Genomic DNA, 124,296 nt, shown 5'->3' on the forward strand with positions numbered 1-124,296 from the left:
GGGGTGGAACCGAATGGGGGTGTCCCTTGAACCGAGATCGGGAGAGCTGAAGTCGGGGAGCAGACGCGGAAAGCCCGGAGGACAGGCTCATAAGGGGGCAGGCCCGGAGAGGGGGCGCCGAGCGTGACACTCGGGGTGCGATGGCCCCTCGGCGGGGCCCGAGACCTTGCCAGTGAAGCTATGTGACTGCGTCCCCCTCCCCGGGCTCAGGTTCCTCAGCCTCGGTCGCCTGGTGCGTGGCTGAGTCGCCGCCAGTGCGGGTCCCGGGGTCCCCCGCCCCCAGCCACCCCGTGGATGCTGGCCCGGAGCTCCCGGCCAGGGGGGTGGGGATCTCATCGCACTCCGAAGCTGGGCCTCCCCGGCGCGGTCGCTCAGCGCGGCGGGAGCTGTTCGGGGACTCCGCGGGCGCCCGCGGGCGGCGACCTCGGCCCCCCGGGTCCGGTGCGGAGGCGGAGAGCGGCCCCCACCCGCTCGCTCCCCGGCTCCCGGGCTCCCGGCTCGGCCGCCCTGCGCGGGGGCGGGGGCGGGGGCGGAGCGCGCGGGCGGGATCCCCCCGCCTCCCCTTCCTGGTCCCCGGGAAATCCAGCCTCCGCGGCTTGGCCGCCTCCCGCGCCCGCGCCCGCAGCCGCTCGGCGCTCGCTCGGGGCTCCGCAGCCGGTGCGGCCCCTCCGCTGGGGGCTCCGCAGTGCCGGGTCCCGGAGCCCGCCCGCCCGCCGCAGCGTCCCCGGCCCCGGGCCGCCGGCACCATGTAACCCGGTCGGAGCCCGAGCCGGGCCAGGTAAGCCGCCGCCGCCGCCGCGAGCCGTGGGGACCGGGCCGCGCTCGCCGCGCCCTCCGCAGCGCGCCCCAGGCCCGGCCCCGCCGCGGCCTCGGCGCCGCCCCCGCCCCGGGCTCCAGCGCACTGGGCTCGGGGCCCGGGGAGGACGAAGGGGCCGAGCGCGGGGGCCCGGGCCGCCGCCCCCCTCCCCGGCCTGGAGGCTCGCGGGCCTGACCGGAGGGACGGGCGGGCACCACGCGGACCGGCCCTCCCCGCCCGGCCCCCGAGAGGCCCGCCGGCCCCCGCCCAACTCCGGCCCCGCTGGAGGCTTGGGAGGGAGTAGCCGGCTGGTCGTGGGGTGGGGTGGGGGGGGAAGTCGTGATGTTGGGGCGATCGGGAGAGAAGTTTCCTCCGCCGATGTGCGTGTGTGTGAGTGTGAGTGTGAGTCACCGTGTGGGGCTCTGCGTGATTGTGTGCGCGCGTGCAGTCCGCGTGTGCGGCGAGGGCGGAGGAAGGCACTGTACATGGATCTGCCGACATGTGTGCGGGGGTCACCGTGTGAATGGGTGAATGGCTGCGTGTGCGCCCATGTGACCGTCTCTTGTGAGTGGGTCCCGCTGTGTGTGTGTGTGTGTGTCCGCGCGTGAGGATGTACCTGAGCAAGGTTCACTTGCAATCGCTACCGCTGGCTTCCACCCTCCCTCCCATTCCTGATGGGATGTGCAGCGCTCTCCTTTAGGGATTCCTCATCCTGGACTCAGATCCGAGCTTCACAGCTCCCCCACCGCCTTGGTCTCCACTGTCACCCGCCGCCTTGTGCTTCTCTGGTTGTGTCCTTCCTACATGGGGGGTCTCTGCTGGTGGTGGGCCTGGAGTGAGGGAATGAGCTTGTGATGGTGAACCCTGTACCTTCCTCTGCTTCTTGGGGAGCTTGTATCATCTCAGTATGGTTCACCAAAGGCCTTTCAAGCCAACGTGCCAAGGAGGCTAGGTGTCAGTCATTGGAGCAGGTGGCTTTACTCAAGAGTTCTAAGTCCTAAACTTCAAGTTCTGGGTCACTGGTTTACAGCTGGGCCTGTACAAAGCTCCTTGAAGTAATAATAATACCGCTGTGCTCCTAGATCAGCCCAGGACTTTAGGGAAAAAATACTCCTGTCTCAACACTTTTCTTTTTGGAAGGAAGGCAAGGCAGGTGTTTGGGCTAAGCCAACACTCAACTGTTGTTGTTGCTGCTGCTGCTCCTTCTCCTTCTTTTCCTCCACCACCACCTCCTCCTCCTCCTCTTCTTATTCTTCCTACAAAAGCAGCCATTTCACATGGTTCCACCTAAATATAATGCCAGTTTACATATGAGGATGTTGAGGCTTGAGAGATGAATTGCATTTCATTGCAAATCAGTGGGGGTAAAAAAATCTCTCACCCAGTTAGTTCATTTTGGTGACCCAAGGAACCCAGCCAGGCCACGGTTAGAGAGTGCTTACTCTTGGGTGTGCTCTCTCACACTGGGGCCACTGCCCTCTACCTCTGCCCAGTGTTCCCCAAATGCTAGGGCTACTTCTGTACCCAGCTGCCACTGCCTAAAAGGGAGAGAGGAGAAGAGAGGAGAGAAGGGAGGGAGAGGCTTCGTGAGTTGGCAGTGAATCAGGGTCTAAAAAGGGAGCTGGGAGGGCTAGGGTGGCAGGTGTTTCTAAAAGGAACATGAACATGGGATGAACGGCCTCGGATGCAGCCCCCACACCTCTCCCCACTGCCCCACTGATCTGGCAGCCAGTGCCCACTGCCTTTTGTGCCAGGGGGCTCACATCCAAGGAGTGAGCTTGTATGGAAATACAGAACGATGGCCAGGGAGGAACCATGCAAGTGACTTGGACCAACCTCTTAATTACAAATTGGGGACTCTGCCACCAGAGAAGGGAGGGGACATACTCAAGGTCATACAATGAACTTAGGGGTTCCCTGGTCTTAGATCAAGAACTTTCCAACTCTCCATGTTGCTTGCTATTCCTGAACTCACCACCCCCATTAGACTGAGTGCTAGGTAACTGGGGGTGGGTGGGGAGGATGAATGCTCAATATGTCTTAAGTCTATAAATCCTTCCACCTGGGACTCCTTTGTAGAAAGAGGAAACTGCACATATTCTTGGGAATGGAGATGCCAGGCTAGAGCCACCATAGAGGTAGATTTTAACCTGTCTTAGCCCCCACTGCTGAGGGGCTAGAGATGCTGCAGGCCCAACCTCAGACTTTCTCCCGTGTCAGTGCCTTGCTTTCAGCAGCTGCCTGGCACCTTTTGTCTCTTCCAGCTGATGCTGGGGCTTTAGAGGGCTGACCTTATTTTCCTTCTTCCTACCCAGTTTTGGATACATTTTGCCTGTATTCAAGCTGACATTTTCTTACCTTGTTGGGCTTCTGATGTGTATGAAACTTCTGGGTCTTCTCTGGTTTTGGGAGGATCTGTAGTTCTAAGCCCTTTCTGATGAATCTTTGAGGCGTTTAGGGCAGATGATAAGCATGCATAATTGTCCCCATTTTATGGGTGAGGCAACCACAGTTCTGAATTTCCTATTCAGTTGGGTTTTAGGTTGTTGGAATGAGGATGAAAGGAGCAAATAATAACAGAAGCTTCTGGAGACCTATTCCAGTGCCTTCCCATCTCCACAGTCAGGAAACCTTCCCAGATTCTGATTTCATTCGTACTTGGTGGAGTCAAAGCTTTGTCTCTCGGTGGGGGGGGGGTTGGAATAACAGCTGTGTACCCTCCACTATGCACTCATTATATCTCAATTCCTTCTTTATCCATCCCCCCCCCCAACCAAGTCTGAAGGCTGCTGGCTCAGCAGGCCTCCTGCCGTCTGGGGAGTCTGGGTTTGAGCTGGGGTGAGGCAGTGGCACTATCGTTATGGTAACGAGATGCCAGCTCATCGCTGCTAATAACTTGCCAGGCCCCTGGGCTCAGCGCAGTGTGCCTTCCCACCAGCCCTTCTTCCCAAGTCACAGACAGAAAAAGTGAGGCTGGAAGGGAAGAGCCTGGGAGAAGGGAGGAGGGTGGATAGTCTTTTACTAGGGATTGTAGCTAGAGAGCCAGGGGAAAGGAAGAGAGGGTTACTTGGAACCTGGTTTATGGCTATGGTTACATAGGATTATGTTTGATTGCATGGGCTGTTAGCATGTGAATACACTGAGAACATATGTGTGCAAGTGTAAACTTGTATGGGCTAGCTCACATGTTCATGTGCTTTTACACAGCAGCCCACAGGCAAGCATGCTTTCCATCACTGGAACACGAGAGTGCATGAATGCTGTCTCTACCATCTGCACAGAAGGCATCCCAAGGAATCTGGGTTTGTGGGGGTGTCCAGGTATGTGGGTGGGGATGTGATCTTTTTTCCTGAGGCAGCTTCAAAGTGTCTTGTTAACAAAGGGACAGAATAGTCCCCAGGGTTCTTCCTTCTAGTTAAGAGCTCAGAATGGGAGTGGGCTGGGGACAGTGCGTGTGTGTGTGTGTGTGTGTGTGTGTGTGTGTGTGTGTGTGTGTGTGTTAGGGGGAAGCTCTCAGTTTCCAAAGATTTCTGTCTCTGTGCCCTTTGAGCTGGGGTAGCCCCTGCCCCCCACATTCTTGGTTCTTTCTCATCGTCTCCTCTTCCTGTGTGTAAATATTAAAGAGCTGAGCCTGCAGGGCTGATGTAGACATGGGGAGAGAATGAAATTAAAAAGGATTCCCTCGCCCCCACCCCGATGCCCCCGCCCCACAGTCCCCCGCTCCTGCTTCCTCCCCTCTCCCCTCCCTTCAGTGCTTCCACATGTCTCTCCTCCCCCCCAGTCCAGATGGAAGCTGGCTCCTTCAGAAAGGGGGCTCAGAACAGGGTGTGGGGAGCTACCTCTCTCAGTCTCCCCCCAGCACATCTGCCTACAGGGCTTGGAGCCCCCACGTGAGTATTTCTTTTATTTTGGGGGTGGTGGTGGTGAAGAAGGAAAGTGTTTTTTAGAACCAGCTGTGAGTGGCATTGAGAGGCTGAAAGGAGGTGGGTGGGGTCCTATCTCTAGGCTCTCTCAGGGAAGCTCTGGTTCTGGGCTTCTTTTCTCCATTGGGACACACAGGGAAGGGAGGGGTATCAGGTGCCCTCGGCGGATGTAAGTGAGTGTGGGAGGGGGGAAGGGGGCTCTGTGGTGGAGAGTGTGGAGGGGTTAGCCTGTTCCCTTTTGCTCCTTCCTTCTAGCTGATAGGATTCTGGCAGCCCAGCCTGGCTGTTGCCAGGAGCTGTCCTGAGTGCTGAATAGGACTGTCCGGTGTCCCTGTGTCCCTTCTTCTGGAGCTGTCCCGAGTGCTGAACAGGGCTACATTCTGGTGGATGATGGAAAACCAGCCGGCAATGCTGAGGGTTCATTAGAAAAATTCTCCCCCATGACCCACTTTCCAAGGGCAGAGTCCCTGGATAGAAATATAAATTCTGGGGTCTCTCCTGGGGGTTTGTTAGCGGCATTTGGGAAGGGAGCTCCCATCTCCTTGTTTGAGTTCACTCCTCTCTTTCAAAACTCATCCTGTTAGTATGAGGCTAGGGATGAGGGAGTGAAAATGTGGCTGTGAGGTCTTTGGAGATCATATTTAGTGAAATAAGATTAGGGGTACTGCAGGGCATTGGTGGCTTGCACCTTAACCCTAGCTACTCAGGAGGCTGAGATCTTAGGATCATGGTCCCAAGCCAGCCAGGGCAGAAAAGTCCCTGTGAGACTCTCACCTCCAATTAAAAACTGGAAGTGGCACTGTGGCTTAAGTGGTAGAGCACTAGTATTGATCACAGAGAGGCTCAGAGACAGCGTCCAGGCCTGAATTCAAGTCCCACAACTGCCCCCACCCCCCAAAAGATTAAGTGTTCAGGCCCTAAGTTCAGGCCCCAGGACTGGGGTTTTGGGTTTTTAGGGGTACTGTCCTCAGCCTTTCTTCTACTGCCTAGAAGTTTAAGGCTCAAGCATTTGTGACTTAAGAGAGCTGGGAGTTTTCAGGTCAGGCCTGAGGTGGCTAAAGCTTAGTAGCTGAGGATAATGTGACCACTTGGTATCCCCGCCCCTGATCACTGCACTTGACAAGGATCCTGAAACATTCTGGAAGCTGGTCTTGTGCCCATCTCTAGCCTCAGCTCAGGACAGCATTTGGGAGAGACTTGTTGGGGAGGAGGATTTCTAAGCAAAGGATTCAAGGAGTGGGTGGGGTTGTTCGGTGCCATGGAGAAGAGACGGAGGAGGCTACTGGAGACAGGGCAGTGGGAAAAAAGGAAGATCAAGGGAGAGTGATAATTATTTAAATCCAGGAATGAGGCCTGACTTTTGAACCTGAGTTGCCCTGGATATTGTTTTTTTTTCCCCCCTCTGACTTGTGATTGGGGTCATCTCAGTTATCTGGATTCTCATGCTGTGTCTTTGGAACTAGGAAGGGAAGGAGTCATTTCGCCAGGTCCCTTCCCTTGTCATCCCAGGGGGATGAGAGCCAAATGTCAGGACATGCAGATGAGACTGTGGGGGAACCACAGGCGGGAGAGGTTGATGGCAGCTCACCTCCTTTTCCCAAAGGCACAATCAGATATTCAAATGGGATCCTTCTTGGGGGAGGAGAAGGAAAGGGTTTCCAGATGATGCTGGGCAGAAACTGGGTATGGCAGTGAGTTCAGGCACAAGGGAGATCTGCCTAGGAAACCTCAAAGCTGAACCAGTCCCTCCCTTCCCAGACAGGACTTCTGGCTAATCGGGACCCCTTCACCTATCATGTTTTTGATGTAGCTCATCAAGATGATTCCTCCCTTTTCCAGCGATTTGAGAGGAGCTGAGTTTTCCATGCTGTGGGTGCTGGGAGGTGGTGGGTGTGGGTGTGGGTGCCTGTTTGGGGAGGGGAGGTGTTTGTGCTCCACTCAGCTCCCTTGGTTACATAACAGCTTTGATAAGACTTTACTTTGGAGCTGCTGCTACTGCCTGAAGCAGTCACCCCTCCACCCCCACATGGAATGCTCGATGTCCACCCCCTTCTTCTAGGTCCCTTGGAAAGCCTGGATATTCATGATCCAGTGTTCTAGCAGCTGCTTCCCTGCCAGGAGGTGTCTGTAACTTGCCTCCCTATTCCCTGACCGGCTCCTGTTTTTTGAATCCTTGCTTATTTTTTGTTATTCTCAGCCCAGGTTACTCACTTTACATTTGTGAGCCTTCTGGTCTACTTTTTCCCCAGGTTGGGCCTTTACAGTAGGATGGGAGAAATCTACTAGACCCATGAAGCTACCCTGTAGGGAAGAACAAGGCATCCTAGGAGATTTTTTAGGACCCAAGCTAGTTCTCTTCTGTTTCGGTATTGGTTTTCGGAGTTTGGAAGTGGCGGAATATATCCAGCCTTCGACAGTTCCCTTCACTTCCCTCAGCTTCTTAGTTATCCTCATCAAGGTGCCCGAGCAAATACTTCTTTCTCCAGGCACTGAGCAAGGGAATTTCAGAGCTCTTCTTTACAAGGCCTTTTGTGTTTTCTGAGAGTGGGTGAGAATGGAATGTATCTAGGAATGGATCACATCCCACTGATACCAGAGAAGTGGGACACTCGAAAGGCAGTAGACGCCAAGTCAGGCTGTTCCTTGGAGAGAATCGAGACTTCTGTAGCTGGATGCCGGCGGCTCTAATCTCAGCTGTTCAGGAGGCTGAGATCTCAGGATTGTGGTTCTAAGCCAGCCTCATCAGGAAAAGTCTGAGGGACTCTTATCCCCAGCTCACTACCAAAAAGCCAGAAGTGGAAGTGTGGCTCAAGGTGGTAGAATGCCAGGCTTTTTGCTCAAAAAACTAAGAGTACCAACACCTCAGAGTTGGCACACACACACACACACACACACACACACGACTTCTGGCTTTGTGGACGGGGCAGAGTCAGATATTCTCAAGAAAGTGTCTGTGACTGTATATCTGCAGTTCATATATTTATGTATGCTATATATCTAGGTACAAATACATTTTTTGTATATAAATAAGGATGTATGTATATATAGATGCATGATAGTATGAATCCATATATATGTGTGATATGAAAGGAATTAATTAAAATATGTGTGTATGTCATGCTTACACTACTCAGTGATGCATATGTATATATAACATTGTGTGTGAGCATTTATATGGGGCTACATACATATGTGCTTATGTGAGTTAATAACATGAATATATGTGCATAAATGGATTTATACATACACATGAATATATGTATACACATATATGGAGAGATGGACTTCTACTGAACATTGGGGCTGCCTGAAGTTGTTTTCCTACTTGCTTGAACTTGATCCACTCTGATGCCTTTGACCTTTCTCAGGAAAGTGCTCCCTAAAATCTACCAAATTCTCATGTCCTAAGGAGTCAGTGGTTCCCCCCCACCAGAGGGAAAACGTGTGTAGGCCTTGGGAACCCCTGAGTAAGGGATTTCAGCTCAGTGCTGACCAGATGTGGTGTTCTGAGATGTGTGTGGGAATGAACATGGGAGGGGAAATACCGCCTTTACTATAGTCAGTTCAAGAGTACAGAACAAGTTAGAGCCAGACACCTGTGGCTCACTCCTGTAGTCCTAGTTTCTCAGGAGGCTGTGACCTGAGAATCATGGTTCAAAGCTAACCCAGGCAGAAAAATCTATGAAGTTCTTATCCCAACTGGTAGAGCACCGTGCTTGAGCAAAAAGCCATGCAAAAGTGTAAGTATCTGAGTTCAAGCCCTACTACCAGTATGAGTGCATGCACACACATGCACACATACACATGCACAAAAGAACAAGGTGGGCTTAGTTCAGGAAAGGGTCAGGGAATTATAGGAAGGCCCAAATGTATACATAAGCTTCACACATGGGAGCATATGGCAATACCTGTGTTCATATGCATATGTGTGTTAGCCCTCTGTGTCATATGACTGTTTTAGCATAAGTGCAAAACCATTGCTCCCATATACCTCTGTGAGCAAATCTACATGAATATATATATATATATATATATACATATCCTTAGCACCATGTAGACTTAACAATATGCAGATACATATTCACACATGTGTATGTGTGAATAGAATATGCAGAAACATGTGGGCATTCCGGGTGTAGTGGTTCATACCTGTCATCCCAAGACCAGAGGCAAAGCAGGACCGTCATGAGTTTAAGGCCAACCTAGCATACTTAGGATTCCTAACAAGACCCAGTCGAGAGAAAGAGAGAGGGGGTGTACGGGATAGATATGCGAATGTGGGCATGTGCTGACACTGGCCTGATTCTAAGTTGTACACCTCACTCACCCAGGTTAACAACAGCCTGCACAGTCTTTTCCCTGTCACATGTAACCCACCTCATACATGCAAGCATACATTCAAGCAATATTGATTTTACATTGGTACTGTACCCAAGATTGTGGAGATGGTTCTGGACCTGAAAACAACCGAAGAAAATGTTGAGGGAAGGTAGCATGGGGCAGTGGGGACCTGAAGAAGATTAGGTCAGCTCTGGATTAGGGAAGGGAAGAGTCTAGTAAAGCATCTATAGAAGGGGAGGGCTTTGATCTGAGACTTAAAAATGGGGCAAATGTCTGCCAATTGGGCTACTCTGGGGAAAGGTATTACAATGGCAGAAGACGTCCCAACTGATCTCGCTGATTTCATCCCACCTCTCCAGACTCTCCTTCCAGAACAAGATGGAGTTAGGCTCTGTTGATGGCTTTTCATCTTACTTGGGTGACAACTGGAGTACTTAGTAGAGGCCGAGTGACCCAGGTGCTAGGTGTAAAGTCCCCCATTGACCTGGCAAAGATGTGGAGCACACTTTGGGGATGCTGTGTTTACCTCCCCACCTCAGCCTGAATTGCTCTTCCCTTAGACATACAGTCAACTCACCCTCTTGATTTATTTACGTCTTTGCTCAAAAAATTTTTTTTTGAGAGGCCTCTCCAACAATCTAACTTAAATAGACTCTTGTCATTTCTACCCCCTCACCCCAGTTTATATATACCTTTACATTTCAGCACTTGCCACCACCATCATCTCACTGCAGCCCCCTTCCCTCACTAGAATATGAACTTTAGGAGAGCCAGAAGAACTGGCACTTCACAGGTGTGTGTGTGTGTGTGTGTGCTGGAGCTTGAATTCAGGGCTTGGGCATTGTTCCTTAGCTTTTTTTTTCCTCCCTCAAGACTTGACACTCTACTTGAGCCATAGCTCTACTTCTGGCTTTTTGGTAGTTAACTGGAGATAAAGTGTCGTTTGGGTTTGTCTATCCAGGCTGGCTTCAAACCTCAGTCCTCAAATCTCAGTCTCCTGAGTAGCTAGGATGATAGGCATGAGCTAGTGGTGCTCAGCTTTTATATAGATTTTGATTCCTCTGTCTCCTGGGTCCAGAGCAACTGACCCTGAGTAGGGCATGCAGTATATCTGTAATTAATTGCAGATAGATCATGTTGGCAGCTCTAGGGAGTGGATGCAAGGCGGGGAGATGACTGGTCAGGAGCCTGGTGGCTGGCGTGGAACTCAGACGGCTCATCTCTGCGCATGCACACGCATGTACACACATATTTATTTCTGCCTGCCATTGCTGTGTCTCTTATTCTAAGGGAAGACCAAGGAGGGAAGTAAAAGTGTCTGCCAGTATGTGTGTGCTGCGCATGCCATGAACACTTTGTGACAAGCTGGTCACCCTTGGCTCCCCTTTCCCTCCTTTTGGATCTTGTCACCTACATCCCATATATACCCATTTCTGCCAGCTGGGCTGCAGAGGGCAGGGTCTCTGTGATTCTATTCCATAAGTGATGGAGTTCCTGCCCAAGAGAACCCGGGAAGGGAGCAAGGAGGGTTCTGAAAAGTGGGGAGGCACTTAGGAAATGGGAGCCACGGACAGAGCCAGAGATACACAGAGAAGAAGGGAGGGAAAAGAGGATTGTGGAGAGACCTCAGGCACGGCCCAGACTCGCCGAAGGAGCCAGGCTTGTGATCTCCTTGATCTACTCTAGGTCATTTCTCCTGATGGCACAAGATGGGCACCTTAGGCAAAGGATGGGCATGAGAACTGTTGGTCCCTGGGGCTGTGATGTGAAGTCAGGTCCTCTGTCCCAAGACAGTATAGGGAATTGAGCTTGTGTTTGCAGAATGAGGAACGAAGGTTAGACTCCAGGCAGAACCCTGTGACGAGACTAAGTAAGGCGTAGTATGAGATCAAAGCTGGTGAGAAAAGGTGGAAGACCTGGGAGTTGTGGCAGCTCCACGCTGTGCCACCTCTGGGGAGTCAGGGGAGATGAAGATGTAAGACCCTCTTTGAGAGTTGCTCCCCACCGCCATCGGGGGCTGGGCTGCTTTGGTACAGAGAGGACAGTTGAGGAGTCCTGGGGCATGCGTACAGGGGGACTCCCCCAGCCCCTGCGCTCCTGTCTGGGCTAGGGGCTGGGCAGGCGCTGCCGCCGCCCCCCTCACACCTGGGCTGTGAGCATGGGGGTTGGGCCGAGACAGCTGCCAGAGCCGCCCACCTGCCCGCGGTGTCATGGCAACGACTCTGCCCACGTGGACCAAGAGGAAAAGGAGGAGAGGAGAGAAGAGACATCACGACCAACTGGAGGATGGGAGGGGGCTTTTCAGAGTCCCTTGTGCTGCAGCCTCTACCCCTCTAACTTGGCCTCTGACCAGCGCTCTCTCTCTACCCCAGAGGCCCAGGGCAGGGTGGGGCTGGCGTTCCAGGCCTGGCCTCCGAGTCTGAGTGTCCTTGGACGCCTTGGGTAGTGATGACCTTGGCCTCCTGGCCCTGTGGACCTTGGGTCTTTGGGAGACACGGGGCTTTGGCTTGTGCAGACCTCACCCTCTCTCCCTGCTCCGCAAGTTGGGGTTGAGGGGCTGAGAGCCCGACCTACTTCTCCATTTTCTCACTATTTTTCAAAAGGAAAATGACCCACTTTTCAGCCAATCAGACTGGGGCCTGTTCCCAGGCTGATTCCCTGAGCCCCCCTGCCCAGGCCTCTGCCCCATCCTCAGCCTCTAAGCCACGTGCTGGACCCACTTCCTAGGGGAAGCAGGTGCACCTGTGTGTGTGTGGTGGGGGGGGAGGTCTTTTCCTTGGACATCTGTGCCAGGCTTAGGCAGATCTTGTTGTGTGTGGGTCAGAAATGGGCCGAGGCCTGACTGATCCCAGCCAGCCCTGCTTTGGGCAGACAGTGTTAACTACTTCAGTACCTGGGCACTTGGTTCTGTCTGCCAGCCTCTTGTACTCTGGGGACTCATCTCCCATCTGGAGTGACAGGAATGACCCTGGGAAGGGTAGACAGAGGATGGTGCCCCTCCTCTCACCTTGTATTAGTGGCTGGTGAGCTGCTTTCCCTGGTTGCTCCATTTCTACATGGAAAGAGAGCCAGTAGCACTGGACGACCATGTCTGTCTGTCTATCTGCCAGAGTTCCTCCCAGAGACCTCTCTTAGAGGGTTCAGCCCAGTGCCTCTCTTCCCAAGCCCCTCCTCCTCTCTTGAATATTGGTCTGGGCCTCAGAGTCCCCTCCCTCCCTCAGCTATATTGGCCTGGGCTGGCTTGGGGGGGTGATTAGGGATTTAATTATTTAGTTTCTCTAGCTCAGTAGATTAATTCCATCCATCACACGCAGGCCGAGCCATTTCTCCCTCCCTGGGCTGCCTGGCCAACCCCAGAGGGAGAGAGTATCATTGCTCACCTGGGCCTAGTATTGGATCTGGGAACAATGGATAAAGTTCTTGTTGGGGGGGGATTGGGTGTATGACACTGAGCAGACATGGGTGCCCACAAGCTGCGAAGTGAGCATGTAGAGCTAGCTTAGAGAGAAGCGTGTGGACATATGTAAGCTCTGCGGCTGTGCAGCTTCTGAGCACACAGCATCAGTGTCTTCCATGCGAGTGCGTGTGTGTATGAGCCGTTGTGGGAACGGGTTTGGGTGGATCTGTGCGTTAGGTGATGACAATTACCTGCGAGAAGCAGATGCTGTATATATAAAAGGTGTGTGGGTGACTGCATGGCTGTGCAGTTTGCCGCTGGATGCGTTTAGTGGGAGTTAAGTGGTGGATGAGCAGTTCTGGGAGCATGTGTGGCCATGTGTGAGGAAGGGACGGCAGGAGTGGAGCTTTCCTGAGGCTAAGCCAGGGCTACTGGGGAGGGGGTTTGGAGAGGGTCCATTGCTGGCCTCATCAGCTCAGATTGATTGGAGAGATGCTATTTTATGCATGTCTATTCAGCCTGGATTTAGTTTCCTAGTGATTGGGAGCATCAGGCTTCATTTCAGACCCATATTCAGATTTTCTACCATCTGTGTGGTAGGCGACCTTGTGCCTATACTAGGCCTCGGTTTCCTCATCTGTGAAATGGGACTAATAATGGTACCTACTGCCTGGGACAGCTAGGAGGATGAAGCATTTAACACAGCATTTGTGTGGTTGCAGCATGCAAAGAACTGAACGATAAACTTCAGAGCTGACAGACAGCTGACAGAGGTTTTCTGTTCATTGCTTGAACCTGGCCTCTGCTTGTCTGCTTCCCTGGGCACATCACTCTGGACCAGATCTTCTGCTGTGAAATTCTGGCCCAGTTGCAGTCATCTCTCCTCTCTCTTCTTGTTTCTCCCCTTGTCCTGTGAAACGGCTCTGGGGTCCTACCTTCTTGATGGCTCAGTCACCAACACTGAACTCACTGTGTATGCTGTGATTGTCCACACAGAGGGAAGTCACAGGAATCCCAACCTCCAGTCATTAACAACCCATCCCCAGGTCTATCCTGCTGTGGGGAAGAGGAGGGGATGTCTACTATGTAATTGCTTGCATGGGGTGGACCCCCTTAGTAGATGGCAGTGGCTCATTTATAAATCCTAGCTACTAAGAAGGCTGAGGTCTGAGAATCGAGGTTCAAAGCAAGATTAAGTAGGAAAATCTGTGATACTCTTCATCTCAAAAAGCCAAAAGTGAAACTGGCTCAAGTGGTAGAGTGTCAGCCTTGAGCAAAGTAGCTCAAGGACAGTGCCCAGGCCTGGAGTTCAAGTTCTAGGGCTGGCATGTGTACACACACACACACACACACACACACACACACACACACACACACACACGGTTCTCAAGGACCCTGAGGTGCCCTGTGCTTGACTCTCCTGTGAGAGATGTTCAGAAAGAGAGGACAACTGCTAGTGCTGGAAATCCTTGTCCAAGCTCACACAGAAAACTTACAGAGCAGTGTGTGAGCCTTGGAGGTCATCCTAAGGGCTGAGCCATATGTGAGGACCACTGGCTCATGTAAGCTGGAGGGAGGAAAGGCCGTGGTCCTGGCATGGCTTGGCAGCTTATGCCCAATGGAGCCTTGGCATGAATTTGGATCGCCTGCCTGTTATTTTCTGGTGACCCTGGTAGATGTAGGTGACGAAACCCCAGAGTTCAGAGCAGCAACAGTCCAAGGCACACATGAATGTAAGAAAATGCAAGGATGCCCAGGTCAGGAGAAGCCTGCATATGGAGACAAATGTGCCTGTGCTTTGGATAAATCCAGTTAGTTGGTTATCCATTGTCACAATATAAGAAGGTTGCTATCATTGCTCCTGTTTCACAGATAAGAAAGTTGAGGCTCAGACAGAGAAAACTAGCTGTTCATGGTCAAGGAAGTAGAGTGTTAGGGATGGATGGTTGTTTTTTCAGTGCCCAGATATGAAGCTTTCAGACTTCCTAACCTTCAACCTTGGAGGTAGAGGAAAAACTGCTAGTTCTGACTGCATGGGTGGTGCGTGCATGTGTATGTGTGTGTGCGTGCATGTGTGTGTGCATATCAGAGCCTTTAGCACTCTCAAACGCCACCACCTTGGCCACCCCAGCTCTACCGTTTTGCTATATTGGTTTTATTGCTTGGCATGTGGAAAGTCTTCAGAAAGATCCCAGAACACCCATTTCCGATGCTGGTCAGTCAGTGTGGCCACAACCTCTGCCCAAGGCTGTCTGAGAATCCATCCCCTCAGAGGCCCTATGTCCAGTTCTCATGAATTCTAGATAGTTTCTCCCTTGATGTTAACCTGGACATTCATTTCATGACAACTTTAGTTGTCATGGCATTGCAGTAAGAAGGGGACTATTCTTAGGTCCATACAAAAATGAGGAAACTCAGACTGGGAGACATGGCTACAGTGGTAGAGTGCCATCTGTGAGTGAAAAATCCTAGGGGAACATGAGGCCTTGAATACAAGTCCCGGTATCAGTACAAAGCCAATAAATGAACAAAAATAGGGAAGCAAATTCAGAGTGATGAAGCTACTCCTTTAAAGCCAGTTTAATAACTGGTAGCCCTGGGCTAAGAACCCAAACAGTTTAATTCAAGATGGAGAATCCATATTCTGTTCTCTTACCGGCCTTCCTTAGCCAGGGTCTCACATTGTCTGGTCCTGGAATATTCATTCATATTCCCCCCTCCCTCTCCCTCCCTCCCCTCTCTCCTCCCTCCCTCCCCTCTCTCCCCCCTCTCTCCCCCCTCCCTCCTTCCCTCCTCCTCTCCTCCCCTCTCCCCTCTCTCCTCTCTCCCTCTCTTCCTTTCTCCCTCTCCCTCTCTCCCTCGCTCCCTCTCTCCTTTCTACCCTCCCCCCTCTCTCTCTCAGCTTAGGATAGCTCCCCAAGGAAGGCTGCTGGAGACCTTAAGGCGAGGTAAAGTGGATGGAGATGACAATGAAAATGAATTGTGGGGCCAGGAGTGTGGCCTAGTGGTAGAGTGCTTGCCTAGCATGCATAAAGACCCGGGTTTGATTTCTTAGTACCACATACGTAGAAAAAGCCAGAAGTGATGCTGTGGCTCAAGTGGCAGAGCACTAGCCTTGAGGAAAGCCCAAGGACGGTGCTTAGTCCCTGAGTTCAAGCCCTAGGACCTGGCAAAAAAGAAAATTAATTGTGTCTCCAAGGGCCTTTGGCAGCCCCTACAAAGGAGGAGGTGGCTCCACCTTTGCTTTTGGGATTTCTGGCCATATAACCCCAGCCGGAGAAGAAGTAGAGGCCTATCAAACTTGAGTGAAGAGGCCTGTTTGTGGCTGGGTGACAGCCCCTGAGCGCTGCTCGTGTAGCGTACTCATGAGAGCCTGATCAGGGCCCCATGGCTTCCTCCACAACGTTTGGTTACCCTTCCTCTTCCTCTTCCCTACGGCCTTCCTTGTTGAAAACAGCACTTCTACGGGAGAGGTGGACAAACAGCAGGACTGGGTTTGGAGGCAAGATGTCTCATACCAAATCCTCCAGAGAGCTGCAAAGCCTTTCCAGGAACAGGGGTGGAGGTCCTTTCTGTGGACTGGGCGCACAGGAGAAGGGGTGAGAATAGCTGGGGAAGCTGTTCCTTCACACGAGAGATATTTAGAGAGCACCTGTTAGTGTCGGGCATTCTACACAATCAGAATACTGCTCCAGGGTCAGCCCCTGCTTACCTGGGGCTTAGGTTTGACCATGGATGACACACTGTATACATGTAATGGGTGGAGAAAATCATTTCAAGAACAGTTAAGTGTTATGGGAGAGAATCCAGGGAGATGAGGCTCTGCCTTAGTTACAGTGAGTGGTCAGGGCCAGGCCTCTATGAGCTGAGCCCTGAAGGATGAGACAGAGCTAGCCATAGGGATATCTGGGGCAGAGTGTTCCAGCAGAGAAAACATCAAGTGCAAAGCCCCCTGAGGTGGGATTTTTTTTTTTCAAAGAGAGTGGAGGTAGTGAGGGTTATTCACAGGCTGAGTGCTGGCTAGTGGGTTAGGAGATGTGTTTAGACTCCTATCTGCCTAAATGGCTTGAGTGTTTTGGAACAACCTGCTTTCTGCTGAATTCCAGCCCTAAGACCCCAGGAAGAGTTGATTAAAGTAATGAAGGTAAATGTGACTGTGAAACTGGTTCCTTCTATTCTGTTCCTCCATCCTACCGTTTCTCCCACTGCAGGGAAGGCAGGAGCGTTTCCTGGGACTTCTAAGGGGATTGGGTACAAGGTATTCTGAATGTTCAATTACAAGGTTCGATAAAGTGACCAGAGCCCTCATTCAGCTACAGAGATGTTTCCAAAAGGCATCTGAGCAAAGCCAGAGTCAGCTGGACAAGGGGGCTCAGGCAGGAAGAGGCGAGGAGTTTGAGGGAGTAGTGCAATCCATAGGGAAAGATCAAGTGGGCATGCTACTGGTCAGAGACTCTGTTAGGTCTCCCAGGGGCTCTGGAATTCGCTGGGAATTCCCAGTGAATTCCAGAGCCCACCCCAGCTACCCAAGACAAAGTCCTGGCCATATTGGCTAGGTCAACATAGGAAAAAGCAGTGGTTAGGCAGAGCCTGGAGCTTGCCCAAAGGTGGTGTGGGGGATGACCTCATGGACTCGGTGTGATGGGATTAGATGGAGCTGACCCCCCAGTGAGAGAGCAGCTGTGCCTTTTTTGCTGTTGTCTGGACCGTCATGTCCAGTTTGTAGATCTCCCAGAAGCTTCCTGAGGAAGGAATGAATCAGCTCCTATTTCATTTTTGAAATGTTCATCTTTGCCTAAGGCATGGCTTTGTGTCAACCCCTGAAACATGGTCCTTTGTTAAGCACACCTAGATCTCTGGGGCTTCACATATGCACACTCTGAAGAATGACTTGTCTGTTCACCAGCAGACCTTTGACTTAGAATTCAGCGAGTTTAATTGACCTGCCCAAGGTCACACTGTCAACCAGTGGAGAAGGTAATAAGATGACCAATAATGATAGGTATCTTTACTATTTTCCATGTTTTGAGGCACAGTGCTACTTTATTAACCATTACATTAGTCATTTTATTTTGCTTTATTTTATTGCTGGTCCTGGGGCTTCAACTCAGGGCCTTGAACTCTTGCTTGGATAACATTTGTAATTTTATACTGGCTCTAATATTATCCCCATTTTACAGATAAGAAAATAGGTTAAGACACATGAATCACCAGCCTCAGTCCACACGGCTAGGAAGGGAGTGGAAAGGGACTTTGAATGCAGTGGTCTGGTGACCAAGTCCACGCCAATAACTGCTTTTGTCCAGGGAGTTCATGAGTCACCTAGGTCTTGAGGAAGGAAAATCAACTGATTTGATTGGGCAGAGTCCTGGGGGAGAGGAAGAGAAAACACTCTACTTCTTCTAGGGCCCTTTTTCCTTCCCCCATTTTCCATTCTTTTTCTGGAAGGTAATTGCTTGGGGCAGTGACAACCTCCTGGCGAATTACACAGCTGGTTTCCCAGTGAGATTTGTAACAACAACCCCGCCAGCCTGGCAGCCCCCAGCAAGTTCCGGTTTAAGAAACTAATTGCTGGATTGTGTAGTTGGTGCTAAATTGGGTAATTTCTTGGTGACGGCATCTGTGCCATTTCTTCCATTCCCAGATAGATTCAAGCTACCTCACAGAGGGGATTTGTCACCCAGGTATCTTTGCTTCTCATTTCCTAGCCAGCCACAGGCATTTGGAGCAGCTTCCTGGCCCAGAGGTTTACCATCTGGGCAGCTTTCTAGGTCCTAGGATAGTAGAGAGATGGCATGGTTCAGTAACATGAGTTTTCCAATCGATTTATGAAGCTTCCTTTATTCTGTACTTACCTGAACTTGGACTTGGTGTAAATATATGCTTACCACACAGGAAAAGGCTAAACCAGGCTCCAGTCAGTGAGCTCTGTATGAGGTCTTTTTTGTTGTTGTTGTGTATGTATTTTTTGTGCTGGTATTGAACTCAGAGCCTGAGTATTCTTCCATAGCTTATTTTGCTAAAGGCCTGCATTCTACCACTTGAGGCACATCTCCACTTCTATTATCCTTTTTTTTTCTTTTTCTTTGGGTCCTGGGTCTTGAACTCAGGGCCTAGACACTGTCCCTGAGCTTCTTTGCTCAAGACTAGTGCTTTACCACTTGAGCCACAGCTCCACTTCTGGTATTTTTGGTGCTTAATTGGAGAGAAGAGTCTCACGGGCTTTCCTGCCTGGTTTTGAACTGAGATCCTCAGATCTCAGCCTCCTGAGCAGCTAGGATTATGGGCGTGAGCTAAGAGTGCCCTACTCGCTTCTGTCTTTCTGTTGGTTAATTGGAGATAGGAATCTTTCAGATTTGTTTGCACAGGCTGACTTTGAACAGTTATTCTTAGGTCTTAGCCTTCTGAATAGTTAGGATTACAGGCAGGAGCTACCAGTGGCAGGCTTATTGTTTGCTCTTAGAAAAAAAAATGGGGAGATTCACTTTCATTAGCATGTTTACTTCGGAATAGCATTTAATAAGCTTGACTTCTTTGAGCTAACAGAACAGACAAGAGAGAAGCTAAAGCTTTGGAGTCAGGCCACAGTGGGCGTGACTTCTGGCCTTGCCACCAGTTTCCAGGGCGATCTTGGGCAGGCCAGTTGAGCCTAAGAAGTCCTTCTCATCCTGTAAATTAGGAGGGGGGATAATACCTATCTCTTGGAGTTATTTGGGGGACTCAAATCAAAGGTCATAAGCGAAAGGATCTTGTTCTTTGTGGCTTATAGTCACTCAGCACATACCTGCCACTTTCAAGCTCTGTACTAGGGGTGGGGGAGACGAAGTGAAAAAGATGGCCACAATTCCTACCTAGAGCTTACATTCTGGTGGAGGTGGGGAAGAGACAGACAGGGAGAAACAGACGGGGCGGGGGGGGGGGGCGGGAGGGAGGGAGGCATCTCTGAATCACACAAATCTAAAATGGTAACGATAGAAGAGCAGTACATGATGCCTTGAGAGCAAACAGCAGGAGTATCTGACCTACTCAGGGAGGCCAGAGAAAGCTTCCCCAAGAAAGAAACAACTGGGCTGAGATCTGAAGGGCATGCAGGAGTTAGCAAGGCAGAGGTGGGCAGGAAAAGCTTGCTGGACAAGGGGAATAGGCCCCATGATGTGAAGGATCTTGGAACTGGGGGATGGTAGGGAGGCTGGCTTGGCTGAAGCAGAGTGAGTGAGGGGAAGCATGTGGTGAGAGGGTGTTAGAAAAGTGGGAAGGGCCAGGCCCAAGTTGGTCAGGTCAAGGTGCTTTGTCCAAAGGAGATCAATAAGTTAATGAATAGTTTTTAGCAGAGACCGACATGATCAGATTTTCAATTTCAAAGATAATTTGGGTAAGAGCAGGATAAGAACCAAAGCAGGGAAGTCATTTAGGAGAGGAGGGGGGGGGGAGAGTGTTTAGAGCTTAACCTTAGGACCTGGGTGCTGTCCCTTTTTTATTTCATTCAAGGCTGGACCTCTGCCACTTGAGCCACTCTTTCACTTCTGGCTTTTTGGTGGTTAATTGGAGATTTAAAAAAAAGTCTCATGGACTATTCTACCCAGCGAGGCTGTGAACCGTAATCCTTAGATCTCAGCCCCCTGAGTAGCTAGGATTGTAGTGTAAGCCACTGATACCCAGCTTCAGTTAGGAGACTTTTGCAGATGTACCAGCAGAAGGTGATGTTTGGAGGTGCAGTTGGATTCGCTAGCAGAGCTTTGTGCTGCAAATACAGAAAATCTGGCCAACGATGGTTTAAAATAGAGTTTATTCCATATCACATACAGGACTGAAGAAAGGCAACTGCTTGTCTTGGTTCCATGGCTCACTGGTGCCGGTGCTAACATCTCTGAGATTTTTTTACTTTGATCAGTTGTAGGGCTTGCAGTCTGGGCCTGGGCACTGTCCGTGAACTCTTCAGCTCAAGAAAATTGCTCTACCACTTGAGCCACAGTGCCACTTGTGGTTTTCTGGTGGTTAATTGGAGATAAGAGTCTTATAGTCTTTAGTACCTCGGCTGGCTTTGAACCGTGATCCTCAGATCTCAGCCTCTTGAGTAGCTAGGATTACAGGCGTGAGCCATTGGTGCCTAGCTTCTGTGTGATTCTTTTTTTTTCCCTCTTTCTTCCCACCCTCTTCTCTGTGATTCTTGAGACCTCTCTCAGCGTGCCAAGCTTTGGCTATCATGATTTTATTCCAGCCAAAAATAAAGGGAGAAAGTAGAACACATTAGAAGACTCTGCCTCTTTGGTCACAAAGCAAAAAAAATTCTCACATTTTTATATTACAAGAGAGACTGGGAAAGGAAAAAAGGGGGACTGGGAAGGAGTTTTAGCTAATCAGTTAACAACGATTGATGAATACAAAAGAAAGTGGGTACATCTATATTTTAAAAATTATTATTTTTTTTGTTGGTCATGGGGGCTTGAACTCTGGGCCTGGAAACTCTCTAAGCTCTTCAGCTCAAGGCTATCTCTCTACCACTTGAACCACAGCACCACTTACTAAAAATTATTATTTTAAGTAGTTCAAATGGGTTTTAGTTCTACCAGTCAGATTATGAGTAGTGTGTATCTTGGTGAATGTCACCCTTCCCACCATTCTCCCCATCTTTCTCAATTCTATCCATACCTTCAAGTTACGTGTGGCATATCTATTTTTAGGAAGTAAAATCCATAGGATTGATGATGGATTGAACTGTGAGTTCCTTCTCCCTGTTTTCTCCTCTCATTGATTATTTTTAGTATGGGGTGAGGGCAGAGGGTGCAGGAGGAGGATTGTAAGGCATAGTACATAGAAGGAAGCTAGCCAGGAAAGACGTCTTTTTGTTTGAAGCAGGGTCTTGCTGTGTGACCCAGGGTGGCTTAGAACTCACTTTGGAGCCCAGGTTGGCCTTGAATTTACCATTTGCCTGCCTCTGCCTCCCAAGAGCTGAGATTACAGAGCAGTTTGTGCCACCATTCCCAGCAGTAATTAAATATTTTCCTAAGGGCTGGGGCTGTAGCTCATGCTTAGAGCACTTACTTAAGCATGCAGAAAGCTTCAGGTTCCATGCTCAGAAGTTCAAATAAAAACAAAACACCCACATCTTTTCTTTGGGAAACCCACACGCTGAATCGTCCCTTCTCCTAGTAACTTTCTGTTCATTGTCTACAATCTGGACTTTGGAGATTTTGGAAATAAAAACTAAAGGCTTTATATAAGAGATTACATTGTGTAACCTTTGAGTTTATAAAGTAGTTTCTTTGGCATTGTGTCTTTTGATATTTGTTGAGGTCTGGGATGATAGGTGAGCAGATCACGTTAGGCTTAGGAAAGTTAGGTCAGCTGTCTGGTATCCTACACCTTCTGGCCTTGGGACTATCCCTATAGGGTGTGGAATGGGTGAGGGAGTTCTCTCTGGAGAAGAGCAATCACAGGGGCTTATCTCTGACACCAGAACTGGGAAAACACAGATTGATACTAATGAGACAACTTTGGCAGATCTTGACAGCAGCTTGGTGGCTCAGCAGTGGCATTTGTGTGAAGCTGAGGGCAAAGAGCACTTGAAAATACCCACAGTTGGGAAGCTTAGGGGGTTCCAGCTTGACATGGCCACCCACAAGGCAAAAGGGATGATATGGTCTTCTGCCAAGACGGCCTTTGTGTTCCCAGTGTCAGACATGTGTCGAGAGAAGCACATCTACCCATGGGATTAGCTTATTAAACCTTCTATCCAAGAGGAGGAGACACTTCTAAGAGCTTTTCTAAGAGATTGTGAGGCAGCCACCTTGGTCTGAAGTCACCTCTGTGCCCTGGAAAGGGAGAATTGTCATAGGACCAGGCAGTTGAGGTCAGCTTAGTTTTCCCACAGGCAAGATAACTAATAGCTCTTCTGGTTCTAGACCTGGGCTGGGCACTGGATATGTCTTCTCTGTGGAAGAGTCACTGGAACCTCCCCAATCTTCCTTGTTGTCTCACATTCCTCAGGGTCAGGAAGTTCTTCCTGATGTCTATGTCTCTTCCATTACTATTAATCATGCTTGCAAAACTCTCTCTTCTTCCTGACATCCCTGTGTCTAATAATGGCATCATTAGTCTTCTAGTCACGGCTGCTGCAAACTTCAGAGTCATCTTCCTTTCTTATTCTTCCTCTCCTTCCCAGTAGTTTCCAAACCTTGTCTACTGGAACGTTCCCAGCCCACCTCTCTGCATTCCTGACTTGCACACCTCTTCAGCCTTGTGTCTGCTAAGGCTTCTGTTGGTAATTATCCTCCCCACCCCACCATTGTCTGTGGAACACACAGCCATCTTCTATTTCAATTCAAATGCCCTCGTCACCGAGATGTCTTCCTTGATTTCTCTGTACTGAATCTGATCTTGGTCTGCGGTAACCTAACATTTTGGCACCTCTTTCTGTCACAGTCATTTATTTACTCATCTACTCTGTGAACATTAATTAAAGACCAGCTCTGGTCAAAGCCCTAGGTTAGATGCTAGAGAGGATTGGGCTTTGGTTTCTAATCACACTGTAGAAGAAGAGAGAGAAACTGAAATGCTGGAGTTCAATGTCATGCAATGGCTGCTTCCATAGCAGTCCCAGGACATTCTAAAAGCCCCACTGAAAGGAATCATTCAGAATAAAGAGCACAGACAGTCTTTAAGGGAAGGCCGGGTTTAGCATGAGTGTTAGCCCGGAGGAGAGTTTGGATGTAGATGAAAGAAGATTCTAGGAGGAGGAAACAGCTTGCACAAAATTATAGGGACCTAAAAATAACTCTTGTCACGGGTGAGAGCTTGTCTCCCTGTTAGATTATCGACCTGTTGAGGACAGGGAGCTCACGTCAATGACCTCTATATGCTTCTTATTCTTACTCATGGTATCTACTCAACAAATGTTGTGGAACATAGCAATATTTAAGGGCAAAGAAAATGCTGTGGCTCAGCACCACGGACAGATCACACAGACACCTGCAGTAGGAGGTGGTCCAACCTGTGAGCTATTTTGCATGTATTTGCATAATGAAGCCAACTTTATTTCCTGGGGTGGGGGGTGTCTGAAGTCTCTGCATCACAGGGCATCCAATCAGTCCTGGTATTGGGCCTGGGTGAGGGAGAGGGAGGTTGGGAAGGGGAACTGTCAGGGCCAGAGACCTGTCTCCCGAAGACACCAGGAGACGGTTATTTCCCCTTTGCTGACCTCCTGTTCTCTTGTTAGGAGCCAGAGGTCCTGAGCCTTCTGAAGTTAGGATTCTTCCCGGTGGTGGGGATCCTGACATCAAGGATGGAACATCCTGGATGGTGAGTGGTAGGGAAGTCTGGGAGATGGGGATTCCATCAGATTCCCAAATCCAAATAACAGGTTTGAATCTTGATTCCAAGTGACTTACCCACTTTCCTGGCTTTGTGACTTCATTGTTTTTGAGCTCCATTTTCCCATAGCAAGAATGGATAATACCTACATTACAAGATTGCAGTGGATGCACAATACCTAGCAAGTACTAGGGAAATAGTAGGAGATGAGCTGTGAGCGGGGTTTGGAAGAAGTTTGAAGTGGGGTGGGTGTGGGGACGTTGGGAGACTGAGTCTTAGAGGTGCTACTGTCTGGAGTCTTTGAAGCTGTCATCCCTTCCTAGTCAGCAGATGGCCCAAGAGCTGGTCTGGGAGGAGGCAGGGCTTCGTCTGCCAGATCCTCCATCCCTGTCCCTCCTGCTGTCACCCCCTCCTGCCATAGCTCCTGTCCTGGCAGCTCCTGGAGCACTGATTGGCAGCAGCTCTTGCTGAGAGCTGACCTCTCTGTCCTGTAGTCTTGGCAAGCCTGGGGTGAGGGCCAGGGGCACTGGCTCCAGATCTGCTTCTTCATCAGCCTCCTGCCTCACTGTTCCGAGAGGAGGAACTCCCGGGTTCCACGCCCAGCTCTGGATACAAATGTACTTCACTGGCCAGCCTTCCTCCTTTATGTCTTTTCTCCCTCTGTGACTTCCCTACCATGGAAAGGGACTGTGAAGAGGGGTAAAGGGCAAAGAGGACAATTCATTGGGGGAATATTTGGAACCCTGGAAAGAATGAAGTCCTTCCTTAGGTTTTGTTTCCAATCTCATCCCTAGAGGAGAGAGAATAAACCTGTAGCTCGATGCTAGGAGTGGGGTGTGGAAGGAAGGGGAAGAATTTTCAGTGGAACTCTGCTGTGTATGTATGTGTGAGTCCAGTGTTCGTGTCACAGGCCTGGCTTCTGCAGCAGTGGTGTATTGGTTAGGACTGGGGCACACTGCTGGCTCTGGACCAGTTTGTTTAAATCCAGCTTGTTAAAAGCTAGTTCACCTAATGACTGGTTTCTTTGACTATTTTGTTTGTCTGCTTGGGTCTCTTTTTGTTTTTGATAATCTAGGGATATTTAAAAAACCCATTTGGCTGAGTACATTTCCTCTTACAAGTATTTATCAAATTTGCAGCATTTGATGAATGACGAGATTATTTTGTGCCCTGTGTCTTTGTCTATTCTGTTTTAAGGACTTTACAACCCATTTGTGGTAAGATAGTACAATTAATCATAATGAATTGATAAGCATTACCTACAAGGATACAAGATTGCCAAGGAAAGATGGGTTTTTAGATGATGATGACTGTTGTTCAGTCTGAATCCTTTCTCTCCCTATTTTCCCAGGAGATTCCTGGGGCCTGGCCCCCAACACTATGAAGAGCCTTTGCTGAGGCCATGAGGGGTTACCATGGCGACCGAGGCAGCCATCCCCGCCCAGCCCGCTTTGCTGACCAACAGCATATGGACGTGGGCCCTGCTGCCAGGGCCCCGTACCTGCTGGGCTCCAGGGAGGTCTTCTCTACTGAGCCCCGCTTCTGTGCTCCGAGAGCTGGCCTGGGACACCTTTCTCCAGAAGGGCCCCTGAGCCTGAGTGAAGGGCCATCTATAGGCCCTGAGGGAGGGCCAGGGGGGTCTGGAGCTGGGGGAGGCAGCAGCACCTTCCCCAGGATGTACCCTGGCCAGGGCCCCTTCGACACCTGTGAAGACTGTGTGGGCCACCCACAGGGCAAGGGTGCCCCCCGCTTGCCTCCTACACTCCTGGATCAGTTTGAAAAGCAGTTGCCCGTTCAGCAAGATGGCTTCCATACACTACCATACCAGCGTGGTCCAGCAGGGGCTGGGCCTGGGCCAGGGCCAGGGTCTGGCGCTGCCCCCGAGCCCCGGAGCGAAAGCCCTAGTCGAATTCGGCATCTGGTTCACTCAGTGCAGAAGCTTTTTGCCAAGTCCCACTCTTTGGAGGCACCTGGGAAGCGGGACTATAATGGGCCCAAGGCCGAGGGAAGAAGTAGCTCTGGAGGAGACAGCTACCCTGGTCCAGGATCTGGGGGCCCCCACACCTCCCACCACCACCATCACCACCACCATCACCACCACCACCAGTCCCGGCATGGCAAGAGGAGCAAGAGCAAGGACCGAAAGGGAGATGGGCGGCACCAGACCAAGGCAACGGGCTGGTGGAGCTCTGATGACAATTTGGACAGTGATAGCGGCTTCTTGGCAGGGGGGAGGCCCCCCGGGGAGCCTGGTCCCTTCTGCTTGGAGGCTCCAGATGGGTCCTACCGAGACTTGAGCTTCAAGGGGCGCTCAGGCGGCTCAGAAGGCCGCTGTCTTGCCTGCACTGGCATGTCTATGTCATTGGATGGACAATCAGTCAAGCGAAGTGCCTGGCATACCATGATGGTCAGCCAGGGCCGGGATGGATACCCAGGGCCTGGGCCAAGCAAAGGGCTCCTGGGTCCAGAGGCCAAGGCCAAAGCCAGGACTTATCACTATCTGCAGGTGAGGCTTTGTGGGGGTAGGGAACAGGGTTCTCAGCCCTCATCAGGCCTGTCAGCCAGAGAACAATGAGGGTGGGTTGGCTGCCAGTCAGCTGTTCCTTGTGATGAGGGAGGGAAGGTCTGGGTGCAGGGCGGCTCAGCTTTGCCTTAAAGCGATACCCAGGGCCCCCTTTGGGGCCTGAGTTTTCCATTTGTCCAATGAAGGGAAGTGGCCCTTTGATTCTGGTGATGTGTATCATCAGTGCCAGGAAGATTTCTCCTTGACCTCTTGTTTTGAACAAGCTGTGCTGGCCTCGGTCTTTGGAGGTTGGAGGCAGAATGCAGTCGAGGGAAGGCAGTGGACGGGAGGAGTAAAGTTTCTTGTCTTTAGCTGCCTTGAGCTTGGAGCTGGGCAGTTAGAAAGCAGTTCTCTTGCCTCCAGGCCTCCCCCAGACCTTTTCTGCTCAAATCTGGGTGGTCCAGCTACTGCTGGAACATGATGCTCAGTTTATGCTTCTTCTGAGGCATATTCATTGTCATTCTGGGGTCCACATAGTTCCTGTAACTGTGGGACCCTGTTTTCCTGGTTTGTCTTGGGCTAGAGACACACCAAGTCAAGGCTGAGCCCTGACACCATCGCAGGCAGGGTTTCTGAAGAAGGGTGCTACAATGAGGCTGAGTTGCCATCCTGTCTTAATCACCTTTGGCCTTCTGCTGGTGGGGCTAGGAGTTCTGACCTCTTCTTCTGGAGCCCTCAGCCCACACTGTTTTCATGAGCTTTCCCACGGTTTTAGTTCCAGAGATCCAACAGATTTAGAGTTTTCTTCCAAGCTAACATTCCTTTTATATATTAATCCTCATTCACTCGATGAGCATCTCCCCGCTGCTGTGTAGACAGAGATGTAGATGCAAATGTTGCTGATGAAGGGATGGATCAGGAAACAGATGGAATGTATTATATTTTGTATGGTATATATGTATATAATGGTACACTGTGATAGAAGAGAACCCTGGCCATCAAGGGGACACAGTTGAAGCTCTTCATTCGCCTGGTGGTGGGTAACCAGGGGTGTCTTGGCAAAGTTTGTAAGAGAAAAGTCCCCTGAGTTGAACTTGAGTGGAGGAGTTGGAATTCATTGAGTTCAAATGAAAGGCATTCCTGGAAGGGTCTATAGTGAATTCAGAAGCCTGGAGAAGAGAAGCTGTATGTGGCTTTTGCTTGCCATTGGCCTTGCGAGTAAGTTGTTCATCTTGGGATTCTCCTGGGAGATCTCACAGAAGCCCAAGGGAGCAAATTAGGCCATAGCAGAAGCAAGAAATGACCTCAAGTACTTGAGACTGGTAGGCTGGCCTTGGGTTACTCCTTCCCAGGGAGTTGCTGACAAGTGAAGGGTGCAGAGAAGGCACACCCACCCTTCCTGTCCCATAAGCAAGCCCTTGCTAGCCTTGGAGCTTTGCCTCCATTTTCCTTCTCTCTGCTGCTTCTCCAGGGCTGCCTTGACCTCCCTGGGGGCTTCCTCTTTAGCATGCATCTCACAGTGTCCTGCAGAGGAGCAAGTTGCTCTGCAGTGCCTGTGGAATGGGAGCTCTGCAGTGTGGCACAGCATGTCCTGGCTGTCCCATCTGCTTGCTTGCCCACTGTTCCTGGTTGTGGAGTCTGAGGCACAGGGGATGGAAGGTCCCCGTTTCAGAGAAAATATGAAGGGGCTGTAGGAACCTTCCAAATAGCCTGGTGCTCCCCACCACAGCAAGGGAAGCTAGCCCCTTCTCCTGAGGTATCTCAGACTTCTAACACCTTTGTGGATGCTATATCTCTCACCAGGACAGCAGCCCTCCTTCATACCTCTTCTGGATCCCTTCTTTACTCACTGGATTCTTGTTCCCTGGATCCCTATTCTTGGATTCCTGGCTACTTGCAGAGCTCTTTCTTCCCTGAAGTCTCTTGCCTGCTTTCCTGTTCTCATAGTATTTCCTGTCCTCTCACTATCTTCTCCTTGCTTTTGAACTGTATATTATCTGAGCTTTGCTTTGCATATGCTTGCTCTCACATGTGCGCTCTCTCTCTCTCCTCCCCCCTCCATCTCTCATCCTTGTCCTCTTCTTTTCAACAGCATTTTAAATCCTCACTGCCTCCCTCAACCTTCTCATTCTACTTTCACTCACAGTTCATCCTTCACTATGTGGGTGACCGCCATGGGCTCCCTCAGAGATCAAGCTAGGACCCCTCCCCCCACCAACTCCTAGGCTGACTGCTCCACCGGGGGCTTACAGATCTCCTCAGAACCCCTCGAATTGCCATTACCAACTCATGGAAAAGGAAAGTGTGTGTATGTGTGTGTGTGTGTGTGTGTGTGTGTGTGTGTGTGTGTGTGTGTGTGGTGAGGAGACCAGAGCTTGAACTCAGGGCCTTGAATCATCATTTAGCTTTTTCTCTTAAAGCTGATGCTCTACCACTTGAGTCACAACTCTGTTTCTGGCTTTTTGGTGGTTAATTGAAGATAAGAGCCTCATGGACCTTCCTGTCCAGACTGACTTTATTTAATCATTGATCCTTAGATCTTAGCCTCCTGGATATCTAGGACTTACAAGTGTGACCCACTGGTAACTGACTGCAAAGTGGATTTTACCTTAAAGCATCTTTCTTCAACCTCATCCCTCTTTTCTTCTTATCCAATTTTTTTAACCTTTTTTTTAATTGTCGGGTAATATATAGAGGGGTTACAGTTATACTTGCCAGGTGGTAGGTGCATTAATTCTTACCCAGTTTCTTAGAGCACAGATTTTTCTCTTTACTTCCCTTCAATTACCTCCTGTACCACAGGCAAAACTTCCACAGCCCTGTTCTCTAAAGCACACTGGCATGCTCAAGTGGTCATCCTCCTCTGGAGAGCTGTCCCTGGAGAGTGGCCCCTTCAAGGGCTGTAATAAGAGTTAACATTTACAGATCACTTTCTGTGTTCTGGACACTCTTGAATTGGCTTACTTACCTGGGCCACCAATCCTCTGATGTGGGTAGAATTATCGTTGTCAACTCACAGACAGGGAAACAGATACTTAAAGATGAATCAGTTTTGCTTAGGTTTACCTAGTAGCAAGCCATGGCACCAGAATTTGCACAGGGATCTCTTAACTCCTGAGCCCAAGTCACTAACCTCTGAACGCACTGTGACATTTGACATAATCGACTCCTTTTATTCTTGAAACATCTCCTGTTTTGTGACATGGCATTCTCCTGCCTTCCCACCTACCCCTCTGCCCACTCTTTCTCAGGTGACTTCACAGGCTCCTTTTCTTTGCAGTCCCTTTTTAAATGTCAGCCGATCTCTCCTTAGATCTGTCTTCTTCTCTTTCCTGGATTGCCTATAGATCATTCCTATCGATCCATCTGCCATCCATGACTCCCACATGCTTGCCTCGATCTCCCCACAATCAGAATCCCACCACCACCAGTTCAGCAATTAGATGCCAAACACAAGGTGCTTAGACATGAACCTATTATCTCTCCACAAATTTGTTTCTCTGGGTTCTGTGGCTCTGTGAACAATAAGCACCTACCTCAGGTCCTCAGCCATCAGCTTTGCAGTCATCCTCAACTCTTCCCCACCTCCTCCTCTTTCTCCCACAGCTAATCAGGCTCACTGATGCTCCTTAACACCTCTCATCTCCATCTCCTCCTCTTCCCCTCATTGTCATTGCCTTAATTTAGGCCTCAGCATCCTTTGCTTGTATTGCAGCCTCAGCCTCCTAATTGGTCTCCCTCCTGCCACTTGAACCCCTTCCCTGCTCCTGGCTCTTCACTATCCAGCCAACCTCTGTCTGGACTGTTAAGAGCTCCCTCCCAACCCAATGTGTTCCTTGCCTAATGCTCTCTGTGGCTCCTCAAGAAATGTGAGGTAGTTGGAAGGGGGTGCAGAGAATGTAGAAAGTAAACAGGTTAAAAGGATGGAGTGAGAAGCAGGGGTAAAGGGTATCTGAGGTCGGGTGATGCTGCCCTGATGGAAATGTGATTGACATAGGTCATTTAGACCTCTGATCTTCAACCTCCTGGTACCTGGCATGTCAAAACCCTAGATGCTCTAGGTGGCCTTCAATTAAGTGGCAAAGGTTCGGGGAGGATGATGCAGCATCTCCTGTCAGGGCAGTCTCAGTGGACAGCCTGAAACACTTCCTCTCCCCGTTCTCTGCTGCCTGCTCCCGAGTGTGGTCTGTTCTAGCCCGAGACAGTGCCTCCCACTGGCAGTGGGCAGGAGGATCCTGAGCTCGAGATTGACATGTCTGAGAGACAGAGGCCCTTGTCCCTGCAGGTGCCGCAAGACGACTGGGGGGGTTATCCCACGGGTGGCAAGGACGGGGAGATCCCCTGCCGCAGGATGCGGAGCGGCAGCTACATCAAAGCCATGGGGGATGAGGAGAGCGGAGACTCGGATGGCAGCCCCAAGACGTCTCCCAAAGCACTCGCCCGCCGCTTTGCCTCCCGCCGCTCCTCCAGTGTGGACACAGCTCGGATCAAGTAAGAACTGGGGGTGACCAGGGATAAGGGGCAGGAAGCTGATGCTGGGCTCCCTCCTACAAGAGCTGTGTGTAGAACGGGTTCCAGTGGGGTAGTCTTGCTTAGGGGTCAACTGGGATGTCTCACTCCGCCTCAGATAAAGGGCGTGGTTCTTGTGCAGTGTGTTTGGGGAGGAACACTACCCAGACTCTCCTGGGCTCTTCAAAGAACTGAATGTCACAGCCCCTCCCTATCCTAGCAGACCCCCATTCTGACTGGCATTTTGGCCTTTTCCAGCTGCTGTGTCCCACCCCGGATCCATCCCCGGAGCTCCATCCCTGGCTATAGCCGTTCCCTCACCACTGGACAGGTAGGGGGAGGTCCAGTCCACCTGGAGGGAAGAGTGGGACAGGGGATTTTGTTCTGTGCCCCGCCTACCTCAGTGTGTCCCTGGAGAGAAGTGGGGTGCGGTTCTGGAAAGACCCAGAAACCTGCCTTGGGACTGAGTGATGCCTCAGACTGGGAAGTTCCTGGGAATCACATCTTTGGAACCCACAAAATGTCTTTGAGATGCTGACCTTGTAAGGAAGAACAGCACCAGCTCTCTGGGTTTCCCTAGATTTCTCCAGGCCTAACTGCTCTGCACCTACCTCATGCAAAGGGTTGACTGAGGGATACAAATGGCATAGAGGCCAAGCTCAGTCTGGGAGACCTTCTGGGCCTGAGTTCCGTTCAGCTTTTGGGACCACAAGCAAGAGACCCCCCCCACCCAATGCCTCTAAGTTCTCACCTTCAAAATGAGAGTAGCAGTGATAGCTAGCTCTCAGGAGGTTGGTGAAGACTCATTGGAAGATAGTATTCCTGCACAAGTATGTGGCCCCAGATTGATACTTTATAAAGATGAGTTCCTTACTTAAGTATAGACCTCTCCTGAATTTATAAAAGTGATGATAGTTTAGTAATTAAACACAGGACATAAGGTTGAATTGCAGCTTAGATGACTTACCAGCTGAGTGACCTAGGGCAAGTTATTTGACTTTTTTTTGAGCCCCACTTTCCTTATTTAAAAATAGGCATCATAATAGCGTTCTTGGCACATAGCCAGCACTCAGTAAAGGTTAGCTATTTTTACTGTTTGCTGGGGGAAAAGAAGCAATGCAAAAAAGCCTGGCATAAGACTGTCCGCCTTGGCCCCCATTGTTGGCAACAGCAGTCTCTCAGGATTCCTTTGTTACATTTCCTGAATCTGGGAATCTGATTGGCACAGCTGTCTTTTCACATCAGGCCAGACTGCACTGCTAAACGCACTAGTTAATGCTCAGGCCTTGTGTCCCTTGACTCATAGCATCTAACACTGTTGATGATTCTCGTTTCTTCCTGAAACCCGTTTGGGGATAACATATCCTTTAGATTCTCCCTCCCCCACCCATGCCTTCTTCTCAACTGTGTCTTGGGTACTTGACAGCTGCCCAGGATCTCAATACTGGAGTTTTCCAGGGCTCAGTCCCTAGACTGCTTTCTACACCCACTCTTTAGGTGATCTCATCCAGGCTCATGGCTTTGAATATTACTGAGAGCCTGATGACTCCCAAATGCATAACTGCAGCCCAACACTCCTGTATATGGAACGGTGTATTGAAATCTCACTTGCATGTCCACTGGACATTTTCAATTTAATGTGCCCAGAAGTAAATTGCTGAATCCCTCTTCCCCAAGGCCATGCTCTGGTCCTTGTCTTCTGTTTTTCAGATAATGACAGCTTTATTCTTGGACTTCTGGCCTAAAAGCCTGAAGTTAATGCTCTCCTTTTCCTTTTCTTAAGGTCACTTTTCTATTTTGGTGTTAAGAATTGAACTGAGGACCTTGTACATGTTGAATGTGTGATCCACCACTGAGCTGTATTCTCAGTCCATGATGTTAGTCTGTCTTCTCTTTCTGTTTGTATCTGTCTGTCTCTCTCCTCTCCCCCACTCCCTCTCTGTCTTACTTATCCCACATCCACTCTTTCAGCAAGTTCTGCAGGTCTCACCTTCAAAACATATATAGGATCCAGCCCCCCTCACTATCTCCGCTGCAGGTCACCATGTCCTTTCTTCTGGTAGGTTGCATTGCCTTCCAGTTGGTCTTCTGCACTTAGTCTGACTGTACTTAGTTCTGTCAGTGTAGCCAGAGTGGTCATTGAAAACTATAACTACCCCATCCACCTTTCTGCTTAAAGTCTCCACTTAGCTCAGAGCAAGCATCAAAGACTTTTTAGTCTGACTTGTAAGGTCTCCTGCATGATATGACCAGTGAACCTTGTGAGTTCCTCTTCTTCATCTTCTTCCAGCCTTGCTGGTTTCTCTTTGCTCTTCAGTCACCACAGGTATGTTTCTGCCTCTGGACCTTTGCAGTTGCCATAATCTCTGCCTGGATGTCTCCTTCCCAAATATTCCCATGGACCAGTTCCTCACCTCTTTCAGGTCTTTTCCCAAACATTCTAAAATTAAAATTTACCCCTCCTCCACATTTCCTATTCCTCTTCCTCCTCTTCTTCCTCCTCCTCTTTTTCTCTCCTCCTCCCACTTTACATTATCTAACAGCATATACACTTGACATATTTCTCTGGGAGATGTGGCTTGGCATCCTGCTTTACAGAAGAGGAAAGAGATTTAAAGCACGGGAGATGTCCCTTTAGTATTTTCAGTAATGCTTTTTCTCTTAAAGCTGATCTTTGTTTAGTATTTGGTAGAACATCTTTTTCCATCTTTGAAAAAAAGTTTTTTTTATCTCCTATGTTTCAGGTATGTCTTTTGCAAATAACTTGTAAATTTGGTCTTATGTCTATTTGCTGATTGATCAAGTGTACATTTATATTTATTATGATTGTTGGTATGTTTGGTTCTAGCTCTAGCATCCTATTTTGTGCCCTTCTGTTTATCAGGTTTTGTGCCATTTTGGGGAGCTTTTTCTATTCCTTTGCTGCCTTCTTTTGGGCTGATTGAGTTTTCTTTATTTTCCCTGCCAAATCCTGCACTGGTTTGACAGTTATATATTCTATTTTGATCTTTATGGTTACTCATAATTTTAATGTGAGTACTTGACTTAGCAGCCTGAAGCTGACAGTTTTTCCACCTCCCTTTGCATCAGGGGAAGACCTCAGGACACTTTAAATTTGATGATCTCTTTCCCTCCCTTTTTTTTTTAATGCAACGAAAATTTGTTTTGGGGTAAGAGAACTCTTATCTCAGTGATACAGTGTTGGCCTGGTATTCATGAGGCCCCAGGTTCCATCCCCAGTGCCACACACACACAAAAGTTCTCATAATTCTAGATGCTAGAAATAAATTCGCCAGCTGGGATGGCTTCTTCCATACTGTTGTTTGAGGAACATGGCATATTAAATTTGATGAGATATAGTTCATCAAATTTTCTCTTCTTGACTGTGCTTTTGGTCTAAAATTTCAGAGAGGTTCGCCTCATCTAAGATCACAGAAAATGAATACTTTCTGCATTTTCGTTTAGGTATATAATACATTTTTAATTTTTGGTGTGGGTGTGAGATTTGAGTTAAGGGTTCAACTCCCATCCTTTTGCATTTTCCCAGCATCATTTGTTGAAAAGACATTTTCTTTGCTTATTTAAATTTTTTGTCCCTATTGTTAAGATTAGTTTACCTAAATGCATGTGTAGTGATCTTTCAAATCTATTCCATTGGTATACATGAGTGTATTCTTACTCCGTTACTTGCTTTGATTATGGTAACTTTGTGGTGAGAATAGATTTTTGGTAAATTTGGTGAGTATTGTTACTCTTTATTTATTTATTTATTTATTTTTGCCAGTCCTGGGCTTGAGCTCAGGGCCTGAGCACTGTCCTTGGACTTTCTCAAGGCTAGAGCTCTACCACTTGAGCCTCAGCACCACTTCTGGCTTTTTTCTATGTATGTGGTACTGAGGAATCGAACCTGGGTCTTCATGCATGCTAGGCAAGCACTTTAACCACTAGGCCAAACTCCCGGCCCCGTTGTTACTCTTTATAAGAATTGTTTTGTGCCAGGCGCTGGTGGCTCATGCCTGTAATCCTAGCTACTCAGGAAGCTGAGATCTGAGGATTACCGCTAAAAGCCAGCCAGGGTATGAAAGTTTGTGACTCTTATCTCCAATTAACTACTTGAAAACTGGAAGTAGTGCTGTGGCTCCGAGTGGTAGAGTAGTAGCCTGGAACTGAAGAGCTCAGGGATAGCGCCCAGGCCCAAAGTTCACGTGTCACAACTGACAAAAAAATGTTTTGTGGTTCATTTGCATATAAAATTCAGTTTTGAGGATGCATGTGGAAAGGTTAAAATATAGTTGAAAATTTGAAAGTACTACATCAAATTTGTGTATCACTTTATGAGGTACTATAATACATTTTATTTATTTTGGGGGTTGGTCCTTGGACTTGAGCTTAGGGCTGGGCACTTTTCCTGAAGTTTTTTTGGTGTTTTTTTTTTGCTCAAGGCTAATGCTCTACCACTTTAGTCACAGCTTCACTTCTGGATTTTTGGTGGTTAATTGGCGATAAGATTCTTATGAACTTTCCTTTTTGGAACTGTGATCCTCAAATCTCAGCTTCCTGAGTGTAAGCCACCAGCTTTTGCCTCCATTTAGTTTTTATTATTGTTGTTACTTTTTATTCCCTTTTTTCCCCATGAATGGGACTTGATTGAACTCAGTATCTGATGTTTTCGCTCAGTGGTTGATGTTCTACCACTTGAGCCATTCCTCCAGCTCTCTATGTTACTTTCTATGCTGCTAATACTAAATTATATATACTCCTTTCTTTTCCTTCTTTATCACTGTAGCTTCTTATATCTGTTCCTTTCTCTTAAAGTATATACTTCAGTAGCTGTTCAGAGTCTGTTAGTAGTTAGCTCTGATAACTACCCTCACCATTTGATATACTTTAGCTCATTAAGGGAATTCCAAGTCAACATTTATTCTCTTTCAGTGTTTGGAAGACATGTCTTTTGTCACCTGTCTTCTATTGTTGTTCCTGAGAAGTCTGCCATCAACATAACTACCTTTGTGGGAGATTTTCATTTCCTCCTGGTTGTTGTAATCCTATTTTGGTTTGGATGTTCTAAACCTTTACCACAATATCTTGAGTGTGTGCTCCTGAAATCTGAGGCTTAATGTCTCTCATCAGTTTTGGAAAATTCTCTCTGGTTACTGTTTGAATGAAACTTTGTCTTTCATTCTTCTACTTTCAACTCTTTTGGGGTTTTTTTTGTGGTACTGTGATTTGAACTCAGAGCCCTGTACTCATTAAGCAAGTGCTTGAACACCTGAGCCATACCTTTAGACCCCATTTGTATTTTGAATCTAGATATGTCTCTTGTAGGTGGCATGTAGTCAAGTCTTGATTTTTGTTTTTTTGTTTTGGTTGGTTGTGGGGCTTGAACTTAGGGCCTGGGCACGTCCTTGAGCTTTTTTACTCATGTCTAGTGCTCTACCTCCATCAGCTACAGCACCACTTCCAGTTTTCTGGTGGTTAACTGGAGATGAGTCTCATAGCTTTACCTTCTGCAGGCTGGCTTCAAACCATAATCTTTGAAATCTTCGTATCTCAGCCTCCGAAGTAGCTAAGATTACAGATATGAGCCATCAGTGCCCTGCTAGCTTTTGACATTTTGACTACAATGTCTTTCTTTTTTTTTTTTTTTGCCAGTCCTGGGCTTGAGCTCAGGGCCTGAGCACTGTCCTTGGACTTTCTCAAGGTTAGAGCTCTACCACTTGAGCCTCAGCACCACTTCCAGCTTTTCTTTTTCTATGTATGTGGTACCGAGGAATCGAACCTGGGTCTTCATGCATGCTAGGCAAGCACTTTAACCACCAGGCCAAACTCTCAGCCCCTACAATGTCTTTCTTAATTTTTAACTTAATCTAGATTTGTTGAGCTTCTGTGATCTGTAGAAAAAAATATATATACAAATATATATATATATATATATATATATATATATATATATATATATATATTTGCCAGTCCTGGGGCTTGCACTCAGGGCCTAGGTACTGTCCTTGGACACATTTTGTTCAGGACTAGCACTCTGCCACTTGAGACACAGCACCACTTCTGGCTTGTTCTGTGTATGTAGTACCAAGGCATTAACCCAGGGCTTTGTGTATGCTAGACAAGCACTCTTACCACTAGGCCAAACTCCTGGCCCCAGAGAACTAGATTTTTTTTTTGCCAGTCCTGGGTTTGAACTCAGGGCCTGAGCACTGTCCTTGGTCTTTCCTCAAGGCCATGTGATCCTCAGCACCACTTCTGGCTTATTTTTCTTTGTATGTGGTACTGAGGAATCGAACCCGGGCCTTCATATATGCTAGGCAAGCACTCTACCACTAGGCTAAACTCCCAGCCCCAGAACTAGATTTTTGAGGTCAGCTGGGGCTGCATAGTGAGACCCTTTCTGCTAATTTATACTTCTTTATTGTGGTTTATATTTATGAAATTATTGTTGTCATGATTGCCTCTAAATCTTTTAACATGGCTTCCATTAGCTCTTTGAATAGGTTTATAATAGCTACTTGGTACACTTTACTTGATAAACCCAGCATTTTCGGACATTCATACTTCTTTATTTGCATGACTCATAAGTTTTTAAATGCTGAACATTTTAGAGAACATATTGTAGCAACTCTGGATTCTTAATTTTTCCCTCCAGAAGGTTGTTATTGCTTTGTTTGTTAATCCCTGAACTGAATCTTCTTCTGATGTCTCTACTCAACTTTTTTTCTTATACTTTTTAAACTTCATTTCTGAGAGATTGCTTCTGTGTCTGCACAGCTTAGTACTCAGCCAAAGATTGATCAGACGTTGTACTTAGAAATTTTGAGGACATAGCTGGGCACTGGTGACTCACCCTAACTGCTCACTCACCGTAAGAGATCTGAGGAGGCTGAGATTTGAGGATTCCAGTTCATTCCTAGGTGTCATCCTAGCTACTCAGGAAGCTGAGATCTTAGGATTCCAGTTTGAAGCCAGCCAGGGAAGGAAAGTTGTTAACTACCAGAGAACCAGAAGTGGCTCTGTGGCACAGAGGGGTAGCATGCTAGCTTTGAATGAAAAGCTCAGGGCCAGTGTCCAGGCACTAAGTTCAAGCCTGACCACCAAGGGGAAAAAAAACAAACAAACAAATTTTGAGGCCAAGAATGCTCTTTCTCTTCCTGTGGTTCTGTGTGCAGCTTGGGAACAGAAAGCATCTGGTTGTCTTCAGGCGAATTTCCCTGGACTTTCTAGCTGTCTAGTGGTTCCTTGGCACACGAATACGGGTTCCACTAGCCAGGGATATGTGGGTGGCTGGTATTGTTCTGTGCCTTCATCCAGCCACCTTCCCAGGACTTGGGAAAGTTTATCAAGCCCCTTTGGCTTGGAATTCTCTGTTACATACTTGGTTAGGGTCTCAGTCCATTGCTTTCCCAACACAACTGAAACTCAACCTAACCAGGCTGCTGACCCTCCCTGTTCTTGACACTCCAGCTGGGTATCCTGCCTGCAGCTCTCTGTGGGAGCCATTGCCACTGTGAAGCTGGGCCTTTGGGCAAAGGGAAGAGCCTAAGCCAAGGCTACTCAAATGTCACTGATTTTTTCATGGTAGCTGTCTCTTTTTGTGGGCCTTTGATCAATTTTCAGAGTGATCAATTTTCTTTAACTCATGCTGCTTTTCCTTCTCTTCCTCCTCTTCCTCCTTTTTTGGTGGTAATCCTGGGTCTTGAACCCTGGACCAGGATGCTGCCTAAAGCTAGTGCTCTACTGCTTGAGTGAAAACTTCTCTTATAGATTTTTGGTGATTAATTGGAGTGAAGAGTGATATGCATGGGGGCTGGGAGTTTGGCCTAGTGGTAAGAGTGCTTGCCTAGCATGCACGAAGACCAGGGTTCGATTCCTCAGCACTCCACATACATAGAAAAAGCCAGAAGTGGTGCTGTGGCTCAAGTGGTAGAGTGCTAGCCTTGAGAAAGCCCAAGGACAACGCTCAGGCCCTGAGCTCAAGCCACAGGACTGGCAAAAAAAAAAAAAGAGTCATATGGATGGGACCTGTAGTGTGGTAGAATGCTTGCCTAGCATGCATGAAGCCCTGGAAGTGGTGCTGTGGCTCAAGAGGTAGAGTGCTAGCCTTGAGCAAAAGTTCTCAAGGACAGTGCCCAGATCCTGAGTTCAAGCCCCAGGACTGGGGGAAAAAAGTGATGGCAAGAGCTACAATAATCTTAAGATTTGACTGGGAGAAATTGTCCTTTCATATTTTCTTGTAGAACTGTTGGTAAGCCTCAGCTCCTTGCTGCCTTTTGACCAGAGATAGCAGTTTCTTACCACATGAGATTCCCTTTAGGTCTACTTACAACATAGAAGCATACCTTCCTCATAGTGAAGGGAGAATGAGAGAGAGAGAGAGAGAGAGAGAGGGAGGGGGGGAGAGACTAAGAAACCCTCCTCTTCAGAAATTATGTTCTGGCTGGAGGTGTGGCATGGCTCGGATGGTAGAGCACCAGCCTAGAAATGATAAGGCCACATCATCTAACATATTCCACCCATTAGAAATCTATACCCATTAGAAATGGGCCAGTAAATGTCTTTGCTCCAAAAGGAGGGCATACTTGCTAGGAGGCAAAGGCAGTGGGGACAATGTCAGAGATGTCTCCTGCTAGCTCATTGTCACTGGAGCATTCTCTAGAAGAGGCCTGAGCAGCTTAGGTTGGATGTGATCCCCTAGGACACATTTTGCAGTTGCTCCTGTTAGAATATTTCTGTTCTGAGACTGCTTTATGTTAATTTCGAATCTGGGGCCATTCGAGACCATGTAGACACAGAGCCCTGCATCTGTGGGAAGACTGGCTGTGGGTACAGACTCTGAGGAGATTTGCTTCGTTTCCTCTCCCTCCCCCTTTTCAATTGGTCTGTAGTGATGATTGCTTTTTAGTCTCATCAGAGGTTTATGGACATTCCCATTTCTGCATCTCACTTGGACTTCATGTGGGCCCAGACCCTCACTCCTGCAGCTGACTGGGTGTTGAAAGCCGGGCCTTTTGGTTACCAAGTCCAGCAGCCCCTGCTTCCTGCTCCTACCTCCCGCCTCCATGGGGCTGTTTGCAGAATTGGTGCATTCAGTTCATATTCTGATTTTCCAGTCTCCTCTTTGCTTTTGTCCCCTGGGGACTTATCTGGCTTTCTTGTGAGCTCAGCTATGCATATAAAATGATGTTGGTTATGTTTTATCTCCAGTCCAGGAGTGGTTTGAAATGGGAAGGAGGCGTTTTCAAAGGTTAGCTAAGCTAAATAATATTCATCAAGTAGACGGGGTGTTGCCTGGCCCCCCCATCTGGACCCACCAAAGCTAGCAGGGACAATTTTCCAGTTATATCCAGACAAAGTGTTTTTATCTACATCTCCCAGGTACTTGGAAATGGCTACTGATTCTGGGTCTGCTTTGGAGACAGGCTAAGGTTTCTCATTTCCCAAGAGGATTCTTTTGACCTTGACTTTCTTGCATGTGGGAGCTGGGGAAACAGAGAAGAAGGCTGTGCAGAGACGAATGGGAGTGTTCACAGTCAGATATTACCATCTGATGATCATACAGAGTGAAGATCAACTTCGGTAGAGTGTTTCTCTGAGAGTCTGGAGGAATTTCTGTTTTCCTTGAGTTCTTCTCCCTTGTTGGAACCCAGAATCTCCTCTCAGCTGGAGGGTGTGAAGCCCAATAGAATTGCTTACCTCCTGTCTGGCTCAGCAGATAGCTTAAGGGTGGGATTTCAAGAGCTTTCAAACTCTAGAACAGAGTGGCATCTTGTTCTGAGAGGTATTGTCACAGTGATATAAAAACTTCTAGATACTAATAATAGTAGCTAACGTTTACTGAGCATCTACTCTGTCCCCATAAGATCATGCCTAACGATTTACATAAAGAAAAATTCAATGAAGTTAACTGTGATGTGATGTTCCTTTGATCAGTGATATCCAGACTCCCCCTTTTTGGGGGGGATAAGTTGTGGGGCTTGAACTCTGGGCTTGGGTGCTTCAGTTCAAAGCTAGTGTTCTACCCTTTGAACCACAGGGCTTCTTCTGGTTTTCTGGTGGTTAATTGGAGATAAGAGTGTTATGCACTTGCCTGCCTGGGCTGGCTTTGAAATATAATCCTCAAACCTTAGTCTCCTGCGTAACTAGAATTGCTAAACTAATTTTAACCGAGAACATTTTTGGCTAGAAGAGTCTGGACATGCCAGTGCTAGTGGCTCATGCCTGTAATCCTAGCTATTTAGGAGACTGAAATGGTTCTAGTTGGAGAACCCCCAAATAACAGGAGATGGTTCAGCTTCTGTGTTTCAGAAAGTACACTGGCAACTGCTGTCCTTGGTGTCCCTGAAGTCCAGAGAGGAGGACTAAAAGGCCGATTATAGGAGTCACTGAGAGTTATACCTGCTATAAGTGTGGCTTGTGCCAGTCAGACAGAAGGGCACTTAACTTCTGCTAGATCTAGGATTGATTTTTTTTCATCATGGCCTGTTATTTCTGTGGACTTATAATAAGGTTCCTTTAGAAAGAGCTGCATCAAAGCCGGGCACTGTAATCCTAGCTACTCAGAAGGCTGAGATCTGAGGATTTCAGTTCAAAGCCAGCCCGGGCATTAAAGTACCTGAGACTCTTATCTCTAATTAACCACTAAAACACCAGAAGTGGCACTGTGGCTCAAGGGGTAGGGTGGTAACCTTGAACTGAAGAATTCAGGGATAACACCCAGGCCCAGGGGTATCGTGGTAGTCTTGAGCTGCAGAGCTTGGGGACAGTACCCAGGCCCAGAGTTCAAGCCCCATGACTGACAAAAAAAAAAAAAAAAGCTGCATGAAGAAGTCCTTTTCCATCACCGGGCCTACATTACAACCACCAAGCTTCTGTGTCCTGCACATTTGGCTCTGAGCATCTGGCCAAAGCAGTGAGTAGCATCTAGTTAGAGGTCCTGGGTTAATGGAGATTTAACAAGCTTCCCCAGGAGGTTGTGGTGTTCAGTCAGCCTTGCAGGGGAGGCAAGAAGCAAGGCATGCATTTTAAGCTTCACCATGGGTGGCCTGGCCCAATTCGTTTGCCCTATCTGAGTCTGTTTGCCCAGTGGTAGAATGGTATTGTAAAGCAGGTTGTGGTGGCTCATGCCTATAATCCTAGCTATTCAGGAGGCTGAGATCTGAGGATTGCAGTTCAAAGCCAGCCCGGGCACTAAAGAACCTGAGACTCTTATTTCCAATTAATCACTAGGAAATGGGAATTGGGGCTGTGGCTCAGGGGTAGGGTGGTAGCCTTGAGCTGAAGAGCTCAGGGACAGTGCCCAGGCCCAGGGGTAGGGCTGTATCCTTGAGCTGAATTGCTCAAGGATAGCGCCCTGAGCCAGAGTTCAAGCCCCATGACCCGCCCCCCCCCCCCACACACAAAAAAAGTGGTATGGAAAGTCCTAGTCTTCTTGAGGCAGAATCTAGTGAAAATCATGTTCAGCTGTGGAGTCTGGGTTATAGAATTGCTGAGCAGAATTTTTACATGTTGATCAAGTCACTTTGAGTCTTTGTTGATTGAACATAAACATGATGGCACAAATCTTTCTGGAAAGTTGTATTTGGATGCAACCATCAGATGCCTACTGATACATTGCCTTGGGCCTCTACATAATCATCCACAGAGGGTGGCTACCTTTGACTTGTGACAGGAATAGGTGTGATCCTCATGAGCACCTGGCCTGTGTGTGCCAGCTAGGTCTCCAGGTCTCCACTTGCCACCAAGGGCTTTCTTTGCCTGTACCTGTATCCAATGCCTCAAGTCTCTTTGAATCACTTTATAAGTCCCCCTAAGATAGTGTCATTATTACTCTAGTGTGACAGGTGAGCCCCTGAGGCCCTCACACCTTTACTTCCCAGGTCACACTGCTAGGAAGCAGCAGAGCCAGCACTTGAATCCAGGTGAGTCTCACGCTACAGCCTGTGCAGGCAATGTTTCTTCGGTGCTGTGGCTGGGTGGAAGCTCAGGTCAAGTCCGTACCCACACAGAGCCATGTTCAGCCTTTGTTGAGGTGTAGAGCTTACCTCTGGTGCCACTTTTTTTTCCTTTTATTTTTATTATATCCTTATTTATTTATTGTGATAGTACTGGGACTTCAACTCAGGGCTAGGACACCCTCTCCCTTCCCCCCCCCCTTGAGTCTGGCTCTTTATCACTTGAGCCATACCTTTACTTTTGATTTTGTTTTTGTGCCAGTGCTGAGGCCTGAACTTAGGGTCTAGACACTGTCCCTAAACTTTTGTGCTCAAGGCTAGATTTTTACCACTTGAGCCACTTCTGAATTTTCTTTGGTAGTTAGAGATAAGAGTTTCGTAGACTTTCCTGTCTGGGCTAGCTTTGAACTGTAATCCTTAGATCACAACCTGCCAAGTATAGGTATGAACCACTGGTACCCAATTCTACTTTTGTCTTATGCTAGTTACGTGGAGACAAAAGAGTCTCAGTGATTTTTCTGCCTGGGCTGGCTTTGAGCCTTCACCCTTACATCTCAAACCTCTGGAGTAGTTAATATTACATTTGTGAGTTACCAGTGGCTGGCTTCTTAGTGTTTTCTTTGCATTGTCACCTCCTTAGCCTTAGGGTGCTAGATTCTGGCATGGTTCCAGGAACAAAATTTTCATTTTTGTTTTCTTGTTCCTTATTTTAATTCTTTTAACACCCTACTTACCACAAAATATCATAAACAACACTAGGACTCACCCAGGAATGCTAAAGGTTTTTCCAGCAGACAAGGCAGGGACTAGCTAATCAAACCAGATTCCTAATTCATGGGGTTCAGGAGAAGCCAAAGGTGGAAAAAAGGCTGGGGAGATTGGCAAGTTAATTGTTCCATCACCTACCTGTTAGTTTTTGGCCCACAGGTTACTTTGAATCAAGTTTGTAATGGTAAGGGCCTGTAAGTCTTAAGAGGTGTCATCTCTGCAGTTCCCTCCTCCATACCTGGCAAGAGGGTAGATGTCAAGTCCTTAGTCCTAGTCAGGGTTAAGAGAAAAGTGTATTGCTAGATTAGGTGGAGAGGAAAAAGTGGTGGTTTGGATCCTAGGGTACCCTTCGGAGAGGCTGGATGTGGAGGGTAGAGGTGTTTAGAGGAAGAAAGGTGGCCCCAAGGCAGTTTGCAGGAGCAGCTCGTCTTTCTTTGTAGAGACTGAGGGTTTCTTTCGGCCCCAAAGCAGAAGACCCACACTGTGGCCAGGCCTCTACAGACCTAGATGCAGCCCTAGGTGAAGCCCCTGGATGACCCCACCCTGCTCCAGCACCTCAGTAATGGAATGCTCCCTGTCACCTCCCTCAGCTCAGTGAGGAGTTGAACCAGCAGCTGGAGGCCGTGTGTGGGTCTGTGTTTGGGGAGCTTGAGTCCCAGGCTGTGGATGCCCTGGACCTGCCCGGCTGTTTCCGCATGCGGAGCCACAGCTACCTCCGGGCCATCCAGGCCGGCTGCTCTCAAGATGACGACTGCCTACCCCTCCTTGCTGCCCCTGCCTCTGTCTCAGGGAGGCCCGGCTCCTGTGAGTACCCACGCGCCGCCAGTGCCCTGTGCTGGCCAGAGTGCCACAGCTGGCTGTGTGACCTTAGACAGATCGCGTCTTTCCCTGGGCAGTGTGGGGAAGACAATTATTCGGTTGAGGGCACCTCCAGGCCACCTAGGTGGGTCGGGTGGCGGCCCCGCACCCCCCCCTCACTGCATCCCACCGTGCCATCCACAGCCTTCAACTTCAGAAAGGCCCCGCCCCCCATCCCGTCGGGGAGCCAGGCCCCGCCCCGCATCTCCATCACCGCCCAGAGCAGCACCGACTCCGCCCACGAGAGCTTCACCGCCACCGCCACCGCCGCCACCGAGGGCCCGGCCCGGCGCTGCAGCTCCGCCGACGGGCTGGACGGCCCCACCATGGGCGCTCGCACCCTCGAGCTGGCGCCGGTGCCACCCCGGGCCAGCCCCAAGCCCCCCACTCTCATCATCAAGACCATCCCCGGCAGGGAGGAGCTGCGGAGCCTGGCAAGGCAGCGGAAGTGGCGGCCGTCCATTGGGGTCCAGGTATGACGCGGGGAAGCGCGGGCCAAGGCTCAGGCCCGGGCAGGTGTGCCATGGGTGGAGAGACTTTGTTCCTGACTTGCCTACCCCCTCCCGAGCTGCAATCAGACCCCGTGCCTGACAGCTCACCAGGCTGCTCCAAACAGCCCCCAGCCTGCTCTCTTGTCCCGGGTACCATCACACCCCCAGCAAGTGCAGCGTGAGGCCCCAGGCTGCCACCTTGGTTGGTGCTCTGTGCGCTCTTTGGGTTCTGGACGTGTATGTGCGGAGGATGGGCCAGCTGGCGTGGGGGCTGAGCCCCTCTGGGCCAGGGGCGGGGCCTGTGCGGCTGACTTCACCCTGTGGTCGTGGGTGGTGGGAGGAGCTTCTGGCCCCGCCCCTGCCACTGACTCCACCCTGTCTCCAGGTGGAGACCATCTCAGATTCCGACACTGAGAACCGAAGTCGAAGAGAATTCCACTCCATCGGAGTACAGGTGGAAGAGGACAAGAGGTGGGTCACAAGCGAGGCCTCTCAGGCTTTGTTGTGGGAAGAAGGCTGCTTGTGCTGCAGTGTCTCGGCTGCATACACACTCATCCTGGAAGGTGACATCACACCTTCTTCTCGGGATTGAGTCACACCAGACACAGGAGTTCCTCAGAGGTAGTCATCAAATCCACAGTGAGTGCTTAAACTCATGGCTGTGTTGGGTGCTCAGAGGCAGAGAAGACATATACAGTCGTTTGGGGGTGGGGTGGGGAAGGAGAGGCAGAGAGACGTAATAGGTAGGTGCTGAGCGGGCCTCCAACAATTGTCCTTTATGGGGGGGGATAAAGGGATTCTGCCAGTCCCTCATTACACCCTGCAGTGTACAAGTATGTGAGCTCAGAAAGAAACAAACAAACAGGAAGATTGCCTCTCACCAGCCCCTGGCAGATGTAACACTCCTCCTCACTTGGCTCGCACAAGCATTTAACCAGTCGGGGGTACCTATTATATGCCTGAGTTGGTGGTGTATCAGAGATAGTAGAATTACCAGCAGCCGCTAGTCTGACATTAGGTGGCCTCAGAAACACTGCATCCTTAATTTCCAGCTGAAGAATTAGCATTGTACGTTCCAGAGGGAATACTGAAAAGAGTCTTCTGCTGGTGGGGTGCCTGTGGGGAGACACTTTTTTCTAGTAACCATGTGCCTCAGTGGCCCATGTGCCATCTGAGCTGCAATGGTACCAGGTCAGTGACTCTGGGAAATATTTATGAGCCCTCCTCTGGGGCTGGTTTTGAGGACTGTCCAGGTCACACTTACCTGTACAGAATCACATCAGTGTCCCGAGAGCCACTGCAGGTGCTGTTTCCAGTTGCCACTGATAGGCCTTCTATCTTCCCTCCAGGACCTCAACTATAATCCAGGAATCTCTGGGGTTGCTGTGTGTGTGTGTGTGTGTGTGTGTGTGTGTGTGTACGTGTGTGTACGTACGTACCTGTCTTGAAGTTACTGTAGGACTCACCATTTCCCTCCAAATGACTTCACCAAGGCAGGCACAATGCCATTCTTGTTGCAGTCCTGAAAGTAGCTATCCTCCAAATTCTTAATATGCCACAAAGATTACAGGAAAGTGGCATTTAGTGGAAAAGTCAAAATCCGTGATTGAGAGAGGGCCCAGGAGTCATGGATGGATGCCTCCCTTAGCCCTGAATGCTGTCCTTCTCTGTTTTAGGAACTGCCCATGGACCCTAAGCAAAGCCCATGTGACTTCACTGCCTCCCTGGGAGGCTCTTTGGCCCCTCATTCTGGATAGATTCCATGAGGTTGCAGGGGGGAGAGTGTCTCTCCATGTGTCCTAACAAGTGAGAATCTGGGAAGAGTGCAGGCCTTCTAGAGAAACAAACTGATACTGGGGCTTGAACTCAGGGCTCCAAACTCTTGCTTAGCCTTGTCTTTTTGGGGGAGGAGAGGGAGGCTCAAGATTGGCACCCTTATCACTTGAGCCACACCTCTGTTTCTGGCTTCTTGCTACTTATTAGGAGATTAGTGTCCCTCCAGATTGATCTCTCTGGGCTGACTGAACTATGATCTTCAGATCTCAGCCTCTTGAGTAACTAGGATTACAGGCATGAGCTTCTGGCTCCTGGCAGCAAATACGTCTTAAGCGGCACTATATGTCAATTCCTGTACACTGTATTAAATGCTTGGGGAAACAATAAACGTAACTCTTGTCCTCATAGAAATTATGGTCTAGAGGGAAATCAAGGCAATGAATAAGTCAATAAATAAAATGGGATTGTATATTTTGCGTTAATATGTAATGGGTTATTCTTGCTCAAAAGAAAATAGAAAGGCCGGGAGTTTGGCCTAGTGGTACAGTGTTTGCCTAGCATGCATGAAGACCCAGGTTCAATTCTTCCATACCACATACATAGAAAAAGCCAGAAGTGGTACTGTGGCTCAAGTGGTAGAGCTCTAGCCTTGAGAAAGCCCAAGGACAGTGCTCAGGCCCTGAGTTCAGGCTCCTGGACTAGCAAATAAATAAATAAATAGTAAATATTAAAAAAAAAAAAGAAAGAAAAGAGGAGACAAGAGAGAAGGGACTTGATTTGAATTAAACAGGTGACACTTAAGCCAAAACTTGGGTGATGGTTGGATCAGGAGAAGCACTGTAGGCAGAAAGGATAACACATGCAGAGATGCTGGAGTAGGAAAGAGTTCGACAGGCATTGAGAACTAAAGGTTTATGTGACTTGTGAAGAGGGGCATGGAGGAGTGGTGATAGAGTGAGTTAGAGATTTCCAGGGACAAGGCCATGCAAGAGCAGGGGTATAATAAAAGAACTGGAATCTAATTATAAGTAATGAGTAGCTATTAAAAGGTTAAAGGAAGAGTGTGACATGCTCTAATTTATATTTACGAAAGATCACTAACTGCTGAATGGAGAATGAATTTGAGGAAAGGATCAGTGGAAATGAGAAGCCCAGGGGACAGTTCTCTCAGTGTGGAAGGAAGGTGGTGGAGTCTGGCACTATGGAAGTTATTATGGCTGGGGTTCTTATTGTATTTATAACTGGCCACTGCTAATGTAGGGGAATGCTAAGTTTTATATATTGATTTTGTATTTAGCAACCTTGTTGCTTGCTCTCTTATGAGGTCTCAGGCTATCTGAATACCATGATGGGGTTTCTATATTCAATAATTTTTCAACAGATGAGGATACTTCTTTCAAGTCTCTACCTTCAAGTTTATTTTTCTAGTAATAATGCATTGAACAGCACTTCCAGGTTACCCTGGAGCTTTGACACACTTATCTCAGTCCTGGTTTTAGTAGATAAATGTTTGGTATAGATATTGGTGGATATCATTTTGTCAGTTAAGGAAAACAGCTTAAGGAGAATTTCTTCCTATTCTTAGGAATAGAAGTTTGTTTTGTGTATTTGGGAGGGCCTTGTTCTTGCCAGGTGGGTGCTGTACAACTGAAGCCATGCCTCCAGCCCTTCTTTTTGTGAACTGGTTGTTTTCCAGGGTCTTGCTTTATGCCTAGACCACTCTGGGCTAGCTACCCTGTGTGTTCTTCTGTCACTGTGGGACAGGCATGCATCACTGGGCTCACCCATGGTGCTTCTTCCATAACTAGGATAATAGGTGTGAGCCACCACACTCAGCCATTGGTTGGGAGGGAATCTTAGGAATTTTTATTCCTGGGCTGGCCTTGAACCTCCTAAGTAGCTTGAATTTCAGGCTTGAGCTATCATAGTTAAGTGTGTGTGTGTGTGTGTGTGTGTGTGTGTGTGTGTGTGTGTGTGTGTGTTGGTCCTAGGTCCTGAACTTAGGGCCTGGATGCTGCCCTGAACTTTTTTGGGGGGGGGAAGGGGAAGAGTCATGGGGCTTGAACTCTGGGCCTGGGTGCTTCCCTGAACTCTTCAGTTCACGGCTACTGCCCTACTCCTTGAGCCACAGCACACTTCCGGTTTTCTAGTGGTTAATTGGAGATAAGAGTCTCATGGTCGTTGATGCCCCGGCTGGCTTTGAACCGAGATCCTTAGGTCTCAGCCTCCCGAGTAGCTAGGATTACAGATGTGAGCCACCATGCCTGGTAGCACTTCTGTTTTATAATGTGTTTTAGGGCTATCATGTCACATCTAACCCTATTGCTCTTAACTATGTCTTGTAAGTCTTGAGATTTAGTATCTTTAGTTGTTCATTTCTAAATAGTTTGTGCTTTTTAATCATAATTTGTGTTTGTGGTATCTGTATGCTGATATTAGGGCTTGAACTTGGACCTCACGCTCTTGCTTGGCTTTTTCTGCTCAAGGCTGATGCTCTACCACTTAAAATGCACCTTTACTTCCAGCTTTTTCTCAAGCTGGATGCAGGTGGCTCGTGCCTATAATCCTAGCTACTCAGGAGGCTGAGATCTGAGGATCTTTATTCAAAGCTAGCCTGGGCATGAAAGTCTGTGAGACTCTTATCTCCAATTAACCACTAGAAAGCCAGACGTGGCACTGTGGCTTAAGTGGTAGAGCATTAGCCTTGAGCTGAAGAGCTCAAGGACAACGCCTAGGTCCAGAGTTTGAGCCCCACGACTGACAAAAAAGAAGAAAAGTTTCACAGCTTTATCATGTGCTGGCTTTGAACGTTGATCCTCACATCTCCGCCTCCTCAGTAGCTAGGATTGTATATGTGAGCCACTTGTGTCCAACCATCATAAATCCTTTTTTTCTGGTCCTGGAGCTTGAACTCAGGACCTAGGCGCTGTCCCTGGGCCTCTTTGTGCACAAGGCTCGCACTCTACCACTTGAGCCACAGCACCACTTCTGGCTTTTTCTGAGTAGTTCATTGGCGATAAGAGTCTCATGGACTTTTCTGCCCAGACTGGCTTTGAAACGTGATCCTCAGATCTCAGCCTCTTAAGGAGTTAGGATTACAGGCATGAGCCCACCAGCACCTTGCTTATACATCCTTTTGAACTTATAAGTGGTTTGGAAGAAATTTTATAGGTTTCTTTCCAAGAGTGTACTTCATGTGTGGGGGTGGAGTGGGGGTGGGACTGCCTTTTCATGATCAGCTTCTCAGTTTGCTTCGTGTGACTTAGGCATACGTTCTGTCTGTCTGTTTATTCCCCAGGGTGTGCTGAGGCTTCCTTTGTCATCTGTGTATATATATGATCACTCTTAGAGATTACAGCTTCTGGATATTAACCTTCCATGTGCTAGGTGTGTAAAATGTGTCACTCCTGAGTGGTGTGTTTAAAATGTGTCACTGTGGTTGTGCTGGTGATGTTTTCCCATGGTAATTTATTAATTTTTACTTGAGAGTATGCGGTTCATAAACACACAAACTTATTATCATTGTATCTGTCAGTAGATTCACTCAATTATCGTGAAATAGTTTTTCCTCTTTCCTAATTACTTTTGCCTTAACATCTTTTTTTTTTTCCCTCCTGATTTTTATGGCTATGAGACTGCTTTCTTTCAGCTTGTTTTGTAATTCATGTTTTCCCACCTGTGTATTTTCTACCTTCCTGTATCCTTATACCTACATTTGTCACTTTTAAGTGATATGTAGATAGGGTTTAGTAAACTTATTTGATCTTTTTGTATATTTTTGATCATCAACTTGTTTGGATTTGGTTTTATCATTTAAATTTTTTTCTATTTTAACATGCTTATAATTTGCTTCCTGCCTCTCTGAATTTGTTTACTGTTGACCCAAATTCTCTCTTCTTCCTTCCTCCCTCCCTCCCTCCTACCTTTCCCTTCCTCTCTCCCCCCCCACCTCTTTCTTTCTGTCTATCTTGCTCGTTCCTTTTTCTCCCTTCTCTCTCTACTTCTCTGCTTCCCTTTCTCCCCACTCCTTCCCTCCTTTTCTTTTTTTTCTTTTTTCTTTTTTTTTTTTTTTGTGGATCATGGAGCTAGAACTCTGGGCCTGGGTGCTGTCCCTGAGATCTTCAGCTCAAGGCTACTGCCCTATGCCTGGAGCCACATCCCCACTTCCTGTTTTCTGTTTTCTAGTGGTTAATTGGAGATAAGAGTCTCATGGTCTTTGGTGCCTGGGCTGGCTTTGAACTGTGATCCTCATATCTCAGCCTCCTGAGTAGCTAGGATTATAGGGGTGAGCCACTGTACCCGGTTTTCTTCCCTCCTTTTCCTCCTTCCTTCTTTCCCTTCCTTCTTTCCTCCATCCTTTCTTCCTTTTGTTTATACTGGAACTTTAACTCTAGGCCTCATATTCTCATTTGGCTTTTTTGTTCAAGTCTGGCATTCTACCACTTGAGCCGTGGCTCTACTTCTGGCTTTTTGCTGGTTAATTAAAGTCTCACAGATTTTCCTGCCTGGTCTGGCTTTTTCTGCCTGGTCTGCCTGGTCTGCAATCCTCAGATCTCAGCCTCCTGAGTAGCCAGGATTAGAGGTGTGAGCCATTGGCACCCAGCTTCTGATCAAGTTTCTCATTTTCCCTCCACTGTTCTGGAGATTTACCTTTTTCAGTAATGGTTTTCCTTACACATTTGATAGATCCACTTTGTTATATATATTTTCTAGTAACATATATTTTCTATCCCTCCTATAAAACAAGAGCCTTCAGCTTCCTCCTTCCATCTTTCATGTTATATTTATCTACTATTTTGATTATACCTCTTTCAAGAGCTCTCTTAACTCTGCTGTTATTATGTCTTTTATAGCTTAATAGAGTAGATTTACAAACATGTTTGAGCAATTCTTTGTTCCTTGTTTGTTCCTGCCCACGCCTTCCTCTTGGGCTCAGACTCCCCCTGGGGCTCAGCTGTTGCTTGAGCTTGGGACCTGTGTTCAAGTTAACATCACAGCTTGAAGTTTCTGTTTCCAGGTAGTATGTGCTTGAACCCAGCCCCCCACCCCCTCACACAGCAGCTTTTAGGTTCAGATTTCCCAGCATCCTCCTTCTAGGCTGCATCCCTGAATCACTGGCATGGGATTTTTCTAGCTTAAGTTTGTAAATGAAACAAACTTTCTTTCTTGGCTCCTGGCTTCATGCATGGGTCTCCTTCCAGTTCCCTAATAAGCACAGGTTGGGTGGTTCTCCCTGCACATTCCCATCTAGCCTCTTAGCATATGTCTGGCCTGGTAATCCTCTGGTTCAGTTGGCTTAGATGTTTGCATTTCCTTTTTGCTTCTGGTACCTGAAGATGCCTCTCCTGTTTTCAAGCTTGGCGGTAGAAAAAAACACCTTTCTGATTTTTCTTTTCCTGTCTCTCTGTCTGTATGTCTTCTTTTTTTTATTCTTTCTATGTATGTGGTACCAAGGAATTGAACCCAAGTCTTTGTGCATGCTAAGCACTCTATCACTAGGCCAAACTCCTGGCTCCTCTCTCTCTTTTCTTTTTCTTTTGCTTTTTTTTTCTTTTTTTGGTGCCAGTACTAGGGCTTGCACTCGGGGCCTGGGCACTGTTCCTTAGTTTGAGCCACAATGCTCAGATCTCACTTTCCTCAGTAGCTATGATTACAGACATAAGCCATTAGGGGTGTGTGTGTGTGTGTGTGTGTGTGTGTGTGTGTGTGTGTGTATTTGCTTGTTTGTGATTGTGACATGGGTGGGAGCATCCTAAGTTGATCCAGCCTACCACATTGATTAGGTGTCTCAATTAGGCTGATAGCAGCAGATAAAGGAAGAAGTCAACTTGTTCAAGAAGCATTTGGGTGTGAAAGGTAGGTCAGGACAGGGCCAGGCACTAAGTGCGGTCTTCTAAGTGCTGGACAAGGACTTGATAGGCCAGTCTGAGACAAGATGGTAGTAAAGTGCCGAATTGCCTGGGCCAGCTGATCACACCAGGTATTCAGGAGTGACAGGTGCGCAGAAGGGAAAGCTGGCCCAGCTCTCTGGCCGGGTTCCCTTGCTTATCTGCTGAAAGCATCCTGAGTTGTACACTTGCATGGTCTTTGCTGCCCCGTCTGTCCCTGGCATTTTAAGTCTGACTCACCACACACTATGCCCCAACTGGTACACAGAACCAAACCACGAATTCTAGCAGTCTTGCTAGGCAAACATCCAGGGCTGTCTCCTCTGCCTGCCACTCATTTTCTCAGATTCTTGTCCTTACTCTGTCTCACTATTGTGTACTTCAGTTTTAGAAATTTCTGGGCAGGAGATATCTCTTCTTTCTGCCTTTCAGTACATTCTCTGCTCATCTCTAAGATACTCTTTGGAATTACTGCTTAGGATCTATGGATGCTTCTAGTTACCTCAGTGATAGTGTGTCCTGGAAGTATATAGCATGTTCTGAGTTCTTTTTATTCTGTCTCTATTGTCTCCCCCGACCAACCCCACCAAGCTTCATTTTCCTTCAGATCTATTTATTTATTTATTTGGATCGGCAATATATTTGTTTTCATGCCAGTACTGGGACCTGGACTCAAAACCTTGTATGTTCATTCTACTCTTTTTGCTCATGGCTGGTACTCTACCACTTGAGCCATATTTCTAGTCTGGCTTTTTTTCTGGTTAATTGAAGATCAGAGTCTCTTGGAGTTTTCTGTCTGGCTTCAAACAGCAATCCTCAGATCTCAGCCTCCTGAGTAGATAGGATTACAGGTGTCAGTCACCAGTACTGGACTGGATCTGGAATATTTGTTGAGCACTGTGCTTGTTATAGAAGAATCTAAGAAGCTTAGTGCTACTGTTCATCTAAGAATCTCACCAATGGTGTAGAATTAGGTTGGGAAGAATCTAAGATGCTTAGTGCCACTGTTCATCTAAGAATCTCACCAATGGTGTAGAATTAGGTTGGGATGTGGCTCTGTGGAAGAGAACTTGCTGGCATGTGAGAAGTCTTAGGTTTGATCTCCAACGTTAAAACTACAGCTGTGACCGATGCCTGTGCCCTAGTGTATATCTTGTAGAGAGGTCAGACCCAGCTTTCTAAGAAAGTGGCAGTGAGGTAGAGACCCGAAGGATGGATAAAAATTAGATAAATGAAAAAGAGATAAAAATGTTCCAGGAAGAAGGCATATATGAAAGTCTTGTGGTAAGAGAAAACATAAAAAAAATAGTTACTAGCTAGGTGCTGGTGCTTGAGGCCTGTAATCCTAGCTACTCAAGTGGCTGAAATCTGAGGATCACAATTCAATGCCAGTCCACGCAAAAAAAAGTCCATCTGGGATTTTTTTTTTTGGTGGGTCATGGGACTTGAACTTGGCCTCAGTGTGGTCCCTGAACTCATCAGTTCAAGGCTACCACCCTACCCCTGGGCCTGGGCGCTGCCTGTGAGCTCTTCAGCTCAAGGCTACCACCCTACCCTTGAGCCAAGCCCCATTTCCCATTTTATAGAGGTTAATTGGAGATAAGAGTCTGAGGTCCTTTTGTGCTCGGGCTGGCTTTGAACTTTGATCCCCAGATCTCAGCCTCCTGAGTAGCTAGGATTACAGGCGTGAGCCACTGCGCCTGGACCCAACTGAGATTCTTATCTACAGTTAAGAAAAAATCCAGACTTGATACAGTGCAATAGAGCCCTGCCATGAGTAGAAAAAGCTGACAGAAAGTATGAAACCCTGAATTCAAGCCCCAGTATCAACACACACACACACACACACACACACACACACAGACACGCACACACACACAGACACACACACACACACACACACACACACACGAAGCCCTTACTAGCTCCTATCTCAAAGCATCTTTATTGTACCGCTCTTCCTAGCCGAAGAATCTGATGGATCAGAATAAAAGAATTCAATCCCCATTCCTTAGCCTTCATGCTAGCATTGTTTTGACTTACTTTTGTGACTCTGAAATGTGCTACCCCAGTTGCCTTTCCCTTTCTCACTGTCACAGCTGCCCTGCCTGGAGTAGTGGACTTACAAATTCAATTCCCAACTGAGGCAAATTTCTGGTGCCCCATTCCTGGATAGATGAGGCTAAAGTATGTGTGTGTGTGTGTGTGAGGGAATCCATGGACTATCTATTTATTAACTATAAGACAAGTTCTGGCTCTATAGACCAGGCTGACCTTGAACTCCTGATGCTCTTGGCTTCCTCTCCCAGCCTCTTACAGTGTTGAGATTATCGAGACTCCAGCTTGGTTATCTTCCGTACTTTCTGGAGAGGAGCTTCTGTGAGAACTGATACACCAGCTATGCCTGGTTGAAGTGTCCCTGTTGGTCCCAGCCTTCCTCCTCATCCCCATTCCCACCAGCCTGCAGCCAAACACTCCTGGCAAAACCTCTGGGAATATCTGGGTACTGAGTATTCCTGGGACTCCACATCTTCTGGGGCAATCCAGTTTCTTCCTAGAGATTTCCATGTCATTCTCTAGAGAGACAGAGAAGGAACAACTCCCCATAATAACCTTGAAGTGACCTCCAAATCACCAAGAATGGGATCATTGTCACCAGAAAGAACTGGAAGGGAGGAGGTCTCTGCAGCACAGTTTCTTAAAGGCTTGGAGAGAAAATATTGTGACACACTGGTGCCCATTAGTGGCAGTTCACAACTGAAGCTAGTTTCTACTCTGTGCATATAGCTGTTGCCGAAGACCTCTGCAAGGACTGCCAAGTCCAAAATGAAATAGGAAATATAAGCTTTGGACTTCACTCCCCTGAAAAACGCATCTGTTATAGTTGGGATTAGGTTTGGCTGTGTCATAGGAATCCAGAAATAACGGACTTAAATATCGTTAAAGTTTCTTTCTCGCTTGGAAGAGAAGTGTAGAATGCTAGCAGGTATTACAACAGTGTCAGGATCCAAGCCCCTATAAATAATACTTGCCTACAATTATATGCTCCAAGATGGCTGCTTGATTGAGGTTCAGCCATCATGTCTGCATTCTGATGACTGGTCAGGGAGGAAGAAGTTACCATGAGCAGATACCTGCTTTAATAATCTATCTATCTACCTACCTACCTACCTACCTAGCTAGCTAGCGGACATTGTGTATATGAGACAAGTGCTCTACCATTGAGTTACATCCTCAGCCCAGAGTTCTGAGAACATTTTCCAGAAACTGTAAATACCACTTCTGCTCATATCCTATAGTCTAAAACTTTGCTGTGTGGCTATACCTAATCTTTATCCAAAGTAGCCACGTGTCCGGCTTAAAATGATGGGATTCTGTTACTGAGAGAGAAAAGAAGAATAGATGTTGGAGATAATTAGTGGTCTCTACTCCTCCTTCCTTCCAGTTAACCAGCCAATCAAGCACCCAGCCAGCATTTATGTTTGAGGAACTGCCCCATTTAGAGAGAGACAGATATGCAAATAAATCACTACAATACAATGAGATGCAGAGTATAAAAGAGGTTTTGTTGGGAGGGCTGTGAGCGAACAGATGGAAGTGATCAAAGCAATCAGAATAATTAATGACTACACAGCCTTGCTCGCTGGGTGCTGGGTTCTCAGCAGTATTTAGGCTATTGTGTTTGTCCGGCTTTTTCTTCCAAGTAAACTTTCCTACTTCTCCGTAACAGCTAACACAATGGGCAGGCCAGGTGCTGGTCCAAGTGCTTTTCATACTCAGCAATCTGCTGAGCTGGTGCCATTATGATTCCCACTTACCAATGAGGAGATGAACCAACTGTAGGCCATGGCATTAGAACTTGAGCCCAATCTGGCTCTAAGGTACCTGGACCTTAAACTCGCTGCTCTTCTGCCTGCCCCCATATTGATTCATTTCCCTTCCTTTCCCTGGCTCCACACTGTCCATCAGATGGCTTCCCCAGCCACCCCATTATGATGATGGGCAGGGCACCTTTTGTTTGCCTCCTTCACTGGCTCTGCCTCAGTAGTTGGACATTTGTGTTTCTGATTAGAGCTGCCCTCTCTGTTGGTCTAGGGAGGCAGTGGCACTGATTGGATAATTGTTTCATCTTAGGAAATCACTTAACCTCTCTGTAAGTGTCATTTTTCTCATCTGTGAGTGTGGGCGACCTTCACACCCTTACCCTGGGACTAGTTGTGAGGACTGAGCATGTTTACTCATGTAAGGTGCTTAACTTAACACATACTCAGTGCTGATAGCCATACTCAGAGGTGCTTCATGTAGCACACGTCTAATGCTCACGGGATATTCGTTATTATTTTTACCTTTCTTGGACTGTTGGCTTTTTCTTCTTCTCCATCTTCAGTTTCTCTTTACAGGATGTGTTAGTTTCCTGTCCCTATCATATTAAATTAGGACAACTGTCATGATGTAAAGCATGCATATTTATTATTCTACATTACTGGATTTCACTGGGCTGACATCAAGGTACGGGCAGGACCGTGGTTCTTCTGGAGGCTCTGGAAGAACTTAATTGTCATTTTTATAGAGGTTGCCTGTATTCCTTGGCTTCTGGCCAACTTGTAGCTTTAAAATCAGCCATGCCAGGATGAGTGTACATATTACAACTTCCATTTTTTCTTCCTATCTTCTCTGCCTCTGACTTTCCTGCCTCCCTTTCTCAATTACAAGTAACCATGTGGTTAAATTAAATATACCTAGAGAATCCACACTATCCAGTTCATGGTAGGATTCTTAATTTTTTTGTGTGTGTGCCTGTTTTGGGGCTTGAACTCAGTGCTTGGGCTCTGTTTCTGAGCTTGTCTGCTCAAGGCTATCGCTCTGCCACTTTGAGCCACAGATCTTCTTCCAGTTTTCTGCTGGTGAATTAGAGATAAGAGTCTTACAGACCTTCCTTCCCAGGCTGGCTTCAGACCACAATCCTCATATCTCAGCCTCTGAGTAGCTAGGATTACAGGTGTGAGCCACTGGTGCCTAGCTTCCAGGATGTTTTTCTTTGGTGATCTTGTCACATGCTGCTACTCTTTACACAAAGATGGTGGATCCTGGTCATGTAGTGCAGATTTTCAGCTGCTGGCTGGGAGTGTGGATGACTTACCACTATTCTTATCACCACCTCAATGACTGGCATTCCTTGGAGGGTGGACACTGAAAGCTCAAACACTGAAAGCTCAGTTACAGCTATGAAACCTGCAGTCCTATATGCTACTCTTCTAGACTGTGTGTCTACCTCCGTGATGACAGCTTGGGATCCTCTGATTGCTTCCCACAGACAGCTGATACCAAGCAGGCCCCGTGGGGCCCAAGGACAGATCATGGTTAGTGGGAGTGACAGGGAAGCAGGCAGGGATGACATCTCTTCACATACTTGTTTACTGAGGCAAACTCTATCTCTATCTCTCCATGGGAGCTCTGAAGTAGCCACAGGTCAAATAGAGCCTGAAGACACAAAAATATCCATAGGGAGCCAAGATGCATCCTGACAATAAAGACACAAGACTCACCAGAGAGAACGGTTCAGCCAAGTCATGGGGCTGCCTTTGAGTGCTGGAACACTGTGGAGGAAGGTCTGGAGAGGTCTTGGGGGTGGGGAGGACGGGGGCCGGGGGTGTCAATCAGAAAATCATAGAGGAAGAGGGATTAGAACTGGAGATGGGGAGGGAAGGAGGGAGGAGGAGGACAGCATGTGCAAAACGTATGAAAACCAGGATCAATCTCATCTCTGGGGGAGCAAGAAGGGTATGGAGAGGAAGTTGGAGATGAGGACTGCATGTCTGGAGTATAGAGGCCTCAGGGAAATGCTAGGACAGGAAGCTTGAACTGTCCCTTGGTGTCTTTGAGGTGCTACAATGTTTGTGTGTGTGTGTGTGTGTGTGTGTGTGTGTGTGTGTGTGTGTGTGCGTGTGCGTGTGCGCGCACGTGTGCGCACAGGTGCACTTATGCATGTGCCCTGGTACTGGGGCTTGGACTGAAGGCCTCTACTCTCCCGCCTCCCCGCTTGTCCTGGGGCTTAAATTCAGGGCCTGAGTGCTGCGCCTGAGCCTTTCCTCTCAAGGCTAGGACACAACCATTTTAAGCAACAGTGCCACTTCTGGTTTTCTGTGTAGTTTACTGGAGATAAGAGTCTAATTGTCTTTCCTGCCCGGGGTGGCGTTGAACTGCAATCCTCAGATCTCAGCCTCCTGAATAGCTAGGATTACAGGCATGAACCACCAATGCCAGGCAGACTTCGCACTCTTGCTTAGCTTTTTTCCACTCGAGGCTGATGCTTTACCACTTGAGTCACATTCCACTTTAAGCTTTTTGCTAGTTCCTTGAAGATAAGAGTCTCTTGGATATATCTGCTTAGGCTGGCTTTGATCTATGATCCTCGGATCTCAGCCTCTCGGGTAAGGTCACTGATATCTGACTATGGAAAGAGTTTGAGCAAGGGGAATGCCTTGTCAGATCTCAGTTTTAGCAAGACTGCATTAATCATGCACAGACATGGGAGGGAGAATGGGGATTCAGATTTCAAAATCTGCAAGATGTAATATTAAACAGAGGCAATGCCTTAGTAATCACAGGGTCATTGCTGTAATTTTATTTATCTGTTGGTTGGTTGTGGGGCTTGAACGCTAGGCCTGGGTGCTGTCCCTGAGCTCTTCAGCTCAAGGCTCTCCCCCTACCCCTTGAGCCATAGTGCCACTTCCAGTGTTGTAGTGGTTAAGTGGAGATAAAAGTCTCAAATAGTACCCAGGCTGACTTTGAACTGCAATCCTCAGATCGCAGCCTCCTGAGTAGCTAGGATTACAGGCATGAGCCACCATGCCCAGCTCATTGCTGTAATGTTATATGTAGATGTATTTATATGTAAATAATTCATCTGTGTTTATATATAATACATAATCATATGTATCATATACTAATTTTAAATATACCTTCTTATGTATTAAATGGCGTAGATGGTTTTCCTAAGACATAGTGGCAAAGCCAGAATTGGAACTCAGGTCTCCCTCCTGGTCCAGGGTTCTTCCTCTGGACTATCTGAGTGAATGTGTGGTATCTGAAGGGAGACTAGAGCAGTAGTCAAGACAAATATTGATGCCAGTCTAGACTGGAGCAGACACAAGGTGAAGACCATGTGGGAGGCACTGTTCTCTCTCTTCCTTTCTCTCTGAGTGGGGGTGGGGACCTAGGGCTCGTTAGAAATTGCACATGAGTGCATCTCTCTTTCCTGGGTCCTGCAGCATCCTTCTGGGCCTGGTTTCTATGGCAACAGGCTCCCAGCAGGCAGCCTGCCAGCTGTAGGAAAGCAGGCAGGCAGGCAAGGAGAGAAGGCCTGGGCAGCATGAGGAAGGCTGAAGTCAGGGGTTGGGAGAGTCTCCTGGGAGGCTGGGAATGCCCCTGGAGCAGACCCCCCAAAGACCCTCTCTCTTCTGACCACGTGGAAATGAAGACAGCTTAGGACCCAGAGGGCTTTCCAGCCCTGGAATTTCTGTTTATTTTCTGCCCTTCACATCTGCTGATCTCCACTGTTTAAAAAACAAAAATTCTTTCTGGCCCCAACCTCATGCTTCTTGTGGAGGGGGGTCAGGGAGCACTGGCTTCCTAATAGAAAAGGAGTCCCTACTCTGAGCTTAAAAGGGGAGAAAAAATATGAACAAGGCTAATTGACTTTCTGTTTTGCATAGGATTTGCATATTATTAATTCAAAGACAAGACTTTTCCAGGCCTTGTGTCATTCCTGCCAACAACTTAATTCAGCTCCACTGGCTCTGGCATAGTGTGTCTGGCTAGGCTCTGGGCTGAGCCGTCAGGGACCCCAGGGGAATATCCTTACTGAAGCAAGCCCATTCCTCCCCCAGCCTCTCCCAGACATTGTTTCTGGTGTCCTAGCAGTTGAAGCCATGTGGAGTACTTGGAACCCAAGCTCTGGGTTCAAATCCCAGCTCTGCTGTTTGGTGGCTGGGTGAGGGTAATCCCTGTGGGCCTTCCTTAAATCTCTAGAGCTGAGGACCCACAGAGCATTCCCTGCTAACCAGCTCAGACTGCAGTGCTGTTAGGATCCTAAAATACTTGTGCATTTTTTGGTAGAGACCTTACCACCCACCTTCCTCCTGGTGGCCCTCCTTAAGTCTTCTGGTCCAACCTACAAGGAGCAGCTTCTGTGCTTCGGATAGGGGTCTACCCTGACTGGAATAGGCCAGCACCCATTCTGGCCTTGGAATACTTAATGGCTGTTATGTATTTTGACTGACACTTTCACTAAAGTTCATGCAATGACAGATAAGGTATGCATTCACTGTAAGAAATGGTGGATTTCAAGGACATGGATTCGGGGCCATTGTTTTGTAGGGAACCAGCTTCCCTCATCACCTTCCTTTTTGCCTGGGATGGGATTGAGGGCTGAGATGAGACTGCACTGGGGTGCAGAGTGGACAGGCATCTGTTTCCACAGGCGGGCAAGGTTCAAGCGCTCCAACAGCGTGACAGCCGGTGTGCAGGCAGACCTGGAGCTGGAGGGCCTGGCTGGTTTGGCCACGGTGGCCACAGAAGACAAAGGCTTGCAGTTTGGACGCTCCTTCCAGAGGCACGCCTCTGAGCCCCAACCCGGGCCCCGGGCCCCCACCTACTCAGTCTTCCGCACAGTCCACACGCAGGGCCAGTGGGCCTACCGCGAGGGCTACCCACTGCCGTATGAGCCGCCGGCCACCGATGGGTCGCCTGGCCCTGCCCCGGCCCCTGCCCCTGGCCCTGGGTCTGGCCGGCGTGACTCCTGGATGGAGCGTGGTTCACGTAGCCTCCCTGACTCAGGCCGCACATCCCCCTGCCCACGGGATGGTGAGTGGTTCATCAAGATGCTGCGGGCAGAGGTGGAGAAGCTGGAGCACTGGTGCCAGCAGATGGAGCGAGAGGCGGAGGACTATGAACTGCCCGAGGAGAGTGAGTCTGGGCCAACCCTTCTAGGGGCACACAGGCTGGGGTGCAGCCCAGGAGAGGGTTTGCTTCCTCCCTGGTCCACTTCAGCATGGAGGTTGAGGGTCTCTGCTGCACAAGACTTGCCAGAAGCTCATAGAAGGAATTTGCTTCAGGGGCAGGGAAGGCCAGGGCTAGGACTAGGAGAGCTGGGCAGGTAAAAAGCTACCAGTTCAAGTTACCAAGTGTGTGGGAGAAAAGGAAGGCTCTTCAGATCTAGGCTGGTAGGTGATTCAGTCTTATCCATCTGTAACATAATAGAGGTTTGCCCAAGTAGACACAATCCTGTCATGAGTGGGGATGTGGTCTTTCTCCATAAGCTGGGTGAGGGTGGTCACGGGCTTATGACAAAATCTCCCAACTCAGGCAACTGTCACATTCATAAAGTGACCTCATAGTTCATAGGCATGAATGAGCTCAGTAGGCATGCCTGATGAGTGACAAAGTTCAGCCACAAAGTGGCCGAGCTAGTACCCTGACCCTGGGAGGAAGACTACAGGAGGAAGCGCACTCAGTGGACAGTGTGAAGGAGGGCACATTGGATGCAGCCCTCTTAGTGAGGTGGGATAGGAGCTTGCTTGTAAGAACATAAAGATGGGGATGGGAAGAGGGTGGGAGAGACAGATCCAGGGCTGGACGGCAGAGTCATGCAGAGCAGATTCCCTGGAGGCTGGGGAAGGAGAGGCTTTTCCCCTCCTTGACTGAATTCCTTTGGTTCTGCAGTCCTGGAGAAGATCCGCAGTGCTGTGGGCAGCACACAACTTCTGCTGTCTCAGAAGGTCCAACAATTCTTCCGGCTGTGTCAGCAAAGCATGGTGAGTGTCATAGAGCCACCAGGTGTGTGACCCTGGCAGGTGACCTTGAGTGTGACTGGGAGGTAAGACTGAGCCTGTGTATCTTCCATCAGTGTTTCTGAGTATTATGCCTGGAGCTGGGGGCAGGGGTTGGTGTCTGGGAATGAGAGCCTTGGGATCTTTCTTGCCCCTGTCCCCCACCAGGCTCCTGATTAGCAAGACTGGATAGGACAGGTCCTGGGTGAGCTCAGTCCTCCCAGACTGTCTTTTCTCCCACTGCTGCAGGACCCTACTGCGTTCCCCGTGCCCACCTTCCAGGATCTGGCGGGTTTCTGGGACCTCCTGCAGCTCTCCATCGAGGATGTGACCCTCAAGTTCCTGGAGCTACAGCAACTCAAAGCCAACAGCTGGAAACTCCTGGAGCCCAAGGTGAGTGAGTGTGTGTGTGTGTGTGTGTGTGTGTGTGTGTGTGTGTGTGTGTGGTGGGGCCATCCCTTCTGATTGAGGGACCACTCTGGAAACTTCCCATAACAGGAACTGGTATGGAGGGGGAAGACATAGGGAGAGAAACCCATGCACAGGTCATTCTGGAATGACCACATTCTGGGCCGCAGGGCTTGCCCCTGAGTAGTTGGGAGAATGAGCTAGGAGACCTTCAGCACAGGCCTGGGCACAGAGGAGAGGGCACGGTCATGAGCATTCCCACAGCCCACGATGGTCTCAGAGGTGTAGTGGATGAATGCCCCTTTGCTCTACATGGGCTGTGCCCCTTGCCTTCTGGGGGCGCAAAGCCCCTTCCCCACCTTCATTCTGATGGTGCTGTGAAAGTCTCCATCAGGGGATGCTCCACTCTCCATCAGGCTTGGTGGGGGGGGAGGCCTTGGATGACTGGGGTGTTGACCTGGGGATCCGGGCTGCAGAATCCACTGGTGGTTCTAAGTGCTGTGGCATTTCTATGGGCATGGAGGGGTGAGATCCTGGCGCCAGGGTGGTCCCGGTCCCAACGTTAGGGTGGAATTGCCGTGGAGGGGGGGTGTCCCCTGCGTGAATGCTGGGGTGTGTGTGCCGGGGTGGCCTCCGGGGCGGTCCCCGGCCTCACCCGGTGCCTCCTCTCCCCCCCCCCACCCCAGGAGGAGAAGAAGGTCCCTCCGCCCATACCAAAGAAGCCGTCGCGGGGCCGGGGCGTGCCGGTGAAGGAGCGCTCCCTGGACTCCGTGGACCGCCAGCGGCAGGAAGCGCGCAAGCGGCTCCTGGCGGCCAAGCGCGCCGCCTCCTTCCGCCACAGCTCGGCCACCGAGAGCGCGGACAGCATCGAGATCTACATTCCCGAGGCCCAGACCAGGCTGTGACCCGCCCGGCCCGCCCGGCCCGGCCCGGCCCGGGCCCGCGGTTTTCTACCCGTACTGTACACCCAGCGTCGAGGTCACTGTGAACGCGGCCGCCCCGCGCGCGCCCCGCCGGCTCCGCGCGCCCCGGCCCCTCCCGCCCGACACTCTCGGGGGGGTTTTTTACCTTCCTGACCCCACGCGAAGGCGCCCAGGCTGGGCTGGGGGCCGTGCCTCTCCACCCTGCGCCCCCTCCAACCTGGAACCTCCACCTTCCGGGTCCGACGCTTTGCCCCCGCCCCCCACCTTCTCCCCGTGGGCACCATCTCTGCCACTTTCCCCCTCTCTCCCCACGGGCCAGGCCGGGCCGGGTCCCCCATCTGGGCTCTGCATTCCCCCTCCTCCCCCCCCACCCGACCCCGCGGGGCTGGGCTTCGTGGGGATCAAGCTTGGTGGCTTTTTATGAAGAATCCCGAACCCTGCCTAGGAGCCCGCCGGCCCTCCCAGGGCTCCACCCTCAGCCCTCTGCCCACAGGGCCCCAGGGACCACTGTGGCTGGACCAACCCAGGACCAAGGGCGCCTGGGTCTCTCCTCTTTCCCAGCGGCTGGGGAGGGGAGATGGGGGCTTCCCCTCACCACACCTGTGGCTGTTCCCACCTCCCCATGAGTATCCCAGGAAAAATAAAACCGCAGAACTGCACTGAGCTCCTGCTCTCTCCAGAAGAGGCCACCTGGTATCTGCCCAATGTGGAGGAGCTCAGAGAAGGGGCCTTGGAGCACATGCTCCTGATCTGGGGACTGTTGGGGTTGCTGGAGCCACTCCCAGGGATGGGCCAGCTGGGAGAAAGGGCATTCAGCTGCTGGTGGACACTGTAAGATCCTGGGCCTTCCTGGAGAGGACAGAGGTGAGGAGGGTGTGAACCTCTTTAAGCCCCCAACATTCTGCCCCATTTCTATTCTGTCTTCTGTCCTCCCAGCATTCCTTCAGAGAGAGAGAGAGAAAAGTTCATTGCCTGGCACCAGCAGGTACTCAGTTGACAGGGGGCATAGTTATGGTTGGGTATCAACAAATAAGTGCCTTCCCAGGTGGGTGTTGTTCCTTCTTGCTGCAGCCATTCTCCACTGGCATCAGAAAACTTTTCAAACTCATCAAATCCTCTGTCTCCTCCACAGGACACTGGAGGGAGGAGATGCAAAGAATGGAACTTTGACTGGGAAGACAACCCAACCCTAGTGGCCATAGCTGGAATAAGGTTCACTGAGGGTCAGACATTTGCTGAGTGTTTCAGTGAATCTTCACTATAGCTCCTCCTTACAGCAGGTGACAAAGCGGAAGCTCAAGGGACTTGAGGGACCTGCCCAAAGTCACACAGCTAAGAGTAGCAGACCCAGGTCTAATGCCAAGTCATGAGCTTTTAGCTCTATAATCTTGTAGGCTAGAATGGCTTTGATAGCATCCTCCCACACTAGAAAGCCCTTTTTCTTATCCCTTTGAGCTGATATGTCACCCTGAAGCAGAAGGCTTCCACACCAACCATACCAGCCAATTCTTCATATTCGTTTATTCAGAAAACATTTATTAGCCAAGCGCTGGTGGCTCACACCTCTCAGCTACTCAGGAAGCTGAGATTTGAACATCACAGTGTGAAGCCAGCCTGGGCAGGAAAGTTCATGAGACTCTTATTTCTAGCAAAAAGCTGTAAGTGGCGGTTTGGGTCAACTGGTAGAGCACTAGCTTTAAGTGAAAAAGTTTAGGAACACTGCTCAGACTCTGAGTTCAATGAGCTCCATAACACACACACACACACACACACACACACACACACCACACACACACACACACCACACACACACACACACACCATTGCTAGGCATAGAGAGGGCCCTGAGCAATGTAATTTCCATCCTTGGGGAAATTAAACGGATAAGCAAACAAGTGGTAAACTACAGGGATAAGAGGAGGATCGACTGAAATGGGGCAAGGGCTGGAAAGAATACTCCAAGATCAGGGACTAGCTATGCAAGAGCCTGGAGAAGCAGGGTTATAGGGGGTATGGAGTGTTGGTCATTCAGGTTTCTAGGTCCTATTGAGGATAGAAATAGGTTCCAGGAGGCCCTGGGGAGCCATGAAAGGGTTTCAGACTGGAAAGTTGCACAGCCACTTCTACGGGTTCACTTGGAAGATTACTGGGAAGCCAGAGTGAACATCCATATGACATGGGGAGGGTTCCCATGTGATTCGGATTCCAACAGGGAATCAGCATGGAGCTGGAGAATAGTGTCTGTCCTTGAATGAAGTTTTGGCAGTGCTCCCGGTATTCTGATGTGTATGGAGCAGGATTGGGAACACTTGTGATGTAGGATTCCTCTACTGAGCCTATTGCTGCTTCCCATAGACTTGCCAGATGAGGCCTGGGTTGACATGGCTCTCACATTTTTTCATCTTTAAAATGAGCACATGAGGTTTTTTGGGGTGTGTGTGTGTGTGTGTGTGTTGTGTGTGTGCACGTGCACGCGCGCATGTGTGCTTGTACTGGCACTTGAACTCAGGGCCTGGGCTTTTGACTTGAGGTTGGCATTTTCCTTGAGCTACTGTTCCACCTTTGGCTTTTTGCTGGTTTTGTTGATAAGAGTCTCATAAACTTTCCTGCCCAGGCTGGCTTCAAACTGTGATCCTCAGAACTCAGCCTCCTGAGTAGCTAGGATTAAAAGTATAAAATTGCCCTTTTACAAGAATATGAATCCCACCCATGAGAGTGGGGCTTCTGTGACCTAATCACCTCTTAAAGCTCCCACTTTTTTTTCTCCCCAGTACTGGGGATTGAACTCAGGGCCTCATGCTTGCTAAGCAGGCACTCTACCAGGATCCCATTCCCCACCCCCCCTTCTTTATATGGTTACAATGACAAATTTCAACATGCATTGTGGAGGGAACAAACATTGGAAATTCAATCCTGGAAGTACCAGAAAGCTTTCTGCCCTGTGTGAACTGGGCCTTGCAGGAAGAGTTATCATGTTTCGGTCAAGAAAGAGAATTGAAAATTCATTTAAGGTAAAGGGCCCAGCTTGGGCAGGTGCATGGAAAGACATGTGCTGGGAATAAGAGGTAGAGCAGGAGTCAGGAGACAGGCTAGGACAGGAGTGAGGAAGGCCTAGAGGAGAGAGACATGCTCAGGAGAGTCTTATGAGAAAATGAGAGCAAAATTGGAGATTTCATGGTTTCATTGCAGTTTTTGAAGGACTTTTTTTGGTCAAAGGAATGGAAATAGACTTGGGCAGTGGGAAGACCAGGAGACCACTGGGATAGCTGTCAAAGTGGTCCAGGTAAGAAAAGGATGCTGACTTTGAGATTCATTTAGGAGGCATGAGTGCTGAAAGCTGCACGAGGGGGACAATGAAATGAAAAACTCTTGAAGAAGATATCACTCAGGATTTTGGCTAAAGGAATGAGTCAGATCAAAATGAACACAGGAGTTTGGAGCTGTGGCACAGGTGGTAGAGTGCCAGCCAATGAGCGAAAGTGATTTATATTGAGTTCAAATCCTGGTCTCGGGGTGGGGGGACACAGGACATTAAATGCATTGGGCAATATTTAGCATGTTAAAATTGCTGAGCATTTAGTGTGCAGGTGCCAAACACTTTATGAACTTTTTCAGGGGAGGTGGAGGTGCTGGCACTGGGGCTTAAACTCAGGGCCTTGCACACTCCTTTAGCCTTTTCTGCTCAAGACTGGCATTCAACCACTTGAGCCACCTCCACTTCCAGCTTTTTGGTGCCCGGCTGTTGTTTTCTTTTTATTTCATTTATTATTTTTTTTAGCACCAGGTGCAAGTAGCTTTTCTGAGATTAACAGATGACAGAGTCAGGATTTGAATCCATGGCTGTTTGATTTTGAATCTAGGCTCTTCTGCTCCACTCACTTCTGCCTGGGGGAACTGTCAGTATTTAACACAGAGCCTATTCCTCTAGGGAGACTTTCCTGATTCTTCCAGGCCGGGCTGATTATCTTCCTCTGTCATCACATTTATACTCTCTTGACCTTGAGCTGTTTGTCTCCTCTTTGTCAGAGAACTCAGGAGCACAGGGGTGGGCCCTGTCAGTTTTGAATTCCCAATGCCTACCTAGCTCACAATGAGGCCACCTGACTGGTCAACTGAAAGACAGTTATTCCAGGCCATTCTGTTCCTTCTTTTCTACATAATTAATGTCTCCCAAATATTCATTCATTCCCCCCTCTCCATTTGCACTGCTGAGCTTAGCTTTTGGCTCTTGATGATACTCTGATAATACTGTCTTGGAGACTTCTTAGGAAGGCAATCTGTAAAACTGAAAAGCCAGCTACTGGTAGAAATGGAAGAAGGGCACTGCAGAGAGAAGAGAAAAATAAGTAAAGGTACAGTTGGGAGAAATAATTTGGGAGCAGGAAGAGGTTAATCTCTGTCACTGAACATAAACATGCAGGTAGCAGTGCGTGAAATGAATCCCCTTTATTCCTCTGTGCAATACTGAGGATTGAACCCTGGGACTTACACCTCCAAGGCAAGTGCTGTTCCCCTTGAGTTACGCCTCAGACCTTTGTGGGTTGTGGTTGGGGAGGTAGGGACATGTGAGTTTGTTAAGGAATTTGGGTACTGGAGCTTTTTTTCTTTCCATCTACGCAAGGTACAATGAACACATATGTATCTGAAGGGGACACAGAAGTAATTTATTTAAATGACTATAGGATAGCTACCATCTACATCCTGTTTTGCTGTGTGCCTGACCCGGTACTTTACATACATGATCTTACCTAATTCCCACAACATCACTGCGACATGGGTGTCATTACCTCTGGTGGAGAAGGAAGGGAGGCTCTGCCAGGAAAAGAATGTTCCCAAGGTCACTCAGCTAGAAAGCTAGTGCAGATCCAAGAGGTTTCAAAGCACTAGCTTACCCTCTGCAAAAGAAAGCTTCTTGAGGTCAGGGATCATGTCTTCTATTTCTGTATACCCGACCTCGGTCTTTAGTGGACGCCTAATAAAAGTCAGTTGAATAAATGAATGGAGATTGACCTTTCACTTTCTCCGCGTGGAGACAAGCACGAGGGACATCCAGCGCGCTAGGGGGCGCTGTGGCCTTCAGTGTAGCGGCCAGAGTGGCCGGCGCCTAGCTTTTTCCTAGTCGCTAGCCTTGGGGCTCAGCCAATCCACGCGCTCCGAGGCAGTGGGCGGGGTCATGCCCCTCCCCCTCCTCCCTCGCCCCCGCCCGCGGGCGGCTGGGAGGCGCTGAACGGTGCTCCGGGCTGGCGGGCGGAGGTGTGCGGGCTGGGCCGCGGGTGAGCACGCGGGCCCGTGGGCGGTTCCGGTCCTGGGGGTCGCATGTTCTGGGGCGACGGCTCCCTGCCCGGCAAACCTACTGGCGCCCTGGCTTCCCCGCGCCTGGTGGCCGCCAGATCCGAGCGCCTGACTGACCCTGTGCGGCCCGGGCGTCTGGGCCTCCAGCGCCGCGTGAGGACCGGGCGGACCGGGCGGGAGGGCCGCGGTCCCGAGGAACGTGAGGCGGCGGACTGTCCGGGCCTGGCCGCCCTGCGCTCCCAGCCCGGGGCTGAACGCGAGTAACTGTCGAGTCCGGCTTCCACCCTTTGGGTTCCCTTATCAGTAACTCCCGGATTTGAAAGAGCAGCTTCGGGTGACTCGGAGGCCCCGAGTCCAGACACCGGCTTCCCAGTGGGTCTGCACCGAGGCTTGGCTTTTTCTTACTTTATTTTGCTACCGGGGGGAATGAGTCTGCTGTGATGCTGGCCTCTTTCCGGGGTGGGGGTGTGGGGGGTGACTGCTGAGTCGTCTTGAGCGGAGTTGGCTTGAGCTTGTCACTCACTACGTTCCTTCCCCCAAGACTCGTGTGTGTGTGTGTGTGTGTGTGTGTGTGTGTGAGTGAAAGGATGGGAGTAGTGGGAAGGACGCCCTGGGGACCCTGACAGACTTTGATCCTTGCTCTCATAGAGCTTAAAGTTGTTTTGGGAAACACAGTCCAGTGTGGACAGTACCTGGCACTGAGAAGGTCAGTGGATGAACGGACTTAGGGGAATGAGGAGACCTTGGGACTACAGACAGAGGCTTTGTTCTGCACTTAGGAGGAATGAATATTACTTGTGGACTTGATAAGTGTAGCCCGTGAGTGGAGTTAAAACTAAGGGCCTGGAAGCTGTCCTTTAGCTTTTTTTCACTGGAATCCAGTGTTCTGCCACTTGTGCCACAGCTCCACTTCCAACTTTTTGGTGATTCATTGGAGAGAATAATGTCATGATCATTTCTTCCCGGGTCTGGCTCCGAACCATGATCTTCAGGTCTCAGCCTCCTGAGTAGCTAGGGTTACAGGTGTGAATTACCACCAGTGCACAGCTTGGACTTGATATGTTTTAAGACAAATTGGCACTGTGGCAGCTGAGGCAGGAAGATTATAAGTTCAAGGCCCTTCTGAGTTAGAAGGTAAATTTGAGGCTGGATTGGGTTTCCTAGAGAGACCCTATCTCAAAACCAAGAAAAAAGACAAGTTGGAACCATGAATGGAGAGTTGCTGTTGAGAAGAGAACTTGCCTCAGAGGTAGATCAAGTGGGTTTGGGATTCTTCTGGTGTGCTGACTGTATCGGAGAATTGACAGATCTCAATATAATCTGCAAAAAGGGAAGCTCTTCAAGGCAATGAAATGTTAAGCTAATGGGGATAAACTGCAGGAGTCTCTCCCTAAGTCTGAGGATTTGGACACAAACCCTTCACAGAGCTGCAGGATGTTCTTTCCACTAGAAAGAGCATAGGCTTTGAAGTTGGAGCAGTCTGGGCTCAAAGTCAGTGGATCCAGCCCTTGTAGTGATCTTGGGCATGTTAACATAATGTCTTTGAGCCACTTTGTAGCCTTAGACAAAAATGTGGCCTAGTAATTCCTACATCATAGGAGGTGCTCTGAGAGGTGTCATAGAGGTGTTCTGAGAGTCAGATGATGACTAGTTGTAATCTGTCTGGCACCAAACTGGTGCTGGGATAAAGGACAAAGGAGTCTGGAAGCTGCTAAAGCCTTACCACCGCCACCGACACTGCCACTGCCACCACCACCACCACCACCACGTGTCTGCATAACACTTCGATTCTTCCAAAAAGTATTGGAAACAGAGAAGGGAGAATCATCCTTGGTGAGGTTTTGCTTTTTCATCCTAGACCAGAGATAGCAGTGCTGGAGAAATACAGGCATACAACCAGAAAGATCTTTTTAGTTGAGAACCTCTAGTAACGCCATCTCCCTCTTAACGTGGTCATGGAGACTAAGGGAGACAGTGCATATAGTATTTAGTTAAGGCCCAGAGTGATGCAAGTGCTCTGTAAATGCTAGCCATCATCATAATTGTGAATGGTCTTTGGTAATTGTTAATGGCAGTTATCTGTACTCAGTGGCTGTTTATTTTTATTTATTTATTTATTTTCGCCAGTCCTGGGCTTAAGCTCAGGGCCTGAGCACTGTACTTGGATTTTTCTCAAGGCTAGAACTCTACCACTTGAGCCTCAGCACCACTTCTGGCTTTTTCTGAGTATGTGGTACTGAGGAATCGAACCCGGGTCTTAGTGCATGCTAGGCAAGCACTCTACCACTAGGCCAAACTCCTGGCCCCTAGTTTGTTTATTTTTAACACTTTGGTATTAGTGTTGTCCTGTTCCATTCTTGGAGGCCCTAGGACAATGCAACTGTGTGCGTGTGTGTGCGTGTGTGTGTGTGTGTGTGTGTGTGTTGGTCCTGGATCTTAAACTCAGGGCCTGGGCGCTGTCCCTAAGCTTTTTTGCTCAAGGCTAGTGCTCTACCATTTGAGCTACAGCTCCACTTCCAGCTTTTTGGTGCTTAATTTGAGATGAGTCTCACAGACTTTTCTACCTGGGTTGGCTTTGAACTGTGATCCTCAGATGTCATCCTCCTGAGTAGCTAGGATTATAAGCATGAGCCACCTGTATCTGGCAGTATACTGTGGTTCTGTGGTTTTTACAGAGACTAGGCCCTCAGAGTGTCCAGAGCTTGTATGTGTGTGTGTGTGTGTGTGTGTGCATAATATATATATATATATATATATATATATATAGCTTGTGATATTTTTTAGGAGCTTACTAAGCAAGTGTGAAGATATGGGTTTGGGCAAAAATAACATAATTGGAAAATGGTTTGGCCAGTAGACTTGTAAACTACAAGTTTAGTTCCTTTGATAGAAAACCAAAGTTTACAAAAAATGTATCTACTATGAAAGGAAATGTACTCATTAGGACCCGTGCAATTGCAGTCCCTGTGTACATCACCTCTATAATAACAAGTAAATTTAAAAAAATAAATTCTCAAAAACCCTTATTTATCTTAAATCCAGGAATAGTTAGGCAATAGATTATGGTTTTGATTGTTTAAATAAGCTCCTCTGTTCACACATAGAGAAATTTCATGGAACAGAGAATTTCTTTTCCTTTCCTGTAATGGTGGTAGACTGGGGAGGGAGGACCTGAGGCCAGCAACAGGACAGAAGCTGTATTGGGTGGGGCTCAGAGCCACAAGAGAGAATCATACATGTAGAAGTTCTTCCCTGATTCTTTTTTTTTTTTTTTTTTTTTGTCATGGGGCTTGAACTCTGGCCTGGGCACTGTCCCTGAACTCTTCACCTCAAGGCTACCACCCTACCCCTGGACCTGGGTGCTGTCCCTGAACTCTTCACCTCAAGGCTACCACCCTGCCCTAGAGCCACAGCCCCCCTTCCCATTTTATAGTTTTATAGCGATTAATTGGAGATAAGCGTCTCTCGACTTTGTATTGCCCTGGCTGACTTTGAACTGTGATCTTTAGATCTCAGCCTCCTGAATAGCTAGGATTACAGGCGTGAGCCACCGTGCCTGGCTTCTTTCCTGATTCTTTGACAGTTGAACCCATTATAGTTTTCTAGATGATTTCAGGGACCCAACTGATAGAGAAATCATAGTAAGTCCTGTCTTACTCTGTGTGGGGTAGCACTGCTGAGTAAGTGGAGTGCCCTGTGTCCATGCTTGGTGGGGATTGTCCATGTTCGTTAGATTCTTCCTAATGCTGCCTGTGCTCTTGTGCAGATGTCATGTGGCCTGTGTTTTGGACCATGGTGCGTGCCTATGCACCCTATGTCACATTTCCTGTGGCCTTTGTGGTCGGGGCTGTGGGCTACCACCTGGAATGGTTCATCCGGGGAAAGGATCCCCAGCCTGTGGAGGAGGAAAAGAGCATCTCGGAGCGCCGAGAGGATCGCAAGCTGGATGAGCTGCTAGGCAAAGACCATACCCAGGTGGTGAGCCTTAAGGACAAGCTGGAATTTGCCCCTAAAGCTGTCCTGAACAGAAACCGCCCGGAGAAGAATTAATGGAGGACACTGACCAATCCTGCCACCATGTCCACCCAGCAAGAACATACGTCTGATTTGATTTGCTGCTTATTCTGGCCCCTTCCATCCCACAGCCACACAAGTCCTGGCTGCTTCTTTATGGCCCCGCCCACCAGCAGCAGCTGAGGGTCAGCAAAGAGGAAGGTTGCATCTCTTGATGGGGCTTCAGGCATATGTGAGGGTGCTGCTGGGAAGAGTGCTCTGAAATGAACTCTGGCTTCCAGCCTCCCTGAGAGGGCGTTTTGGCCTCCAGTAGCAATGGCTGGGATTTGGATGTTTCTTGTAGAAGGGTCACCTACGAGCCTAGTTCTAACTCATCTCCTGGTTCCCTATCCTTCCTGGCTCCTTCCTGAAATTCTTCGGTCAGCTGGGGGATGAGTTTCCCTGGGGAATGGAAGTGTTTCTGTTGTCCAAAGCTGGGGCTGTTCCCCTTGAGGTTGCAGCAGGTGTGTGTGGTGCATTTGCTTGAAAATGCGGTTTCCACCCCTCCTCACTCTGGAGTGAACTGTGATTAAAGTGGCATCTGCAAACCATCTTGACCGAATCCTACCTTCCAGACTGGGGAAGTCTTAGCAGTAGAATCCTATCTTCCAGACTGGGGAAGTCTTAGCAGTAGGAAGTGGGGTAGTGTGTGAAGATTCCCTTTTGCTGAGCAGTTCCTGAGAAGCCTGGATGGCCATGGAAACAGGAGGCTTCTGCATCTCCTAGTCTGGAGTAGAGCACACGTTCTCTCATAGTTCCCTCTAAAAGAAATAAATGTATGTCAAAGAAAATTTTTTAAGAAGCCTGGTGCCAGTGCCTCACGCCTGTAATCCTAGCTACTTGGGAAGCTGAGATCTGAAGACAGAGGTTCAAAGCCAGCCTGGGCACTAAAGTCCAGGAGACTCTTATTTCCAATTAACCACCAGAAAACTGGAAGTGGCACTGTGGCTCAAGTAGTAGAGGGCTTGAGTTGAAGAACTCAGGGTCAGGGCCCAGGCCCAGAGTTCAAGCCCCACAATAGATAAGAAAGAAAAATAAAAAAAGAGGGACTGGGAGTTTGGCCTAGTGATAGAGTGCTTGCCTAGCATGCACGAAGACCCGGGTTCAATCCCTCAGTACTACATACATAGAAAAAAGCTGAAAGTGGTGCTGTGGCTCAAGTGGTAAGAGTGCTAGCCTTGAGAAAGCCCAAGGACAGTGCTCAGGCCCTGTGTTCAAGCCCAGGATTTGCAAAAAATAAATAAAATTTTGTTGAGGATGAAAAGTGATGTCCACACTCTAGGACTATAAAACCATGATTTAACATTTCATTTTATTTGTTGGTGCTGATACTGGGGCTTGAACTCAGGGCTTGGATACTGTCTCAGGTTTTTTTGTTTGTTTTGGGGGGTTTTGTTTTTTCTTTCCCCTTCAAGTTTAACACTCTACCACTTGAGCCACTGTTCTGGCTTTTTGGTAGGTAACTGGAGTAAGAGTTGCAAAGATTTTCCTGCCTGGGCTGGCTTCAAACATGATCCTCCGATCTCAGCCTGTTGAGTAGCTGGGATTACAGGTGTAAGCTACCAGCACTGACTGTCTTTTTACTACTCTAGTTTCGGTGACTGCATCACTTTACTTTTTTGTTAATTATGATCATTTTCCCTTCTTACCTCATGGTCATAATTGAGTTAATTTCGAATGATTATCCATCAAGTAGGAGTATAACAGAACTTGATTTTTTACATTTACCCCGTTGTTGGGCATTTGCATTCTTTTTTCCTCAGTGGTACTGAGCGCTTGAACTCAGGGTCTTGCCTTTGCTAGGCTATCATAGTTCTACTCCTCATGTCCCCCGTCCTGTTTTATACTGGTTATTTTTAGGGTAAGTTCTCCATCTGGGTGCACAATTGAGCCAAGATCTGCCTCCTTTTAGTTAGTGGGGATTACAGGCATGCACCACCATATCCTCAATGAACTTCGTTACCTGGCACCATGATTCTTGCAGTCTCAGCCTCTTTTGTAGCTTTGGACCATAGGCATATGCCATTGTGTTCAGGAAGGGTCTCGAACTATTTTGCTCAGCTGATCCTCCTGATAGCCTACCAAGTAGCTTGGGTTATAGACATGAGTCACTGGTGCCCTAGCCTCAGTTCTTTCTGATTGCTCATGAATTGAAATACTGCAATTTAGTGTTTTTGTTTTCCTTTTGCCAGTACTAAGGCTTGAACTCCAGTTCTTCTCAGATTCCTGACATATGGCTGGCGCTCTATCACTTGATCCACATTTCCAGCCTGGTTATTTGCTGGTTAATTGGGGAAAGAATCTTGTGAACTTTCCTGAGTTGGCTTCAGTCTCCAGATCTCCTGAGTAGACTGAGGACATGAGCCATTGGTGCCTGGCTGGTTTTGGGTTTCTTTTGGAGGGAGGGAGGAGTGTGTGTGTGTGAAAGAGAGAGAGAGAGAGAGGAGAGAGAGAGAATGAGAATGTGAATGTGAAGGATTTGAACAGGGCAACACACTTGGTAGGGGCCTCTCCACCACTTGAGCCAGCCCCTTAGTCATTTCTCAGATAAGGTTCTCAGTTTTTGTTGAGGTCTAACCTCAGTCTACAATCTTCTGCCCACAGTTGGGATCATAGGCTTATACCACTATGTTTAGCTTATCTGTTGAGTTGGGGGGCGTCTCTCACTAACTTTTTGTTTAGGTTGGCTTCAACCCATTATTTCCCGATTCCCACAGCCCAAGTAGCTGGTATTAAAGGCGTGAGTCATCTTGTCTGGCCTTGCAACAACGAGTGTCTTGTGTAAGGCTTTCTGCTTCTAAAAGGATCTGAGGTGGGTTTCCTCTTGCAGTCTCTGCTGGAGGCATGCCTCATTGACAGGTTAGTGTCTCCACCTGGTGGCAGTCCCGAGCATTACTAGCCTGAGATTAGGAGTAGCAGTTTGCTGCCTACAGGGCTCAGCTGGGAACTGCAGAGCACAGGTCTGCTGAAAGGGGGCAGTAGTGATTTAGCTTTCAGTTTGTGCTGCTCATCCAGTAGTACATTTTCCATTTTCTACGCCAAAGATGAAACAGGTTCAGCAGTTTTATGGAACCCTTTCTAAAGAAGTGTTGACAACTTTTTAAAAATGCAAGGATGCTAACACCCATGGAGTTAATTTGACTCAGTGGCTGCCAATTGGTAATGACTGCTCAAAATACCTGTTTCAAGGTGGGAGTGTAGGAGTACTTAGCTTGTGTGAAGGCTCCATCCCAGCACCAAAAAAACCCCCAAAACAACAACAACAAAAACAAAACACCAGAACAAAAGGGCTGAGAGTGTAGCTTAATAGCAGAGTGCTCATCTCATCTAGCATGCACGAAGCCCTGGGTTCGATTCCTTGGTACTATGTACACAGAAAAAACTGGAAGTGGCATTATGGCTCACGTGGCAGAGCACTAGCCTTGAGAAAAATGTGTCCAAGGACAGTGCCCAAGCCCTGAGTTCAAGCCCCAAGACTGGCAAAAAAAAAAAAAAAAAGAACAAAAGCTCTCCCCTAATAACATTGGAGAGTGGTCTCATAAACAGCAAATATATTATATCCCAGAATTTGTTTCCATCACAATAATTTTGGGGCCTCATGGCCTATGCCTATAATCTTAGCATTCAAAGGGGCTGAGGCAGGAGGCTCATGACTGAGACAAGGCTGGATTATACAGCAAGTTCCAGTTTAGCTTGTTATATAACAAGATTCTGTCTCAGAGAAAACGAAGGGAAACAATATCTGTAATCTCAGATTTGGGAGGTAGAGACAGGTGGATTGTGAATTTAAAGACGACCTAACGACACTGGTAGCTCATCTCTGTAATCCTAGCAACTCAGAATGACATCTGCTGATAATGCAGTCTGAAGCCAGCCAGGGGAGGAAAGTCCATGAGACACTTATCTCCAATTAGCCACCAAAAAATAGATGTGGAGCTATGGCTCAAGTGGTAGAATGCCATCTTAAGCAAAAAAGCTAAAGGCTAGTTCCTACGTCCTAAATTCAAGCCCCAGTACTGGAACAAAAGAAAAAAAACAAAACACTGTTGGGTTCTTGCACTTACATAGTTTAACATCAACTTAAGAAAAACATTTGAGGATAGAAAGCCACAAAAAGATACCAAAAAGGTTTTCCCACGAACATTTTTAGATTTTCAGCTATTTTAGAAATAAACCCTGGTTTACCTCCTACCAGTGCCTGGCTGATGAAGGCCTATCTTTGGAAAGCCAAGTTGCTCTTTCCAGTCCCACTTTGATTGTGAGCCTTTTAGATAATTTCATTTCCTGGGAGCTGGCCTTGTTGAACTGTCTCTAGCCAGTCTATTAATATTCTCAGCAAGACCTTTCTTTCCCATGGGCTTGCAGAGGTCTATGGCTACCTTCATGGCTGTCAGGGTATATGCCATTTTGCCTCTGTGCAGGTGACTTTAAGTGGCAGGCCAAAGCCAGGCCAGGGTTGCTAGGGAAGACGAAGGTACCGACTGGTTTTTTTCCAGACTTGTTGATTTACTTTGCACACATGTGACCCTCTCTGACTGACCCAATAGCCACATTACCAAGTGGATATGCTTTGGGCTCTTCGCTTGTTCCCCATCCTTCAGGCTTTTCCTGGCCCTGTGATGGGTGGCTTTAGAACAGGGTTATCCTGTTAGCATGGCAGGAATCACTTGTCTTTCCTCAGTGGCTTGGTATCTGGTGCTTTTCCACTCTAGACCCTTTCCTGTGCCTGTTGCTGTGTTAGCACAAGTCAGCTGGGCAGCTGCCAGGACAAGCCTGCTAGGGAGCCCTTTTAACTCCTGTCAGCTTCCCAGGGCCAACTGTTGGCTGAGTGAGACGACAAGGAATTTGTCTCAGTGGAGTCTGGAAGCTAGACAGCTGTGATGAAAAGGTCCTCTTGCTCACTTGCCCTCTTCCATATTTGGGGTGGGCTCTGTGAATACTTGGAGAGTTCTGGGTTGGGGGCAATGAAGCAGAGGGGAATCAAATGGGGTTTGGAGGAAGACAGATGAGCTGAACAACCCTGGCCAAATCACAGCCCGAGTGAAACTCAGTATCCTTATCAATAAAATGGGTAAGAATTTTTGCTGGGTTATTGTGAGAATAGATAATATAGTTAAATGAATCCATGGCAACTAGTAGAGGCTCAAGAAATGTTAGTTGAAATTTCAATGCAGGACAGATCTCTACTTCCTATATTATGTATGATCCTGTTGAGCATGGGATGGGAGAATAGAGCAGCATGGCTGAATGTTAGGTGGGGCTGTCACAGGTCTGGTGGTTGAGGGTTTAGGAATATTTTACAGAAGACAAGCTGAAGAAGGCTGTAGGTGGGCTTTAGACCCACATGGGGACTGTAATGTCAAAGGCAAGAAGAGGGCAGTGCCCAAAAGGTCACAGATTAAGAGAATGGGTGAAGGGTAGAGCCTTGGACTTGAAAGCAAGAGAACAGAGTGGCCTGACCTATTATTTTACCTTTCTTGGCCTTTGCTTTCCCAGCCTGCAAAATGAGGATGCTAACACGCTCCCTGTCGATTGTACAGACTGAGAGACAGTTTCAGGTGCTTTGATGACAAGTGAGCTCTGGCTGGTGACCCAGGAAGTCCTTCCTTTTATCCAAGTGGGATGGCAGCCAGTCTAAACAGTGAAATATAAACAAATGCTCTTTGATTCCTTTGCTGTGCATGGCCTCTTTTCAAAGTATTAGCTAAATACAAGTGTTTGGGGATTCTGCCTGCTAAGTAAAGAATAATTAGTAATTGGTGGATCAGTTTTCATCCTGTTCCAGCAGTGCCTGTCATGTACTTAGAAACAGTTTATTCTTTTTGAATTAGATTTGTTAACATAATTTACCTGTTTATTAGGTAAGATCCTTTTTCTAATACAACAGGTAAGCAGTAGCTAGCTTTCAAAAACACCAGATGGGTCCTGCAAATGAGTGAGATATACAAAACAAAATCTGTCGCATTCCAACAAGGATTGCTTCTTTGTCTAGGAACTCGAAAGATGTGCTTGTGCTTTATGCACTCTCTCCCTGTTCCTCATGTCCATGTTCCTCTAGTTCCACTGGACATTTCTATTGGCTTCTGGGCCTGAGCCCAGGAGGAGCTAGAACCATTAGCAGAACCATACTGTACTCCCCTGATGGATTCTACGCTTCCAGGTGATCCTTTATAAAAATGAAGTTTATCAAGCTTGCAATCTGTTGCCACAGTCCTTGTCCACTATCCTGTCTGCCTCCAGTGTTGAAGCCATTCTGGCTAAAAATCTTTACCCTGGTCCTGGTCCTGTTCTAGCACTTTGCAGTACTTGCGAGTGTCTCTTCCTCCGTATCACTGCCACCTCAGGGTGCTTTATCTGCTTTCTTTTCCACTGTTCTCTCCTGTACTAAGTGGACAAATAACTATCCAGTATATATTTGAAAAAGAGAATGCTCTCTGGCTTCTATCTTGCCTCTGCTTTCTTGTTGGGCAATTGTAGCCTCGTCTGTGCCTCCAGTTCTGAATTTTCTCTAAACTGTGAAACAGCAAATCTACTGTCTGCCTAGATTGGTGGTATGTTGTAATAGGGTTGACAGTGTTGGCCTGTGTGTGAAGTTTTTCATCTAGTTGCATGAGTAGAGAAGTTACTTAGGCCCTTCAAGTATTATCTGTGAAAGGGGGCTCATTGTGTCTACCTCCTGGAGTTGAGAAGGCTGAGATGTTTAGTAAACTTGCAGCAGAGCATCTGGTGTGGATATATCTCCATCCTGTCAGTCATGTCTTGGCTGTTCCTCACTCTGGCCTTTTCTATGGTAGTGACCCATTTCTATGCCTGGAATCTGACCTGCTCCCCCCACTTCAGATGCTCATCAAGTCTTGCCTAAAATCTTGAGCTTTTCCTGAAAATTCTCCCTTTTTCTGCCAACATTCTCTTTTTCAAACACATGCTGGATAAAGTTTCACAAAAGATTCCCTGGCACCTCTTGCCTACAGGATATGGGAACCCTTTTTAAGGCAAGATTCTTCACTATCCTGCCTCAGTCTACCTCCTGGGATTTATCTCGCATCACTCCTGAGACCACAGCATCTGTTACCAGGCACTGTGATTGTGTGGGTCTGTGTTCCCTAACTCTTAGTTCCTGGAGGGCAGGGAGGGCCCTTAGAAAGCCCAGTCAATAAATATTAAATAAATGAATAAGGCGTCTGGGTATGATTGTGGGAAGAAGCAGGCCCTGGGGCTGGTGTGGGAGGCCAACCTCTGGAGGACTGGGAACAAGGCCACCAGGTCCAGTGACTGTTCACCCAGAGCTCGTGGCAGTAGTGTTCTGCTACAGCTTTTCCTTCACCAAGAGACCTCTACTCTGATATACTCAGGGAAAGTGGGGCTTGGACAGAGGCTGGATTTCCCTGCTCGGTAAGTCCTGGTTGGGCCCAGCCTGTGATGAATTTGACCCTGATGACTCTGTCATAGGGAACAATGTCCTCAGGAAAGCATTCAGGAAGCCCTTCGTGTAGCAGTGATCAAAGCTCCCCCGGACACCGGGCTGGCGTGGTGGATTGGAACACTTTAAGGAGTACAGTGAGGCGCTGGGTCTAAGCCTAGGAACTTCTTAATGCACTTAGCAGGTGGAGTACTTGCTCAATCCCTGGCAGACCCCTACTACTTACAAGGAAATCCTGGGGAAGACTGAGGTTGCCTGCCTGAGCAACCTATGAAGTTTCTCCTGGAGTGACTCCTTTTGTCTTCTTTTGCCCTTAGCTCCTTCCTTCCAAGTGAGAGCCTAAGAAGTGGGGTGGGCTGGCAGGTGAGGCAGGCTCTGGCCTCCCCATCTCATCAAGACTCTGACATCAGGGTGTAGCTCAGTGGTAGAACATCCACTTAGCACGAGAGGCCCTGGATTTCATCCTCAGCAAATCTCTCCTCCAAAAAAGCTGGATTTCTGCCCCTCCCCTCAGCCATTCTAGCTCAGTAAAATGGGTAGGGCCTAGGAACCTGCATATTGGTTAGCGATATGGCTCAGTAGCAGAGCTTGTGTTTGCCATGTATGAGGCCTTAGTTTCATTTTCCACTACCAACACAACAAAAACGAAGCTGAGGGGGCTTGGATTGTGGCTCAGTGGTAGAATACTTGCCTAGCACGTGTGAAGCCTTGGGTTTGATACCTCAGTACCATGTAAGCAGAAAAAGCCAGAAGTAGCACTGTGGATCAAGTGGTAGAGTGCTAGCCTTGAGCAAAGGAAGCTCAGTGCCAAGCCCCAAGTTCAAATCCCCAGGACTGGGCAAAGAATAAAAAAACAAGCCCATGACCAAAACAAAAAACTAAGCTGGTGTCAGTAGTGGGGCTTGAACTCAGCCTGGGCCCTGCCCCTGAGGTTTTCACTCAAGGCTAGTAGTCTATCACTTTGAGCTACAGTGCCACATCTGGTTTTCTAGTATTTAATTAGATATAAGAGGCTTATGGACTTTCCTTCCCAGGCTCACTATGAATCCGGGATCCTCAGTCCTCGGCCTCTTGAATAGTGCTGTTACAGGCATGAGCCACTCATGGCCAGCTACCTAAGATTTCTTGTGTTTACAGGAAGCCCTTTATCCCTTTGTTCCTCATCCCCGAGGAATTGGTGTAGAAGACTTTATGCTAACCAGGGATCTGAGGGCTGTGGCCGGAAGTGGCTCACCCATGATAACTCAGGATTCTTGGCAGACAGTCCCCTGGCCCCCTCCTCTTTCCAGCTTGCCTGTCATCACACCAAACCAAGGTCTGGCTTGCCTAGTGGTTGATGCGGTTGATGTGATGATGAGGGGAAAGTCCCTGGAGTGCCTGCTGATCACTGGGCACTGCCATGGCTCCTTGACTGCTGGCTCCCCTGGCTTGCCCCTGATGCAGGTTGCAGCCTGCTTTTCCTGTCCTGTTCTAGTTACATTTCCCAAATGCCAAAGATCAACTCTTGGGGTAGCTCTGGTCCTTTGGTGATCTCCAAGCTGTTTCCCCACGTGTGGGAGGGTAGGAGGTCACAGTGTTTCCCACAGATGGGAGTCCTGTTTATTATGTAGTCAGTTGATGATCAGGGAATTGTTCAGCTGCTGTTGTCCTTCAAGCCCTGCTTTTGGCTGTCTCTTACCTTGCTGCTGTATGCTGGGGACTTAATGAGCTCAAATCCCAGCCTACCCCTCTGATCTCTAAGAAACTGCTCTGGAGTCAGACTACTTGTATTCAGAGCTCAGCATGGTTAATTATGGCTGTGTTGTTCAGCTGTGTCCTTTAGCTCAGTACCTAAATCTCAAGTCTGGTGCCTGTGACTCACGCCTGTAACCCTAACTACTCAGGAGGCTGAGATCTGAGGATCATGGTTAGGCCAGCTCAGGTGGAAAAGTCCTACCAGAGAGTGCTTGCCTAGAAAGCACGAAGGCCCTGGTTTGATTCCTTGGTACCACATACATAGAAAAAAAGCTAGAAGTGGTGCTGTGACTCAAGTGGTAGAGCTCTAGTCTTGAGAAAGCCCAAGGACAGTGCTCAGGCCCTGAGTTCAAGCCCCTCGACTGGCAAAAAAAAAAAAAAAGAAGAAGAAGAAAGAAAAGTCCTACCAGGGCTGAGGCTCTTATCTCCAATTAACCCCCAAAAAGCTGGAAGTGGAGCTGTGGCTCAAGAGGTAGAGTGCCAGCCTTGAGCAAAAAAAGGTAAGGTACAGTACTCAAGCCCTAAGTTCAAGCCCCAGTACTGCGACAAAACAAAACAAATTTACCTGCCTTTTTGTTTGTTTTTGTTTTTGTGCTAGTATTGGCACTTGAACTCAGGGCCTTGTGCTTTCATTTGGCTTTCCCACTTAAGGCTGGTGCCAGCCGGGTGCAGTGGCTTATGCCTGTAATTCTAGCTACTCAGGGGCTAATAGTATTGCTTATAAGGTCATTGTAAGGAGTAAAACTCAAGGTCTTTGGAACTTGCATATAGCCAATACTTAAAGCAAAGTTAGTTACTATGATTAGTAGAATTTTTCCTACTCTGTGCATTTAGCTGCATTTCAAGACCCTGGTCTGGATAGGTGCAAGTGGTTTATGCTTGTAATCCCAGGACTCTGGAAACAGAGGCAAAAGGATTTTGAGATTAAGGCCACCCTGGGCTACATAACAAAACCCTTGGGTTTCTCAAGAAACTCACAAAACAAAAGCCCTCTACTGAACCCTTCAAAACAACAGCAAAGATCTGGTCTTTCTTGGGACTCTAAAAGGGGTACCTTATTGTAGAGGAAAAACAGGCCCTACATTAATGCTGTAGAGGAGGGTTAGGGGGTGGTAAGGGCATCCTGATCCTTAGGGCTGAAGTCTGCTGGCCCTGCTATTTGCTGTTTCTGTGCCTTCTTGTTTTACTGTCTTCCCCATTCCTCAGTCCTCTCTGCTCTGTCTTGGTGTCTGGAAGCATCCCCTAGCTCCAGTAGGGTTCCTAATCTACATAGCCCTGCCATGCTTGGCTTTCAGGTAGATAGAACTTTCTGGAGAAGGCTAGAGAAGCTGAGTACCTCAAGGGGTTGCTGAGCTGAAGGCTGTGCCTGGGTTTGGTTGGCTCTTGGAGCACTATTTCAATGCAAGGCTCTGCTGGCAGTATATGAGGCGGAACTCTCTTACCTCTTCTTTGTGATACCTCAAACAAGAAAAAATACTTCCAATGGATGGTGTAAACAGTAGTCACATAAATTTCTTAGTTCTGGTTGCGTGAAGGTCAAGGTTATGGTTGAGCTTCTGGCTTTTTTTTTTTTTTTTTTGGTGTCAGTCCTGGGATGGAACTCAGGACCTGAGCTTTTTCCTCAAGGCTAGCACTCTACCACTTGAGCCACCACACCACTTCTGGCTTTTCCTTTCTTTGTTTTTCTTTTTTGAACTCTGGGCCTGGCCACTGTCTCTAAGCTCTTCAGCTCAAGGCTACCACCCTACCCCTGGGCCTAGGCATTGTCCCGAGATCTTCAACTCAAGGCTACTGCCCTACCCCTTGTAGGCACCACCACTTCCTGTTTTCTAGTAGTTAATTGAAGATAATAGTCTCACAGTCTTTTGTACCTGCGCTGGCTTTGAACTGCAATCCTCAGATCGCAGCCTCCTGAGTAGTTAGGATTATAGGCTTGAGCCACCATGCCCGGCTTCCACTTCTGGCTTTTCTATGTATGTGGTATCAAGGAATCAAACTCAGGTCTTTATGCATGTTAGGCAAGCACTGTGCCACTAGACTAAACTCCTGGCCTGAGCTTGTGGCTTTTACTGCTGAATTTACTCTCCTGTCTCTCCACATGGTAGTCACTATGTACAAGACTAGTCTTGTGTCTTTCTTTGTCCAAATTTGTCTTACAAAGGCATTGGTCACATTAGATTTGGGCACCTCTTTGTAGCTTAATTACTGCTTTAGGGACCTGTCATCAAACACAGTCACATTCTACCAGGTAAGGAACAGTAGAAACAACTATGAGAATCCAAATGTCACTTCTAATTTGTTTTTCCAGATTTACCTGCCTTTTTGTTTGTTTGTTTTTATTTTTGTGCCAGTATTGGCACTTGAACTCAGGGCCTTGTGCTTTCACTTGGTTTTCCCACTTAAGGCTGGTGCAAGCTGGGGCACAGTGGCTCACGCCTGTAATCCTAGCTACTCAGGAGGTTGAGAACTGAGGATCAAGGTTCAAAGCCAGCCCTAGCACAAAAGGGCCTGAGATTCTTTATTCCAATTAACCTCTAGAAAATGTGAAGTGGGGCTTGGATCAAGGGTAGAGTGGTAGGTGAGGAGCTCAGGGACAGTGCCCAGGCTAAGCTTAAGCCCCATGTCCCTCCCCTCCCCCCCACACACAAAAGGCTGGTGCTATGTCACTTGTGCTGTCACTTCTGGATTTTTGCTGGTTAATTGGAAATAAGAGTCTGATGGAATTTTCTTTCCAGCCTAGGTTTGAACTGTGATCCTCAAATCTCAGCCTCCTAAGTAGCTAGGATTATAGACTTGAGCCACCCATAGATTTCTCCTCTAGCTCATCTATTTTTTTTTTTTTGCCAGTCCTGGGGATTGAACTCAGGGTCTGAGCACTGTTCTTGGGCTTTTCAAGGCTAGAGCTCTACCCCCTTGGGCCACAGCACCACTTCCGGATTTTTCTATGTATGTGGCATGGAGGAATTGAACCCTTGTCTTTGTGCATGCTAGGCAAGCATTCTACCATTATGCCATGCTCCCAGCCATAACTCATCTATTTTCTAATAAGAGCTGAGATTAGGGTAGGGAAATAACTCAGGGCATGCTGGGAGTTGGGATGGTCCACAGATGACAAGGAGCCCACCTCATTTATCATGCATTCATGCAGCACATTTGGTAATGTAGAGATCATTTTGAGGGCCTCTGATTGGTCTCCTCTTACCCTCACCTCTCTATCTTCCTCTATGGTTAGCAGCCCTGTGCTTCATGTGTTCAGAGGAACAAGGGACTAGAGGGACAGACAGGATGTGTTACTACGATTCTTGGGAAAGAGCCCCAGCTCCAAGAGTGGACTAGGCTTGGCCTAGTTAGAGACAAGTAGTGAAAAATCTTAATGTGGCCATGTTAGAAAGAACTGATAAAGGGATTCAGTGACCAAAAGTCTGTTTTCATAGCACGGACAAGAGCTTATGTTTATACAGAAGAAAAATTGGGGCAAGGGAATGAGAAATCTGCTCAATTGAGCAGCCTTAGTCAAAACTGTGGACTGGTTGATCTTTATCTCAGCCCTAGTAGTGCAAGATGGCGGGAAGCAGTCCTTAGTGCTGGAGGGGGCCGTGCAGTTCCTATGAGGAATGCTGTGCTGAGGAGGGGTGTCTGGCCACACATCTATGATGTTCCTGGAATCCAAAATGACTGAATCATAGAGTGATCTGTCTACAAAGCTCTGCTATTCTGGAATGAAGGTGAGGTTAGGACCATGACTGGAGACTTTGAAGTACCTTTTAGGGGTCTGGAACAGGTCACTGTGAAAGTAAACAGTAAAAGGCATTCTGATCTTTGTGCCTTCTGCCTGGAAGGGGATGAGTGGATCTGGTGCCACCAGCATTGTAGCTGCATGCACAATTAAGCAGGAGTCTGACCCAGAGTTCTAAGACAAACCAGGCAGATGGAAAAGGAGGGGGCAGGGATGACAGGCTTTTCTCCTGCCTTTACTTACCTTGTGGGCTCAAGCACAATGATTTCTATACCTGTTATATAGGATGCTGTAGGGACAGCGCCACTCTCCTGCCTAGCCCATTGCATGACTCCTAAGACAGAAGAGCTTCGCTGCTTCTTGGAAAAGGACTTAAGAACCATCACCTTCTCTTTATGAGCCTAGTCTGTCTTAGGGAAGCTGAGGTACACAAATTCTGGGGGGAAAAAAAAGAAAAGAAAAAAAGAAAGAGAAGGAAAATGGGTGTTGAGTGAGTTAGTTCCTTCAGGCTAAGCTTTGGACTGGACGCTTCACATCTTGCTTAGTTATCCTGTGAGCCCTGTGTGACAAGGGGTGATAGTCTCTGAGTTTCTAGAGGAGTAACAGGCTGGGTAGTGGCCTTGACCACATGGAAGCAGGTGGTTGTATGGGTAGAAAGCCCAGGTCTGCTGGCTTTGACTCTCTCTTGACACCAGCAAGGCTGAAATCCTGTGACTTCACAGTCCCCCCCTCCCCCCGTTTTTTCCTCCCCTCGGACAGCAAAGAATGGAGGATGGGAAAGTTGGAGAGGGTCTGTGCTTTCTTACCTTCCATCCTACATCTCAGCTGGCCAGGGGTCCTGACTGATTATCCCCAAACAGTGGCCTGACAGGATTAAATGTGTATTGCCTCTTGACCTGTCTCCTCTCTGTACCAGCCACAATGGTCTTGGGGCTGATTGGATGCCTGCTTGCTGGAAAGTGAATAATAGTATTCTTAGAGATGGGCTGGACTACCTGTCCCCTTCCAGGGCATTTGTCTTGCATCAGGAAGTCAGAATAGGAACCTTAAATGTCTTGGACATAGACCGGGGATTCCAACAGTGGACATGAGAGGAGGTGACAAATAGTACTCTTTCCATCCCCTCTCTGTCCATACTGGTTTCGCTGCACCAAGTAGAGTTGTGGAGAGCTGTGCCTCTCACTAGTTGTATGACCCTGGGCCAAGGGATTCCACCTCTCTTTGGGGATTTATCACCTATATCACCAAGTAATAGGGGAAAACTGTCAGTAGAGTGTCTGTAGCAGACAACAGCTTCTGTGCTTGCCCCAGCTGCTTTCCAGTTGGTGCCCTAATCATTCTGACTAGCTTCCTTTCCGAGGCCAGGCACAATGGGGCGCTTAGCCTGGGAAAACCTCCCCAGCCCAGCTGGAGAGAGAGGCGCTTAAGGAAGTCTACCTGCTTCCTTAAGGTCTAGTGCTTTGCTTTTTTGCAGCATGCGGGGAAACTAAAGGAACTGTGATTATCTACTCTGGGGAGATAAAATTGAGGAGTGACTTAATAAGCCTTTGTGAGCCTATCAAGGTTTATCATTCTGAGCACAGTGACCGGCAGACACCAGGAAACGTTTAGAGGCATGGGGACCCAAGAAAGCCTTTCCCAGTAGTAGAAGGCCTGAGATCCTGGAAAGATGGGGGCGGGGAGAAGGGAAGATGAGGTTGAAGAGGGCTGTAAAATCTTTAAAAATAGATCGTTTTGTTCTGACTGGACTTGGGTGGGGTTTGGCTAAGAGGTGGAGAGATGGTCAGAGGCCAGCAAGGAATCAGAAGTCAGGTGAGACTAGTGGTGTTCTCAGGGGACAGAGTTAGATATGTAGGTGAGCCTGGGTCTGGGATAGGCAGGGGAAACCCTGCCCCTGCCCCCCACTTTGCTTGGCTATATTTTCGGAGACAGTGCAGGAAGCCGGCCTTCACAATGTCAGGATACAGGAAGCTATCGGACTATTGAAGGCCACTTCCTGTGAGCTGGTCATTCACATACATTTGTCACTGGCTATCAGGCCTTTTGGGCCCTGCCATTGTCTGCAGGGGTTGCAAAAGGCTGGGGGCCGCCAGCAGAGGCTCTTGGACACAGAATGTGCTATTGTGCTGGACTGGCAGCACCCCATGGGGTGGGGAGGAAAGTGGTGGGTAAGAAAGGGGACGCCAGCCTCTCATTGTCATGGGTTGCACAATGAGGCTGGGGGCTGAAGTCCCCTCCTTCGTGGGAGCCTGAACTTCTAAAGAAGAGGCGACTGTACAGGAGCCTGGCCTTGGGCTTGGTAGACACAGCTGGGAAAGCATTCTAGCACTGGTGGGTTTCATTGTCTCTCCTCCCTCCCTTCCCACCCCCCAAGGTCTTGGCTAGGGGCCAGCATGATATGGAATGGTTTTTAGGGACAGGAGATCTAGGTTTTGAAGTTATCTCTGCCATTATCAACTGTGTGATTTTGGGAAAGTCACCTCACCTGTAAGGTGAGTGGTAAGCACCTCTTACATGGGAACAGCCATTACTTGACATTATCTCTTGAGGATTGTCTTTTGGATCTGTCACTTGCTAGATGTCTGAGAAGTGGTAGTTTCTTCTCCATCCTTATCTTCCCTTCCAGATCACTTTTGACCCCACTGTCTGGTCCCCTCAGTGAGCAAATGAATCAGAGTCCGTAAGCATATGAAGAAGTATTTTAATGTTAGTCCAAACAAAGCATCACTCTGCCTTCCTTTATGCCAAGAATATCAAATCAACTGTTAATTATCTGCACTAATGGACGGCACAGTAGCAGATAATTTTTCTTTGGCCATGTGCCTTTGGCCTTATGTGTGAATCTGGGTGTGTTTTGTTTCTAGAAGTTCACTTTAAGCCAAATGATGTAGTTATGACAGGGGAGCCTAGCTCAGGAGGGGACAAGTTAGAGACTGCTGTCTGGCAGTCAGGGCTCTGCCCTGCTCACCCTATAACCCATCAGTACTGGCGAGAGGCCTCTTTCCTTCTCAGCTGTCTGATCGGTGAAAGGCTGTGTACTTTGGAGTCAGGCACTTGTCTTCAAATCTTGATGAGGTCCCCAACTAATGGTGTGACTGGACATGTTGCTGGACTGCTTTGACATTCACTATCTTTACTTTGCAAGTATTCATCATCTTTACTTTGGCAGGGTTTCCTAAGGCAATGGATGGATCCATCACCTGGATATGTTTTCCTTTTCTTTTCTTCCCCTGTTGTCCCTGTCCTTTCAGCCCCACATCAGACAGAGAGCCCTTTCTGATGGTCTCAGCACACTGATAAGGTTAAATGTGGGACTGCAGAGGTTTTTACTACCCAGCTACATGTAAAACTCTGAGCTAGGCTTTCAGTATTAAACACTAGCCTATTCAAAGTGAAATGAACTCAAAAGCAGTTTTCAAGTGTTTTGCAGCCATGGAGTCTAGTGGCTATGGAATTGGATAACAGAGATAGAACATTCCATCATGCAGAATATATTGGATAGTGGCTGGACTAGGGGCTACCCCGTAACCATGGTTGATATTCAAGTGAGGACAGAGAAGCTGGGGAGCCAAGTGTCAGCACCCCTGTGCACTGGGACTCTGCACTGGGCTGGGAGTCTGCATGCTGATGCTCTTGCCATCCAGCTCTTGTCATCCAGAGGGCACTTGCTCTGACAATCAGAGACCAGGTACTCAGAGGCTGGACCAAGATTGCTGCCCAGTGAGGCCTGTGTGGTAGAAAAAGGCTCTCTCTAAGCCTTCCCCACTAATTGTTTGCCTTGTGCCATAATCACTCTCCCACTGGTGTGAATTGTGACTGTCCAGGGAAGCCACAACCACCGTAAGGCCCTCTGTTGCAGAGCCTGCTGCTTTGTGCTCTGTCTTTTGTTATAAGCATAGACATTTACATGGCCTTGTCCTGCTGTTGATGACAGGATCACATCCTGAGTATGGATGATGGTTCCTGTAGGGGCTCCCATCTCTTCCTACTAAACATGCTTCCTGGCCCTTAGCAAGGGTGCCCTTAGCTGGCCTGGCCCGCAGGTCTCTGCCAGCCTTTGGACACTGGAATAACCTACTTTCCAAAAGATGGGTGTGTGTGATGATGGGACCTGGGCACCCTTGGGACCTTAGCCATCTTACCACAAGGGCATTTTCCCAGTTGATACAGTTTATAAAACCCACTGTGCCTCCTGACACTTATGAAGTGTTCTCCACCCTTCAGGAGCTGAGCTGGGCTGGGCTGGGTCTCTGCCTCCTAAGCCTTGACCTAGATTCCTGTTCTGATCACACCCATCTCCTGAAACTCCAGTTCTGAGAACGACCTACTTGAACATCAGACTGGCTAGAAGCATCATTGGGTCCTACTTCTGAAGCAGCTCACTCTCCTGCCCAGGCCTCAGCTTCCTGTCCTTTCCCATCTGCCCAGCCAGCAGTAACATCTCAGCATTCCTGGCACTGAGGCCATTTATGTTAGGACAGATTGGGGCTCACAGCAGTTAGAGTTCAGGCACTGGACAGGTACCAAGGTCAGAAGCTGGTCTGGAATTATAAGGGAAGCCACCTTGTCCCCAAACTTGGGAACAATCTGTTTTTTTAGTCCAGAATATGTTCTGTTCTCATTGCCTCTTTTATAGTAGGAGACCCTGAGATAAGAAAAAGAGAAAGAAAATGGCAGAGGCAAAGCTGTTCTTGTATGTGTGTGGGGGGGGGGCAATCTCTATCTTGCTTCCGTTGGTGTGACCTTTACTCTATCCAATCCTAGGGTCACCCTCTTCCTCCCTGGCACAGAACAAGATGTTCTCTTGCCACCTCATCTGACCTCTTCCTCTTCCCCTCTGACCCATGAGACTATGTGATCAGAGACAGGGTCCCCAGGCAATAGAAAGTCTCTAAGGACACTTAGCAATTGCCTCTGCCACCCATTCCTGCCTCTGCCTCACTAGACTGCCAGCAGAGGGGTGTGAGTATCCGGGGAGGGGTCTTGATTCCAAAAACAATGCTGCTGCCTATGCCATTGTTGGGACAAACCCAAGCAACAGCCCAACTGGCGCCCCTTCTTCTCCCTCCCCCACACCAGCGGGTGTCTTTTCCCTGGCATTGCTGCTCATTGTCCTTCCTATCCTGAGAAGAATGTAAAAGAGCAAGTAGGGGCTGGACCAGGCCTTAGGTAAAGTGACCAATGACCAATTTACACATGTTCAGGCAAAAATAAGATAGAAATAGTTCACAGAACTCCTATGACAGAAACACAATCACCCGCACTCTCTGCCTGTCACCTCTGCATCTTCCTCTTCAGTTGTTCCAGCCTTTCACTGCAGTCCTGTTTCTTCCATGTAGAGAAAAATAGGGCTGAAGATAGCTTTTGGAGCCTGAGTGCTATCCCTTGTCTTTTTTTGTTCAAAGCTGGTACTTTCTTGAGCCACACCTCCACTTCTGGCTTCTTGCTGGTTAATTGGAAATAAGAGTCTCATGGACTTACCTGCCTGGGCTGGTTTTGAACTTTAGTCCTCAGATCCTTAGCTCCCTGAGTATTTAGGATTATAGGAATGAGCAACTGGCAGCCAGTTGACTCATGGTTTCTTAATCCAAAATCCCAGAGAAGGGATATACTGGTCCAGGCTCATTCCCCCAGATAAATAAATAATAGCTAGAAAGAAGTGCTAAGCAAGAGTATAGAGATTAAGTTTCAAGATAGTTAATCTAAACTGACTCAACAAGGGGATGGAATGTGTTAGGCTATATCACAGCGAAATCACTTGGGGGTGTGTAAGATCTTCCTGAGAGGAGATATCTTCCCTCGTCAGATTGTCTGGGTTCTGGGAGACAGGCCTGTCGTCATTTCCTGGGAATGGCCCTCTGCAAAAGTTCTGGCTGGATCCCTCAGTCTCCAGGAAAAGCTAGGAGCAGGTCATGGCCAATGAAGAGGACACACAGAGGTGGTGTCCTTGGGGAGCTGGCAGGGGAGAGTCAACTGGAGATTGTTCCAGGAACACTGAGGTTGTAGGCTTCTCAGGGGAGATGCTTGTGACCTCCAGAGGGCTCTTACATCCTGCTCTTGGTCCTGTTTGCTCATCCAGTATGCATCCCCATGGAGAGATCCATGTGTAATTAACCATGCACTCCTAGGGGTATGTCACACTCGTGAACACAAACAGAAGTGCAGGCACATACACACCCGAGCCCTGACACAAGGACCCCATATCCTCCTGTCCACTGTCACTCTATGCTACAGAGTTCGTTTAGGCCCAGAACAATGTACCCCCTCCCCCTCTGCTAGCCCCATTCCTGAGAAAGTACAGCTCAGGGGTCCCCAGGGTTGCACAGGAAATGCTTTGTACACCATGGGTCAGCCAGACTATTTTCTGTCCCAGGACTGGAGGGAGGAAGGTTGGGCTGGGAGCAGCAAGGCATCACACTCTCAGCTATTTTGTTTCTCTCCTCCCCCCCCCCCCCCCCCGCCTCCAAGGCCTCTACAATTAACAGCCGATGTTGCTCTGTCCTTTTCAGTGTCTCTATTTCTCTTCTAGGCCTCAGAGTCACTTGGACCCTATGGCATGATATCTTTCACTCAGTGGTGGCCTGCAGTAACCCACTGAAGCTCAGCCCAACTTAGCTCAGTACCCTCAATTTGGATCCCCTTCCCCTCCCCCAGAGCTGTGGGATATTCCTTAGTCCCTGCTGTAATGGAGACAGTGTGCTCTTCTGGTTAAGATCCAAGACTCAGCCGGACACGGTGGCTTATACCTGTAATCCTAGCTACTCAGGAGGCTGAGATTTGAGGATCACGGCTCAAAGCCAGCCTAAGCACTAAAGAATGTGAGACTCTTCTTTCCAATTAATCACTAGAAAATGAGAAGTGGTACTGTGGCTCAAGGGGTAGGGTGCTAGCCTTGAACTGAAGAGCTCAGGGACAATGCCTAGGCCCAGAGGTAGGGCAGTAGCCTTGAGCTGAAAAGCTCAGGGACAGGGCCCAGGCCCAGAGTTCAAGTCCCATAACTGACAAAAAAAATAAAAACAAGACAAAACAAACAAACAAAACCCCAAGACTATGGAGTCTAAATGCCTGGATTACAATCTTAACTTTGTGATATTGGGTACACTGTTAAACTCATTGTATCTCATCTGCTTTCACTGTCAAATGGGATGGCATTAGTACTTTATCAAGTTGCTGGGAGAGTGAAATCATTTAATATATGTAAAACACTGACAGTTGTGCCCTGGCCACAGTAAACAATCCCTGTGGTTAGCTGGATTACCATTTCACAGGTGCTAAGATAGAGAAGACTGTACTTTAGGGGAATCACAAATACAATTAATTTGGAAGGGGTACTTTGATTCATTGTTAGATTCAAGGGTAGGATAACCTCTTGTTCTGGGGGAGGAGGCATTCACATTTATAGCATCATTGGCAAGCCATATGAAATTGTCAGTATAGGCCAAGGGCCTGGGGCACTTTCTCAGCATCTATGCCCATCCCATGATGTACCCAATGATTTCACCAGCATTATAAGGCTTTGGACTGGACATTTCCCACTCCCAGAAACCATCTTGTCAAAGGATCTTCGCTTGAGTAATGAGATGGTTGCTAAGCTGCTGTTATTTAGGGGAGGAGGTTTGGCATCTTCAGGGATTCTGTTTGGCCTACCCTCTAATGGTCTCTTTCAGGTCTCCCATTAGGAAAGGAGGTGTCTTGTATTTGCTGTCCAATAGAACACTAACCCTTCACATCTGAAGAGCTCTCAGAGGCAGCTGGGGCGCTGGTCTGGTGCTGTCCGCTTTCCCCATCCCTCAGGTTTCCTGAGGATGGAAGTGAGAACTGGAGGCATGGGGGGGGCAGGGAGGGGGGCATTGTTCAGCTGCACCTGGAGGGTGAGCTCATGTCAGCAGGCAGAATGGGCAGGCAGGGCTGGGCTAGAGAGATTCTGAGTAGAATTTGGCCCAAGTCCTGCCCTCCATCTTTGCCATCTCCTCCTGGGGACATGTCCCTTCCCTGAGTCCTGGGCTGGCAGGAGACCAGGATATTTCTCTGTTTCCCTGTTTGAAAATGATCAGGGTGGGTTCCTGAGATGGGCTCCCCTGCTAACCATTAGCCCTTCAGAAAACACTCTCCAAAAAAAAGGGCCATGTGGTCAAGTGAGACAGGAAAACGTTATGGGTCTCGCCTACCCTGGACAGTCACAATGCACAATGTACATGAGAGGCCCTGTGGAATCCTTAAAGGAAGAAATCCAAGGCTGTTGCTTTTCCTAGACAACACATTTGACCACATAGTGTTATCGGTCCTCATAATGTTCTCCTGGGGACCCTGCCTCCGGACTGTAAGCACTTTGGAGACTCAGCTACTGTTGCCTTTGATCATAGACTTTTGGCTGCCCAGCACCCCAAGTCCCCTCCTTGTTTTTTTTTTGTTGTTGTTGGTAGTTGTGGGACTTGAACTCGGCCTGTGTGCTGCCCCTGAGTTCTTCAGCTCAAGGCTAGTGCTACTCTTTGAGCTACAGTGCCACTTCCAGTTTTCTAGTGGTTAATTGGAGATAAGAGTCTCGAAGACGTTCACGCCCCAGCTGGCTTTGAACTGAGATCCTCAGATCTCAGCCTCCTGAGTAGCTAGGATTGCAGGTGTGAGCCACCAGCACCCAGATTCCCCTCCTTGTTTTGAGATTAGTTTTTAATGAGCCTTGAAAGGAAGGAGACTATATGGTAAAGGGCAACAAGATGCTTCTTCTTACCTATTTTGGACTACTTGACTAGGACCATGTCATCTAGGGTGAGGACTCTGAATCCAGAGAGATACAGGAAAGCAAGGATGATATGTCAAGGATGTCATGCTTAAGAGCACGTCTTCTGCTATGGCCTTCTATGCCCACAAGGTCACCTTGGCTGGAGCTCCTCCCACCCCAGCTGTCTCTGAACCTCACTTTAAGTCATCCTACTGATAGCTGATTTTCCTTCAGTACTTTTTCTACTTAGAGTTAGCCTGAGCTGTTACTATTTACAACTAAGGGTCACAGGAGATAGATACTCAAGAAAACCACAGTCAATTTTGGGGTCCTTGTTTTGTCAGTAATTCAGTCCCTTCCATTCTAGTTCGATCTAGTCAGATCCAGGTTGCCTTGGTTCTGCGACAGTAGTTGTATAAGCCCCTTGTAGGATGCATACAGGAATCTAGAGACAGGCCATGCTTGGCCTTATCTCCACAAACCTCTCAGTACCGTGTGGAGGACTGGCTGGGGCTGGAAGAGGGCCTGACGGTGCTGTGGGAACACAGGAGCATCCCAGCAAAAGAGAAGCCTTCTGGAGAAGGTGCACCTGAGCTGGCGTTTGAAGAGGTAAGTCTGGATGGGAGAGAGGACCTTTCAGATTAGCATTTAGCATACACTGTGGGAAAGCCCGGGGCGTGCTGAAATCGTATAGAATTATAAGGCCCCAAAATTCATACTAAGGAGATTTGCTTTCATTCTATTGACTGTGTGCGCACGTGCACGTACCCACACGTACACTGGAGCTCTGAGTAAAGGAAGGTCAGGATTATTATGAAAGGCTCTTTGGTGCATAAGAAGAGCCTGGGTTTGGGGATCAACAACCAGATGTTGGTATATATGAGCTGTAGCTTGGACAAACCAATTAAACTTTCTGAGCTTCGGTTTTCTTGTCTGTCAGAATGGTACTGGACTGAAGATGTACCTCAATAGTACACTGAAGCCTGGGTTCAATCCCCAATACTGAAAAAGGGGCACAGTAAAACCTCAATAGTCTCTTGTAAAGACTTCAAATATTGTATAACATAAAGTACCAGGTACATACAAACACCACGTAAGACTCTCACCACTATGTTCCCTTGTGCTGGAATGGTCAGCCCCTCCATTTACTGACAGTGCTTGAGCACTGTCCTTGGGCTTTCTCAAAGCTAGGGCTCTACAACTTGAGCTACAGTACCACTTCTAGATTTTTCTATGTATGAGGAACTGAATCTGGGTCTTTGTGCATGCTAGGAAGGAACTCTACCACTAGGCCAAACTCCCAGTCTTAATGAATTATTTAGGAGTAGAGATTGTGATTTCTCATCCTTAGCACAGTTCCTGGAAAAGAGAAGATGGCAGGTGGTGTTTGGAAGGAAGATGGGTAGATGAGACGTCATGGTTGATGGGGAGGAAGGAATAGAGAGACGTGGCTATTAGTGTTGGAGGCATGCAGGCCAGAAATGTCGAGCCAGCATGGGGAGGGATGTCCAGCCTGAGAAAATACAACCTTCACCATCTGGCAGCTGTTTTTACACAGCAGGTGAGGAGGAATAAGGCTAGGGAGAGCTGAGGCTCTGGTCCTGTATCGAAAGCTTTTCATTTTGTGCTGGTCCTGGGGCTTGAACCCAGTGGCTATATGCTGTCTCTGGAGTCCCCTGCCCACCCCCTTTTTCTCTCTCAACCACTTGAGCTACAGCTGTACTTCCACTATTTTGGTGGTTAATTGAAAATAAGAATCTCATGGACTTTTCTGCCAGGGCTGGCTGAGAATCAAGATCCTTAGAGCTCAGCCACCTGGGTAGCTAGGATTATAGTCATGAACCACTGGCACCCAGCTTCATTTTGGATTTTCTGACTTGGAAGTGCTTAGTGCACTTTTAGATGGACATGAAAGTTTGTTTCCAGGGTTAAAGTACACACAGAGAAATTTAAAAATGTGGACACATATATTTTTTTGCCAGTGCTGTGGTTTGAACTCAGGACCTGGGCACTGTCTCTGAGCTTCTTTTGCTCAAGGCTAGTACTCTACCACTTGAACCACAGTGCCACCCACTAGCGCCACTACTGGCTTTTTCTGTGTATGTGGTACTGAGGAATTGAATCCAGGGCTTCATGCATGCTAGGTAAGCACTCTATCATTCAGCCGTATTCCCAGCCCCTGAACTCATTTTTAAAAGGTGTTGTCTCTGGAGGTTTCAGATTTCTGTTGATGGAGGTGTGTGCAATAAACAGAAGCTGTGTAGTCACTGGTAGAGAAACTGTAATGGGTCCAGTAGATGACTGGGAAGTGCTAGCAGTTAGGCCTTGCTATGTAAGATCCACAAAAGCTGTGTAGTATTTACTATATATATGTGTGTGTGTGTGTGTGTGTATACGTATATATACACACATATATATACATATATATATACATACATATATATATATCCCCCCCCCACCCGCCAGTCCTGGGGCTTGAACTCAGGGCCTGGTCACTGTCCTTGAGACTTTCTCAAGTCTAGCACTCGACTCGATCTGTAACACCACTTCTGGCTTTTTCAGTGTATATAGTACCAAGAAATCAAACCCAGGACTTCATGCATACTAGGCAAGCACTCTAGCACTAGGCTACAGTCCTGGCCACATGCAGTAAAAATGTATAGCTTACAGTGAATTTAAGGTTTACTAAGTGAACCTGAGGTTGGCTAGGCAGCTCTGCTGACCATAAATCAGCTCATTCACAGGTTTGGGACCAGGAGGTTGTTGGCTGATCCTGAGTGCCTCAGCCCATGGGATGGTGTTCAGGCTGTGCTCCATTTCTTAACCCATTTCCCCCTCTGCCCCTCTTGGCTGTGTTGGAGATACATGAAAATAAACAGAAACATGCAACCCCCCTGGAGCCTTGTCTCAGTTATTTGTACTATATTTTGCTGGGCAGAGAAGGCTACAAGGCCAGCTCAGGTCCAGGGGATGAGAGACCCCATCTTATGAGAAATATCGCAGAATCTACCTGCCCTAATGCGTTCTGAATGGGGGTTAGACAAGTGTTTCTCAGTCTGAGTTCTCTTCAGCCCTCAGTTCATTTTCCTCAGTTCATTTGGGAAGCTGAGTCAGCTGGGATTTTTCCTCTGAGTTACTGTAAAAAGCCTTTTTAGAAGGAACAGTGATGAATGTTATGGCATATTCCCTACACATGCTTTATTTCCCTATTTAATCAGAAACCCTCGAGGTGGGTGCTGCTCCATTTGCCATTCTGTTGAAAAGACACTGATGCTGAGAGGTTAAGTAACTAGTCTAGAGTCATGTGGCTGGTTAGGATTGTGATTTCAGGATCCTGGGTCTGCTCTTCTGCCTCCAGTGTTTCCATCTCTAGGACTGCTGATAGGTTTGACAGATTGAGAAAGATCTACCTGTCAGGGACTGAAAAGAACATGGAGAGAAAATCACAGTAGGTCACAGCAGGGCCTGGTGGACATGGTGTGGGGTGCAGAAAAGTTTAAGGTCCTCTGTGAGGTAACAGGAGGGGGTGCTTCAGAGGGGGCTCTGATACTTAGAGGCTGAAAGCCTTTCAATGTAGAGGCAGCTCTGGGGGAGCTGCACAATTGGCTGCCGAATGCCAATTGTGTTCCAGGTCCTGCTCTGGGTACTGGGGATGCCCTGGGGAATAAGATGGTCTAGGCTACCTTCACTTTCCAGTGGAGGAGGACAGACCCTCAATCTATAAGCAGAGCCATGATGTAATTTCAGATAAGCCCTAGGTGCTAAAGGCCAGATCTCAGAATACTGGATTTCACAGTGGCTCAAGGTTGATGAATGGCCATGCACAGGAGAGAGGTCACCTTCCAGTGCACTGGAGGGGCTGTGCTGTTTGATCACATGGTGTGCTCTCAGAGTTAGATTGGCAGAAGGAAAAGGCCTTTTTGGGTTGGATTCTCAGGCCATAGCTTTGATGGCAGAAAGCAGTGTGTAGCTGAAGAAGGGCTGAGCAAACAGGACAGTAAGGGAAGATGTGAAGATAGTGAATTCAGAGCTCTAGGGATAGGCAATTGTTGCAAGAACAAGAATCCAGAGAACTGGGCCAGGAGTTTGGTAGAGTGCTTACCTAGCATGCATGAGGACCCGGGTTCGATTCCTCGGTATCACATACATAGAAAAAAGCCAGAAATGGTGCTGAGGCTCAAGTGGTAGAGTTCTAACCTTGAGAAAGTCCAAGGACAGTGCTCAGACCCTGAGCTCAAGCCACAAGTAGAAAAAAAAAAAAAAAAGAATCCAGAGAACTCACATTGAATAGTTCTCAAATGAGGCCCAGACGAAGATCCGAGGGTCTTCAGGATCTTAGGTGCCACGTATCAGCGTTGATGCCAGCTTGGAGCCATGTGTGCAAGGTGGACTTTGAAACAGCATCCTGCTTTGGTGGGGAAGAAGCTGCCTGGCTCGTCACGTCTTCCCTAGTTACAGAGTTGGGGGATAGAGACTAGCAACTCAGGAGGCTGAGATCTGAAGACTGAGGTTTGAAGACAACCTGGCCAGAAAATTCTGTAAGACTCTTATCACTAACCAGCAAAAAGCTGGAAGCAGAGGTGTGGCTCAAGAGGTAGAGTTCCAGCCTTGAGTAAAAGCCAAGTGAGAGCACAGGCCCTGCATTCAAGCTCTTTTATTGGCACACACACATGATGACACACAGAGCACATCTCCTTATTGCCCACATCTGGATGGACCACTCCTAACTCCATTGTACAATGGTCCTGGATACATGCAAATCTTTTTTTTTTCCAGTCCTGGGGCTTGAACTCAGGGCCTCAGCACTATCCTTGGGCATTATCAAGGCTAGCGCTCTACCACGTGAGCCACAGCACCATTTCCGGCTTTTTCTGTGTATGTGGGACTGGGGAATCAAACCTGGGTCTTTGTGCATGGTAGGCAAGCATTCTAACCACTAGGCCACTTTCTCAGCCTTTTTTTTTTTTTTTTTTTTGGTCATGGGACTTTGAACTCTGGGCTTGGGCACTGTCCTTGAGCACTTCAGCTCAAAGCTAGTGCTCTACCACATTGAGCTACAGAAGCACTTCCAGAAATCTTGAGGCAACAGAGACCAGGGAATGCCTGCCTGGCATCTGTTGTAAATTCTAGTGACAGGATCCCCACTCCCTATTTTCCAAAGACTTAGAATCTAAAGAGAGCTTGTATGTCAAAGTTGGAGAGATGGGTTGGCTGTTAGCTCTTTCCTCTGTGCATGAAATGCCTCTGTGGTCTCCTTAGTACTCCTGCATGCTGGTGAGCTCCTGAACCACCAGGGCCCTGATTAGCACAAGAACTCCATGGAGATCTGCTGGAAGGTACATGGGTATTGATTATGTGCCTGCTGGACAGTAATATTAAAGCTTTCCCTTACAAGGAGAAAAAATATTATCCTAATTTCTCCAAAGGGGAAGGCTGGGGATGGGAATGGAAGACAGAGGAAGGTTCACAGACTCTTTGGACAAGGTCAGGATTGGCAAGGATGGCTAATACTTATCATCAGAGGCTCAGAGCCCGGGAGCATCCCCAAGGGAAGGTGTAATGGTCCTTGGAGAGAGGTCCTCTTCCTTAGCTTTAAGGAGGGAGGAACCCTGGTTATATCTACGCAAGGGGCTGGTGCCTCTGTTTCATGAGTTGTAGCAGCGGATGTCAGCACCCCTCCCATATCTCCTTGGCTCCAACCACTCCTGTTTATGCTGTCGCCCTGCACTTTTTTTTTTTTTTTTGCCAGTCCTGGGGTTTGAACTCAAGGCATAGACACTGTCCTTGGGCTTTCCTCAAGGTTAGTGCTCTACTATGTGAGCCACAGCACCACTTCTGGCTTTTTCTGTGGATGTGGTACCGAGAAATTGAAGCCCAGTCTTCTTGCATGCTAGGCAAGCACTCTACTGCTAGACCAAACTCCCAACCCCGACCTGCACATCTGTCTGCCATGGACTTCCTCTAGCTGCAGGAGCATGTGCAGCCCAGGCCCAGCACAGTGTGGAAGCTTGGAGGGTTAAAGTGCCAGGAGCAGGCTTCGATAAATATCCAGTGTCCTTGTTTCTCTAGGGGGCTGGAAGAGGTGCTTCTTCTGTGAGTGCGTTCTGAATTGGCGTGCACTCAAATTATTGCCTCCTATTTGGGATACTAACTTAACTGGTCTTCTGTGAACTTCCTGTTGAGAAGTGGAGAAGAGAAAAGGGGAAAAGGGAGAGAGACAGAGACAGAGAGAAGGAAGAGGGGGAAGGGAGACGGGGAAAGAAAGAGGGAATAGAGAAAAGGGGGAGAAGGGGCAAGGTGAGGGGAGAAGGGACAGAGAAGGGAAAGAGGAGATACAGTTAATAATGGCTCCCACCTGTGCTCTAAGAAGCCACTACAGTAGCATGGTAAGAGCACTGTACACTAAGCACTATAAATACAAGGGGCTGGCCAGCGCATGAAAAAGCAACATGCACTGATGAGCAGGAAGCTGTGGATTGTATTTTCTGAGTTATTGATTTTTACCTTTTTGTTCTGGTACTGGGGCTTAAACTCCGGGCCTCATGCTCTTACTTGATTGGCTCACTCAAGCCACACCTCCACTTTTAGGTGTTTTGTTTTGTTTTGTTTTGGTGTGTGTTGTTGCTGGGGTTTGAACTCAGGGTCTGAGCCCTGTCCCTAAGCTTCTCAAGGCCAATGTTCTATAGCTTGAGCCACAGCTCCACTTCGGCCCCTTTTTGGTGGTTGGTTAATTGGAGAAATGAATATTACCAACTTTCCTGCCTAGGCTGGCTTTGAACTTAGATCCTCAGATCTCAGCCTCTTGGGTAGCTGGACTAACAGGCCTGAGCCACTGACACCTGACTCACTTTCAGCTTTTGGTGGTTAATTGTGGATAAGAACCAGCCCAGCCCGTCTTCAAACTTAGATCCTCAGTTCTTTATCTTTATTTGTTCTTAATTTTTTTTTGCCAGTCCAGGTACTTGAGCTTAGGACTTAACACTATCCTTGGGCTTTCTCAAAACTAGAGCTTTACCGCTTGAAACCACAATACCATTTCTGACTTTTTTTTTTTATGTATTGGGTACCGAGGAATCAAACCCAGGTCTTTGTGCTTGCTAGTCAGGCACTCAACCACTAGGCCAAACTCCCAGCCCTAGATCATCAGCTCTTAATCTCCTGAGTTGCTAGGATTGTACATTTGAGCCACCAGTGAGCACTTGGCCATATAGCTTTTATTTTGGTCAGTCCTGGAGCTATGAACTCAGAGCCTGAGCACTGTCCTTGAGCTTTCTCAAGGCTAGAGCTCTACCACTTGAGCCACAGAGCCACTTTCAGCTTTTTTCTATGTATGTGGTACCGCGGAATCAAACCCAGGTCTTCGTGCTTGCTAGGCAAGCACTCTACCACCAGGCTAAACTCTCGGCCTTCGATTTTATTCTTATTTTGGTTTTGAAATAGGGTCTCCCTAAGTTGGCCCAGACTAGCCTTGAATTGCTGATCCTCCTACCCGCATCTCCTTAGCTGAGACCACAGGCATGGGTAACCAGACTCAGTTGGAGTAATGGATACCTATGGCTTATGTGACCTTGCTTAGCCTTGCTGAGCCTTGGTGTTCCTAATAGGAAACAGGTGCTAGGTAGCAATCCTTAATTCATCTGGGGCTAGGGAAGGTGGTGCTGCTGTCTAAGGAGAGGTGACTCACACTGGCTGGGAATCAGCATCCAGGAGAGGACTGCAAGTGGCCAGCTTTAGCCTGCTGTGCTCCTGAAGTGTGCGATTATACGTGGCAGCCTCTGCGGTTTTCTGTTTTCAGAGAGGAAAGACATGCATTGGGTGCTTGGTCTCTAGAGTGGCCAGAAGTTTTTCTGTCTGCTCTGAGTCCAGCGACCTGGCTAGAGGGACCTCGTTGGTCAGCCTGGCCCTGCCTACCCTTACTGTAGCTTGGGCCAGCAGCCTGGCAGCCTGGTCTGTCCAAGCTTATCAGAGCCTGTGTTTGCTCAGGATGGGTTCAGGCTTTCCCCTCCCCCTCAAAAAACAAGAAAACATGTTTTGCCATGGGGTGGCCTCTGTGGCTTCAGGTTGGTCCCCAAGCAGCTTGTTGTGGTTGGAGAGGAGAGCTGGCTCACTGGCTGCCTGTTTCCTCCAGCTGTCCAAGCACAGCCAGTTGGGGAGGAAGCCCCAGTCTGTCCTCAGGCCCCAGCCAGGCTCCCTGACACAACAAGGGAACAATAGCTTGGATGGGCTGTTGGGTGGGTGGAGGGGTAGTCTGTTCTCTGTTTTCACCTTGGACAGACAGGTTGCAGGGGGGAGGGCCAGTACTGGGGGCTGCTCACTTTCCCCATCCCCTCCTCGTGTTTTCCATCTTGCTGGGCACACTGCCTCCCACCTCAATGCCAAGAAAAACAGTGGCTCCAGTAGCTGTCCCTGGGCTGTGCTTGGGGGAGGGGACTAGATAGAGAGGGACTGGCACTTCGCAGCCCCCGTGAATACCCTATAGGCCCTGTCTACCGTGTTTTTGTGTCTTTAGGACCACCACATGGCCTGGCATGGAGCAGATGCAGCTTGGTTGGCTTGATCAACAAAAGACTGAACGAACATATGAATGAATTCATATTCTAGCATAACTGTCCAATGACTTTGACTCCCAGAAGGTTGCTTCATTTCTCTGAACCTTACTTTCCTTGTCTCTAGATCATGGATCTCATAGATTTTCGGTTCAAATCAAGTGGGCTTCTAGTAAACAATTTTGGGTTTTATGTTTTTGTTTTGTTTGTACTGTTACTGGGGCTTTGAACTCAGGGCCTCAAACTCTTGCTTTGCTTTTGTGCTCAAGGCTAGCACTCTACCACTTGAGTCATACTTCCATTCCTGGCTTTTTGTTGGTGAATTGGAGTATATGAGTCTTTCTGATTCCTGATTTGTCTGCCTGGTCTGGCTTCAAATCAAGATCCTCAGATCTCAGGCTCCTGAGTAGATGTTATGTATATGTTACTATATTATATACAAGTTGTTGGCTTTTTTTTTGTCAGTTAAGATACTTGAACTCTGGGCCTGGGCACTGTCTCTGAGCTCTTCAGCTCAAGGCTACCAGCCTATCCCTTGAGCCTCAGCCACACTTCCCGTTTTCTGGTGGTTAATTGGTGATAAGAGTCTCATGGTCTTTAGTGCCTGGGCTGGCTTTGAACTCTGATCCTCAGAGCTCAGCCTCCTGAGTAGCTAGTGTGAGCCACTGCGCCCCAGCTTTTTTTTTTTTTTTTTGAGACAGGATCTAATTATATAGCCAAGGCCTGGAGCTCACTATGCAGCACAGATTGTCCTGGAACTCAAGATCTTGACTTCATGTTGCAGTGTTTGACCTATGGGCACAGACCACTATATTTGGTACTAATTATGACTTCTGAGAAGGTCCCATTTGTTAATTTTTTAAAAGAATTTATTAATGTTGATTTTTACATCATATTTTAAATGACAAGTTTAACAAACAAGTGTTCAAGGAGGGAATCTCTATTTACAATCACTGGGACTTAGTATTTAGAAATTAATCATTTGTTAATTTTTTAAATTAAGTTTTTTGTGTTACAAGAACTCAAGGTCACCCTAATTCAAGAATTTCTCTTTATTCCTACAAGACATCCATCTTCGGGTTAATTTGTGCGTGTGTGACATGAAGTAAGCTCTGAGGCTCATTTTCCCCCCTCTGTTTAATTGTTATAGAGTCATTTGATGAAAAAAAAATACTCCTTTTCCCCCTCTTGATTTACTTTGGAAAATTTGTCAAAAATCAATTGTCTTGTTGGGCTCTGATGCTGACATCTATTTATTATCCTAGCTACTCAAAAGGGTGAGATCTGAGAATTGCATTTTGAAATCAGACCAGGCAGACAAACCCAAAATGCTCTTATTTCCAATTCCAGCAAAAAGCTGGAATAGAAGTGTTACTTACTCAAGTGGTAGAGTAATAGTTATGAGCAAAAAAAGCCAAACAAGAACAAGCAGCCCCAAGTTCAAGCCCCAGCACTAATACCATGGGAAGGGAAATGAATTGACTAGAATGGGGAAAAAGAAGATTAAAAAAAAATCAATTGACTGCATATGTCTGGGTCTGTTTCTGGGTTTTAGTCTACTCTGTATGTGAAAGGTTCTGCTGTTGCACACTTCCGATCACAGTGGGTTTATAGTAAGCCTTGAAAACAGATAATGGATATGTTCTAATCTCTTCTTTTTCTAAGTCAGGTTCTGTCCAAAAGCAGAAATATTTCATTAGGTCATTTTTAGCCTTCAAATTAACTTCAGCAGAATCAGAGTCTTAAAAACACTGAGTCTTCCTTATCATAAACATGGTAGACATGTGTATATATCTGCCTCCTGAGTAGCCAAGGGTATAGATGTGAGCCACCTATGCCAGGCTAATCACATGGTTTTGATATTCTAATATTTCAGCAACCTTACATCCCAGGAATAGTGTCCTGGCTTTTCTAGGCACCATCAAAACATCTGGGTCCATGATTATGAAGGGTACGGTCTGTAATGTCTTTCTTTGAATACCTTTTGTGTATTTGTGCATGCTGGTTACTGGGGCTGAAACTCAGGGCATCGTGCTCTCACTTGGCTTTGTGTGTGTATGTGTGTGTGTGGGCGCGCGCGCGCGTGTGTGTGTGTGTGTGTGTGTGTGTGTGTGTGTGCCTGGGACTTGAACTCAGTGCCTGGGTGCTGTCCCTGAGCTTTTATGCTCAAAACTAGGGCTCTACCACTGAACTTCCAGCTTTTTGACAATTAATTGGAGATGAGAGTCTCACAAATTTTTTGGCTCGGCTAGCTTTAAACCATGATCCTTAGATCTCTCCCTCCTAAATAGCTAGGGTTATAGGCATGAGTCACTAGCACCCTTCTTGGTTGCTTTTATGCTCAAGGCAGTTGAGCCACACCTCCTCTTCCAGCTTAGTTTCCACCATAGTTTTCTTATCTTCTATTTCCTATGTTGGTGTATTTCAAATATGTGAAAAAATTGCTGTGTGTGTGTGTGTGTGTGTGTGTGTGTGTGTGTGTGTATGTGTGTACTAATCCTAGGGCTTGAACTCAGGGTGTAGGAGCTGTCCCTGATCTGTTTTGCTTGAGGCTAGTGCTCTACTACTTGAATCATAGCTCTAATTCTAGCTGTGTGTGTGTGTGTGTGTGTGTGTGTGTGTGTGTGTGTGTGTGTGTGATGGGGCTTGAACTTTGCCTGGGCGCTGTCCCTGAGCTCTTCAGCTCAAGGTTACCACCCTACCCTTGTGCTAAGCCGTACTTCCCATTTTCTACAGGTTAATTGAAGATAAGAGGTCCTGGCTGGCTTTGAACCTTGATCCTCAGATCTCAGCCTCCTGAGTAGCTAGAGTTACAGGTGTGAGCCACCACACCTAGCTTAATTCTAGCTTTTTGAGTGGTTAATTGGAGATAAGAATCCCTTGGACTTTCCTACCCTGGCTGACTTTGAACCTTGATTGTCAGATCTCAGCCTTTTGCGCAGTTAGAATTATAGGCATGAGTCACTGGCACCCATCAAGTGACTGGTTTTTTTAAAAGCATGCTTGTTGAAACACAGTTGTATGCTCAACATTGTTTCACATGGAAATCATGTAAAATTCGTTTTGATGTTATGTCTTGAATTATTAGAGATCTTGGTCTTGGCCTATCTCCTGTCCTCTCAACTCTGGATGTGTCTGCCTCTGAAACACCTGCTGTCCTCTCCTCTCTCCTCTGTTGAGCCTCCTGGAAAGTGGCCAGGACTTCCGGCTTATTTATTAGGCTCTGTGCTTGGCAGGGCCTGACCACTATGAGCTGAATGTTTTCCTGTGGTTAAAGCCTGGCACTTGACCCTAACTTAATGCCTGGGCAGCCCTGCTTGGGAAGCCCTTTGGGCTCTATGCTGGGCTTGGCTTCCTGTAGGCCAGCCCTCTTCCTCCTTCTGGGATTCACACTCCAGTCTCCTCCTTGAGAGTTCCTGTTTCTGCTTTTAGAGATTCCTGTGGGTCAGGGCCAAGCTGGACTGATTGAAGTCTTTTGAGTTCAGCAAACAGCCTGAAGATAAGCCAGTCTCCACAACCTCAGGCTCTCTGTGATCCTTTGCTCTGCACTCTCCCATCCTGTGGGATGAAGTGGAACAAGGAATAAGCCTTTAAAATAAGATGTCAAGGGGCGGGGGTGGAGGGGAGGGTAATGGGGACCAAGACATGTGAAAGGGTATCAATATATGTGAATTAATGCACCTTCTATCTGGCAAATATCATGTAACCCTTTTATTAATTACAATAAAAAATAAATTAAAAAAAATCTTTAACAGGAAAACGAAGCCAAGAAGAATCACTAAGTGCCTTCTGTGTGACCCTATGTAATGTAAATCAAGAATATATGGGTTCTTTAAAAAAATAAATAAAGAGCTTACTATGTCTTTGTCAAAAAAAAAAAATAAGATGTCAAACTTAACGAAGACCTAGCTAGGCTTGGTGGCATACACCTCTAACCCTAGCACTCTGTAACAGAGGTAAGAGGATCATGAGTTCAAGGTCAGCCTGAGCTAAATAGTGAGACCCTGACACACACACACACACACACACACACACACACACACACACACACACACACACATATCCCTCTCCATCTTTAGCCAGGTGCTCATCATGCCTGTAATTCTGGCTACTCAGGAAGCTGAGGTCTGAGGATCGGATTACTATATGAAGCCAGTCTGGGCAGGAAAGTCTGTGACACTCTTATCTCCAATTAACTATCGAGGCAAAAGAAAAGAAAAGAAAGAAAGCAGGCAGGCAGACAGGCAGATGGACAGACAGGCAGGCAGGCAGGCAGGCAAGCTTTATGCAAAAAAGCTCAGAGTCAGCACTGGTACAAATCTGTCTGTCTATCCATCCTTCCAAACCTCTTCCACTGTGTCAGTCACACAGAGTCAGAAATCATCATCATCTGATTTAATTGGAGAGGCCATTTAACTGCTTAAGCTTCTTAGATTAATCAGATGAAAAATAAATCTGGTTTAAGGAAGCTGGGAATGGCTGATGCTCTGTACAACAGAGTCCAGATGCAAAAGGCTGCTGCTTCTCAGTAAGAGCAATGAGTTGAAGTGGGTGAGATGACACTTAATTGGTCCAGATGTCAGATTTATCATTTTTATTGCCTAAATCTCCAATTCCATAAGCACATGCTTGACAATCGCTTCATGGCAGCTAGTTGATAGAAGGCTCCAGGCTCCTAGTTAGGAAGCTTTCCGATTATATTACTAAACTAGCACAGTCCTGATGGCAAAACATCTCCATATGGGGCCAAGGAAACTATCTCATTTAGGACTTTTAGTTGAAGTGCAAACAAAATCAGGGTATATGGTGTGATGAGATAAGGTTGCCTGAGCACTTAATTCCAATAGCCATTTGATTTTAAGTGAAGACTTTTGAATGACTAAGGTAAACTCACAGTGAAGAAAATTTGACTAGACAAATGGCTGCAGAAATAAGTGAAATTATTCGCAAAAGTGAGTGAATTTGTGTTTGAAGAACGATGTGTAAATAAGACACTGAGCACAGATGGCTGCATGGGTAAGTTAACACTTACTTGTATTTAGACAACCGCAGGCTTGAATATAAAGTTCCAGCTTGAATATGTTTTTTGAACCTTGAGGGTATATTGAAGGTATAATTCCACTGTATTGTAGCTTCCAGTGGGTTTTTTTTCAAAGTTCAAAGCTTTTTTTTTTTTTTCTGATTCTGGAGATTATGTGTAGAATTATGCTCTCTCTCTCTCTCTCTTTTTTTGGTGTGAGACTGAGACTTGAATTTAGTACCTGATGCTTTTGTTCATTTTCTAATGCTCTACTGACTGAGCCCACCTCCAGCTCCACATTTCTTTGTCTCTGGTGTTCAGGATCTGCACAGCATGGACCTATATCAATCTCGTGGGCTGGGTACTCTTAAAAATCTAGACATTATTGAATTTTCTTGTGCCTCTAACTTTTCTGTTTCCTTTCCTGCAGTTCCTATTACTTGGACCTTCAACATTAGCCCTATAATGATAATGGTTATATTGTCTCTGTCTTCTTTGGCTCTAGTTTTGGGGAGTGGTTTAACTCTCTCCCAACATTTAATTTTGTGATTGAGTCTTCTCTTTCTAATAACTTGATTTGCTGTTCACCATAAAAAATAAATAGTTATATATTCTAGGCACTGGTGGTTCACACCTATAATCCTAGCTACTCAGGAGGCTGAGAGCTGAGGACTGCATTTCCAAGCCAGCCCATGCAGGAAAGTCTGTGAAATTTGTATCTCCAATTAAGTAGCAAAAAGCTAGATGTGGAGCTATAGCTCAAGTGGTAGAGTGTGAGCCTTGAGCACAAAAGCTTAGAGACAGCACCTGGGCCCTGAGTACATGCCTCAGTAGTAGCACAAGAAAAAAAAAGTTAAGCAGGGAAAGATTCATTGTGGCATCTCTGTCTCTGTCTGTCATATTCTAATCAGTCTCATCCTTCTGTTCACTCCCCTAGTTTGCCTAACCTCTCCTGCTTGTAACTACCTCCCCCAGCAGAGTCTGTTTCTCTTTCCTAGCTCCCCCCAAACCCCTAGTGATCAAGTGTTTTCATATATGTTGCAATATATTTCAAAGTTATTCACATTTTATCTTTCTTTTTCCCCTTTTTCTTCCCGCTCTCCAAAGTAACCTCTTAGTTTCATGTTCTATATATTTCCATATATTTATATACTTATGTATACAGGTATATATACTTACATGTACAGGCATATATGCACATGTACATATGCCCATAAATATGTAAGTCTTGTAGGTCCAGCTTTTATATATGAGTGAAATTTTATACTATTGAACTTAGCTTGTCTCAGGATGATATCATCCAGTTTTACCCATTTTCCTGCAAATGTGATGGCTTCATTTTTTTCTTTATGGTATAATATTTTTTTCTTTATGTATAATATTCCATAGTATGTAAGTGCCACATCATTAGCCATCCTTCTGTTGTTGGGCACCTTGGGGATTCTACCATTCTGATACTGTGAATAGTCTTGCAATAACATAAGCATGGAGAGGTCTTTCTGTTATATTTATTTGCTTTCTTTGGATATATACCTAATAGTGATATGACAGAAAAGATCTACTTTTAGGCTTTTGAGGAACATTCATACCGCTTCCCATAATAGTTATACTGGTTTACATTCCTACCACCTGTGTGATTGGGACGGTTCCTTTTTCTCTGAATCCTCACAGCATTTGTTGTTGTTTGTTTTCTCAACGGTTGTCATTCTGACTGGGAATCCTAATGTAATTTTGATGTAAGATGGAATCCTAATGTAATTTTTTTATTTCATATTTTTAATATATTTTTATTGTAATTAATAGAAGGGTTACATGGTATTTGCCAGATAAATGGTGCCTTAATTACCACACATTGATACCCTTTCACATGTCGTGGTCCCCATTTCCCTTCCCCCCTCCCCCACCCCTCATCTTGTTCCCCCCCCTTCCCTATCCAATTTCAGATAACCAAATACAATTATATCCATTATATCAGGTAACAAAGTGAGATAGTGTAACAATATGAGATTACCAAGGGACAGTAGAAGTGATGAGAGATAACATAGTGCCTTAAGAACAACAATGATTAATTATATGGCTTATGTTTACATCATATTTTTTTTTTTTTGCCAGTCCTGGGCGTAAGCTCAGGGCCTGAGCACTGTCCTTGGATTTTTTTCTCTCAAGGATAGAACTCTACCACTTGAGCCTCAGCACCACTTCTAGCTTTTTCTAAGTATGTGGTACCAAGGAATCGAACCCGGGTCTTTGTGCATGCTAAGCAAGCACTCTACCACTAGGCCAAACTCCCGGCCCTACATCATATTTTAAATGACAAGTTTAACAAACAATTGTTCAGGGAGGAAATCTCTAATTACATTCTCTGCTAATGTAATTTTGATTTTCCATTTCTTCCTCTTCTTCTTCTTCTTCTTCTTCTTCTTCTTCTTCTTCTTCTTCTTCTTCTTCTTCTTCTTCTTCTTCATGTCCTGGGGCTTAAACTCTGGGCCTGAGCATTGTCTTTGGGCTTGCTTCTCAAGGCTAGAGCTCTCCCATTTGAGCCACAGCACCACTTACAGCTTTTTTTCTATGTATATGGTACCAAGGAATTGAATCCAGGTCTTTATGCATGCTAGGCAAGCACTCTACCACCAGCCTTGATTTTCCATTTCTTGTAAAGCTAAGGGTGGTGGACATTTCTTCATGTATCAGCCATTATATTTTTTCTTTTGAGAAATGTCCATTCAAATTCATTTTACCATTTGTTAATTGGACCATTTGTCCTCTTGTTGAGCTCAGGGCCTGAGCTCTGTCCTTGGACTTTCTCAAGGCTAGAGCTCTACTGCTTGAGCCTCAGCACCACTTCCGGCTTTTTTCTATGTACGTGGTACCCAGGAATCGAACCTGGGTCTTCCTGCATGCTAGGCAAGCACTCTACCACTATGGTAAACTCCTGGCCGCACTTTTTAAGCTTTTTATGTATTCTGGGTATTCTTTTTCTGTTGAATAGATAGTGAGGATATTCTCCCATTCTGTGTGTTGTCACACAGAATTGTTTCTTTTGCTGTGGCAGAAAATCTTTTATTTGATGTGATCCCATTTGTCAATCTTGTTCCTATCCTCTGCACAACTGGAAGCCTATCTAGAAAAAAATTACCTCTGCCTATGACTTCCAAGATTTTCCCTTGATTTTCTTGTAGTGGTTTTAAAGTTCCTACTTCAGGTCAGACCTTGAGCGTTTTGATCCGTTTGAAGTTGATTTTTGCATAGATTGATGGGTTGGGGTCCATTTTCAGTCTCCTGCTGGTGGATAACCAGTTTTCTTATCACTATTTGCTGAATCTCCTGTGTATGTTTCTGGCTCCTGTATCAAAACTTAAATGGCTATCGCTGTGTGGGTTGTTTTTTTTTTCCCTCTTATGACTTTTATACTGTTCCATTTGTTTTCAGGGTTGTTTTTGTGCCAGTACTAAGGTGGTTTACTATGGCTTTGTAGCATAGTTTGAAGTCTAGTATTGTAATACCTCTAGCATTACTCTTTTTTTACTCAGAATTGCCTTTGCTATTTGGGGTCTGCTTCATATGACTGTTTGGATTGAGTTTACTATTTATGTGAAGATAACATTGGGACTTCAATGGTATTGTATTGAATCTGTGGATTGCTTTTGACAGTATGGGCATTTTCACAATATTGATTTGGGGGAGTGGAGGGTCTTTGTTTTTCTGATGGCTTCTTTAATTTATTTCATCTTTTAATTTCTTTTAAAGTCTGTTTATTGTTGGTATACAGAAAATGTACTGGTTTTAGAGGGCTGATTTATGTCCTGCTATGTTTCTGAAAGTATTCATCAGCTTTCAGAGTCTTTTGGTGGAGTCTATAGGGTCTGATAAAGTAGGGGATCATATAATCCACAAATGGGGATCATATCATCCACAAATGGGGATCATTTGGCTTCTCCCTTCACCATTTTAATCTCTTTTTACTCCCCTTTGGCTTATTGCTCTGGCAAGTCACTCTAGAGCCATACTGAATTAATTTGAAAAAGGGAAGGTAAGGGAAAAACAAGATGATTGGGAGGGGGTGGGGGGGAGGTCAAATGGGAGAAAAACATGGGAAGGGGTAATAATAGTCAAGAGGTAATATACCTATTCCCTGATGAATGTAATTATAACCCTTCTATACGTCACCCTAACAATAATTTTTTTAAGTAAAAGAAAGAACCATAGTGAAATAGAGTGGGGAAAGTGACCTACTATCTTGTTCCTGACTTTGGGTAAGTGATTTTAGTGACTTTGGGTAAGAGATTTTAGTTACTACATGGATTTTCAGTCAGCTACATCTTTCTTTCTTCCTTCCTTTCTTTCTTTCTTTCTTTCTTTCTTTCTTTCTTTCTTTCTTTCTTTCTTTCTTTCTTTCTTTCTTCTTCTTCTTCTTCTTCTTCTTCTTCTTCTTCTTCTTCTTCTTCTTCTTCTTCTTCTTTCTCTCTTTTTTTGGTCGTTCACAGGTCTTGAACTCTGGGCCTGGGCACTGTCCCTGCACCGTTCAGCTCAAGACTACTGCCCTACCTACCCCTTGAGTCACAGTGCCTCTTCTGGTTTTCTGGTGGATAATTGGAGATAAGAGTCTCAAGGTCTTTAGTGCCTGGCTGGCTTTGAACTGTGATCCTCAGATCTCAGCCTCCTGAGTAGCTAGGATTACAGGCGTGTGTTGGGGGCCGAGTAATGCCATGTCTAATAACTTTCTGCTGAGACAAGGCAAGGCGCAAGAGGCAGGGCACAAGACTTAATTATCATTGGTTACAGATGTGTTCTTGTTTATCACTCTCTGCTGGGACCTAGAGTGAGGGTGTATTAGCTGGAGGGACTTCCTCAGAAGGGGGGTTTTATTGGAGAGAGAGATTTTCCTGCCTTGATGAAGCTGCATGGCGTCTCTGTCCTGGTTGCGGCGTGTTTTTTTCCATCCCTCCTACTAGTTGAGAGGGACCGGGGACGAAGGACCCTGACAGGCGTGAGCCACTATGCCCAGCACAAAGTGTTTTCTTAAATGTCGATGATCTTCAGTTGTGTGTTTGTATTTAGCAAAGGCTCACTAGGTCTGGTGCTATAGCTTGATAGAGAGCTTGCCTAGAATGCACATGCCAGGGAGGAGCTATTACCTCTGCCTGGATGGAGGCTGGGGTTGGGTCAGTATTTCTGTCCTGTGTTCACAGCTCTATCTCCACTCCACTAGGAGGTAGTTGGTGCTTCTCCTTCTTGAATTTTTCTTGAGCTTTTATGTGTTTCGGGATGATCAGCAATGAATCACTTTCACAAGCAGGAATTTTAAAAAGCCCCTAAATTTCTTTCGACTTAAAGTTGTATACCTTTTGACCCAATAATTTCACTTCTTGGAATCTTTCTTTTAAAGAAATAGCATTTTGCAAAACATCTTTCCACATCATAGCAGTTTGTTGTAGCAGACCGCTGGTTTTAAACATTCTAGAAATCTAGCATTGGGGTAATGGATAAGTAGCTAACAGTAAAGACTTACGATAAAGCCTCAAAGTGTTATTTGCAAAGTTACCTAACAATGTGGAAGAAAGGGCATGGGAGATAATGTAAAATGAGAGAGAAAAAAATTAGAGCTAAAAATTGTAGACACTCTTATTTATAATTAGTTTATGCCAGTACTGGGGCTTGAACTCACAGCCTCACTGCTCTCACTTGGCTTTTATGTTCCATTTGAGTCAGACCTCCACTTCCTCAGATTTTAATTAAATAAACACAGAGACAGAGAGGAATGGCTTCTGAACAGTTAACAGGGTCAGGAGTTTGGAGCTGTCTGTGAGCTAGCAGGTTACATTGGGAAGAAATTTAGGTATTGTCCAGCTCAGCCTCTCTCTGCTCTAAATATGGCCTGTGATGTTTACATGCTGTCATGGGTCACAAATAAAATGACCTTGGAGTTTGCAAAATTCCCAGTGCACTCCATCTAACCCCATGCCTGTCTCTCCTACTCAGGATGGGTTTGGGTTTTTTTTTGTTTTCTTTCTTTTTTTTTATGTGTTCCTTCGGCTTCAACTCACAGCCTTGTCCCTGAGCTATTTTGCTTGAGTCTAGAACCTAGCACACTACCACTTAAGCCCAGCTCTACTGCCAGCTTTTTTAGTGCTTAATTGGAGATAAAAGTCTTGTGGACTCTCTTGCCCTGGCTTTTTTTTTTTTGCAGTCGTGGGGCTTGAAGTGTGGGCCTGGGCTCTGTCCCTAAACTCTTCAGCACAAGGCTACTGCCCTACCCTTTGAGCCACAGCCCCACTTCCCGTTTTCTAGAGGTTATATAGAGATAAGAGTCTCAAGGTCTTCCTTGAGCTGAAGTGCTCAGGGACATCACCCAAGCCCAGAGTTCAAGTCCCACAACCGCAAAAAAAAAAAGAGTCTCAAGTTCTTTAGTGCCCGGCAGACTTTGAACCAAAATCCTCAGATCTCAGCCTCTTGAGTAGCTAGGATTACAGTGGATGATGCTATCTTTTTATAGCATTCATCTTACACCTTGTTCTGCTTTATAAACACCAGCATGTCCCTCGTGAGCTTCAGACCAATGATCAGGTGACACGCTCTCCCATGCGTGCTCCTCAAACCTAACTCCAGTTTCTCACCCGACTCTGAGACCTAGTGACTGGAAAGGACTCTGCGTGAGAGACCAAGCCAGAATGCCTCCCACTCCAGATGTTGCTCTTTCTGTGGCTGAAAGCTACCTATTACCCAGGTCAAGGATGGGCTGGTGGGAGGAAGGAGAGGTGACAGGAAGGAGGACACCTGCTGTGCCCATTGGTGCCCACACCAATGAGGAATGGTCTAACTGACCAGGGCTTACAGGGTCTGGATTGGTAAGAGTTCTCCTTACATTGTATCTGCAAAAATATGTTGAAGCAATAAACCCCCAGCCCCTCGGAATGCAACCTTATTTGGAAATGGAGTCTTTCCAGTGGGAATTAAGTCAAACTGAAGTCATTGGTCCTAATCCAAAATAACTGGTATCCTTATTTTAAAAAAGAGGAAATTTGAATACAGAAAAGGACAGGCAGGCATACTCATAGGATGCTGTAAAGATAGAGGTAGAAATAGGGTGGAAATGAGGCTTCTAGAAACCACATAAAGCAAAAGATGAGCCAAAGTACCCACAGCCAGGGAAAGGAACATTGTCTCACAGCCCTCAGAGGAACCAATTTGTGTGTGTGTGTGTGTGTGTGTGTGTGTGTGTGTGTGTGTGTGTGTGTGTACATATACACACACACAAACACACGCTTGTCCTGGGACAAGCTCTGGGCCCTTGAATTCAGGGCCCGGGCACAGTTTCAGAACTTTTATGTTCAAGGCTAGTGCTCTACCACTTGATCCACAGCTCTACTCCTGGCTTTTTGATATTTACTTGGAGATAAGAGTCTCAGACTGTTCTGCCTGTTAACTTTGAGCTGTGATCCTCAGATCTTAGTTTCCTGCATAGCTAGAATTATAGGCATGAGTAACTAACACCCACCTAGAACCAACTTTTCAGACACCTGGTCTTGGACTTGTAGCCAAGAACTGGTAAGAGCAGACATGTGTTACCCAAGCCTTGCTGAATTTGGTGTTTTGTTTGGCCAGCCATGGAGCTTGTACTCAGGGTCTGGGTGCTTTCCCTGAGCTTTTCTGATTAAGGCTATCACTCAACTACTTTGAGCTACAGCTCCACTTCCAGTTTTCTGGTGGTTTATTGGAGATGAGAGTCTCATGGACTTTCTTGCCCTGGCTGGCTTTGAACTGCAATCCTCAGATCTCAGCCTCCTGAGTAGCTAGGATTACAGGTGTGAGCCACCAGCACCAGGTTCAGTTTGGTTCTTCCTTATAGCAGCTCTGGAAACAGCCACTGCCCTCCCTCCTGGGGCCACCTGGTCCCAGGCCACAATATACTCCTCACCATAAGCCCCAGACACTTGCCCCCTATGTTTGTGTGTCCACCAGTCTAGATCCCAGCCCCAGTCGTGCCAAAGCCCAAGTTACCAGTCTGACCTAACCCTATGCCCCAAAACAAGCTCAAAGTATCTGAGCTTTGAAGGTTGGGGTGCTCACCTCTTACACTTAAACCTCCTTTCTGAGCTAGGACATAGGTGATAGATTGCAGAAACAGGCTCTCAGGTAGATCTGGCTCAAAGACCATAGCCTCTGGCCTTTGGGGCATCTCAGCTCCCTCAGGTCCCTACTTCCAAGATGTGCTCTACCCCTTGGCTGCTCAGTCCAACCCAGTCTTTCACTTCATACTCAACTAATGCTAGGATGGGCTTCCAGGGAATAAAAGTGTCTCCCTGCCCATGCTTAGAGACCCACTGACACTGAGGTATTAAGGCCCAGATCCTGAGAGATAGAAGCTATTGGCTGGAGAAATCATGGAGGGACTCCTAGAGGAGGAGTGACCTATGTTCCAGGCCTTGCCGGAAAGTGTGGGCTGAATTGTACTGCTTGATGATTGCAAGCCAGGTATTGTTCTCTGAGGTGGGAGATGCTGTGTTTTTTGGATTATGGATGGACTCCTTTTATCATGACTGGTAAATGATGGAGGCAGCATTTTATTTTAGGACCCTCTGGTGCCAAATCTGTTTCATGCTTTCTTCTGCACCAAGATTCTATCTTCTCCAGGTCTACCAGTGAGGTTTGTCCCCGCCTTGAGCTGCTCCTTCTGGTGGGCAGACTAGAAAGAGCTACAAGGACCACGGTAGAGGAAGGACCCAGCCCTGAGCCTCCCTTCCAAAATCCCAGGGGGTCCAGGGGAGGGGGGTTGGGTACAGGTAGTTTAGAGTTAGCCTGCGGTGGCTGCAGACACACCTGGAGAGCACAATGTCCAATCAGAAAGCCCAGTGCAGCAGTAGCACGGTGGGATACCAGACAGACATGGGGCAGGATGGAAAAGGACACTGTGCAGTGGGGATAACATTTTTATTTTGCCAGACCTGGGTCTGAATCCTGTCCATGGGCTTTCTCAAGGCTAGAGCCACAGAACCACTTCTGGATTTTTCTATGTATATGGTATTGAGGAATGAAACCCGGATCTTCATGCATGCTAGGCAAGCACTCTACCTACCACTAGGCCAAACTCCCAGCACCATCTGGACTATTTTAAAAGGTGGAATGTTTAGGGTTCAGGCTGCAGAGACCAAAGACAGATTAAGCAGGACCAAAGATGAGGGGAGGCCTGGGAAAAATCTACCCCCGCTGTGTAGGAACAAAGCATGTGACAGCATCCACACACACCTGGCATGAGGGCAAGTCCTGTTTATTTTCAAAGCATAAACAGCAGAACAAGGGAACACCGATAGAAACAAGGCACCTGTCCTGGGACACGTCCGGCTGCCTGTCCCACCTGCCCCAGCCAGGCCGACCCAGCAGCCTGCACCAGCCTTTTCCTGTGAGGAGAGCCTAGCAGAGGAGACTCTTCCGTGGAGTGGGGTAAGTTGGCTCTAGGTTCCTCTGGATTGGGAGGAATAGGCCACCGGGTCTGTAACACCCTTGACAAGAACCTTGAGCTATCCCTGGCCTCTGCCTGGGACAAAGGCATTTCTGGAGAGGAAGCCATACGTCCATAAGTGCCCTCTGGCCTGGAACCTGTGATTAGGCAGCGGCCAGTCACCCCGGCAGAGCCTCCCAGGAGGGGTCAGCTAGGATCACCAGACTTCTCAGCACTCGTCTCTTGAGGGACATATGCCCCTGGCTGCTATACATACTGCTTCTTAGAAACGATGCTGTTGGGACCACTGGGGGGCTTCCCGATGCACTGGGGGGGCGGGTCGAGGAAGAGGGGGCCCTTGGAAGAGGCCAGCCTCTGCTCTGTGGTCAAGTTGGCCCAGTTCTGCTCTGTGGATGAGAGCCCATTGTAGGTTGGGCACGGTGGGGAGGAGGGGCCCTCGCCCATGGGGAGGTAGAAGAAGACCTGGTCAGGGTAGGGGTGCGCGGAGGGGTCCTGAGCTGCGGGCTCCTCCTTGCTGTGCCAGGACCTCAGCCCCCGCCGGATGTAGTGGCGCAGCAGGTGTACCAGCTCCAGCAGGTTGAGAGCCAGGGAGATGAGTCCCATCACCAGCATGAAGATGATGAAGATGGTTTTCTCCGTGGGGCGGGAGACGTAGCAGTCCACGGAGTGGGGGCAGGGCACCCGGTGGCACACATACACGGGCTGCATGACCCAGCCGTAGAGGCACCACTGGCCGTAGAGGAAGCCAGCCTCAAACACACTCTTGCACACCACACTGACCATGTAGCTGCCCATCAGAGCCCCGCGGATCCGCAAGCGTCCATCTTCCCTGACCGATATCTTAGACATCTGCCGCTCTATAGATGCCAGGGCCCGATCCACATGGGGGTCTTTGGATGGCAGAGCCCGCAGCTCCCCCTCCTTCTGCCTCAGTTTCTCCTCTAGCCGAGAGAGGTAGAGGACATGGCCCAGGTAGATGAGAGTGGGCGTACTGACGAAGAGGAACTGTAGGACCCAGTAGCGGATGTGGGAGATGGGGAAAGCCTGGTCATAGCACACGTTGGTGCAACCCGGCTGCAGCGTGTTGCACTCAAAATCGGACCGCTCGTCGCCCCAGACGGACTCGCCCGCCAGCCCCAGGATGAGGATGCGGAAGATGAAGAGCACCGTCAGCCAGATCTTGCCCACCACCGTGGAGTGCTCCTGGACCTGGTCCAGCAGCTTCTCCAGGAGGCTCCAGTCACCCATGGCTCCCGGGCCTCCCTCTGCAAAGAGACGGAGGCAGGGGGTCAGTGGGGAGGTGAAGTGTCACGGGGGTTCTCAGCAAGAAGCCCTTGGGGACACCCACCCCTTCTACCTGCCAAGAGACCCAGACCACCCGAAGCCCCAGTCAGAGAGCCAGGGGACGTAGAGGCTAAGGTCTGTTGGTGTTTCTGTGTGTATGCACACACGCAGGTACGGGGGCTTGAACTCAGGGCTGCATACTTTCACTTGGCTATCTGTTACTGAAGCCTGCTGAGCGGCTCTCCCTTGTGAAACACACCTCTACTTCTGGTTTCTTTGGATTTGTCTACCTGGGCTGGCTTCGAACTGTGATCTTCTGGTATCAGCTTCCTGAATAGCTAGAATTACAGGTGTGAGCCACTGGGACCTGGCAGATGCTCATCCCCCAGCCCCCATCACCGTGGGCTCGTCTTGTTAAGAGTCCCTGTCCCCTCCCCTGTCTGTGCCTTCTTGTCCTCAGTCCCAGATGACCTCAGTGCCAGGAGGTCGCTCGGAACCCAGGGATCCTTTGCCTACAGGAACTGGGAATTTGAGGAACTATCCATGGTTGGCAGCTGCCTCCCTTTCCGCCAAGGTCGGATCCTCTGGTAGTGGTGCAGTTTGCAGGGCCTTTTAACTTGATCAAACCTCAGAACCCTGCAACTCTGCCCCCCCTATACTCCTCTCTAATAACTATCTCTGCCCTTGAGTTGGGGGGTGAAGCAGACACTCAGGAGGGGATTTAAGCCCCACCCATCTGTGGACAGTAAGGAGCACCTGTGACCTAAGCTGGGGGTAGGGGGTGGCGTCCCCCAGGCCTCCTTCACCAGGGAAAAGAGGCTGGGGTGGATGGGGGAGCTGCCCTTTGAAAGCCAGGCTGTGGACCCAGCCCTGGGTTCGAATCCTGCCTCCCTCTTACTAGCTGGGGAATGGGAGAGGTCACAACTTGGAGTACCTGGTGGGAGCAGAGGGAGCAGGATGAGCCGGGATTCTGGCCCCAGGCTGGGCAGCTGAGCGCAGGCGGCTGGCGTGGCCCTGGTCGTGTGTCCCCCCCCTCCTCCCCGCCCCAGCCAGGGTCCCCCACTCCCCCTCTCAACTCACCGCGTGCCTGCCTGCCTGCCTGCGGGGACGAAGGCCTGAGAGGCGCCCGCGGGAGCCCAGCTGGACCTCGGCCCGGGCCAGCGGGCGCCTTAAATACCGCGTGGGAGGCGGAGGGCGGGGAGGGGGCAGGAAACGCCGGGGGGAGGGCGCTGGGGGAGGGCGCCGGGCTGCGGGCGGGCGGGCGGGGCGGCGGCGCCCTCCCGGAGGGCACACGGGGTGGGGTGGGGGGACGTGAGCACCCCCTCCCCTCTCCACACCCTCCTCCTCCCGGGTCCCCTCCCCATCTCTCAGAGCAGATCCAGCCACTGGCCCGGGAGGCTGGGACGCTGACCAGGAGCCCCGAGTGGGGACCCCGCCTCGGGTGACAGTTCAGGCTCCTCAGCATAGGGGACTTGTGTGGAGGGCTGGTGACAGGGGGCGGTGGGAGGGGCGCCGTGTCCCCTGCGATCTGTGATTTTCAGTCACCCTGTACCTGGGTGGCCTACACAACCTAAGGTCACCAGGCAACTCCTCGCCCCAGACCCCCTGCCTGCCTGTGGCTGGGCTTGACGGGATGGGAGGGAAAGAGTGGCCCGGGGGCTGCTGGCGGCCCTGTGGCTCTCCCTCTGTCATCCTAGCTGCTCAGCACGGCCTGGAAAGTCTGTGAGCCTCCTCTCTCCAATTCCTCTTTTTTATTATTGCAATAAAAATTGCATTAATTCTATTCATGACTGATAGAAGGTTACAGCTACGTTCGCCAGCTAGAAGGTGCATTACTTCACACATATGGACACCCCTTCTCATGTTTCTGTCCCCATTTCCCTCCTCCCGCCCCCTCCCCTCATCCTGTTTTCCCCCTTTCCCTTTCCTATGTCAAATAAATAATCGTATAGACAAGATGCCAGATAACAAGGTAAGATACTGTAACAATATGAGAATAAGCAAGGGACAAGAGATGAGAAATAACATAGTGCATGAAAAACAACAATCACACATTAGATGGCTCTTGTTTTTCTCCAGTTTTTAAGCAGCAAAAAGCCAGAAGTGGAGCTGTGGCTCAAGTGATAGAACAGGAGCCTTGAGTAAAAAGGGAGGATGGTGGGCAGTACCATAAGCCAGCCAGACTTGGTCTTGGCCAAGTTCACTGGTGGTTGCAGAGACTGAGCCCCGGGGTAGCATAAGGTTATCAGTATGGGGGATCTCTGTGGGACTCACTAGGGGGGGTCTTGTTTTGGGGACGATGTCAGCCAGGTAAAGGGAGGAGGACTCCTGGCTTAGGGGATGGCAAGCTCAAAGGCCCTGGGGTAATAAAATCTCGAGATGACATCACAACCCAGGGGGCTGAGACGTGACTGGTGGGGTAAGAGGGACTTAAAAACTGATTTAAGACAAAAATTAAGTATGTATTTTTTTCCCCTGGGAAACACTGATTCCTTATTTGGGTCCACAAATTAATTGCAAGCAGGATAAAGGCAAGGCATTGCAGCATCTCATCATAACAGATCATCATTTGTGATCTTTGTTCTAGTCATTCTCTCTCTCTCTTCCCCACCCCTCATCTAAGTCCCCCAGGCTGAAATATAGGAAGAACCAGAGCACTTGCCAGGGACCAGTGAGTCATTGCATCCAGAGTTGACCTGAGCAATCCTGAAGAGGAGGAGAGAGGCCTTTCTGATGCCCTGAGGCTATCCATGACCACTTCTGCCTGGGCCTGTGACTTGGACAGGCTTACCGTGTATACCTTCTCAGCGCCTGCTCCCAGTGCTCCCTATTTAAAAGTAAGGCAGGGGCCGGGTGTTGGCCTAGTGACAGAGTACTTGCCTAGCATGCATGAAGACCTGGGTTTGATTCCTCAGTACCACATATATAGGAAATGCTGGACGTGGTGCTGTGGTTCAAGTAGTAGAGCGCTAGCCTTGAGAAAGCCCAAGGACAGTGCTCAGGCCCTGAGTTCAAACCCTGGGACTGCCCCCAACCCCCACAGGAAAAAAGCTAAGGTTAAGCTGGGGTGTTGGTGGCTCACTCCTGTATTCCTAGCCTGTAATACTCAGAAGGTTGACATCTGAGGATTTCAGTTCAAAGCCAGCCTGAGGTCCCTTGAGACTCTTATCTCCACTAGAAAACCGGAAATGACGCTGTGGCTCAAGGGGTAAAGTGGTAGCCTTGAGCTAAAGAGCTCAGAGATAGTGCCCAGGTCCAGAGTTCAAGCCCCATGACCAATAAAAAAGCTGAGGTTCAGCACCCAGGCCCCTAGTTTAAGTCCAGCAGTAACATACACACACACACACACAGTTAAGTTAATGTGTAAATGTGTATATGTCACTTCTGTGTAATTGATGCTGTTACTGATTCACTCATACGTTGAATATGTTTATGCTCTCCAAATATGTAAGCCTTCTGAAGTGCAAAGGTCAGAAAAGACTATTGACCTTGAACTTGGAATTGTCAGTAATGTTAGATGTGTGCCTGTGCTCCTGTTTTAACAAGGGCAGCAAACTGATGTGAATAATCCTGCCAGATCAAAATTATTGTCCTAAAATATGACATGCTGTGAAAATAACTATACTGCACTGTCAATTGCCAAGCTGTTCTTCAAAATCTTAACTATGGCTATTCCAAGTGTTTGCCAGTTTTGATCCAGCTATAAGGAATTTATTGTTATACCCTTGGAAATCAACTCTAGTACTCTAGTACTCATCTGTCAATAAGTTAGGTACTTTTACCCCCCCAGTACCAAGGAGTAGACTCAGGGCCTTGTACTTGCTAGGCAAGTGTCCCTCCACTGAGCTGAATCCCCAGCCCCAAGTTAGCCTGTTGACCTTTGTTTTGGATTTTTCTTGTAAAGCATTCAGGCTGTTGTCTGTTATGGTTCTACAGGAATTGAGCCTTCTAACAATAACAACCTGAGCAGAATTTTTGAGGTGCCAGCACATCACATATAAGCTAGACAAAATTCAGCTCAATAAAAATGCCATGTAAGCCCATTTAAAAGTAATTTTTTTTTCCAGTCCTGGGCTTAAGCTCAGGGCCTGAGCACTGTCCTTGGACTTTCTCAAGGCTAGAGCTCTACCACTTGAGCCTCAGCACCACTTCCAGCTTTTTTCTATGTATGTGGTACCAAGGAATCGAACCCGGGTATTCGTGCATGCTAGGCAAGCACGTTACCACTAGGCCAAACTCCCGGCCCGTTAAGAGTAATTTTTATCATTTCTTCTTGGTTTAAACATGGACCAGTGAGATCTTATTGGCACTGACTTCCACCTGAACTGTCCCTTCCTCTTCCAATTTCGGACTAGACCAGTTCATCCAGGAAAAAGTAAAGCCCAGCAGCAAAAAAACCATAGCCTGGTGAACAAATGAAATCCACAGAGAGAATGGCTCAAAGATGGTTTGAGGGGAAACTGTTCAGAGCAGAAGAGAAATTGTCTGAATCCAAATAGAATCACTTGTACCAGCCCTTCAAAAGAAAATAAATATAAACAATAAATAAAGCCTGAGAGGTTTAAAAGATGTTTTTTTATATGTGTATGTTTGTTTGTTTATATGGCTGATATTAAAGCCCTTCCAGGTACTTCAGAAAACAAATTCGTATTTATTCAGCCAGGTCCTTCTATTTAAATAAAGCCTGGAATGATTATGTTTGCTGGCTCCAAACGTGTCTTTAGTAGTCCATGCTCATGGAATTAGCTAGAAGAGATCTTCTATGTGATTTGTTTAATTGGATGTCCTTTGACTTTTACTACCTCTGTGTTGTGTTTTATAATAGTGTGTCTAGTTTTAGGCTTAAATAAAAGTCACCAATTTATTGTAAATGTCAAGCCTAATTCTCTCAGGATTGATGAAACTTCAAACATGAAAGGGAAATGTTAAGAGGTGTTTAAAAATGGCTTTACTGTTGCGAAACACTGACTCCAACTTAACTGCAAGCTACATGAAGGCTAGGCATCACAGCCTCCCCAAGTTATATATAACTATGGTCTCTGTTCCGAGCCATTTTCTCTCCCTGTCTCCCTGTCTCTGTCTCTCTCTTTCTCCACATTGGAATACAGGAAGGACCAGAGCACTTGACTTACTGTAGCAAGATTTTACTTGAGCAATCCCTGAGAAAAACAGTGTACTTTCAGACTTCTTGAAGCCATCTGTGATCACCTCTGATCTGTGACTTGAGATTGAATTTGGGCTTGGGTCTCAAACTAAGATTTCCTTCTCTTCCTCCTCCTTTGTCATGTTCTAGCTCAAAACTCTGTGTGTGTGTGTGTGTGAGTACTGGAGCTTGGACATAGGCCCTCTTGTTCTCT

The 124,296-nt window shown here is 47.9% G+C and overlaps 3 protein-coding genes across 9 annotated transcripts; 2 read left to right on the top strand and 1 right to left on the bottom strand.

The window, feature by feature from the left end:
- The first annotated feature begins 677 nt into the window (after window positions 1-677).
- On the top strand, window positions 678-64,337 carry Dlgap3 (DLG associated protein 3). Of its 3 annotated transcripts, none has more exons than XM_090335268.1 (12): window positions 678-778; window positions 23,673-23,755; window positions 25,119-26,273; window positions 30,556-30,761; window positions 31,038-31,110; window positions 44,095-44,308; window positions 44,507-44,835; window positions 45,239-45,324; window positions 61,000-61,484; window positions 62,241-62,332; window positions 62,597-62,740; window positions 63,442-64,337. In XM_090335268.1, exons 3-12 carry the CDS (start codon window positions 25,170-25,172, stop codon window positions 63,658-63,660), a joined length of 2,952 nt encoding a protein of 983 aa, XP_090191394.1. In that variant the 5' UTR covers window positions 678-778; window positions 23,673-23,755; window positions 25,119-25,169; the 3' UTR covers window positions 63,661-64,337. The 3 variants fall into 3 exon arrangements, with proteins under 3 accessions (XP_090191394.1, XP_090191395.1, XP_090191396.1); XM_090335269.1 differs by lacking the exon at window positions 678-778 and adding an exon at window positions 4,333-4,686; XM_090335270.1 differs by lacking the exons at window positions 678-778; window positions 23,673-23,755; window positions 25,119-26,273; window positions 30,556-30,761; window positions 31,038-31,110 and adding an exon at window positions 33,460-33,523.
- Window positions 64,338-68,861: 4,524 nt separating this feature from the next.
- On the top strand, window positions 68,862-73,574 carry Smim12 (small integral membrane protein 12). Of its 5 annotated transcripts, none has more exons than XM_090335272.1 (2): window positions 68,862-68,951; window positions 72,737-73,574. In XM_090335272.1, exon 2 carries the CDS (start codon window positions 72,742-72,744, stop codon window positions 73,018-73,020), a length of 279 nt encoding a protein of 92 aa, XP_090191398.1. In that variant the 5' UTR covers window positions 68,862-68,951; window positions 72,737-72,741; the 3' UTR covers window positions 73,021-73,574. The 5 variants fall into 5 exon arrangements, with proteins under 5 accessions (XP_090191398.1, XP_090191401.1, XP_090191400.1 ...); XM_090335275.1 differs by having other exon boundaries at window positions 68,911-68,931; XM_090335274.1 differs by lacking the exon at window positions 68,862-68,951 and adding an exon at window positions 69,170-69,342.
- Window positions 73,575-117,188: 43,614 nt separating this feature from the next.
- On the bottom strand, window positions 117,189-120,079 carry Gja4 (gap junction protein alpha 4). The gene is made up of 2 exons (XM_090335277.1): window positions 120,020-120,079; window positions 117,189-118,920 (listed from the first exon to the last, which is right to left on the bottom strand). Exon 2 carries the CDS (start codon window positions 118,901-118,903, stop codon window positions 117,902-117,904), a length of 1,002 nt encoding a protein of 333 aa, XP_090191403.1. The 5' UTR covers window positions 118,904-118,920; window positions 120,020-120,079; the 3' UTR covers window positions 117,189-117,901.
- Between the last annotated feature and the right edge of the window lie 4,217 nt (window positions 120,080-124,296).

The sequence above is a fragment of the Megascapheus bottae genome, chromosome 6, assembly GCF_031878675.1.
Source record: "Megascapheus bottae isolate mThoBot1 chromosome 6, mThoBot2.hap1, whole genome shotgun sequence".
NCBI lineage: Eukaryota > Metazoa > Chordata > Mammalia > Rodentia > Geomyidae > Megascapheus > Megascapheus bottae.

Coding starts and splice junctions, on each gene's coding strand:
- Dlgap3 (XM_090335268.1), top strand. CDS start 25,170: ATGAGGGGTTACCATGGCGACCGAGGCAGCCATCCCCGCCCAGCCCGC. Junction 30,762..31,037: donor GTGGACACAGCTCGGATCAA/GTAAGAACTGGG, acceptor GGCCTTTTCCAG/CTGCTGTGTCCCACCCCGGA. Junction 62,741..63,441: donor GGAAACTCCTGGAGCCCAAG/GTGAGTGAGTGT, acceptor CCCCCACCCCAG/GAGGAGAAGAAGGTCCCTCC.
- Smim12 (XM_090335272.1), top strand. CDS start 72,742: ATGTGGCCTGTGTTTTGGACCATGGTGCGTGCCTATGCACCCTATGTC.
- Gja4 (XM_090335277.1), bottom strand. CDS start 118,903: ATGGGTGACTGGAGCCTCCTGGAGAAGCTGCTGGACCAGGTCCAGGAG.